General features: G+C 48.6%; 5 protein-coding genes across 8 annotated transcripts; 3 read left to right on the top strand and 2 right to left on the bottom strand.

Annotated features, from left to right (window-relative positions):
* Nucleotides 1-16,937: 16,937 nt before the first annotated feature.
* MRPL48 (mitochondrial ribosomal protein L48) lies at nt 16,938-44,000 on the top strand. 2 transcript variants are annotated; one of them, XM_074978688.1, is made up of 8 exons: nt 16,938-17,038; nt 27,428-27,480; nt 32,674-32,711; nt 35,133-35,218; nt 35,984-36,156; nt 39,246-39,348; nt 40,770-40,859; nt 43,735-44,000. In XM_074978688.1, the coding sequence occupies exons 1-8, from the start codon at nt 17,018-17,020 to the stop codon at nt 43,807-43,809; spliced, it is 639 nt and encodes a 212-aa protein (XP_074834789.1). In that variant the 5' UTR covers nt 16,938-17,017; the 3' UTR covers nt 43,810-44,000. The 2 variants fall into 2 exon arrangements, with proteins under 2 accessions (XP_074834789.1, XP_074834865.1); XM_074978764.1 differs by lacking the exon at nt 16,938-17,038 and having other exon boundaries at nt 27,429-27,480; nt 35,137-35,218.
* A 20,751-nt stretch (nt 44,001-64,751) lies between these two features.
* On the bottom strand, nt 64,752-72,881 carry COA4 (cytochrome c oxidase assembly factor 4 homolog). Of its 2 annotated transcripts, XM_074978979.1 has the most exons (3): nt 72,809-72,881; nt 65,027-65,318; nt 64,752-64,807 (listed from the first exon to the last, which is right to left on the bottom strand). In XM_074978979.1, exon 2 carries the CDS (start codon nt 65,306-65,308, stop codon nt 65,054-65,056), a length of 255 nt encoding a protein of 84 aa, XP_074835080.1. In that variant the 5' UTR covers nt 65,309-65,318; nt 72,809-72,881; the 3' UTR covers nt 64,752-64,807; nt 65,027-65,053. The 2 variants fall into 2 exon arrangements, with proteins under 2 accessions (XP_074835080.1, XP_074834991.1); XM_074978890.1 differs by lacking the exon at nt 64,752-64,807 and having other exon boundaries at nt 65,024-65,318.
* Nucleotides 72,882-72,955: 74 nt separating this feature from the next.
* PAAF1 (proteasomal ATPase associated factor 1) lies at nt 72,956-94,006 on the top strand. Of its 2 annotated transcripts, XM_074978493.1 has the most exons (12): nt 72,956-73,026; nt 73,571-73,611; nt 75,978-76,081; nt 77,303-77,392; nt 82,241-82,339; nt 82,571-82,721; nt 84,542-84,736; nt 86,122-86,213; nt 86,920-87,035; nt 89,494-89,576; nt 91,477-91,559; nt 93,263-94,006. In XM_074978493.1, the coding sequence occupies exons 1-12, from the start codon at nt 72,980-72,982 to the stop codon at nt 93,338-93,340; spliced, it is 1,179 nt and encodes a 392-aa protein (XP_074834594.1). In that variant the 5' UTR covers nt 72,956-72,979; the 3' UTR covers nt 93,341-94,006. The 2 variants fall into 2 exon arrangements, with proteins under 2 accessions (XP_074834594.1, XP_074834674.1); XM_074978573.1 differs by lacking the exons at nt 72,956-73,026; nt 73,571-73,611; nt 75,978-76,081 and adding an exon at nt 76,774-77,123 and having other exon boundaries at nt 93,263-93,994.
* A 1,351-nt stretch (nt 94,007-95,357) lies between these two features.
* DNAJB13 (DnaJ heat shock protein family (Hsp40) member B13) lies at nt 95,358-110,967 on the top strand. The gene is made up of 8 exons (XM_074981060.1): nt 95,358-95,467; nt 98,159-98,262; nt 101,329-101,490; nt 103,515-103,672; nt 104,894-105,007; nt 106,386-106,499; nt 107,097-107,173; nt 110,706-110,967. The coding sequence occupies exons 1-8, from the start codon at nt 95,400-95,402 to the stop codon at nt 110,857-110,859; spliced, it is 951 nt and encodes a 316-aa protein (XP_074837161.1). The 5' UTR covers nt 95,358-95,399; the 3' UTR covers nt 110,860-110,967.
* A 6,861-nt stretch (nt 110,968-117,828) lies between these two features.
* LOC142003775 (dicarboxylate carrier UCP2-like) lies at nt 117,829-129,264 on the bottom strand. Its single transcript, XM_074981048.1, has 8 exons — nt 129,139-129,264; nt 128,586-128,740; nt 124,549-124,777; nt 123,049-123,256; nt 121,429-121,617; nt 121,164-121,265; nt 120,001-120,181; nt 117,829-119,200 (listed from the first exon to the last, which is right to left on the bottom strand). The coding sequence occupies exons 3-8, from the start codon at nt 124,672-124,674 to the stop codon at nt 119,086-119,088; spliced, it is 921 nt and encodes a 306-aa protein (XP_074837149.1). The 5' UTR covers nt 124,675-124,777; nt 128,586-128,740; nt 129,139-129,264; the 3' UTR covers nt 117,829-119,085.
* Nucleotides 129,265-129,869: the final 605 nt, after the last annotated feature.

Raw genomic sequence — 129,869 nt, 5'->3', positions numbered from 1 at the left:
GAGTGGAGCTGCTGTAAGCAGGAAGCTCCTGCTATAGGGATACCCTGACTGAGGAAAGGGTTTGGACCTGGCAGCTGGACTCAGAGGGCCGAGCATCCTCCAGGCAAAGCTGGAAAGGTATTGAAGGGGGAGCGAGTGAGTGAACTTGGGTTCGGAGGGCCAGCATGTGAGGACTCAACAATGGAGCCAGGGCTCCCTCTAATTTTTCCCATGTGTGGATGGAATAAATTTTGTGATGTGCACCGAGGCGTGTGCAGATGTCGACTTACAGGGCACCCCCAGAAAGGAATGTTGTGTTGAGCTGTAGCCTGTGAGTTCAAAGGCCTGATGAGGGGTGAGAGGCAGAAGGGCTCCACAGGCTGAGCTCTGCCACATGGGGTGCTCAGGAGGCTGCCAGCCACTCTACAGAGCAAATTAACATGACTCTGAATTCGTGTCTCCTGACTAACTGCCAGGCCTGCTCCCGTAATAGCTGTAATGGAACCTGAGGGCTGGAGTCGCTTTTCCCAGCCCAGAAGGCAGCAGATTGTGCCAAAGGGTGGCTTTGTGCCCCAAAGGGGTTGGGGACTTTAAGTTCCACTGGGGACTTCACAGGAATCTCACTAATGGAAGCTGTTGGGGGCTTCCCTGAATCAGGCCATCCCCCCGCCTCTCTCTGGTCATGCTTCCTCCCGAGCCAGTGCCCCGCCTTTCAGGCGCAGCTAGCCAGCTGCAGGCCTCCCCGTGGAAGAGAAGCACGAGCCTCTTTGCAGTATGGCAGCCTTGACGATGCAGGCCAGTGGAGGGGCTCTGACACTTCTGGCCGTTCCTGCAGCTGTGGGGACAGTACAATGCTTCGCAGAGAGCTCCACGTGTGCCCGATCTCAGTGTCACCCAAGAGGGATGATGCAGAGTCCCTGCTTCTCTTTGGAGGCCCACAGCAGCTGGCAGAAATAGCTCAGAACTTTGCCTGAACCTGTTTACCTCAATTGCCATTTACAAAGTGATTCAAGAGCAGTGGGGAGAAACTAGTTTTCCATAGAAACAAGGACCGAAGAAGCTGTTCCAGTCCTTCGCGCTTCTCAGTGCAGCGAGACTTAAGGACACAAGAACAGCCACACTGGGTCAGCCCAAAGGTCTAGCTAGCCCAGGATCCTGTCTTCCAACAGAGGCCAAAGCCAAATAACCCAGAGGGAGTGAACAGAACAGGTAATCACCAAAGCGATCCCCCTCCTGTCATCTATTTCCAGCACCTGGCAAACAGAGGGTAGGGACACCCTTCCTACCTATCCTGGCTAATAGCCATTAATGGACCTAACCTCCATGAATTTATCTAGCTCTTTTTTGAGCCCTGTTAAAGTCTTGGAAGAAAAACTTTCTTTTGTTGGTTTTAAATCTGCCAGCCATTCATTTCATTTGGTGACCCCCTAGCTCTTTTGTTATGGGAACAAGTGTAACCCCAGAGGCACTGAGACCATGTCCTAGGGAGAGTTGCGCAGATAACCCAGTTCAGATGGCGTTACACAAGTAAATAACTTTTCCTTATTTGCTTTTTCCTCCATCGTTTCACTTTCTGAGCAGAGACTGTTTTCTCTTGTATTGCTGCCCATCACCAGAGCATCTGGGTCCCTGCCATCTCTTGGTTGATAGGGGTCTAGGAGGCAGCAGGAGAACGGTCATTGTTCTGTGATTCTGATGGTGGGACAGCTTCTTCCAGGAAGAAGGTTTTGCAGCATTCCTGAAGACTGTTGGGCTCTAGATTTGCCTGGCTGCCTCTGGAAGTTTGTTCCACAGCAGTCTGGATATGCTGGACCCCGCATGCTTTGTCTCCAGCTCTTATGTGCTCCCTCCGGGGCTTTGCCACCTGGACCGTCCCAGCGAAGCACAGCTGTCCTAGTGGTTCATAGATCCAGCTGCAGCTCGGATATAATCTACTGATTCCTTTAGAAATTAGGACCAAGCCTTAAACTGGTACCATAAGCTTTCTTTGGGTCACTTTTAGCACCTTTATTTCCCTCGTAATGTTTCCTCCCTGATTACGCCTTGTTTTCTGCTCCACCTGGCCTGGGGGCCTTGTCGCTCTCACTACGCCATCCTCTGTGTCTTCCTTTTGCCCACTCCCTTCTGCCTGGTTATTCTCATTCCCAGTCACCAGTTGCCTAGTTCCAGCTCCCTGCTCCCATGGTCTTGTTCTCACCAGCCCCATTCTAACCATTGCTCCTATTCTATGCCCTGCACCCTTGTGGACATTCAAATCAGCTGATATGCTATTGTTAACATTACTTAGATTTAAAATCTCCATGGGTTTCTGGAAGGAAGTTTTCAACCCGGGGGTGGGAGAGTGGATGCAACTCTGGCATTTCCCCTAATTTGCTGAGTCCACATGTTGTGTTGACCTCTTGGGCTTGAGGTGAAGATCCTCTGTGGCCAACACTGTGAAAATTGTTCTCCAGTTTGAGGTGCCTGCAGTTCTGGGGGCCCAACTTGAGCCAGCTTGGGCCTGGTTTTAAGGGCATTGAGCAACTGTACCACCTACTGGCATCAGCTGGAGAAGTGAACCCTTCTTAGCATCTCTGCTACAGCTGTTTCAAGCTGGCCATCAACAACTTGAGGCACCCAACATCTGAGAGCCCTTCTACACACTACAGCTTTTATGTCTCGGGTGAAACCATTTTTGTACATTTATTTTGCAGCAAGTCTATCTAAGAGCTCGTCGACATGTATGGTGATGCTGCTGTACCTGTGAATAGTGAATACACTACTACGCCAGCAGGAGAGCATCTTAATCCACCTCCCCAACAGGCAGTAGCTATGTTGCTCAGGGGATGCTCAACTATCAACATAGTGCCGGGTACACCCCGGAGTCAAGTCAGTATAACTATATTGCTCACAGCCCTGAGAGACATAACTCTACGGATGATAACTATAATGTAGAACCAGCCTTAATCCCGTTGTCGTGTTCCCCAAATAGGTGTGTGTCTATTTCTAGTAGTAGTATTTTTAAAGAATTCTGTGCATGCCCCAGAGAAGACTGTTGATGGGAGAACTTAAATTATACATACATCATACCAAGGGTAATTCCGAGCTCCCAGCTGCCTCCCATCATTCCCAGCTGTCATTCCGAGCCACCTCTCCACTCCATTGGCCAATGCACGCTGCCAGCCATCCCTCCCAAGCACTTTATCCACTGGCCCCTTCTCAGTTGTCCATTCTCAAAATTCATCTGCTCGCCAGCTGTCCCTTACCAGCCACTGCTCATGGCTGCCCCAGCATTAGGTTGACCAGATAGCAAGTGTGAAAAAGTGGACGGGGGATCAGTGGTAATGCTGAATTAGGGTGCTACCAAATTCACCGTTTATTTTGGTCAATTTCACGGTCCTAGGGTTTTGAAAATCTTAAATGTCACTATTTCAGCTATTTAAATCTGAACTGTCAAGGTGATTTAAAAAGGAGTTGTGGGAAGGCCACAGCGTTATTGTAGGGGGGAGATTCAGCACTGCTTCCGTTCCTTCTGTGCTGCTGCTGGCAGTGGCGCTGCCCTCAGAGCAGGGAGCTAGAGAGAGGTGGCTGCTGGCCGGGATCATGTTAGGGTTTTGCCACCTTACTTCTGCTCTGCTGCCTTCAGAGCTGGACCTTTGGTCAGCAGCCACCACTCTCCAGGCACCAGCCTCTGAAGCCCCTCCCCCCGCATAAATATCCTTGTAACACCCCTGAAACTCCCTTTTGGGTCAGAACCCACCCAGTTTGAGAAACACCAGTCTTCCCTGGGGAAAGCTGCACAGGGCGAAAGCACACAAGATTGAATTTGATGGTGAGAGACTACATTTCACAGGCCATAAAGTATTTTTCATTGCCATTAATTTGGTTGGGTCTTACATATAAGACAAAGCCACAAATATTGGGACTGTCCCTATAAAATCAGGACATATGGTCACCTTACCCAGAACCATGTGATCTCATCCTGTGTCCTGTTAGTCCCTGTTAAAGGGACATTACCCAAAAATGCTTGGCTTGGTCTTTGACTAGCAACATGGAGAAAAGTTCTCTCTCTTCCTCCTCTCCTTCTTTACCCATGCCTGGACCCAGTGAGTTGGTAAATTGCTCAGGATGTCTGTGTGATCAGGCGTCTGACTTGTGGGTAGACGTCTGGTTGGCTGGTTTGATTTTTTGTCAAGTGGGCTGTTACCCACACAAATTTCTTATCCCTTCCACACTCAGGGACACGCACACCTTTACCCAATCCATAGGGCTCAAGGCATGACCTTGTTAATTTCAATTCCCACCCTTACCCAATCCTTGGGGCTCAGGGCATAATTCCCTGCGGGTATGCAGGGTCTGTGCCACTGAAAAAGCCTGACACAATAATATTCTTATTCTCCATTTATTTACAATTACCAAGAAAGCAGAATACTCACTAAGCAGACAGTATCATGCTCACCAATCCTGATAAGGCAGGCAGACTTCCCCTGTTGGGACAGACAAAGTCATTCTCTGGCTGCTGGTTGCTGCACCTCAGGGTCTTGGGGGTCAAATCCTTTCTTTCCTGCTTGATGTTCTTTCCTTCCCTTCTTTTTCCTTCTGGGGCTCCAGTTGAAGTACTGAAACTTGAGTCCTGCCTAGCTATACCTTGACCAATTACTTTAGTATAATTTTACTAACCAGTCAGAAGCTACTGTAACAGAATTACCTAACCAGTCATAACCCACCACCTTAACTGATTTACACCTAGCAAAATTAATTACACAGCAGACGGGAGCAATGACAAATCAGACAGAGATTATACAGAAAACAGTAGAAAAGTGAAGACAATCATCATAGGAAGGGGATTCCACAACCTCAGCTGTTTAAGTCATTGTTTGCCAGACGAAATGCTGTTAACCAAGTTTTCTTTACGACTACAGCAGAAAGGGATCTAGGGACTATAATGGACCACAAGCTAAATATGAGTCAACAGTGTGATGCTGTTGCAAAAAAAGCAAACGTGATTCTGGGATGCATTAACAGATGTGTTGTGAACAAGACACGAGAAGTCATTCTTCCGCTCTACTCTGCGCTGGTTAGGCCTCAGCTGGAGTATTGTGTCCAGTTCTGGGCACCGCAGTTCAAAAAAGATGTGGAGAAACTAGAGAGGGTCCAGAGAAGAGCGACAAGAATGATTAAAGGTCTAGAGAATGTGACCTATGAAGAAAGGCTGAAAGAATTGGGCTTGTTTAGTTTGGAAAAGAAGATTGAGAGGAGACGTGATAGCAGTTTTCAGGTATCTAAAAGGGAGTCATAAGGAGGAAGGAGAAAACTTGTTCTTCTTGGCCTCTGAGGATAGAACAAGAGGCAATGGACTTAAACTGCTGCAAGGGAGGTTTAGGTTGGACATTAGGAAAAAGTTCCTAACTGTCAGGGCGGTCAAACAGTGGAATAAATTGCCAAGGGAGGTTGTGGAATCTCCATCGCTGGAGATATTTAAGAGCAGGTTAGATAGATGTCTGTCAGGGATGGTTTAGGTAGTATTTGGTCCTGCCATTGGGGTAGGGGGCTGGACTTGATGGCCTCTGGAGGTCCCTTCCAGTCCTAGTGTTCTATGATTCTATGACTGATCTTGAGAACCGTTTCTTTATCTGGTAACAGTGGGTGGTATTATGATGTGGTAGTCTTCTTACCAGCCTGGTGTGACACTGTTGTACTGAAATGTAGATGCAATGTGAGTACGTGACCTGTAGCTTCACAGTTAATGGCTGATACTCTTTAGTCTGGAAGCAGAAGAGCTCTAGGCCTCTAAATATGGCTAGAGAGAAACCATGTTGGTTATACTGGTACAGGGCCAGCCCCCACTGTGAATCTCCTTTATTGAGCTTCATCATTCCATTTCCTCTCTTCCTCGTCAGAGGCTTTGTTAGACGAGATGGTTAAAAGGAATGCACAGTGAGTACAATGATGATGTCTGCCCTGAGCGCTTTCTTGGTCAGGTTTCACCATTACCAAAGCCCACCGGTTAGGAACAGAATTAGAAAGTATTCTGAAGACTGCAGCTCCTATTTTAATTTAGTTGACGCATATGCCCTGACATGACTACCTACCTCTCTGAGGGGCTCTTTCAAGCCTTGAGCTGCTAGTGAACTGAGGGGGAAATGGACCTTTAGTAAAGTGATTTATCTCAAATAAGCTTTAATAGGACACGAGCAAGCGTTCTCGTTGTCCTTGGCACTTGGCATTGGTGGAACACCTTCCTCCCTCTGCTTGTGCAGTATCCTAACGCCATTCGTCTTGTGTACTTTACTGCTTGGGTTGGGGCTGGGGTGGGGAATCCAAGCAGCTAAACATCTGTTGGCAATAGATTTTAATGTCCTTGTAAGTGAGCACATTTTATGTTTTATGTACTTGTTTGCTGATGTTCACCTTGATTCTTCCCTCACTGGATCCCCATAAGTTCTATTGGCTTCACAGCACGTTGTGTCTCTTGTTTTGGGAGGACAGCTGGGCCGGAGTGGTCCCCTGCTGCAGACGGGGGCTGCTCCAACTGGGCTGGAGTGCTCCCGGTTGGGAGGCACCGGGACTGGGGCTGCTTCAGCCTGGCTGGCAAACCCCTGCCTGCGGCATGCCCAGCCGCCCCATCTCCTGTTCCCAGCTTCCTCTCCCCCACTGGGGGAGGGAGGGGCCTGCCATAGATGGGGCTACTCTGGCTTGGCTGGAGTGCTACCTTATGGGGCTAAAGCAATCCTCTGGCCATGACAGGCTGCTCCAGCCCACACCGGTTAACCATAACCATAAGCTTTATCTGGTTAGTATGAGGCTTACTGACTAACCAGTTAAATTTGATCATCCCTAAGATGCTCAGGGTCTAACTGATTGCTGTATTTGGGTTGGGAAGTACTGCCCACGTGGTTTTTTCCATCCTCTGCAGCATGGGGCGTAGATCACTCACAGGTTTAAACTAGTGTAAATGGAGAATCCTCTGTAACCTGAAGTCTTTAAACCAGGGGTGAAAGTAACGTCAACTTCTTACAGGCACTATGATTATTGCAACCCCCCTGCCCAGGCAGGGGGCTCAGGGTCAGGGCAGTGGGATGAGGGGTTGCAGTAGGCCAGAACCTGTAAGAAATCTAGGTGTGAGAGAGCCGAGGGTTTAATAAATAGAGATACACATCTCATAGAGCTGGAAGGGAATCAATCTATTCCCTTGCCCAGCCCAAGCACAACCCCTGCCTTTGTTTTTTTTTTAAACCCCAGCTCCCTAAATAGTCCCCTCAAAGACTGAGCTCACAACTGCAGGTTTACAAGGCTACTGCTGAAACCACTGAGCCATCCCAGGAGGCTGCGGGACAAGGCAGCTCAGGGCAGAGGTTGGAGATGTGGCGGGTGCAGGAGTCAGGGAAAGAGGTATGGGGTGCTCAGGGCAGGGGTATAGACATATGGGGTGCAGGAATCAGCGAACGGGGTTGTGGGGTATGGGGGGCTCATGGCAGGTGGTTGTGGGCATGGCCGCAAGGAGGGGGCAGGCCCTGGGGCAACTCCCCCCAGCATCTCAGGCACAGGGGCCTGGGCAACCACTCAGCAACATAGGCCTTGCCCCACCCCCGCTGTGCCCCCACCTTACCCCCTTACCGACTCACGAGGCCAGGGATTGCCTGGGGCAGGGCTGAGGGCAGCTTCAGCGGCAGCGATCGGGGGTTACCTCCCCTTGCTCCTCCCCCGCCACCCACCACACAGCGTGAGCGGCAGCCTGCTCTGCTCCGCTCCCCGGCGCTCTCCCAGCCTGCTGAGCCCTGCTTCCCGCTGCCACGGAGGAGTGGGTCGCAGCAGGCTGGGAGGGCGCGGCGGTGCGGAGCGAAGCAGGCTGCTGCTAGCACTGAACGTGCTCCCCCAGTGCCCTGTTCCAAGTAATCCTCCCCAGCCCCTCCATAGCACGGCTGGGGCGGCTGCTGCAGGGGCCCCAGAAGCACAGGGTCTGGGGCAGCTACCCTACCTCATCCCAAGGATAGGACAGCTCTGACTGGGAAGTGCGGGGGGCTCAGAGCTGGGCGTGCAGCCATGTGCTGCCCAGCTGCACAAGCCCCAGGGCTGGGGCCTGAGTGCGCTGTATCTGATTAGGAGCTGGCAGCATCCAGAGCCCTGCCTCCAGCTGGCCATCTCTTACCAAAGTGCCACACCAGGGTGCATGGGCTTACTTTCACCTTCACCTTAAACCACGACTTGAGGACATCAGTAAGATTTGAGAACTGGTTTGAGTAACTCACCCAGCAGTTATAGACCTATTACCAGCATGCATGGTGAGGGTCTGTGGCCTGCCACATGCAGCGGGCCAGACTAGAAGACCACGATGGTCCTTTCTGACTTTGGTTAGAGATGCCAGGTAAGAATCTCCATTACAATTTTGAACCTAACCAGTGTCCCTCAAGTGACTTGCCACAGGCTGTCAGAGCAAGTGAGTATTAGAGCTGAGTGCAGTTAATACTTACTTAATTTTCTTTATTGATACAGAAATTAGACCCAGCACTCCTGTCAGAAAACTTTTACATTATCTGCAATAAATACTCATTTTCAGTTGCCCAGGTAGCCCCTGGAATTTTTCCTTCTTCCACCCCCACCCAAAAAAATCTGAAATGGTGCCCCTGTTATTGAATTTGCCGCTCCCCCCACCCACATTTGGCCTCAGTGGCTTGGCTGGAGCCATCCCTCAAGATAGAAGTCAAACTACACCTATGTATCCCTCCAGCCTCTCCCACCCCACCCTCTCTAATTCAGACCCCCTGGGAACAGCAACAACTTTTCATTGTCTAAGAAAGATCACTAAAAAGCTCAAAGACAATGGTCCTGACTTCTTGAAAGCTGGCACTCTGCAAGAGGGGAACCCGTCAGAACCGGGGTGAGTCTCACATCCTCCAATTGGGGACATGTGGTTCACCGGGGTAAGCCAAAGGGAAGCAAATGGTACTTAGCACCATCAGCTACTTCCCAACGTAGACAAGGCCTGAGTGTAAGAGAAATCACTGGGAACTGGAGGACCATGCATTGGGTAGATATGATCCTATGGATCTGGTTCTCCAGAGCACTAAAAATCCCCTTGATCAACAAGTGGCGAAAAACACAGTGTCATAACATTCAGTGCAGCTACATGTTAAATGCTGGCAACCCCTGTCCTGGTATAACAGTCTGGCATCACAGTCTGACCGTATCTGATGGAATATGATTGAGTCAGTCAGTGCCTCTCAGCACATCATAGGGACTTCTTGGGTCACCAAAGCCAGTTCCTACTGTTGTTGGCAAACCCCCCCCATAAAATCCTCTTAATAAACTTGTGACTAGTGTGGTTATTTGCCCCATCCCCATGTGCCTATACGGGCAACATCTCCAGGGCCCCACCCGTCTTCTATCTTCCTGCCTGAATTTATTCCTGGCCAGTTTATGGCCCTCATTCATCACGTAACCCATCATGAACTGTGCTGATGTAAATCATCTCTCCTGGAACATGCCCATCCAGCTGTGCTATGACCATGTGTCACACCCAATACTTGAGGTGCAGGGGGAGAATTGAAATATAGGGAGCAAGTGTGAAATATCAGGACAGGCTGGAGGACTGGGTACTAGGCACCTATATAAGGTAAAGCGCCAAATACTGGGACTGTCCGGATAAAATCAGGACATCTGGACACCCTATAATGAAATCTCACAGGCCAGGTCAGCTCTTTGGGGCTGAGACTGCTGCTGGGGCTCTGGTTTATACAGCACCTAGCACACCCAGACCCTGCCTGTGGTGGTACGGCCCCCTTGGTATGCCGGGGATACTAACATTGGGGTCCCAGGGGAGAGGCAGAGTGCTCAGGGGTGTCCCTAGCCAAGGGTCTTGGACTTCCCTCCTGCCCCAGGCTGGGCAGTGATCCCCAATCCTGCTCCCATGGCACCCAGGATCTGCCCAGCTACAGCAATGGCCCCGCCCTGCGTCTGCAGCTGGCTGGGATAGGCCGCAGCCCCCCTGCCCTCCAGGCAGCCCCGCCCCCCAGGGCCATTGGCCACACTCAACATGGCCGCCCCGCTGGGCTCGAGCAGACCAGTCCAGCACTGAGCCAGCGGCTGGGCGGCCTCCTCCGGCCCCGCGGGGCTTGACTGACGCTGCAGCCGTCCAGTGACAAGGGCCGCACGGGCCAATCAGGGTGAGGGCGGGGTGGAGGAGGCCCACAGTTAGAGTGGCGGTGCCGCCTGCAGTGTGGTTGCGCTGTGCAGCAGCTGCCACGTTTCCTGTCACGGTCTGATCTTTGCTCGCGGCGGGGCCAGCGTCACCAGGCGGGGGTTGAACTCCAGCAGGGGGCGAGGTCGCCGGCTGCAGCGCGTCCTACCGTGTCGTGGGCGTGCTGAGAGCCACTGGCCCAAACCAAGGGTGCAACAGCCCCCCAGCACCGGCCTGTGTGCCCGGAGCTCCTGCTGCGCGGGTGTGAAAGGGAGCAGGGGCCAGGCCCTCAGGCTGGCTTAGATCCTAAGCTGCAAGGTCAGAAGGGACCACACTGCTGTGATTATTATTTTAGGGGGATCCCCTGCATAGCAGAGGCGTGGCTGCTACTGCCGTGGAGATGGCAGCTCCTAGTTAGTCATAGCACGTGATCATGGGCAGTGGGTGAACCTAGGATTGAGGGAGGAGAGCCCCCAGCCCCACCCCTGCCTCTGCTACCTGTGATCCCCTTGTGGGAGCCCCCTCCAGTCTTCTTCTTCTTCCCCCCCCCAACAAGACACGGGGAGGAAGGGTGGGCAGCACCCCTCACCCAAAAGTGTGGGCAACGTCCAACCCCAGCCACCAGAGGGCTGAAGCCCAGGCAGTCCCTGGAAATGGGGGAGCTTCACTGAATGGGAAGGGTGTAGGAGGCAAAGTGTGGGCCTGACCTGTTGCCCAGTTTGGGAGGTCATGATCTTCCCCTGCCTCTCATATCCACTTCCCAGGCAAGTGATGTTTGGTCACCATAGCTGCGTCTACACGTGCACGCTACTTCGAAGTAGCGGCAGTAACTTCGAAATAGCGCCCGTCACGTCTACACGTGTTGGGCGCTATTTCGAAGTTGAAATCGACGTTAGGCGGCGAGACGTCGAAGTCGCTAACCCCATGAGGGGATGGGAATAGCGCCCTACTTCGACGTTCAACATCGAAGTAGGGACGTGTAGACGATCCGCGTCCCGCAACATCGAAATAGCGGGGTCCTCCATGGCGGCCATCAGCTGGGGGGTTGAGAGATACTCTCTCTCCAGCCCTTGCGGGGCTCTGTGGTCACCGTGGGCAGCAGCCCTTAGCCCAGGGCTTCTGGCTGCTGCTGCTGCAGCTGGGGGTCCGTGCTGCATATACAGGGTCTGCAACTAGTTGTTGGCTCTGTGTATCTTGCACTGTTTAATGAAAGTGTGTCTGGGAGGGGCCCTTTAAGGGAGCGACTTGCTGTGGAGTCCGCCCCGTGACCCTGTCTGCAGCTGTGCCTGGCTCCCTTATTTCGATGTGTGCTACTTTGCCGTGTAGACGTTCCCTCGCTGTGCCTATTTCGATGTTGGGCTGAGCAACGTCGAAGTTGAACATCGACGTTGCCAGCCCTGGAGGACGTGTAGACGTTATTCATCGAAATAGCCTATTTCGATGTCGCAACATCGAAATAAGCTATTTCGAAGTTGGGTGCACGTGTAGACGTAGCCCATGTGAACTGCCCTCCCATGACATCGCCTTGCACATGGTGCTGGTCCATCTTGGTCTGGATGATGCAGCGAGACAACAGGTCTCTGCTGCACCACAGTCCATCTCTGTCCCAACAGCCTCCCCTGAATCCAGATGGAGCTGTGAATGGAGGGATGTGTCATCTCTACAGGCTGCATCTCTGTGTAAAGGATCAGGCCAGTGTCAGTGTTTTGTGGGCAGCCTTTGACTTGAAGATTACTATAGCACCCATGCTGGGATGGAAGGAATGTTGTGGTCCATGTCATTTTATGTCACAGAAGCTTAATCCTAGTGCTGCAGCACTTCGCACATTTTTACATAAAGTGATCTAATATTAGTTTTAATATTGCAAACACAAGCTGCGGAAAGGAAAGCAGCAGCACTCAACTCCTGGCCACCCAAAAAAAAAAAAGCCGGGCACTTTATGAATCAGGATCTATTTTTTTTTAAATGCTTAAATATAACTGGCTCATGTTTCTGTCCAGAAATGGGGCCCTGCGCAACAGAAGATTTCTGCCAGTTACAAAGATAGCTTGGAAAATGCCATTGTGGTTTAGATTATAGCAAGAGCTTGAGATCAGCACCCTTGCTTAATGGCAAATCATTAAAATCATTTTATGTTTTAGTTTGAATCCTGTGTGGCATTAAAGATGGTTTGGGGCTTGCTGATTATAATAGGAACCTGTGGATGCTCAACAGCTCGGAGATATCAAGCCTCTAGTGCTGTTGCAGATATAAAATAGACGTTTGAAAACATTGTTAGTTCAGCCTGTCTCCATGGCAGAATGCATGCTGTGCAGAGACACATTGTCTGTGTCCCTGCCCCTAGAGATATAAACTGTATCATTATCCTTCACTGGAGGGAATCAGAATTGTTTGTCATAGCCCCAGTACTGCGGACTAGAGATTCTACTTCAGCTAATGTTGTAGAAGTCTGTGCTTGAAGCTGAGGATCTGAGTCCTCTTGCTGTTGCTGTGAAGGTTCAGATATTTACAAGGGCAGCACAGTGACAGCCATGGAGTCCTGGATTTGTTAGCCAAGTGGCACAGGCAGTGCTGCTTATGAAAGGTCCCCTGACAAAAATTCTCCATGCATCCATAGACCATGCAGTCAATATGCAGGCTGCCTCAAGCCATCAGGGTATGGCATTTCTGTTGTAGACATCTGTCCCTCACACACTACTCTCTGGCCACTCCCTCATGTTGCACAGGTCCCCGGCAGAGACAGCAATAACTTTTGGCCAGCGCTGACCTGTGCTGAAATTGAAGCCTCAATACTGAGCTCAAGATTCAGTAACACATACCTCCCAGATCACCTCCTCTGGTAATTGTTCTCCCTTCCCATGGGGTACACAATACAGCATTGTTCAAATGTGGGCGGCAGCCCTCCCTGTTGCATGCTTTATTTTTCTACAACCACATGCTGCTTTTACATCATTCTTTTCTTCCTCATTCGTAACAGATCTGTTTAAAACTAAAGCATCTGCCCCTGTGCTGTTTAAGCCTGAGTCACAGTAGACTTAACCTATCCATAGCTGTGTCTACACGTGCACGCTACTTCGAAGTAGCGGCACTAACTTCGAAATAGCGCCCGTCGCGGCTACACGCGTTGGGCGCTATTTCGAAGTTAACTTCGACGTTAGGCGGCGAGACGTCAAAGTCGCTAACCTCATGAGGGGATCGGAATATCGCCCTACTTCGATGTTCAACGTCGAAGTAGGGACCGTGTAGACGATCTGTGTCCCGCAACTTCAAAATTGTGGGGTCCTCCATGGCAGCCATCAGCTGGGGGGTTGAGAGATGCTGTCTCTCCAGCCCCTGCGGGGCTCTATGGTCACCGTGTGCAGCAGCTCTTAGCCCAGGGCTTCTGGCTGCTGCTGCTGCAGCGGGGGATTCATGCTGCATGCACAGGGTCTGCAACTCATTGTCGGCTCTGTGTATCTTGTGCTGTTTAGTGCAAGTGTGTCTGGGAGCTGCCCTTTAAGGGAGCGGCTGGCTGTTGAGTCCGCCCTGTGACCCTGTCTGCAGCTGTGCCTGGCACCCTTATTTCGATGTGTGCTACTGTGGCGTGTAGACGTTCCCTCGCTGCGCCTATTTCGATGTGGTGCTGCGCAACGTCGATGTTGAACATCGACGTTGCCACCCCTGGAGGACGTGTAGACGTTATTCATCGAAATAGCCTATTTTGATGTCGCCACATCGAAATAGGCTACTTCGATGTAGGCTTCACGTGTAGACGTAGCCCATGTCACCTGTGCCTCTTCCTCATTCTTGATACTGTTTCTCTTTTTCCTGAATCTTTAATAGGCTTATGTGGCTGGAGACAATTGTGTAATCTAGGGACCTTCCCTAGGTATCCAGGGTGGAGTGCAGAGCTATAGCCTCTCTCACATGCAGACCCGTCTGTCTGGTAAACAAGTATGTCACGTCTTGTGGTTAGCAATACGTATACTTTAAAATGTAAGGTGCAGCCTTCTAGCTCAACTCATTGTGTAGGTGATGCTGCTGTTGGCAGCACAAAGCTCCTGGCTCTCCCCCTTGCTGCAATGACTCTTCCAAACAAGTGTTGCCAAAGTCATCCCAGACCAGCCACAAAGAAGGGTGTTTGTTTGGCTCCTTTGATGCCAGCCAACCAATAAGTCACAGGGGTTTATTGAATGTTGGGTCTGTTGCCGGACAAATCATGACTCACACATCACACAAGAGGGGGTGTTAGTTTTGGGATTAAGAGAGGGACCCATAGCTAATCTGTTTAGGGCCAGCAGGGCCCAAATGGAGTTGCCTGATTGGCTGGGGTTCTGCAGACCTGCTGTTAAGACCTGAGGCTGGCTGCTGGCTACTCAAAGCATTTGCCCACAACTGTGTGAGCTCCTACTCTTCCCAGTCTTGCACCCAGCCCTGCTCCTGCCTTGCCTTGCCTCCCTTTGAGTAGCCTGGTACTGACTGTCGGTTCTGGTGTCTGAGCTTTGACTCTAGCAACTGACTTCTGCTCTCCAACTACTAGGAATGACTGCCCACATCCTGGTCCCTAACAGTTAGTCCAAGCGTCCTGCCCAAATTCCAACAGAGTAAATTATGTTCTATTTCCCTACACTCCTAGGACAGCATCAATTGGAAATGTGTTCTTCATTTCCTGTAGTATAGCATTGCTGTGCCCTGTCAGAGAACCTCCTGCAACCCACCCCAGAGACAGCTACATTTCACTGGCTGATAAAGTGATTCCTGCGTGTATGTAAGGCCCAGTCTTGCAAGGTACAGAGCATCTTGTGCCTGTGTCTCTGTGGCTTTTCTAGGGCACCTTTCACTTTAATATGAATGAGAGCCTGCAAGCCCTCAGCTCCCAGTGACTTCGAGACAAGAGAGTTGAGGGCTCTCAGGACATTGCAAGAGGCTCTTAGCAGCCTGTTGAGTCAAGCTCTGTAGTTCTTTAAAACAGCTGAGGATCCTGGGAGATCCTGTGCAGCTCAGTGTGATGCCACAGCTCTGGGTGGGTCACCAGTAGAGAGGCTCAAACCAGTAACTTTTGGATCACAAAGCATAAGTTACTACTATTTGAATTAAAAAGCTATGATAACCAATGCTGCAATAGGCCCAGCCACTGCCAGACAAGGACAGAATTCCCCCCTGAGTGCATGTGGATTATACAAATGTATTTCATTAATGTAATGTTGGTACCTGAAGGGCCACTGGGGCTGCTCAGCCTAGCTGTGGTAGTCACCTGTCCAGATATAGCTTCTCCTGAGCTGATTAGAGTGGGACGATTATCTACCATATCTTACAGATGACACTCCTGTAAATACATCCCAGCATATCATTCTTTTGCACAGCTGTATCACACTGGTGGCTCATATTCCATTTATGATTCACTCTAAGCCCAAAACCTTTTGCACAGGATGCAGGACAGACCTCAGCAGGACCCTCACTGGATATGATCTTCCAGGTTGACAGTGAACCACTGATATCTATTTTTTCCAGTATGATCTTTCAACCAGTCTTGCACCCACCATATAATAATTTAATTTAGCCCACACTTCCCTAGTTTGCTTCTGAGAATGTTATATGGGACTATGTTGAAAACCTTATTAAAAATCAAGATATATCACATGTATGGCTTCCTCCTATCTATGTGCCACATGTGAACTACATGGCAGGGGTGTTATTAATTTCCTTCTAGATTATCTGTTACTAATATAACACATTATTCACAACACCACTGAAGTTAGAAGGTCATGTTAAATCACCTATTCATCTTTCAATCAACATCAACAACATATAAATCACTGGGCATGCCCAGATAAAGAAATTAAAATGTCAGGCTGCAGGTCTTTAGAAGACTGCCAAAATTCAAGATGTCAGTTATGCTTCTGGGTTCTTATGCAGTAGGGTAAGGCTGTTGCATGAGAGGTTCTAATGCTGCAGGGAAATTTAAGGAAACAAAATTGAAAATGTAACCCACTTGATAACATGCTTTACAAGCAAGGCAGATTGCAGAGGGATTGCATGAGTTTAGCCCGTTTTCTTCTGCAGTTCATCCTGCTTATTAAGCACTTTTATGGTTGAGCTCAGCGCGATTCCTTGGCTGCCAGCGACCATGCAGAAAGCCGGGGAAGGAGAGAGAAAGCAAGAATAATTATGATAAAGGCCTGTGGGAGCTGCATCAGCAGTTCTGATGATTACAATAATAAATGAACTAACCAGATCTTAGAACACCTTAAAAAGATCTGAACACATAGGAGTGGGTATAGAAAACCCACGAGGCGTTTAAAGGACTTGCCAACACAACACACGCATTGGGGGGTGGGGTCGCTTGCAGACAGAGACACCTGGATAAGAGAGAAGCTGGACAGACACATGCCTGTCTTAGGCAGTCCCCTGGACCCTGACAGCACAGTATGTGACTATTTCCCCATGGTCCATGCATTTACCGGCAAAACAGCCTGCTGCAGCAGAGCAGGGACCTGCACCCATATACTCAGCTGCTATTGCGGGACTTATTAAACACCCCCTCTCCCAGCGCTGCTCTAGGGGAGCAGGTAGAGCTGCACAGCCAGCGGCGAGCCCAGCCAGCTCCCTGCATCCCCCTGCGAGGGCATCGGCCTTGCGGGATGCTCACCAGGCCCCGACTGGCTAATGGCACCGGGGGGAAGGGGAAACCGGTACCACCCCCGCCCCTTCCGGGCAGGGGAAAGTGTGGGCCCGGCCCGAGCAGGAGGCGGGGGAACTGCACTGCTGCGGAACTGTTCGTGTGCGGCTCCGAGGGTGAGGGGGACCCTTTCATAGCGGGCTCTGGAGCGCGCGGACCCGTTTGCCTGACGGACACTCCCGCCGGCGTCCGGATTTCGTGCTGCTGTCGGGCGGCGGGCGAGGATGCGCTTGGCGCTGGGGAAGGTAATTACACGGGGGGCGGGGCCTCTGGGAAAGGGGATCTGGGGGTTGGGCCCTGGGGGCGGTCTGGGGAAAGGGGACCCATGGGGAGGTTGGGCGGGGGCTCTGGAGAAGGGGTTGGGCCCAGAGGGGCTCTGGGGAAAGGGGACCCATGGGGAGGTTGGGCGGGGGCTCTGGAGAAGGGGTTGGGCCCAGAGGGGCTCTGGGGAAAGGGGACCCATGGGGAGGTTGGGCGGGGGCTCTGGAGAAGGGGTTGGGCCCAGAGGGGCTCTGGGGAAAGGGGACCCATGGGGAGGTTGGGCGGGGGCTCTGGAGAAGGGGTTGGGCCCAGAGGGGTTCTGGGGAAAGGGGACCCATGGGGGGGGTTGGGCGGGGGCTCTCGGGAAAGGGATGGGGGGGGGTTAGGTCCAGAGGGGCTCTGGGGAAAGGGGACCCATGGGGAGGGTTGGGCGGGAGCTCTGGGGAAGGGGATTGGGGGGGTTAGGCCCAGAGGGGTTCTGGGGAAAGGGGATCCATGGGGGGTTGGGCGGGGGCTCTGGAGAAGGGGTTGGGCCCAGAGGGGTTCTGGGGAAGGGGACCCATGGGGGGGTTGGGCGGGGGCTCTGGTGAAAGGGACTGGAGGGGGTTAGGCCCAGAGGGGCTCTGCGGAAAGGAGATCCATGGAGGGGCTGGGAGGGAGCTCTGGGGAAGGGATATTTAAGGAGAGTTGGGCATGGGGGAGGTTTCAGGGGAAGGGGGTTTGGGACAGGGGGAATGGGGGGAAGGTGATTCCATAGGGTAGTTGTGCATGGGGGCGGAGGGGGAAGATGGGTCAAAGAGGGGGAGGCTTTGGGGCAGGGTGGTTTCATGCAGGTAGGGCTGCTGGGGAAGGTGGGTCGGAGAGGAGGATGGACATGGAAGAAGGTGATTCAATTGGGCAGTTGGGAATCAGGTGAATCAGGGAAGTTATTTGGGGGGGAGGGGCTGATCACAACACACACACAGAAGTAGTAATTGGAAAGGCTCTGTTAATAACAAGTAAACAAGGAACTGTCCACACTCAGCCCTACTAAAGAGCTTTTAAAGTTATTGGGAGCCTGAGTGAGGCACTCCTAGATTTAAGACTAGAAGGCACCTTGGAGATCATTCAGTTGGACCTCTTGCATGTTATAGAGATCTCCACCCACCTGCTCCTGTCTTCCGGCTAAAGCTCCTGGCTGCATTACTAAAGTGCTCAAATCTTGATTCGAAAGGGAGATTAGAGAGGCTATCAAAATAAAAAACACAGTAATAATAGGAGATTTCAATTATCCCCATATTGATTGGGTGCATGTCACCTCAGGACGGGATTCAGAGATTAAATTTCTTGATGCCTTAAATGACTGCTTCTTGGAGCAGCTAGTACAGGAACCCACAAGGGGAGAGTCAATTCTCGATCTAGTCTTGACTGGAACGCAGGATCTGGTCCAAGAGGTAACTGTTACTGGACCGCTTGGAAATAGTGACCACAATATAATAACTTTTAGTATTCCTGTGTTGGGAAGAACACCACAGCAGTCAAACACTCTGGCATTTAATTTCAAAAAGGGGAATTACACTAAAATGAGGAAGCTAGTTAAACAGAAACTAAAAGGTAGAGTAATTAAACTAAAATCCCTGGAAGCTGCATGGAAACTGTTTCAAGACACCATACTAGAGGCCCAACTTAAATGTATACCCCAAATAAAAAAACACAGTAAGAGACCTAACAAAGAACCACCATGGCTAAACAGCCATGTTAAAAAGGCAGTGAGAGAGAAAAGGGCAGCTTTTAAAAAGTGGAAGTCAAATCCTAGTGAGGAAAATAGAAAGGAACATAAACACTCCCAAATTAAGTGTCATAATGTAGTAAGAAAAGCCAAAAAAGATTTTGAGGAACAGCTAGCCAAAAATTCAAAAAACGATAGTAAAATGTTTTTTAAATACATTAGAAGCAGGAAGCCCGCTAAAAAAGCAGTGGGGCCCTTGGACGATAAAGATATAAAAGGAGCGATCAAGGAAGACAGTGCCATTGCGGAGCGATTAAATGATTTCTTTGCTTCAGTCTTCACGGCTGAGGATGTTACAGAGGTTCCTAAATCTGAGCCAGCCTTTTTAGGTGACAAATCTGAGGAACTCACTCAGATTGAAGTGACATTAGAGGAGGTTTTGGAGTTAATTGATAAGCTGAATAGTAACAAGTCTCCAGGACCAGATGGCATTCACCCAAGGGTTCTGAAAGAACTCAAATGTGAAATTGTGGAGTTATTAACAGTGGTTTGTAACCTATCCTTTAAATCCACTTTGGTACCAAATGACTGCAAGACGGCCAATATAACACCAATATTTAAAAAAGGCTCTAGAGGAGACCCTGGCAATTATAGACCGATAAGTTTAACATCAGTACCAGGCAAATTAGTAGAAACACTAGTAAAGAATAAAATTGCAAGGCACGTAGAAGAGCACGAATTGTTGGGCAAAAGTCAGCATGGTTTCTGCAGAGGGAAGTCGTGTCTAACTAATCTATTAGAATTCTTTGAAGGGGTTAATAAACATGCGGACAAGGGGCACCCAGTGGACATAATATACCTAGATTTCCAGAGAGCCTTTGACACGGTCCCACACCAAAGGCTTTTATGTAAATTAGGTGGTCATGGGATAGGAGGAAAGATCCTTTCATGGATCGGGAATTGGTTAAAAGACAGAAAACAAAGGGTGGGAATAAATGGTAAATTTTCACAATGGAGGAGGGTAACTAGTGGTGTTCCCCAGGGGTCAGTCCTGGGACCGATCCTGTTCAACTTGTTCATCAATGATCTAGAAAATGAGGTAAGCAGTGAGGTGGCAAAGTTTGCAGATGACACCAAGTTGTTCAGGACAGTCAAAACCAAAAGGGATTGTGAAGAACTACAAAAAGATCTCAGCAAACTGAATGATTGGGCAGCAAAATGGCAAATGAAATTTAATGTGGGTAAGTGTAAGGTAATGCATGTTGGAAAAAATAACCCAAATTACACGTACTACATGATGGGGTCAAATTTAGCTACGACAGATCAGGAAAGGGATCTTGGAGTTATAGTGGATAGTTCTCTGAAGGGATCCACGCAGTGTGCAGCGGCAGTTAGTAAGGCAAATAGGATGTTAGGAATTATTAAAAAAGGGATCGATAATAAGACAAAAGATATCATACTTCCCCTATATAAAACTATGGTACGCCCACATCTTGAGTACTGCGTGCAGATGTGGTCTCCTCACCTCAAAAAAGGTATATTGGCATTAGAAAAGGTTCAGAAAAGGGCGACTAAGATGATTAGGGGCTTGGAACGGGTCCCATATGGGGAGAGGCTAGAGAGACTGGGACTTTTCAGTTTGGAAAAGAGGCGACTGAGGGGCGATATGATAGAGGTATATAAAATCATGAATGGTGTGGAGAAAGTGAATATAGAAAAATTAGTTACCTTTTCCCATAATACAAGAACTAGGGGACACCAAATGAAATTGATGGGTAGTAGGTTCAAAACTAATAAAAGGAAATTTTTCTTCACACAGCGCACAGTCAACCTGTGGAACTCCTTGCCCGAGGAGGCTGTGAAGGCCAGGACTCTATTAGGGTTTAAAAAAGAGCTTGATAAATTTTTGCAGGTTAGGTCCATAAATGGCTATTAGCCAGGGATAAAGTATGGTGCCCTAGCCTTCAGAACAAGGGCAGGAGATGGATGGCAGGAGATAAATCACTTGATCATTGTCTTCTGTTCTCCTTCTCTGGGGCACCTGGCATTGGCCACCGTCGGCAGATGGGATGCTGGGCTGGATGGACCTTTGGTCTGACCCAGTATGGCCATTCTTATGTTCTTATGAAACCTTCAAGTTACAGAAAATACGTCATTTACTCAAATTCATGTCCCACATCATAGAGGGTGACCACCTTCCGTCCAGTGCCACTGAGCAAGGAGAAAATTCTTTCCCAACCTCAAATATGGTGATAATTCAGAATGTGAGCATGAGGGAAATGCTCACTAGACAGACACCTGGGAAAGAATTCTCTTGAGTAACTCAGCCCTCCCCAGCTGTTGTCCCATTTCTGGCTTTTGGAGCTATTTGCTGATAGCAGTTGCAGACAGGCTATGTGCTGTTTCAGTCGATTTTGTCTGTCCCATCCATAAACTTGTTAAGCTCAGTTGTAAGTTAGGCTTTTTGGTCCCCACTGCTCCCCAGGGATGTCTGTTTCAGATCTTCCCTCACTGAGGTTTAGAAACCTTTGCCTAATTTCAAGTCTAAACTTACTGATGGCTAGTGTATACCCATTTATTCTTGTGTCAACAGTGGCACTTAAATAACTCCTGTCCCTCTCTTGTGTTTATTCATCAGCATCGTCAACAACCGTGGACTCATCACCCATTGGTATCCAATGCCTCCCTCCCTATTTCCTTTCATTTTTCCCTGTCCAGGGCGGAGTGCCTTAGTTTCTGTAGACTAGGTCAGCATCAATCTACTATATCAGCCATCCATTCTCTGTGGGTTCTGCCTCTCCTGTTCAAGCTGTCCATTATGCCAAATAGCAGGGTCCTGACTTGTCATTCACTCTGCAAATGTGCCTGAGTACTTGTAGCTTCCTTTGTATAACCTCCTGCAGTAGGTTCTCTTTCGGCTGTATCTTCCCGTATACTTCCTTGCTGGTCACCTTCTGCATCCATCCTATTTTCAGGATCTTTCTATAACAACTTCTCTTGAATGTCAATATCCTTCTCTTTGAATCTTTCGTTATCACCCATGTCTCACACCCATACAACATGCTGCTCAATATAAATGATTTCAAGATGCTCAGATTCATTCCTAAGCTAATCTCTTTCCTTTTCCAGATCTTATCCATCGCCTTCAAACTCACTCTTGCTTTTGCTATTTTAGTCGCTGTTTCCTTCTTACAGTCTAGATCATATGTCATGTTGCTCCCCAGATATGTAAATTTCTCTGTTCTCTAGTTTGATTCTGTCTACACTGATCTTCCTTCCTATTTCCTAATTTCCAAATACTGTTGTCTTTATTTTATTGATGTTTATAACCAGTCTGGACCACTTCCCTTCCATGTTCCCTGCACTGTTCTCACTAGTTTCTCTTCATCTTCATCATCAATAACCATGGGCTCAGCGCCCATAGGTGTCTGATGCCTCTCTCACTATTTCCTTCCATCTGTCCCTGTCCAGTGCGGAGTAGCTTAGTTTCTGTAGACTAGCTCTGCACCAATCTACTACATCATCTACCCATTCTCTGTGGGGTCTGCCTCTCCTATTCGAACCTTCCATTATGCCAAATACCAGGGTCTTGATTCTTCATTCGTCGTTCATTCTGCAAATATACCCAAATAGTTGTAGTGTCTGTTTTATAACCTTCTGCAGCAGGTTCTCTTTCAGCTATATCTTTCCATATCATTCCTCATTGGTGACCTTCTGCATCCATCCTATTCTCAGAATCTTTCTATAACAACTCCTCTTGAACGCCAATATTCTTCTTTTCGAATCTTTCGTTATCACCCATGTCTCACGTCCGTACAACATGCTGCTGACTACATAACGTTTTCAAGACACTCAGCTTCGTTCCTAAGCTAATTGCTTTGCTTTTCCAGATCTTATCCATCGCCTTCAAACTCGCTTTTGCTTTCGCTATTCTAGTGGCTATTTCCTTCTTACAGTCTAGATCATACGTTATGTTGCTCCCCAGATATGTGAACTTCTCAACATTTTCTAGTTCAATACCATCAACACTGATCTTCCTTCCTATTTTCTTATCTCCAAATACCATTGTTTTTGTTTGATCAATGTTCATAATCAGTCCGTACTGCTTCCCTTCTTTGTTTAACATCTTTCTCCATGATAACTATATCATCTGCGAACCTCAAGTTGTTAATTCTCATCGTGTACACAGCTATTCCTTCTACCTCTTTCTTCATCTTGTCCATTGCTCTCCCTAGGTGTGCGATGAAAATACTCAACGATATCGGATCTCCTTCTCACATACTTCTACTGATTCCAAATCAACTTCCCAACTCTCCACACATTCTCACCTGTGCCTCCACGTGGTCTTTGATATCCTTCAACAACCATATCAATCTGATATCCACTCAATATGACTCCGACGCCACCAAAGTCACTGTCTGATCTATGCTGTCAAATGCCTTCTGAAAACTGATGAAGCAGTTATAGATGTTCTTGTTCTTCCGTCGAGCTTTTTCCTCTATTAATCTTAGTGCCAATATCTGCTGTATGGTACCTCTGTCGTTTTTGGATTCTGCTTACTCATCTGCTAGATGTTCTGTCTGCGATCTGAGTCTCTCCATCAGTATCATCATCAGCACCTTGCCTAGACTTGTTAGGGCAATTGTTCTGTAGTTCTTGCACTCCGACATGCTTCCTTTCTTGTGTCTTGTTACTAGCATGGATCTTGTCCATTCCTTTGGTGCCTTCCCTTCTTTCCATGCTATACAGGAGGATCTCAACAATTCAAGTATTTGCAAGTGGCTGCTTCCCAGGGCTCTGGGAAGGGAGCGTCAGCAACTGCCTCTTCCCCTGCAGCCTGGACAGAGAGTGCCAGCAGCTGCGGATTCCCTGGGGCTCTGGGCAGGGAGTGCCAGCAGCTGCAGCTTCCCTGGGGCTCTGAGCCCTCATAGTCTGAAAATTCAACATTCGCTTGGGTTCTCAACATGGAACCCTTGCGAATGTTGAGACCCTACTGTATTACATAGTCGGTGTATTTTCTGAATTGTACTTTCTCTTCTGTATTTGATCATCTCTCTTGTGATCTTATCATTTCTAGGGCTCTTGGTCTTTCGTCATTTAACTGCTCTTTCTACTTCCTCCTTTGAAATATTGGTCTCACTCTTGATACTCAGTAGAGCTATCCCTTTCAGTTCTTCAATCAGTCTCTCTGAGACACTGGGGCCCAACTGTGCTTTGTATAGATCAGTGCAATATCTCATCCGTTGCTGCACAGCCTTGTTCATGAGCACCTCATCGTTCTCATCTTTGATCACCATCTCCTTCAGCTGCCACTTCCTATTAATATTCCTAATCATTTTATACACCGTCCTGGTCTTACACTCGCTGTAATACCTCTCTATATCTTCACACTGCTCCTCTAACCATTTCCCCTTATCCATTCTGGCTACTTTCGTTACCTCATTGCATTTCACTCTATACTGCTGTTACGCCCTTTCAGAATCATCCTTTCTGATCTTCAGCGCTCTCTTTTGGACCAACTTCAGTGTCTCTTGCTTAATCCACTTCATATTGATCTTCTCTTCATCTGGAACAGTCTGCTGAGTTGCCTCTTCTGTTGCCATGGCTACCCTTTGACTCTTATCTAAGTCTTTCTCTGTGCCCGCATTCCTAATCTTCTCTTTGAGTGCTGCTCTGTACACGTTCCCTATTTCTTCCCCACCTAGCCTTGCCACGTCTCTTCTTTTCTTAAACTGTCTCTTATACTTTCTCTTGAGTTTCATCTTGATGTTCACAGTCACTAGACTGTGGTCTGAATGCATATCTGCTCCTTGGAAAATTCGGCACTGCTGTACTGACATTACAAATCTTCTTATCAAGATCATATCTATCATATTCTTGGACTTCCCGTCATTTGATCACCACGTCCACTTCCGACAGTCCTGTTGGTGATCTGCAACGTGAGATTCCAACATCTTGTGCTCCGTAGCAAATTCTGTTAGTTTCTTGCCTCATTTGTTTCTTTCTCCAGATCTAAACCTTTCCATGACTCTCTCCCAAACTTCATTATCCGTTCCAACCTTCGCATTCCAGTCTTCTCCAATGATCCAGTACATCTGTCTTTGGTATCTCCTCCAGCGTCTTTGTCAAGTCTCCATAGACTAGCTTGATCTCCTCCTCTGTGCTGTCCCACGTGGGTGCATACACCTGAACAACTGAGCTGTTGAACAGCTTCACTTTGATTGTGTTTATTCCTCTGATGAATTTATTGAGAGCAATCATCTTCCCCTGAGCTTTCTTTTGGTTAGGCTAAACAGGCCAAGCTACTTATATGTCCTCTGCTAAGGGAGATTCTGCATTTCCTTGATCCTTATAGTAGCCTTTCATTGAACCTCTTTTACTTTGTTTTAATCTTTCTTAATGGCTATGTCTACACTAGCCCCAAACTTCGGAATGGCCATTCAAATGGCCATTTCGAAGGTTACTAATGAAGCGCTGAAATGCATATTAAGCGCTTCATTAGCATGCGGGTGGCAGCGGCACTTTGAAATTGACGCGGCTTGCCGCTGCACAGCTCATCCCGACGGGGCTCCTTTTCGAAAGGACTCCGCCTACTTTGAACTCCCCTTATTCCCACGAGCAGATGGGAATAAGGGGACTTCGAAGTAGGCGGAGTCCTTTCGAAAAGGAGCCCTGTTGGGACGAGCCGCGCGGCAGCGAGCCGCGTCAATTTCGAAGCGCCGCAGCCGCCCGCATGCTAATGAAGCGCTGAATATGCATTTCAGCGCTTCATTAGTGAACTTCGAAATGGCCATTTGCGTGGCCATTTCGAAGTTTGGGGCTAGTGTAGAGAAGGCCAACATGGGCACTCTTAGGCTATGTCTGAAGTAAAAGTACTAGTATGGCACTATGCTTAGGACTTTTCTGAGAGAGGTGTGAGTTTTGGGAAAACCATTCATTGGCCCTGCCCCCACTTGGCCTCTTCCTGTCCGCATGCCAGCCCATCACCCAAACCCCTCCCCCCGAGTGACATGGCCTGGCCCAAATCTCTGCCCCCGAGTGACATGGCCTGGGGGATTCATGGGAGGCTTGGCACTGGCAGCAGGGGTCAATCCTCAATCCTGCCCCCAGGCTTGCTGTTGGCAGTAGGAAGTAGAGCCACCTGGCCCCAGCCTGCCCTGCTGGGTGGGTCCAACCCTTACCCCAAACTCCCTTCCCTCAGCAACACAGCTGGAGCCAGGGGAGTAGAGCAGGCTGACGTCAGGTCACTTTGCTTCCCATTGCTATCGGTGAGTTCCAGGGCAGGACCGACCACTGCTGCCGTGCTACTCCCCCGGCCATCTTGACCCCTGAGGGGCACCCCAAGTGAGGGGCCGGGATGGTTACCCTGGATCATCCTATGGACAACCAGCTCTGTCTAGGGTCATGGAAGTGAGGGTGATGGTAGAATAGTTCCACTGACGTAGCTGTGTCTACACCAGGGCTTAGGTTGGTTTAAGTATGTTTTGGATGTGCAGTTTTCACACCCTGAGCACCATAAGATCAACTTAAGTGTTAGGTATGAAAAGGGGCTGAATATTGTCACTGTTCCCTTTCATATGGAAAGTCCCATATTCCTGCGCAGGTTACACATCTTTTGCTTGCATCAAGATGGACCACAGCATGCTAGGACCTGTTGGCTGCAATATCATGCTTTGGCCCGCCTTTCATTCCCCAAGAGCCAGTGGGGCGTTGATTCCAATTGTGCATTTTGTATCAGACGACAGTATTGTTAAGTGTTTTTAGAGTAGGATAGTGGGAGTCAGGAGAACTTAGTGCTGGTTTTTCCTTTGCCACTGTCATGCTGCATTACCTTGACTCTTCTCCCCATGCCTCACTTCCTCCAGCTCTAAAATGGAGGGGTCTGTAGATATGTCTGTGTATTGACAATGTTGTGAATATACGCCATGTGGTACAATGAAACCAGCGCTAATCCCCCAGTGTCAGCAATGGCAAGCAGTCTGAGGAGTAGGGTGAGTACTGGCCTTACCATCATGTGACCTCCACTTGTACTAGACAGTGCAGAGGTAAATGCATTAGTCCATTGTCTGTGCTACCACTCCAGATGTGGCCACCACCAGACGAGCCAGCTGGAGATGATCCAAAAATGTCTACTGTAGACAAGATCTTTTTTATTTTGTTATATACTTAGACCAGTTTAGTGTCTTATCTTTCCTTTGATGTTTTTCCTCCTATTATAAATTGTTTTGGGTGGATGCTCGATATTATTACACTGAAGAGAAATTATATGTTTACCAAACCAGAGAGAGCTGGAGTAAATTGGAAGGTAGTGGATATAGTTAAACTTTAAGTCAGTGGAGAGATACCAGGGATGAATTTGGTAAATAGTTGGTGCCTTAATATCAAGTTGCAGGAACCCACATGTACAACCGATGGGAAGGCATGAGAGAAATTGCAGTTATCTATCTTCCTGTTACTCTATCCCATTTTGTATGGTGTCAGCATACTCATCAGTGATGATTTGCTTCAGGCCAATAACAACTGGTTGGGGACTTTATTGCTACATTATTAAGTTACTGAATTTTGTTAGGGAAGATGCATTCCAAGATGAGGAAGCGGACAACTGACTGCTTTGAAAACATTCTTGTTGCTTTTCTGACTTGTGTTCTGTGTTGGTTTCTTGTAGGTGCTATGCTTGGGGAAGGAAATGTTTCTGAAACAGGCATTTGCTCTTAGCAGGTAAGAGTTTTGAAATCTGCCTGAGCAAATGTAAGATCCAAGATAACATTTTTATGTCCTGTCTCTTTTATAAACTGGCCTGGAAAACTTAGCAAATTTAAAACATATAAATAAGGCTGTCAAACAATTAAAACTTGAATGTGATTAGTCATGTGGTTTAAAAATTAAGGGTGATTAATCATGCTGTTAAATAGTAGCATACCATTTATTTAAATATTTTTGGATGTTTTGTGCATTTTCAACTATATTGATTGCAACGATAACACGGTATAAGAAGTGTATAGTGCTCACTTTATTTTGATTACAAATATTCTCACTGCAAAAAACAAAACAGAAAAATAGTATTTTTCAAATTCACCTAACACAAGTACTGCGGCGCAGTCTCTTTATCAGGAAAGTTGAACTTACAGGTGTAGAATTGTGAACAGAAATAACGGCATTCAAAAATAAAATGATATGAAACTTTAAAGCCTACAAGTCCTCACAGTCCTACTCCTTGTTTAGCCAATCATTCAGACAAACAAGTTTTATTACTGTTTGCAAGAGATAATGCTGCCCGCTTCTCATTTACAGTATCACTTGAAAGTGAGAACAGGCATTCAGATGGCACTGGCTGGCATCGTAAGATATTTACATGCTGGATGCAGTAAAGATTCATGTGCCCCTTCATGCTTCAGCCACCATTCCAGAGGACATGCGTCCATGCTGATGACAAGTTCTGCTCAATAATGATCCAAAGCAGAGCAGACTTTACACGTGTCCATTTTTATCCTCTGATTCAGATGTCACCAGCAGAAGGCTGACTTTCTTTCTGGTGGCTCAGGTGCTGTAATTTCCACATTAGAGTGTGACTCTTTTAAGACTTCTGAAAGCATTCTCCACCATCTCATCCCTCAGATTTTGGAAGGCACTTCAGAGTCTTAAACCTTGGACAAAGTGTTGTGGCTAATTTTAGAAATCTCACAGGGTTACCTTCTTTGCTGATGGAGAGCCCAAAGTCCTTGCATGCTTTGGAGAACCAATCCAGCAGCTTCTGAAGCTGGTCTTCTGTGTGTGACACGACAGCAACGTCATCTGCGAACAGCATATCTCTGATGAGGACTTCCCGCACCTTAGATTTAGCTTTCAGCCTGCAAGATTAAACAGTTTCCCGTCAGGTCTTGTGTGCAAAAAGATGCCCTCTGTTGAAGATCCAAAGGCGTGTTTAAGGAGGAGTGTGAAGAAGATCCTGAACAATGTCGGAGCAAGGACGCATCCTTGTTTGACGCCACTCCTGATGGTGAAAGCATCCGATAATGTGCCATTGTATTGGACGGTTCCTCTCATGTCTTCGTGGAAAGACTGGTAGTCTTGATCATCTTGAGTAACCGTGGCGGACATCCTATCTTGTGGAGCAGTTTGAACAGTCCATCCCTGCTGACCAGGTCGAAGGCCTTGGTTAGGTCAGTGAAGGCAATATAGAGTGGCTTCCTCTGCTCTCTGCATTTCTCCTGCAGCTGCCTCAGAGAGAAGACCATGTCGACGGTAGATCTCTCTGCACGGAATCCGCACTGTGATTCAGGATACACCCTCTCAGCAATCTTCTGGAGTCTGCCGAGGACGACGCGAGCGAACAGTTTACCAGTGATGCTTAGGAGGGACATTCCACGGTAATTGTTGCAGTCGCTTCTGTCTCCTTTGTTCTTATACAAGGTTATGATGTTAGCATCGTGCATGTCCTGTGGAACTTCTCCCTCTCTCCAGCACAGCCTAAAGAAGACAAATGTACTTGCTCAGGACGTTGCTGTTTCTCCATCAATCAGCATTGACAACTATACGTTAGAGGTCGTCCACGAGTTCGTTTACCTCGGGTCCACCATCACTGACACCTTGGAGACTGAGCTAAATTGGAGGATCGGTAAAGCAGCCACAACTCTGTCCAGACTCAGTGAGAGAGTGTGGAATAACAACAAGCTGTACACTCACACCAAAATGCAAGTCTACAGAGCCTGCATCCTCAGCACCCTCCTTTACGGCAGCGAGACTTGGACCCTGCACGTCTGCCAGGAAAAGAGGCTGAATGTCTTCCACTTACGGTGCCTCAGGCGCATCCTTGGAATATCGTGGAAGGACAGAGTGTCCAACACTACCGTCCTTGAGCAAGCTGGAATCCCAACTATGCACACCCTCCTCAGGCAGCGGCGGCTCCGCTGGCTTGGCCATGTCCACAGGATGAATGATGGAAGGATCCCAAAAGATATCCTTTATGGTGAGCTAGCCTCTGGCAAAAGGCCTCCTGGACACCCCCAGCTGCGCTACAAAGATATTTGCAAGAGAGACCTCAGGGAAGTAGACATCAAGCCAGACAGCTGGGAGGAGCTGGCAGACGATCGCAGCAGATGGAGGCAGGAACTATACAAGGGCCTTCAGAAGGGCGAGTTGAAGATCAGACAGCTAGCAAAGGAGAAGCGAGCCCACAGAAAGCACAGCAAGGACCTGCCAGACACCCATTACATATGCAACAGATGCAGCAAGGACTGTCACTCTCGTGTGGGTCTTCACAGTCACAGCTGATGCTGCAAATGAGGATGCCAAACAGAACTACGAAGGGCGCGATCCATAGTATACGTAGACTGAAGGATGCTACTACTCCTACGTTCTTTGCAATTAGTGCAATCCATGGAAGTGTTCTTAAAGCGAACTTGTGCTGGGTTGTCAGGTGAGACTGCTGTAATATAAAATGTATATCCGTTCCACCCACCCTCGCATAACCTGGATTTCGCAAAAGTGGGGGTCCAGCTTTTTCCCTGGCAGAACATGCGTAAGTCTTAGGGTGGGGGAACAGTTGGGGAGGGTTAAGCCTGGTGGTAGGTTGGGGCTGTGGGAGGTGGGCGGGGAGGGGGGGGTGCTAAGCCTGGGGTGGGTTAGGGCTGCAGGGGGGCAAGGGTGAAGTTGACTGGAGCTGTGCACGGGGTGGTAAGCTGGTACCTGCTTGGGTGGTGAGCCAGGCCGCAGGGGGTTTGAACCAGAGTGTGGGGGGGAAGGGGGGGGTTGAGCCATGCATGAGGGGTAGTGAGCCAGAGCCGGGCGCAGGGATGGGAGTGAGCTGGAGCCATGTGCAGGTGGTGAGCTGGCAGGAGAGTTGAACCAGGGCCGAGGAGGTTGAGCTGGAGTCGCGCCTGAGGGGTGGTGAGCTAGAGCCAGAGGCGGGGGTGGCAAGCAAGCAGGAGCTATGCGTGCGTGGTGAGTGGAGCAGGGGGGTGTTGGTATGAGCTGGGGTTTGAGCCGGGGTGGCAGGGAGCTAGTTAAGCGCAACTGGAAATCGTGCATTTCCAGGGTTTACTGTAAGAATTGGGGTCAGCTGCATAAGAATGGGGTCATGTACTCTGGGTTTGCATACTCCGAGACCTTACTTATAGCCGAATGTGTGTAGAATGGAGCACAAAATGTACAACACTCCCCCAAGGAGCTCAGTCAAAATTTAATTAACCCCTTTTTTAATGAGTATCGTCAACATGGAGGTGTGTGCTCTGGAATGGTGGCAGAAGCATGAAGTGGCACACAAAAAGTTTAGCATATCTGGAACATAGATACCTTGCAACACCAGTAAAAAGGTGCCATTAGGACATCTGTGCTCATTTTTGGGTGACACTTTCAGGTGTAAATAAGAAGCGGGCAACATTATTTCCTGTAAGTGTAAACAAACTTGTTTGAGCAATTGGCTGAACAAGAAGTAGAACTGAGTGGACTTGTAAAACTTTAGAGACTACATTGTTTTGGTATTTGAGTGCAGTTGTGTAACCAAATCCCCCTACATTTGTAAGTTACACTTTCACGATAAAGAGGTTGCACTGCTGTACTTGTATGAGGTGAACTGAAAAACACCATTTCCTCTGTATACCCTTTTGGCAGTGCAAATATTTTTAATAAAAAATAATTGAGCCTGATACACTTCACATTCTGTGTTGTAATAGAAATCAGTGTACTTGAAAAGGTAGAGAAACATCCAAAAATAGTTAATACATTTCAGTTGGTATTTTACTGTTTAACTATGTGATTTACCACAATTAATTTTTTCAATTAATCACGAGTTAACTGTTCTTGACAGCCCTAAAAAAATCGCTACACAGCTGAAAAAATAATACTGGCAAAAGGAAAAACGTTGAGATACAGGGAAATGAATGTTTCAGGTGATAGCTAGAACCTGCTGGAATAGCAGGATCTGTAGAAGAAATGGTTCCTTGTACATTCAGCGTAGGGAAAATCATCCGTCGAGTGCCTGAGTGTCAAACTCAAAACCAATCAGCCAGCTTTGGAGTGCATAAGGCTCATATGCCATATTCTATCCTTTTTTTAAATGAAAGTCCTAGACATCATGGCTGTAATCATAATCTTCCAAATGTAAATGGGCTGTGAGGAAGAAATCAATGTTGTGATGTCTTTCTGAAAAACAAGAGTCAGGCATGATGGAAAACCAGAAACAATGAGTCAGGGGGGTGATGGACTACCTTTTAATTTGATTGCAACTTCAACTCTGCAGTCTCTGATGGTGGTGTAATGCCAACATTTAATGGCTCACTGTAGCAGATGGAATTCTTTGAGGGGTGGGAGTGAAGCTCTGGAGCTGTGGGAATTGGGAATCCTGGCAGACAAACACAAGACTAAGTTAAAGTTCGAGGTACTCTGTAAAAGCTCTTGCTGTCTCCTTGATCGTTGTGATTGTTCCACTGACGTTAGTGGAGTCTCCACTGTGGATCAAGCAGGCTGGGCCATCCTGAATTCGCTCCCTGACTCTCAACAGAATGAAATGCAGAATTGGACTTTTCTCTCCCACAAGTGTGTTTGACACCCTGGGTCTAGTGGATGGTGCAGGGGACTGTGACTTGGGTTTCTGGGGTCAATTCCCACCTCAACCCCAGACACTGCCTGTGAAATATGCAACTCATGTAATTTGTCCTGTGCCTCCTGTGAGGATAATGCTACTTTACCCAATGGCAGGGGTGTGAGGGTAAAAACCTATTAATGGGTATGAGGTGTGCAGATAATGCAGGATCAAGGGCCAGAGTTATGTAAAGCTCTCATCCATTTTCCACACCTTCTGCCTGTAAGACCTGTCGCTCCTGAGTAATGACCCTCCCTAGAGACTGAAAATGTGTAGAGCACTTTTATAAATGAAACAACAGCTTTTAACTTTTATCCTGGCTTTTCCTTTAGTGTAATATCAGCCACAGGGCGCCCCATCTGTGCTGCAGGTAAGAACTTGCTGTATGCTTTGAATACAATGCACTAAGAACCTTCTTGTACCTGAAACAGTCACATGTGAGCCCTTACATCGACTTGCTGTTTAATTCTTTAAATCACATTTGAACAGATTGATGATGATAAAATGAGTAATTCAGGTGGGTGCAGGGCCAGCATTCAGTCACACGTTGAGCTGACCACAAATCGCCCTTTTCCTGGGGCTCAGCTAAGCAGAGAGTTCTAGCGCGTCTCACTTGGAGTTAGGTGCCTGCCCCATTTTTGGAAAAAGCTGGAACTGGGGAAAGATGGGGAAGAGCACCTCTCATCTTCCTGATGAAAAGGGTTTGAAAAGGGACCTGAGGGGCGGTGAGCTACAGCCAGAGGCGGGGGTGGTGGGTGAGCAGGAAATATGTGTGGATGGTGAGTGGAGCTGTTGGGGGCGGGGGGCGTCAGAGCTGAGGGGGGAGCGAGTTAAGTGCAACTGGAAATCGTGCATTTCCAGGGTTTACTGTAGGACTGCGCTCTGCCGCTGAGTAAGGAGTCGGAACAAGGGCTTGTCTTTTCTTCCAAAACACGAATATTTGAGCAGGGCTGTATTTAAAGATAACTGGGACCTTGGATCCATCACAGTTTGAGCAGTACCATCATATTCCAGCCCTCTCTTGGAATGTTGTCCTGCTGGGGTCCCTTCCCTTTCTCTCACTCCACTGTCCTCTGGCAGGTCATTGATAGCTCCCTCAAGAACTTGATTAAGAGACAGATGGGACACACACACTCTTATTTGTTGTGCATATTTACCCCCGCCCCCCCCCCCCACAATACTTAACCATGGGAAACCAACAGCCCCTTGGTTGAGGAGGTGAGCCAGCTCCACACTCCTGGCAGAAGCAGGGCTGAGGGCCCCAGGCCCTGGGGCAATTGCTTCTTTTGCCCCACCCAGTTGGCGGGCCTGCTTAAGTGACCCAATAGAGTGTGTTGGGTACATGCCTAATTCTGACTAACCTATGTAGACTGGGGCAGAGACATGTCTTTTATGGGAAGCTCCTTGCCCACATCTAACCCCTCTAAAGCTGTGGTTCTTAACCAGGGGGTACACTGAGATCTCCCAGGGGTACATCTACTCAACTACCTGTTTGCCTAGTTGAACACCGGGATATATTAAAAGCACCAGCAAAGTCAGTATGCGCTAAAATGTCAGGCAATGTTGTTTAGACTGTTTTGTATACTCTACACTGAAATGTAAGTACAATATTTATATTCCCATTGATTTACTTTATGGTAAAATGCAGAATTAAGCCAGTAATAGTGTGCTGGGGCACATTTTGTATATTTTTGTAAGCAAGTAGCCAGGTGAGCTGCAACTAGTGGGTATGCAAGATAAATCAGACTCCTCAAAGGGGTACAGTCGCCTGGAAGGGTTGAGAGCCACAGCTCTAAAATACCTAATGATAGCCAGACAGACTCTCTTCTTCCAGGTTTCTGCCCTGGCCGGCCCCATCTCTCAACAAGAGATTCCTGGTTACTCCTATCTTGCATATTTTGGGGGTGGTAGTTTATCATGCTTTGAACATATGAACATATTGAGCAAAATGCTCCACCAGGCACATGTTGTTGTAAGCCATCATCTGTATGTTCAGTTCTCCATCTTTGTGATCTGTTCCAGTATCAACTTCCTCCAGCTGCATCCTTTCCCTTGTTCTTGAAATGTAGAGAAGAAGGGGGAAGAACAAGAAGCAGTAGTTTATCATACTTTGTGGGGAGGGAGAGCTAAATAAAAGTATATAGAGATATACATCTCATAGAGCTGGAAGGGACCTCAGGAGGTTATTGAGTCCAGTCTTCTGTGCTCTTGGCAGGGCCAAGCACCATCCCTGACAGATTTTTTTTTTAATCTATTTGCCCCACACCCCTAAATGGCTTCCTCAAGGACTGAGTTCCCAACCCTGAGTTTAGCAGGCCAATGTGCAAGCCACTGAACTATCCCTCTCCCCTGAAAATGCATTTACCCCAGACCCATAAATGGCTCCCTCAAGGCTTGAGCTCACAACCTTAGGTTTATCAGGCCAATGCTCAAACCATTGAGCTGCTCTCCCCACCTTAAGTCTGTATTTTACCATAAATTATGATGCAAATCAACTGGAATATAAATATTGTACTTACATTTCAGTGGTTTGAGCATTGGCCTGCTAAACTCAGTGTTGTGAGTTCAATCCTTGAGGGGGCCATTTTGGGGTCTGGGCAAATAAATTAAAAAACAAAAAAAGTCAGGGATGTGATAGATACTGCTGTGAGGGCAGGGGGCTGGGCTTAATGATCTCTGAAGGTCCCTTCCAGCTGTATGAGATATGTGTATCTCCATATTTTCTTCATGCTTGTACTGCTTTGTGAGGAGAGGAGTTGTCTGGCTATTTGTTCTGTCTTTCTCTTAAAAGGCAGCATGTTGCTGAGCTGCAACAGACACTACCGGTCCCAGCCTACGCATAGAATTGGGAGGTTCAAATACCTGCTTCCCGCTGAGGTAGGCATTTCACACTCTGACGGCGCTGGCTTCCAGCCTTTTAGGTTATGTTCATAGACTAATTAAAATGTTAGTTTTGCTAATTCTGTGGGCTTCTGACTATAGAAGAGAAGACTCTGCTGCTTTTCTTCTTCTCCCAGCAGAGACTGTTCTGCAGTGAGAAGTCGCCCAGTGAAAGCACAACACAAACATATTTTTGTGTTCCTTACTTCTTTATTTAAGTCTTTAAATTGTTTGGCTCATGGACGCTTCCAATTCTGTTGAATTTAACCAAACTAATCCCAAGCCATTGTTGAATATTAGCAAGTAAAGTCTTGGCCCATTTTGAACTTTTTACTTTCCCTGGAATATGGAAAAGAGACATGTCTGGAAAACTGAAACAATGATTCACCTGGACAGGTGCTTCAAAGGCAGAGGCTGAAATAGAAGCAGTTTGTTCCAACTCCCTAGTTCCTTCTGGAAGAAGTAGTTTATCATGCTAAGTATATGTTGTCCAGATGAGTGTGGAGCTTATTTAGGACCTGTCATCCCAGGGCCTCAACCGAGTAAGTCTCAGAACACTTCATTAAATTAAGTGTTCTGATTTTACAATCAGGAAAATGAGCAAAGAGAAGCCTGGACTTGCCCAAGGTTACTCAGCAAAGCAGCATCTGAGGAGGGAATGCAGTCCCAACTGCCAGTCCTTTGTTCTGAACACTACTGGACACAGCTCTAGTATAGTCAGACATTTCCAAAACAGCTGATGGGTATTTCTCTTTCTTACAGATTCCAAAGAAGAAAAGGGAAAGGATACGGCTGGAGAAAGTTGATACTGGAACAGATCACGAATATGGAGACCTGAACATTCAGATCATGGCTTATGACATGTGCCTGGTGGAGCATTTTGCTCAATATGTTCATAAGCTCTGCAACCGGTTCTCCATTAGAGTAAATGAAAGGTATAGAGGCCACCACTGTGTGTGATCTCCATGGGGGTATACAACATGGCCTATGTGCTTTGGTTTGCTGATCTATACCACACATACAAGAGCCTTGCAGGTGAAGGGGTTACCCTGACGAGGACAGAGGTTTTTGTGACATTTGTGTATGCCTGCATTTTCCTTGCTGATTCTTCTGCATCTATTCTGTTCTGTCATTCTCTATGAGCTCTCCACTAACCTCAGCGAGAGCGCCGTTCACACAGGAAAAACCACAGGATGAGTATCAAGAGACTGGTTGTGCAGATCACAAGGAAGAATTACTACTCAGTTTTCTGTTAGTGTAGAAAGGGGCGTTATAGCGCAGGAATGGGAAAGAGGAATTTGAGTTCTGCTCCATGGATTTGCCACCTTTCATCCCAAGACTTTTTCCATCTGTAAAATGGGTTGACTCATGCCTGCTCACCTCCCTGGTCTTGAGCATGGCTGGATGTGGGTAGAGATCTTGGAAGAGGAAAAGTGCCATAAATATAATTTAGACCCCTAGCCCTGCATGTCTTTTCCACATGTTGTGGGGCGTGAAAATGGCCTCCCTCACATCTCTCAGCTGTGCTCTATTCTTTTCCTTTTGCTATATTTCACTTTTGTCTGTGTCTCAGAAAAGAAATGGGGCACGTAATACAGACAGTGCTGCTTCTGATTTCAGTCAGATTTTGTTCCTGTACATCTGTTGCGTGGATGGATCTCTCCTCACTGCCCCGCATTTAGAGACAAGGTCATTTTTCACCCACTCTGTCATAGTCTTTTCCTCATCTAAAAGCTCTGATGATTACAGTAGCAGCATGGAGCTTGGATCAGGCAGAACAGTGGCTTGTGGGCTTTGTCCTACATAGTGCTTGTTCTGCCACAGCTATAATTTTCCTAAAATAGGATCCGAGAGCCTTCAAAGGCTGTATTTTAATTTGCTTCCCAAAGCCGAGGAAAGGCTTGTCACAAGGCAGCTTTTGTGAAAGTTCTGGCCTGCACTTTTTCAGTTTATAAATAGCAAAGGCTAGTTTGAACCAGATGTAAGGGAAGAGTTGGACTAGCTCTTCTCCAGGGACCCCACTATTTCACCAGGATTTATGCTTTCACTTTGTTTCTGTCCAGGGGACTAATGAGAAGGGTGACTTGCTGCAGCATTGTCTGAATGCGTCTGTAGCTCGCTTGTAACAACAGCTGTACGATGTGCAGACCATCCCTGTTCATCTAAAGACGGCGTTAACTCCGGACACTAAAGACACAATTTGACATGTCAACATAAACTATTTCCCTGCTGTCCTACAGTGGGAATCTGCAGAGATTGTTTCATTAAGGAAGCATATTTCCTTGTCAGATCCATACATCCCCACCCATCTCTAGTTTAGGGTCATGATGCTCTCCTCGAGGTGAAGTGGTGGGGTCTTATATAACCATGTTTCCAGTATCAGACCTGTACTGTTCTGAATGGTTCTATGGATCATGTAGCAGGACGTGAGCCTCCGTAGTGTCTTTGCAGAAGCAATATATTTGAGCGCAGTAGTTACAAGAGGAAACCACAGAGTCTGTTGCACTTCAGTGAGGTGGCTGCACACAGATTATCTGTGAAAGTATGCAGCCTTGAACTTGTGATTATATGTGCTGATTCCTTTGGGTCTTCCTGATGTCCCCGGGACCTGCCGTAGCTATTGTAAAATGATGTTCGCACACGTGGGAATCTGTCTCTCAATGCTGTTCAGTGTATGCATGGTGTATAATGCTCACTGGTTAAACCCTATTTAAAAATATACAGAAGCAAACTGATTTATTTAGACTGTATGATGTGCTGCAGCAGCAGCCTTGGAGTTGAAAATTTGGCATGCATAGACCAGTACTGCTGATTTAGTTCTGTCCTGTGGATGCTCTAGACAAATGGAGACTGCTCACTGGTTCATTTCTCGTAATTCAGTGAACAGCTGTCAGATGGCACAGGTTAAATTAAAAGGCTGTTGGATCCCGTTAGGCTAGCCCATGAAGGTTGGACTAGATGATTGTACGATCCCATTTGCCCTTAAGCTCTGGGGATAACCAATCCCTTGAATCATCCAGCTCTGTTAAACATTTACAGATGAGACCCACACTTGCTAGGAAATCGAAGTGCCTTTTGCTCAGGTGCACCGATAAATATTTACAGGGGAGTCCACACCCCAGATTATTGCATCATGACCTAGACAGTGATTCTTAGGCCGGTTGTTACTTGTACTGCAGTAATATCTACGTGCCTGGGCTGAGATCAAGTACCCACTGCACTAGGGGCTTGCACAGAAGCCCTGTTTCAAGAATTTACAAACTAAACAGGAGGGACAGACAAAGTAGGAGAGAAGAGACGTATTAGCCCCCTTTGACTGAGACCCAGAGATTAAATGATTTGGCCAGGGTCACCCAGGAAGTCAGTGGCTAACCCGGCCATTGAACCCAGACCTCCTGAGTCAGAGTCCAGTACCTTAACCACACGATAAGTCTCCTCCCTAATTGAATCACAGTGCAAGCAGTTCACACAATGGGCCAGATTCAGTTCTCATTTACACCAGTGTAAATCCAGAGTCAAAACACTGAAATATGTGGATTTACACTGGTGTAAATGAGAACATAATTTGGCCAAGTATCTCTCCTCTGTGCATACTATACCCATATAGGTGAAAATACAGTCTTTCCAAGTGGCATGTTGCACCAGCCATTGTTTATCCTTAACAGCCACTGTGAAAGATACAACTCAGATACTGCTAATAAAAATAAAACCAGATACGGTAGCTAGATGATCCTTGCTTTAAATCTCTCCTTCAACAGCAAAGGCAATGGAGTAAAGTTTTCTCTTGTGTTGGTGCTGACAATCTCTTCTGTGCAGCAGTAATGCTGTAGACTTCCCTCTTATCTGTTTTGTGTAACACGAATAATTATGCAGCCCCAGTGCAGTCTGTCTGGTTTGCATAGTTAATTTCTCATGAATGCTTCATCTTGTGCTACGTTCTCTTCTGCTGAAACGTCACACATTCCAACCAACGTTTGCTGCTCCTGCTCCTGATTGCTAATAGCTTGAACTGTTGTTTCTACAGCTATGCACTGCCCACTAAAACTATGGAGGTAATGCTTGTGCAAGAGCCTGGTTTCAAGCTGTATCAAGATGCCATTCTTACAATCCACCGGCGAATTGTTCAGGTATGAAATTTTATTTTGATTGGAAAGACGCTCTGCTCTTGTACAAAACTTTACATCTAAGGATCTTAGATCACAGTGCCAAGGTAAGCTAATTCTCTAGCCCCGCATTGTCTGATATGCTCCACATTCGCCACATGTGGCAAACAGGGCAGTGTAGTGTGGCGAATGCAGCTCAGGGGTGCCCCTCTGGCTGCTCTGTGAAGGTGCCCCAGCACATGGTGGGACAAGCACATGGCAGAAGCAGTGGAGGTGGCTCTTCCGGCTCTGGGGGCTCCAGCCAAGGCACGGCTGCAGCCCCAGCTGGCTCGTGCTGCTGTCTCTGGCGGCTCACACGTCTGCTTGGCACAGCTCTGGCCCCGGGCGGCTCACGTGGCCACAGTAGCTCTGGCCCTGGCACGGCTCTGGCCCCATGCAGTTCATGCAGCTGCAGTGGCTGCTGCACTGGTGTGGCTCTGGCCCGGGTGTGGCTTGTGCCACATGAAGAATCTGGCTGGGGGAGCAGCCCATGGCGCAGTGGGGCCCAGGGTTGCTGCAGGGGCAGGGCGGGCCCTGGCTGCCACAGGTGGGACCTGTGGCGAGCGGGTAGATTTCAGTTGGACACCACTGCTCTAGCTGCTTATGTGCAAAAATTGAGGCACAAAGACATTGATTAACTCACACAATGAGCCACGTGCAGAGCGGAGGATCTAGAAGGCTTGTCTCCCAGTTCTGACAATTAGCGGCATCGTCTCTTTTACACTGAATGGTGGACAATGTGGATGGAAAAGGCATGATGAGATATTTGCCCAAACTCCTTTTCATTGGGTCCTGTCACTGTGACGCGATTTATAATTTTTAAAACTCACTGGTTATATTGACCCTTAGCCGGTTTGAAAACTAGAATCTGAATCCTCATCAGACATGCTTTTCCCTCGTCTTATAGCTCCGTACGCTCAGTCCTGCGGGAGAACTTGCAGAGTTTCTGTGTCGATACCAACAGCGCATGTGTGCACCAACATGTCTGCATGTCAGTCTTGGCTACTGAGAAGCAGGGAATTGAAGTTAAGCGGCATAGGAAGAGGACAGGAGATGTATTTACAGCTGAGACAGTGAGGTGGAGAGATACAAAATAGTGCTCCAGACAGCCACAGCTGCAGCAGAGGTTCTCACACAGACAGTGCTGAAGCTGTGGGTAGGGATAGAGGCGTGTGGGTGTATTCATATCAAAAGGACAAGACAGGGCATGTCAGGATACAGTGTGCATGGGAGATGACCTGCAAACTAAAGTTATGTGTATTGCCCTGGAGTGAGTGGACTGCAAGGGTCTTGATCGGGGTCTGCCTTGGGCTTGCACTGAAATTGTCTCTTTTGCCATATTGCTAATGTAACAAGTCCACATGGTCTTTGCTTTTTCTCCTGCAGCATTTTGTTTTTTCTTTCAGATCAGGGGTTTGAGCTCAACGTTTGCCCCCATATTCTTGGAGGTTATTCAGAGTAACCAGCCTGAAGGAGTGCATCTATCAGTGAAAGAGGTACTGATGTGTTCACATTTAGAAGGTGCTTATTGTGTGTTTTTAGGGAAATCAGGGCTTGATCCTGAGAAGACCTGTTAAGCTCCCATTGATGCGTTGGAGCTCAACACCTGTCAGGTTCAGGCCTCCACTTGCTGACCAGCACCCTGGCTAGCGTTTGGACATCCTTATCCTGTGACGTGCGTCCCCTGTCATCCCTACCTTTGCAACCAACTCCTGTTACCGCCTAGGAGGAGAGTGGATGGTAAATGGCTTTGCAGCTAGAGAAGATCCCCATGGTTCAGAGTAGGATACTTTTCTTGCAGTTCTACATAGCACTTCCACTGCACCTTTCACCCAAGGCTCACAAAGCCCTTTGTGGAATAGGAAAGTACTGACTGATAATTGACTTACGCAAGAACAAAGAGTTGAGTCATTGGGAGACTAGGACTGGAGCCCAAAGACCCAGCTCCAAGTGCTCTCCTGTAACTGCTAGGTCATGCTTCCTCCCAGGAAGGGGTTCTGTTTGCTTTCTGCAGACATTATCATGTTCTGTTTCACCAGAGCACTGTAGTGAGTCATGGTTCTCACTCTTACCTGGGCTCTTGGTATATAAGACCTTTGCCATGAAGGGGTGAAGCTACCATATGTTGTATGTGTGTGTCCTTGTATCACAAAAGCAGATTGGCTGTGGAAAGCTGTTTTCTCAAGGTGTTAGGGGAACCAAAAATTTATAATGTCAATGATGCTCTCTGCATCCATGCACTACAGTAGCCTTTGGTAACCCACAAAAGATGTGTGAAGCTCCACATGGGCTTATGAAGTTCTGGAGAGATGGCAGCTCTATGACAGTATCTGCATACTAAGGGGGTGGGAACTATAGTAAAAATTAAAGGACTAAATTAAAGGACTTTGGTGAGCTTTGGATCAGGCCCTACCATTGGCAGAGCCTCCATTTTCTCCTCTTTCCAAGAAATCAGACTATATCTGTCTCTGAAAGTGAGCTCCTGCAATTTGCATTGATGGCTGCACTTGGCCATCTCCATATGTTTAACGGTTGCCCATTTTTTGTGTCCAGCCATAATAGCTCATGAGCTCAGAAAGTAATTCACCAAGCAGCACAGCTACTAGGTAGATGGTTTGGAAACCTGAGGAAAGGCTGCGTTGCAAAGAGTAGCGTGTAAGCTACCCCAGTGTGTGCGTGCTCTCGAGGGTGTATGTAATGTGTCTGCAATGCTTGTTCACTTAGTCGAGGCTTCTGCACTGGTGTGCTGCTTCCCTTCACTTACACCAGTGCAACTCCATGGGTTTCAATGTAGTTTCAGACCATTTTAGGTGAAAGGAGAATCAGTCCCTCTCAGCAGCTTCGGTGAAGTCCCTATTAAAGCTCCTTTTGCGGAGGGAGAGCTCAGTGGTTTGAGCATTGGCCTGCTTCCCCCAGGGTTGTGAGCTCAGTCCTTGAGGGGCCATTTAGGGATCTGGGGCAAATAGATTTAAAAAAAAAAACTGTCAGGGATGGTGTTAGGCTGTGAGTGCAGGGGTCTGGACTCAATGACCTCTGGAGGTCTGTTCCAGTTCTATGAGAGAAGTGTATCTCCATATATTAACCCATTTTGTTGAGAAATACAGATTTTGGGCTTTTGGAAAGCTTTCTCCTTGGGTTCTCAAGAGGGTGTGGTTCATGCAAGGGACTGAGAATTGGAGCCCTTGAATGCTATTCCTGGTTGTGCCACCGATTCACTCTGTCCTTGGGTGAATCTCTTAACCTCTCATTGTGTTCACTCATTCTGGCCGTTTCTACATAAGATGCTAATGAGGCGTGGATGCAAATTCCCTGCACCTCATTAGTATAACGTCACGTGATTTGGAGTCCGGAAGGCCGTTCTTCCGGACTCCAAACGCCATGTAGAAGTGGAGCCCTTGGAGGGGCTTCCGCAAGGAAGTCCTTCTTCCGGAGGCCCCTTCTTCCCAAGGAAAGAAGGGGCCTCCGGAAGAAGCATGTCCTTCTGGAAGCTCCCTGGGGCCGTGCTTCTACAGGGCATTTTGGAATCCAGAAGAACGGTGTTCCAGACTCCAAATCACATGACATTATGCTAATGAGGCATGGGGAATTTGCATCCACACCTCATTAGCATCTTTCGCTCCGTGTATTAGCATGACACTTCCGAAGGAAGTGGCCTGTGTAGAAACGGCCTCTGAGTCTGCCTTATAGGGGTGATGTAATGCCTGATTTATTAATGAATGTAAAGTGGTTTGAAGTGCTGGGATGAAAGACATTGCAGATTAGTTTATTATTTTAGAAATTAAAACACACTGAGTTTCTGAGCTACAACAGCGTGACACGCCCAGCTCTGTTTGAAAAGGTTCTAGATCTTTGGGGCTCAGAACTGTGAACACTTACTCCAAACCTTTGTATAGAACATTGGCCTCACCTCTGCCAGCAAAGCCGTCCCATCCATAGGGGCAACCGCCCTGGGCCACATGCTTTGGGAGGTCCCGCACTTCAGGGGGATGCTGAAGCATGGAGCCAAGAGCAGGCTGGGGGATTAGTGCCAGGGGAGAGAGAGTGGGCTGGCACCAGCAGCAGGGGTTGGGCCCATGCCTGCCCCCACTGGTGGTGGTGGAAGTGAAGCAGCTTGGCACCAGCTTACTCTGCTGGCTCTTAGTGTCATTCAAGGGGGCTTGGGGGAAGAGGTAGAGTTGAGGGCAGGGAAACAGGCAACAGGAAATGGATCCTTGGCAGGGCAGGACCTGGGGTCAAGGGGAGGGGGCCTCCCAGACCCCGCACTCCCCTTAGGGATAGCCCTGTCTGCCAGTAGCGGGAGGTAATTGGTTTGTTGTCACTCTGGAACGCCATCAAGACTAATTCCTTTCTCTCCATTTCCCCTCCCCACAGCATACGATAGAGGACTTCAAAGTTCGATTAAAGGTTCAAACGGAACTTGAAGAGTTGCGATCCCGATGGAACTGAGCCACTGTCCAGCTAAAACCATCCAATCCATTTCAAAGACATTCTTAATTAGCATCTGGTCGTCTTCAAAGGCATCACTTAATACTGTCTTACTGATATGTTTGTTGCTTGGGAAACATTTCCACGGCACTGTTAAGGAGCTTATTTTAATAAAGTCAAATGTACACATATCCGATCAACTCGCATTTTGTCTTAGTGAGACTGGCAGCCATAGGGAGAGGAAAAGGCTGGGTCCTTCACCCTCATTCCTGTTGTTGCATGCCTTTTCAACCCATTGGTTTAGCAATAGAGAGTCCAATCCTGCGGTCTTTGCTCAGACAAAATTCCCTGCTGTGGCCTAGAACTCAAGACGTGTGTTTAGGTCCCGCTCAAGCCCTGGCTGAAGGAAATTCTTTCCACAACTGTGGTGTGAGCTGAGTCAGGCCCAAAGAGTGGGAGGCTAGACAGAGCTCAGATGGGCCTTAGTTGTTAACCTAGGAGAAGAGAAGTTGTTTCTCAGTAGTCCAGAGAAAAGTGAATATCACAATGAGGTTGCAAGGGAACATCCCCTCTAAACTTCAGATCCAGGATGCTGCATCAAATCTTGTTCCAGAAACACAGTAGGTGAACATTTGATTCAGAATATACCCCCTAATTCTACTGGTGTCAAAGCGTTGACTAGTTCATTTTCTGCAGTGAAGTCTATAAGTAATTCCTTGCACTTGTGTAAGTGAGTGCCTTTCATGGGAGGTTCTCGAAACGTTTTGCCAACATGGATGGAGCCTTCATATCCCGGTGGGATGGAAGGTACTAATCCCAAATGAGAGATTCTGATTCACGAGTGGCTGAATAATCACTAGTGGAGTCAGCAACAGGAAATGGGCTTTCCAAAGGCCAACAACAATGAAGGCTGGAGCACTGCCAATCAATTAGATTACATAGGCAAATTACTCCTTTACTGGCTGTCTCTGACTCCCCAGTGAAGAACATATTTTTTTTCCCCTGGACCTACTCTTCTGTATTTTTTGGCAATTTCCCAAAACATCCAGAACCCACATAACAATACCTGATTTTCCACTGCCTGAGCACTTTTGTTGTCACTTTCTCTTGTGCCAGGTCAAAGCAGGGGTGAAAGTAGAGAAGTGTCCTTAGGCTCGGTTTGCCAGAAGCTGGGGATGGGCGACAGAAGCCGTAACACTGGATGGCTGCCATAGATATGGATTCATAGATTATGACTGGAAGATACCTCAGGAGGTCATCTAGTCCAGGAAGGAGCAAAATGGGAGGCATGCAAAATTTTGTAAGGGGGGTGCAGTGTGATCAGCCCCCCCACAGCTTTTGCTGCTTCCTGTGACCTACACTGACTCCCCCAGCCTCCCTCACAGCCTCGGTTGCCTCCCCTCCCTCCCACATGGCCTCCACTGTCATTACTGAGGGAGTGTAGTGACCAATGGGAATGGTGCCTCGCCCACCATAGCAGCCTCTTTGCCAATTAGAAAGTGTGGAGGTGTCCCTGGGGGCCCTGTGTCAGGCAACAGGAGCAGCCAGTGAGCTGGCTTGGTAAGGCGGCCAGTCTGGTCCCAACAGTGCCCTGGCACCAGGGCCCAGCCCCCGCATCGAGACGCTAGTGTGGAGTGAGTGCTGCTCCCAGGAGGATTGAGGGGGTGGGATAGTGCCACAGCCCAGACTGAGATCACCACCTCCCCGCTCTGTGGACAATACAGCAGCAAGAGCAACACCTACAAGGTGGAGGTGCTGATGCAGGCGAGCCCCCAGAATCCCTCTGCCTGCCCTCCTGAGTGCCCCTCCCTCTTTCAAGTTACCCCCATGTGTCCCTCCCTGTTGGGGCACCCTTGAGTCTCCCGCATGCCCTCCTGGGGTCCTCTCCCTGAGTATCCCTCCCCATTCAGGCCACCCACGGAGCCCCCCCCAGCACTCCCTTCCCAAGCACCCCCTCTCATCCCATCCTGTGATCCTCCCTGGGTTTGGGGGGCCCTGCTAATTGCAGGGATGAAAAGCGGGACCCCTGGTCTAGTCTAACGCCCTGCTCAATGCAGGACCAACCCCAACTCAGTCATCCCAGCCAGGGCTTTGTCAGGCCTGGCCTTAAAACCCTCTAGGGAGGGAGATTCCACCGCCGCCCTCCCTAACACATTCCAGCGCTTCACCGCCCTCCTGGGGCAACAGTTTTTCCTCGCATCCAGCCCACACCTGCCCATTGCTCCTGCCGCCCCTCACCGCCGAGGACAGGCGCTCTGCAGCCTCTTCGGGCACCGCCCCCCCACGCCCGTCACGGGGCGACTGCGCCTCCTGCTGGGTGCTGAGGGAATTAGCTCATTCTCCGGCCAGTGTGTTGTCCGCTCCCAGCCCGCCTGCTCCGCTCAGGACCCGCCTCCCTCCTGGGTGCTCTTCGGGACACCCTCTGCTCTGCCCTGCCCGCGTCCGGGGGTCTCAGCAGTCCTCGTTCAGGGCACCCACCAACGCAGCCCGCGGCAGCCACGATCGAGCCCCCAGCCCCGGGGAAAGCCACAGCCCGTGCTGGCCGCGTGGCTGTGGCTGGGGGCGGTGAATGGGGGCGGGCAGCAGGAGCGGCGGGTTTGTGGGACATTTGGTGGGGCCCAGGGTGAGTCTCGCTTTAAATAACAAACCTGGGTTGGAAAGAGTCCCCCCTCCCCTCCCCCAGCATCCACCACCAGGGCCCCGCAGCTGTGTGCTCCCCGTCCTTGTGCACCTCCTGGGCTGCTGGGGGTGAAGGACCAGCCGGCCGGTGGAGGGGTGAGTGGCAGCGGCAGCTGCTCTGTGTGTCCAGGTGGGTCCGTTGCCCCCCGTGGTTGCAGGAGGTACAAGGGGGAGGAGTGGAGGGGGACAGTGCAGGAGATAGGGGCACAGGAGGGAGGGGCAGGGGGTAGGAGGGCAGGGGTTGGGGCAGGGAGTAGGAAGGCAGGGGATAGGGCAGAGGACGGAGTGGCAGGCATTGGGGCAAAGGAGTCCTAGGGAGGAGGGAGGTGGAAGGATTGGGGGGAGGGGAGTCTAGGGGGAACCAGGGACAATAGGGGGGGCCACCCATGACCACAGGGCCCAGAGGCACCAAAACACAAATTTGCCTAGGGGGCCATTTTCCCTGAGGCCAGGCCCATGCAAGACACTCACCCAAGAAGCCCCCTCAGGCAGCTGGTTGGGTGCAAGGTCTATCCTCTCCTCTTGCTGTCCCCCCCAGGGGGAGAGGAGGAATCCTGTCATATCCTCCTCCCCCGCTCCTGCTCAGGTAGAGAAGTCAAGATCACCTGCTGTGAACGTGCTGCCTCAGGCACTGCTCGTTTCCAGGTCGTGAAGCAGCTTTCAAACTTAGAGGGCTTGTCTACACTCATCATCATCATCATCAACCCCCCTGGGCTCAGCGCCCGTTGGTGTCTGATGCTTCCCTCACTATTTCCTTCCATCTTTCCCTGTCCAGTGTGGAGCAGCTTAGTTTCTGCAGACTAGCTCCACAACAATCTACTGTATCATCTACCCATTCTCTGTGGGGTCTGGCTCTCCTGTTCAAACAGTCGATTATGCCAAATACCAGGGTCTTGATTTTTCATTCATCATTCATTCTGCAGATATGGCCAAATAGCTGTAAGTTCCATTGTATAGCCTTCTGCAGTAGTGATAGAGAGCCATGTTAGTCTGTATTCTATCAAAACAAAAAAGCAGTCAGGTAGCACTTTAAAGACTAACACAGTAACGTATTAGGTGATGAGCTTTCGTGGGACAGACCTACTTCAGAAATATAGCCTTACCAGCACAGGTGCAATATATAAAGCACAGAGGTCCAACATTGTTTTCAAGGTTGACAAATCAGAAAAATGATCAAGGCTGGCAAATCAGAAGAGCAGAGGGACTGAGGCGGGAGGGTGTGTGGGGTGGGGAATGTAAGAGTTAGATAGCTTTTTTTGACACGATAACGAGACTTGTAGATAAGGGAGAAGCAGTGGATGTGGTATAACTAGACTTTAGTAAAGCATTTGATACGGTCTCGCATAATATTCTTATCGACAAACTAGGCAAGTCCAACTTAAATGGGGCTGCAATAAGGTGGGTGCATAACTGGCTGGCTAATTGTACCCAGAAAGTAGTTGTTAATGGTGCTCAATCCTGCTGGAAAAGCATAACAAGTGGGGTTCCGCAGGGGTCTGTTTTGGGACCAGTTCTGTTCAATATCTTCATTAATGATTTGGATATTGGCATAGAAAGTACGCTTATTAAGTTTGCAGATGATACCAAGCTGGGAGGGGTTGCAACTACCTTGGAGGATAGGGTCATAATTCAGAATGATCTAGATAAATTGGAGAAATGGTCTGAAGTAAACAGGATGAAGCTTAATAAAGATAAATGTAAGGTGCTGCACTTAGGAAGGAATAATCTGTTTCACACATACAGAAAGGGAAAAGACTGTCTAGGAAGGAGTACAGCAGAAAGGGATCTAGGGGTTCTAGTAGATCACAAGTTAAATATGAGTCAACAGTGTGATGCTGTTGCAAAAAAAGCAAACATGATTCTGGGATGCATTAGCAGGTGTGTTGTGAACAAGACACGAGAAATCATTCTTCCGCTCTACTCTGTGCTGGTTAGGCCTCAGCTGGAATATTGTGTCCAGTTCTGGGTACCCCAATTCAAGAAAGATGTGGATAAATTAGAGAAGGTCCAGAGAAGAGCAACTAGAATGATAAAAGGTCTGGAGAACATGACTTATGAAGAAAGGCTGAAAGAATTGGGCTTGTTTAGCTTGGAAAAAAGAAGATTGAGGGGGGACATGATAGTGGTTTTCAGATATCTTAAAGGGTATCATAAGGAGGAGGGAGAAAACTTGTTCTTCTTGGCCTCTGAGGAGAGAACAAGAGGCAATGGACTTAAGCTGCAGCAAGGGAAGTTTAGGTTGGACATTAGGAAAAAGTTCCTAACTGTCAGGGTGGTCAAGTACTGGAATAAGTTGCCAAGGGAGGTTGTGGAATCTCCCTCGCTGGAGATATTTAAGAACAGATTAGATAGATGTCTATCAGGGATGGTGTAGATAGTGGTCAGTCCTGCCGTCGGGGCAGGGGACTGGACTCGATGGCCTCTCGAGGCCCCTTCCAGTCCTAGTGTTCTATGATTCTATGAAACCTTTCAGCTGTATCTTCCCATATAATTCCTGGTTGGTGACCTGCATCCATCTTATTCTCAGGATCTTTTTATATCACCTCCTTTCAAACGCCAATATCCTCTTTGAATCTTTCGTTATCACCCATGTCTCACATCTGTACAACATGCTGCTGAATGCACACATGTTCAAGACTCTCAGCTTCATTCCTAAGCCAATCGCTTTGCTTTTCCAGATCTTATCCATCGCCTTCAAACTTGTTGTTGCTTTCGCTATTCTAGTCCCATTTTAGTATGTTTACACCGCAGTTGGGAGCATGCCTCCCAGCCTGGGTAGACACTAGCTCTGCTCAAGCGCCTGTGCTAAAAATAACAGTGCAGGCAGAGGCTTTGGGTAGTCATCTGAGTTGAGACCCAGGGGCTCAGGTGGGCTTGGACTCAGGCAGCTAGCCCCCAGCCATTGCCTGTGCTGCAACAGCCACAGTGCTATTTTTAGCACACTTGCTGAAGTTTGGCCATGCAAGCTGGAAGGCACGCTTCCAGCTGCAGTGCAGACATAACTCTCTGAACAATCAGGCTACCTATGTAGGTTCTTTAGTCCTTCTTTAGGCACCTGGTTTTGAACATCTTGACCCAATAGAAAAGTTGCTGGGGGAGGAGGGGGGAGATTTATTTCGGTGCATTTTCCTGGGCCTCACACCAGCTGATCATCAGATTGCTTTTTCAGTGCATTACATTACTGAAGTAACATAGCAGCCAATGTGAAAGTTGTGTTCAAAAAGCCTAAGTGCCTGCATTGTATGAAAGCTCTTGTAGGAGGCTGGAGTTTCACAGCCCTGCATTCACGCAAGACACTGTAGAGCTGTGATGCGTTGCCCATAGGTTAACAAGGGGTGCACACAAACATTTTTTTTGTCTGCCTATGAGAAAGCCCACCTCTCAAGTGTGCGTGCATTTGCACGAAGAACAAGAGACTCCATTCATCTGCTATTCTGTGCAACCAATGCTCTCTGTCCCTCCTCCAGCCACATCACAAAAGGGAGAGAACATCCCTGGGAAAATGCATTTCTGTTACGTTCCAGAGGCTGGATCCGTTCCTAGTTTGGGTCTGAGGAACACAAAGGCATTTGGCTTGTGTGATTTGATTCACACTTTGGGGAGATCTGACTGACTATCCTTTCTTATTCCTCATTGTCATGTTTTTTCCAAGCTCTGTGACTGAGTCCCCATATTCTCCTGAGTGAGCATAGGCTTTAGAATTTGAAACGACTCTGAGTTGGGACTGTTAGGTTTGCTGCCCAATTATCCACCTTTTAGTTCTATTAGGAGGAAAGACACTGTCCCCATTTTAAAATCTCAGTGCTGCTCTGAGTGGGGAATCAGAGAGTACTAGAACTGGGAGAGACCCTGAGAGGTCATGTAGTCTAGTCTCCTGCCCCCACAGCAGGACCAAGACCATCCAGAGTCTCAAGACCATCCCTGATAGGTGTCGATCTAACCTACTCTTAAGTATCTCCAGAGACGGAGATTCCACAAGCTCCCCAGGTAAGGGTCTGCACAGCAGCTTAGATGCAGGGTAAAGAGAGAACAGAGTTGACACTCTGAGGGGTGGTTCTAGTGCTGAGAGGTAATGAAAGAGGTGCTGTCTGCTTCACTGCATCCATAGCTTTCAGGTCTGTTCCCTACTTGAGATCTACACAATGGTCTTAGGTGGCTGACAAAAGGGGTGGATGATTTGGAGCTGGTGCATTACCATGGCTGTGATGTCCTCCTCCTGCAAAAGAATAAGGATCTGGCAGCTCCAAGGAATGGGAGGCAATTAATAGCAACAGGAACCAGCTGCATTTCCACTTGCAACCTGTCCATGTCTTAGGCATAGACATATTCTCCTGACCCCAGGGAGCTGGACTCTAGCCTCTTGTCTTCTTCTGTTGTGATCTCCAGTGCTAGATAACTCCCCAAACGCACCCATTGCACAGTGAGCTCCGGACTCCATCCCCTCAGCATTCATCAGGCTCTGTTCCATCTCCCAGAAGGGACCTAGAGAGATCATCGAGTGCAGTCAGCTGCCTCACGGCAGGGCTGAACACCATGTGCACCATCCCTGATAGATGTCTATCTAACCTGCTCTTAAATATCTCCAGTGATGGAGATTCCACAACCTCCCTGGGCAATTTGATTCCAGTCCTCAACCACCCTGACAATTAAGAAGTTTTTCCAACCTAAACCTCCCTTGCTGCAGTGTAAGTCCATTGCTTCTCATCCTAGCCTCAGAGCCCCAGGAGCTGAGGTGGCGGGAGGGTTTCTAGCCGGAGTAATGGGGGATGAGGGAGCCTGAGCCCTTTCCCCAAGTGACTAATAATGAAGTTGTACGAGGGCAGCCCTAGTGAATGGGGCTGATTGACAGCTCCTGGTGATAGACTCCTCCAAACCTAACCTGTTTTCCCCATCCCATGTGTCTCAGCCCTGCCCAGTGAATCCGTCGACCCAGGAAGCTACCAGTGACAGGGGCAGCTCTAAATGATGACTCTGGTGACGTGGGCACTAGAGCACTGGGAAGTGAGCTGAGGCCGTATGGGGCAGGAAAGGCCGGCAGACATCACCAGGGGATCCAAGCCTTACTGTGGCCTCTGGCAGTTACTCCTGGGGAGGGACCACTAAGAGCTGTTTCTGAATTGCTCAGGAACAAGATGCCCCATTCTGCCTGTGAAGGTGAATTTATGTCCTCTCCCAATGGTACCAGCTCTGATTCTCACTCCCCTGCAGGCTTGCTGCTGCCTGCATGGTACTACAATGGGAATAACTGCCCATGGCCTGGGGTGAAAGGCCGCAACGTTTCCCTACCCAAACTCCTCAGGCTAATCCAGCTCTTTACGTCCTTTCCCATCAGCTGCTCAGCTTTCCCGGAATAGAGCAAGCCAGGCCCAGCCCAGCCTGGCAGATCAGCAGCAGGGAGCGTGGGTGGCCAAAGTTGCTGTTTGCAGAAATGACCTTCTCCGCTCCTCAGAGAAGATATTTCCAAAGTCGTGAAACCAACGAAACATGAGTCGTTAGATGATTGCCCAGAGTAAGGATCTGTTGAAGCACAAGGCTTCTCTGAGTTTAGACCGCTAACATTCAGCTTTATTGAATTCAATAAGGCAACAGATGAGCCAGACTGGACACTAGCAAAACCAGGTCCAGCAAGGCTGCTTGATGCAGCTAATGCTAGCATTTTATACCCTTCCACAAACAAGCCCAGTGTCAGAGGCAATTAGAGAATCGTAAATCACTTTCCAAAGAGAAACCGTTATCAGCAAGGAAAACCAGGTACAAGGGAGCTGGATCCCCAACTCCAAACAGTTCATTAACACATTCCATAGAGCTCATCTTCCCAGCCATTCCCAAACAGGTTAAGGAAAGGACAGGCTCCTGTGTGTGCGTAGAAGTAAGGGATGTGAAATGGCTTCTATACAAGATGGCTTCCACAGCTCCAGCCCCTGGGGTGGAATGGTAGCGTTGGCCAGTGGCCCAGCTGCAGACCCTGGGGGATCAGAAGTCTAGCAGGTCGTTTTTGAGTGGAGTTCCCGGCAGGAGCCAGGCTGTGCTGGGAATGTGTCTGTGGGGGGTGAGCAGGCACGCTGTGCAGTGCGGCTCTCAAGGACCATGGGAACTCCTTATTGCCTCCAGCAGAGAGACTTCTCGGAACTAGCTGCTTGGGACGTGGGGCTTTTGGAGATGACAGACTACAAGCCTATTCCTCTCGCCATAGGGATGTCTCTAGTAAATAGGTCTAGCGGCTGCAGCACATGAGTTTGTTCCAAGGGGAAGTCATACTGCAGCTGGGCAAGGACAACTGACCTCACCAGCATAGTGACCTCCTCAGCACAGAGGGACTGGGAGGTGTTCTGCTCCCTGACTTGCAACATCACTAGGAAAACCCAGCCCCTTTGTGGGAATCCAGGTGGGAGATGGTCAGGCAATAGCTGGGTGAGTCCTGCCCACTCGCCAACACAGAGGCTCCCCTCTCAGGTTCTCATGTGTCATCCAGGGAGACAGAGACAGGAGTTGGGTGCATCTCTTACGCACAGCAATGCAGCAACTCACCCACAGGGATCTTTTCACACCATGTAGCAAAGCCATGTCCGTTAACAGACTCCAGGCTGGGACCTTTACTTTCAGCTGCTCCCACTGGGCTGAATGAGGAAGGCTAGGAGTGAAAAATAAGTAGCAGGCTCCTGGCCACTCTCCATGTTGCAGGCACTGCATGGGCACCCAACCAGCTCCACACCCTGAGCTGTGGGATTCCCTGGCAGAAAATCCTTCACTCCGCAAGCCTGGCTGTGTTCCTGTAGCCTGTTCTCCTGGTGCCAAACCCTGCACTGCAGATCTTCGGCATCATGTGTCATCAGCTCTGGGAGAGAAAAAGATGCAGTTTGGTTTCTCCCTCTGGTTTTAGGTGCCTCTGTCCTTCCAGTCCCATGCGGAGGAGCTCTCGCTGCATCCCTGACCCAGCAGACTAGCAGGGATCCTCCAGTGGATGAAGTGTGTGTTTAGAGGCAGCCCCTGACCCCAGCAGCTCAAAGTCAGACCTTGCCACCCCATTAAAATGGGGTCATTCATGAACCACTTTGGGGTTCCCACCCAGAGTTTGAGAACTGTGGCTCTAGCGCAAACGAGCACCAGCTCACCAACACTCGCACACTTTGATTGAAAATAAAACCGCAGATTCTATTAAGAGGAAAGAGAGATTGCCTTCCCCCAGCACGAATGCCAGGGGCTCTCTGAGGTGGCCCCTGCCCTGCAGCCTGTCCTACCTGGCTGTTGTCATGGCTGCTCTGTGAGATCATCACCTCACAGCTTCCCTTAAACCATGGGTGTCCAACCTTTTGGCTTGCCTGGGCCGCATTGAGTGAAGAGGAATTGTCTTGGGCCGCATATAAAATATATAATATAGTTAATGTATATAAATCACATAATAATGTTAAAAGTTTACGATCTTGTGGGGCCGCATTACTAGCTGTCCAGGGCCACATGCGGCCCGTGGGCCGCGGGTTGGACACGCCTGCCTTAAACAATAAGCTGAAGTGCTGCCAAAGGCCTTTGTGGTGTCACTGCTACACCCACTCCTGTCCTGCAAGGCGAATGTCCTGCCCATGTTTGATCTGTTCCCCTTTTATCACCCTCCTCACTTCCTATTAACTCCGGGAGTCAAGCAGGATACACATAAAGACAGAGGCTACTCAATGTGCCACACTCAGGACTGCAGGGATTTGCTGCCTTTAAGTTGCAGAGGCGAGCATTAGAACTCTTCTGATCTAACCTCCTCGCATCCCTGTGCACATCACAGACTTCCTATAAGGTGCAGAAGTCAGATCTGAGCCAAAGCCTGTTCCAGAAAAGTATCTAATCCTCCTTGGCAGCAGGATTCACCAATTCCCCAATGAACATGGAGGAGAATGATGCAGGAAGGGGATTATAGGCTGGTGTAAAGCACCTGCATACTGAGATAACAGTGTCCATACTAGGGCAGATTGTACCTCATGGGCCATACTAGCAGAACTCAAGCAGGATAACTTTTTAGTGTAAAATAGCCCTGCTCACCGACATTCACGTATCTTTAGATTGAATTAGAAACCCTGTCAGATTCTTGTGACGAGGAAAGACAGATCGCCTCCCTGCACCACATCAGGCCCTCAGGTACTGGGCCCTCAGAGCATGTGATGATGGGCACCAACTGAGAAACCTGGCTGTAGAGCTCTCCTACTCTACATAGAAGAGCAAGTGTCAGTACAGCAGTGTCACTGGGTTGATGAATCCTTTAAGGGGATTGTGGACCCTGGCTGCATATGGGAGCTTATTTAAGAGCAAAGTACCCACATAGGCAGTTGATTGTCTATCAAGCACCTGGAGCTGCTTAAAGGCCATCAGGATTCAGATGCCAGGAGGGGCCCTTGGTAACAGGCGTGCTCTCTTGCTGCAGGAGGAGCCCTACTGCCTATTAAACTCTCCAAGGCTACGTCTACACGTGCACGCTACATCGAAATAGCTTATTTCGATGTAGCGACATCGAAATAGGCTATTTCGATGAATAATGTCTACACGTCCTCCAGGGCTGGCAACGTCGACGTTGCGCAGAACCACATCGAAATAGGCGCTGCGAGGGAACGTCTACACGCCAAAGTAGCACACATCAAAATAAGGGTGCCAGGAACAGCTGCAGACAGGGTCACAGGGCAGACTAGCGCTTCCGGGGCAACAGCTAGCCGCTCCCTTAAAGGGCCCCTCCCAGACACACGCAGCCTGCACAGCACGCGGTCTGCAGAGCCATAGGCACGCACACCCCAGCAAAGCAGTTATGGACCCCCAGCAGCAGCAGCCAGAGGTCCACCCAGCCACCCCTGCAGGAGCAGTGCTCGCCCTGCTCCATGCCATGCAGGAGGCAGCTGAGCACCTCCTTGCCACAGAGGAGGAGCTACCCGCAGGGGAGGAGGATGCAACCCCCAACCCTGCAGCACCCCGCCAGCTGTGGAGCTACCCCACGAGCACCGACTGGTGCGAGCGGCTGGTGCTCGGAGAGTGGGACGACGACCGCTGGCTCCAGAACTTTCGCAAGAGCTGGCAGACATTTCTGGAGCTATGCCAGTGGCTCACCCCCTCATTCAGGCACCACGACACCTTCATGCGGCGTGCCCTCAGCGTCGAGAAACAGGTCGGCATCGCTGTCTGGAAGCTGGCCACTCCAGACAGCTACAGATCCGTGGGCCAGCAGTTTGGCGTCGGCAAGGCCACCGTCGGGGCTGTCCTCATGGAGGTAAGAGGACCCGGGGGGGCGGGGCGGGGGGAGGCAGCCCTGGCAGGGGAGGGCCACACACACCCTGCACACCCCTCATTGGTGCTCTCCCATGTGCTTCCCCTGCAGGTCGTCCGCGCCATCAACGCCCTGCTCCTCCACAGGCTCGTGAGGCTTGGGGACCCGGATGCCGCCATCGCGGGCTTTGCCACCCTGGGCTTCCCCAATTGCTTCGGGGCTCTGGATGGGACTCACAACCCCATCCGCGCCCCGGAGCACAGTGGAGGATGCTACTTAAACCGGAAGGGCTACCACTCAGTGGTCCTCCAGGCCTTGGTGGACAGCCGGGGCCATTTCCTGGACATTTATGTGGGCTGGCCTGGCAGCACCCAGGACGCCCGGGTATTCCGGAGCTCGGGCCTGTGCCGCTGGCTGGAGGCGGGGACCTACATCCCCCAGTGGGAGATCCCTGTGGGGGACACCACCATGCCCCTCTGCATCATTGCAGATGCAGCATACCCCCTCCAGCCCTGGCTCATGCACCCTTACACGGGCCACCTGTCAGCCAGCCAGGAGCGCTTCAACCAGCGCCTGAACCACGCGCACCAGGTGGTGGAGCACACATTTGGGCGCCTCAAAGGGCACTGGAGGTGTCTCCTCATCCGCCTTGATGCGGGCCCCACCAACATCCCCCAGATTGTGGGCACGTGCAGCGTCCTCCACAACCTGGTGGAGAGCAAGGGGGAGGCCTTCTTTCAGGGCTGAGCTGTGGAGGCCAGCAGGGCCGATGTGCAGCCACCCGCTGCCCCCAGTCGCCATGTGGACCCCGAAGGGACCCGGGTCCGGGAGGCCCTGTGGGCCCATTTCGATGAGGCCGTGGGGTGAATGCTGGCAGGCCCCCCACTGCCCCCCCATCCTCCACAACACTCCCTGCCCCTACGCCCACACCACAGAGCACCCAAGAGCACCCCCCCCACACTTTTCTTGTAAATAAAAGCAGACAGTTGTTCGTCAACTCAAATATCTTTAGAACTCTTACGATTATTATCAACAAGACTAACTATTTACAGGCAAAATGTAACTTATATATATATATATATATTATAAATAGGGATAAGATGAAAGGGGAAGACAAGGAAGGGGAGAACTATTTACATGGGGGGTAAGGATCAGCATAGTAACAGGGGTCAAATATACAAACTATTTACAACAAACTAACTTAAAACTGGGGGGAATATATACAAAGGGGGGGGCACGTCCTGGGCCCCACACCCCCTAAAGTCCAGCGCTGGGAGTGGGCGGCCGGGATCCCCGCCTCGGCCTCAGCCCTAGCCGGGGCTGTCTGGGGGCCTGGCAGACCGGGAGATACAGCCAGCGGGTGTCAGCTGGCCCCAGGTCCCCCTCGGCGGAAGGGCCCTCGGTGGCGGGTGGCGGTGCGACAGCGAACAGCGCAGCGGGTGGAGCAGGCAGGGCAGGCGTTGCGGCAGCTGGCGCGGCCTGGGGGGCCAGGTAGTCCGCGATACGGTTGAAGGTCCGCATGTAGGCCCCCCATGCCTCCTGGCACCAGGCCAGCGTCCGCTCCTGCAGCTGGAGGCGGCATTCCTCCACCCGCAGCTGCTGCTCGGCGACCTCCAGCTGCCGACGGTGGAGGGCTAGCAGCTGGGGGTCCGTCGCCATCGGCTGGTGGTGCTGGGTCCGCCGTCTTCCCCGCCGTGGGGCTGGCCTGGAGTGATGGCCCCGGAGGGCTGTCTGGGACCACTGACGCCTCGCTGGCGCTCTCCAGTCCTTCCGATGGTGCAGCTGCGGAACACAGGAGCGGGGGAAGAAGAGTGGAGACAGCCGTTAGTGTGGGCCCCAAGCTGTGGCCCTTGTCCCCCCACCCCTCTGCTGCAGGTTCCCCATCCCCGTCCCCGGGAGATGCTGCTGTGATGGGGTTCGGGGGCCCCCTGCACTGCACCCCGTCCGCTGACAGGAATGACTCTCACTCAGCAGGTACAACAGGAGGTTTATTAGGCAACAGATGCCCAGTTTCTCACAGAAGCGACAGTACAGCAGTCAGAGACAGTCCTTCCAACCCGTGCTGGGGAGAAGACCCCGAGGGGTGCCCCTCTGGGGTGTAGCTTTCCCCCTCCTCAGGCTAGCTGCCTTCCAGCTCTCCCTTCCCCTAGCCTCTAACTGCCGCCCCTGATTCAAACCCAGCTCGGCTCCTCTCTCCTCTTTGTTCAGGGCAGGGGTTTAACCTGCCAGTTGTAGCCCCAGGATCATCCTTAGCCACTGGGAGCTATTCTGCTTGTTTCTCATATGTAGCCTGAGTCTTGCATTTGCACTCCCCCCACTCCATCACATGCTGCTGCTGCTGCTGCTGCTGCTGCTGCTGGGTGTCCCACCCCCTCCCCCCGGGGGACCCTAGAGGTTTCACTCCCCCCAGCCCCGGGGATGGGGCATGGCACTGTCGTGCTGGCGGGGGACAGGGGCTGATGCACTCCCGTGAGGGACATGCCACTGCTGTCCTTGGGGCCATGGTCATCTGGGCATGTGGAGGGCCCTGGTCATATCTATTACCCCCGCCCCTCAACCCCGGGGGTGTGCACCGGGGGGGGGTACATACCTGATGGTCCACTCCCACGGTCGGGGGACACCCGGGGGGCGGATGCCCGGCTGGAGCTCCTGGATGGCAGGACGATCCTCAGGCCGGCGTCACTGGAGGAGGACTCCTCCTCCTCCTCCTCCTCCTCCGGTGCCCCGGGGGTTGGCTTCTGGGGGGGCCCCCGGGGTGCGGGGCTTGCCTCCGGGGCTGACTCCACCTCCGGGGCCTGCTGGGGCTCCTCGGCCGAGGTATCAAGAGTGGCCGGAGGGGAGGAGGTGTGCCGGGGGCCCAGGATGTCCCTGAGCTCCCTGCAAAAGGGGCAAGTGACGGGGGCGGCCCCAGATCAGCCGGCTGCATCCCGGGCCTGGGCGTAACCCTGCCGCAGCTCCTTCACCTTACTCCTGACATGATCCGGAGTGCGGGCAGGGTGAACCCGGGCGGCCAGGCCCTCGGCCAGCCGAGTGAATGCATCCGCGTTCCACCTCTTGCTCCCCATTACCTGGAGCACCTCCTCCTCACTCCAGAGCCCCAACAGGTCCCGAAGCTCAGCCTCCATCCAGGAGGGGCCCCGCTGCCGCTTCCCCGCCTGGCTGCTGGGCTGGGAGCCCTGGCTCCCCTTGGGGGGGGTCCCCTGGGGGTGCTTAGGGGGCTGGCGTGCGGCCATCGCAGCTGGGGGGCGTGTCTGTGGCGGCTGAGGGACATGCAGGCTGGTCGTGTGGCTGTGCTGCCTCCTGCACGTTCTCTCAGCTTCCTGCACAGGAAGGGAGGGGGCGGGGAGCTTTAAGGGGCCACTCCACGCGGCCACCATCGAGCTCAGGGGCTGGAGAGAGCATCTCTCAACCCCTCAGCTGATGGCCGCCATGGAGGACCCCACAATTTTGATGTTGCGGGACGCGCAACGACTACACGTTCCCTACTTCGACGTTGAACGTCGAAGTAGGGCGCTATTCCCATCCCCTCATGGGGTTAGCGACTTCGACGTCTCGCCGCCTAACGTTGATGTTAACTTCGAAATAGCGCCCAACACGTGTAGCTGTGACGGGCGCTATTTCGAAGTTGGCGCCGCTACTTCGAAGTAGCCGGCACGTGTAGACGTGGCTCAAGTGGCCAGGTTAACTGATGGAGTAGAAAGGATCCAGCGTTAGCTCCCATCTGGGGAGGTTGTGGAATCTCCATCACTGGAGATATTTAAGAGCAGGTTAGACAGACACTTATCGGGGATGATCTAGATGGTGTTTGGTCCTGCCAAGAGGGCAGGGGACGAGACTCAATGATCTCTTGAGGTCCCTTCCAGTTCTAGTGTTCTATGGTTCTATCTCAGCCAATCAGTCCTGGGGCTCTGAGGGGTGGGAGGCTACGAGTTCTCCCCAATTCACCCAGGCACAGCTCTGTTCACCAGAGGGGATCACTCTCAGGGCACTCTTCCAGTCCCACCTCTTTGGGAGGATCTCCAACCCCAGGGGCTGGAGAGCAGCCCCCTCTTCACCAGTGGCGGGAAGGGAGCAGGAAGAATGGAAATGAAAAAAGATGTATCCCAATGTCCTCAGTAATTCTAAGGGACCAAGGCCTTGGTTGGAAAAAACATCTCCCACCTTAACCTAGCTTTTCTGTGTGAGAATGGGGCGACACCAGATGGGTCAGGCTGTATAGGCTCCAAACCCCTCTGAGGTTCTTACCTTCTCCACAGGGATGTCTGTTTTCTAGTTAAATTAATAGTGGGAAGGGGAAAAAAATCCACAGAAGCTCTTCATACTCAGATACAGGAGCAGGAATGGCCTCTCAGCTCTCAAGTGCAGACCTCCAAAAGGACATCGGCTGAAGCAAAGCCATGGGAGTCTCTGCCATTGCCCCTGCCCTGCAGCCTGCCCTACAAAGTGGTTGCCGTGGATTCTCTGTGAAGTCACTGCCTCCCAATTTCCTTTGACCAATAAGCTGAGGTGCTGCAAAATGCCATTGTAATGTCACTACCACTGCTGCACTACCCTGTAGAGCTAATATGCTGACACTGTCCTGCCCCTTTGACTAATAAACCCGAATGTTTTCAGTGATTCTAAGGCCCAAAGGCCTAGATGGGGGAAAATTCTCCCACCTCCAGCTAATGTTTCCATGCCTTGAATTTGGCTCGGATCGGGCTGCAGAGACACTGAACCTCTCTGAGGCGCTTAACTTCTCTACAGAGACATCAGCCTCCAAGCAAAATTAGCAGTGGGAGTAAGAATGGGGTTTGGAGGGCCACTTCTGAGAACATCAAGTCAAGGTGGATTTTGCTTATTAACTGGGGGTTCCTCCACTCTAAGGCATAGCAAGCCAACTGCAAAGACAACTTCTGGGTCACCAGACTGGCTAACAAAAATTCATACAAGCCATTCCCTGAGACTCTTCAGTTCTCATGTATCACCACCACCCAGAGCACTCCTTATACAAATGACAGTTTATAAAATCCCATTTCATCAAATAAAACGATTCCTCCAATCCCAAAGGACGAGTCATTTTCTTAAGTCAATGTATAAAGAACATTATTCAGGTTGCCAAGTCAAGCACTCACAATGTTAGGAGACATAAAAATTAAAGTGGGCTGTGTAATCTTAATTCAGCTTCTTGTGCACTGAATAGTAGAGTGCCTATTCCTGGAAGGACCTGGGGCCAGCCAGCTCTGTTTCCTGCATCAGGCCTGATGGAGTAGGGAATCAGGTGTGTCTTCTACAGAGGGCTGAGACTGGTTAGTGCATGGGTTCCTTTAACAATCCCAGGAGCATAGTGAAAGCCCACAGAGTCTGGACAGCCTCTGCTGACAGTGAAGTTGTATGGTTTACTTGCACCAACAAAAAGAGTGACTTGGTGAGAAACACTTCTTTGGAGAAGAGAGTTTAACTTGCTAAATCGGATTTTAGTAGCATTTTGTTTTACTTTTGCTTGCTTGAAACTCTTTTATTTCTGAGACTTGGTAGTGCTTAATCCTCTGTCTATTGGTTGTTTTACTCTTACGGATTGAACCTCTCTAATCTAGCACCCTCGGGACCTGTCTGGTGCTGAACCAAATAATTTGCCAAACTATGGCAGGTCAATATTGTCTAGCAGCATTATTAATATTTCTACCGCTTATGGGCTCTTAAAAATATTTAGGGGTAAATTACAGCTAAATAAAAGCACAGAACACTCAGGCTATGTCCACATGAGCCCCAAACTTCGAAATGGCCACGCAAATGGCCATTTCGAAGTTTACTAATGAAGCGCTGAAAAGCATATTCAGCGCTTCATTAGCATGCGGGCGGCCGCAGCACATCAAAATTGACACGCCTCACCGCCGCGCGGCTCGTCCTGGCAGGGCTCCTTTTCGAAAGGACCCCACCTACTTCGAAGTCCCCTTATTCCCATCAGCTCATGGGAATAAGGGGACTTCGAAGTAGGCAGGGTCCTTTCGAAAAGGAGCCCTGTGGGGACGAATTTCGAAGTGCCGCGGCCGCCCACATGCTAATGAAGCGCTGAATATGCATTTCAGCGCTTCATTAGTAAACTTCGAAATGGCCATTTGTGTGGCCGTTTCGAAGTCTGGGGCTCGTGTAGACACGGCCTCAGAGCCAGGACTGGTGGGTGAAAACAAACTTTATGGGACCACAGGAAACTTGGCCACCCCCCATGATAAGCAGACATCTGGCAATGTAAAATCATGCCAGCCTATGGAGGTTGCCAGACCAAAGAGTGCTGGACTAGTGAGGTTCAACCTGTACTATAAATCAATTCAGTGCAGGGATTGAAGGAAAGGCTGTGCTAAAGCCCATTCAGCTAAGAAGCTGCAGTGTATTGTCCCTTTAAAGGAGCAACAGATTTAACTTGAAAGAGAGCTGCACATCACAAGGAGAAACCACTGGGAAGTGGGGGGTTTGCTGTCTGTTCCCTGCCAGGCCAGGCCTGCACTTGCAGATTCTGAAGAATTTTCAGGCAAGCTGGTGAGTTGTCCCACAGTTTATTAGTAGCAACCTTGGGCTGGTCCAACTTTGGGCAAGGCTCGATGACCTCCTGAGGTCTCTTCCCGCTCTAGCTTTCTAACCTTCCACCCCCTTGCGGCAACTGAGTGGTAATGCAGCAACTCCCAATTCCGCGAGCTGCTTGACTGTCACGTGCTTGTCACTGACACATCCAAAATGAGATTCCAAGGGCTGTGTTAACATGGTAGGTGCATGGAGTTGGGGTCATTGTTGCCCATTGCTGCCACTCTGAGTGACCCTAATTGCCCTCCTACTAGTCAGAGTGAGATTTACAAGGGATTTCACTGCCTCTGTTTCACTCCCCCATGCTACAGTATTGCAGAAATGGGGGCTGCTGTTAACTTCTCGGAAGTTGCAGATCCAGGATATGGCTGGAGTAGAGACTTTCTCTTGCTGCACTTGGAACTGCCATGCAAGTCAGCAATGTTCTGCCCAGCTATGGCCTGCTTGTCAGCTGTTTGTGGTTGGGCACCTGCACTCCGAGGCCTCCCAGTGCAACAGGCCCCAAAGACCTGTTGTCAGAGTTACTGGATGGAAGTGAGTCGGGTTTTCACGACAGTGAGCCTTCTGCCCTGATTCCCAAGGCGATCAATATCAGGCAAATCTAATGTGCTGCAGTTCAGGGGTAAACTGATCAAGGTTATTGCCAGACACCACTGCTCCATTGAGTAGCAGGAACACAATGGCTTCAGGACAACAAACCATTACCCAAGAACCAAACTGCCTCAGTGGGAGCATGTTTTAAGGGAGATGGCTACTGAACACATTCCTCTACCTCTGTGTAAGGAGCCTTAAAGGTGATCCCCCCAAGAAAACAATTACAGATTTGCGCCAGTGGTCCCTCTATATTTTTACATCCATTGGCAGAATAAATTTTGTTATGTGCACCAAAGCCTGGGCATATGTACACCAGCAATAGAAACACACGTTGCCAGCTGTGGCAGTTGTGAGCGCTCTGCTAATCAGCTGGGCGGCACCTGAATCTCTCCTGGGTGGCCGCCCAGCCGCTCAGCTTACAGGGAACACTGGATTGCTCCTTTTCTGCTCTTTATTCCTAGAGGACAAAGGCCTGAAAAAAGTCCCCACCCCCATATCAGAAGTGTGTAGAGGGGGAAGATTGTACTGGAGTGCCACCTTTGCTCAGCTCCTAGGGCTCAGACATAACCCTCTCTATTTAGGAACTCACCCTTGCCTGTTCCTAGCACTCAGATGTAACTTCACACTGCAGGTTTGTGGGGTCTTTTACCAGTGGAAGAGCCTTTCACAGTATCATCTTACTTAGCTTCTGTTTATTAACTATCGCCTAAACCAGAATGCACAGCTAAGCATAAGATCCTCAACACTCCCACTAGGTCAGTGAATTTGTCTTGATGGCCAGTTGGGATCGGGTCCATCTGGGGGATTTCTGTTTTTGCATGGAGTCACTGGCACAGGGCTATGGCCTGGCGGTTCTGATCTTGGGGCGGTGTCTTGGAGTTGATTCCCAAAGGACTTGTGGACTCTATGGCCTCTGAAGGTCCCTTCCAGTTCTATGAGATAGACTCCACTCCACATAGCCAAACCAGAGTCCTGCTCAACTGTACCTTAACCAATTGTTTTACCACAATTTTACTAACCAATCATATCTCACCACCTTTACAACCAGCAAAATGACTTGTTTCTGTCTGTTATGTACTCAAAGAGCCAGTCAGGGATCATAGAGACAAACAGGGAAGTGGGCACCATGATGACAGAACAATAAAGACATGAGGATTTCAGAACTACTGGTAAGTGATTTCTTGGCAGACAAACTGCTGTCAGACTAAGTTGTCTTTAGCCATCTTCAGCTCTATTTCTTTATCTGGTGATCACAGGTGACACTTGTGGGGTGCATATGCACCCCCAGTGTTGGGCTGCTCCCCTGCACTCACCGGCGCTACTTCCAGGGAGTTTGAGGGCTGACCTCTCCTGCTGCTCCCCCGGAGCAACACAGCCCTAGAGCAGCACAAGCTCCCTTGCTCACACTACTCTCAGGATGCACAGCTCTGGGGAGGGGGGTGGGGGGGACTGGCCCACACACCCCAGAAGCAGATTGGCACTTCTGCAGGTGGGGGCAGAGGAGGGGCAGGGGGCAGAGGTGCATGGGTGGGGGGAAGGGGTGGGGGCATGAGTGGAGCAGGGACAGCAGGGGTGGAGAGATATGCAGGAAAGGGGTGGGGCAGGGGCATCGGTGGAGCAAGGGTAGGCAGGGAGGGGAAGAGGTGGGCTCTGGGCAGAGCAGGAGCATGGGGGAAGCGCATAGGCAGGGAAACAATGTGGCATGGGCAGAGCAGGGTCCCCCTTTACAATACCTTTATGACCACCCCTGCCTCAGATCAGGATTCCCCAGGGGTACGACACCGTGCCATTTCTGGTTTAAACACATACCACATTCCATGGCTTCAGCTTTTAAATCCCATGTCCCCGAAATTTACAAACCTGGACCATGATCTTGGTAGGGCCCTAACCATAGAGCAAGATGAGACAGACCAGGAATGATGGGATTTCCCATAAGACATCCATTTATTTTTTTACCTGAAAATTAAAAATTACAATTTTACATGATATTTCCACTGTAAAAAAATATTCAGCGATATGTCATCAGCAAAGCCACACCCACCCTGACTACTGTGATCATTCCCCTTAAAGCACATGCCAGGTCCCAAGAGGATTAGGTTTTACGCTTCTAATTCAGCAGGATACTTCTCAAGAGTTAAAGTCTCCACACTCTGTCTGTGTTACATTATAGGATACCTTGAGCTCACGCTTGAATCTTTTACATCAGCTCTTGGCCTGGGCCAACCTTTGCCTCTGCTGCAGTTCCTCCATCCGCTGCTTCTGATGTTCCTTCATGCAGTCTTTGAAGGCCTGCACCTGCTGCTGACACTTCCTCCAGTCCTGGTGTTCGGCCATGCACTCCTGGACAGCATAATGGAAAGTGGAACAGCCAGTGCGCAAGATCATTTGATCCAAGGGATCCTCCTCCTCTTCCGACTTCCGGTTCCAGTTATGACCCTGAGGGCTGGGACCAGACATCTTGCTGGATCTGGAAATTATGGGATCAGAGTAGAAGAGGGGAAGGAAAATCTCATTAGAAAGCACTGTCATGGCACAAGGACTCAGTGACGGGGCTTGTGCCACTGGTGAATCAGAAATAAGAAATGAAGGGGTGGGAGGAGAGAAGGCCAATTGAGATATTATACTCCCATCCTCGTTGCCAGCATTCCCAAGAGCTCACCTTGGCAGGACCCCCCAAGTTGCGAATATTTTGCCCTTCCATAGCATCTTCTGTGGAACTCAGAGAACTTTACAAAAATTAAAGATTTAAGTTTCACCGTGATCCTGCAGGTTGTCATTCACCCCAGCTTTGGGGAAACTGAGGCACTGAGAAATAACGAGGCCAATTTTCAGTGCTGTTGAATAGACACACATCCTGCAGAACTCTGCTTGAGTTGCGGATGCTCAGCAACTCTGAGAATTCATCTTAGAAGCAATTTTCTCAGTGGACGCAGCAAGTCAGAAGCCAGGGAGTCATATCCATAGGCCAGTTGAACATCTGTGTTGTGCCTTAATGATGGGGCTACTACTATCAGCTAGGATGTTTATGAAGCACACTAACGGACATGGGAATGAACCTGACATGGGAATGAACCTGAGACACACTGAAGCCCTGTCATAGTCAGAGGAATCCACCTGGTACATGTCCTAATGTATGTAGTACGTACTACATATGTAGTATGTCCTATGTATATAGTCTAATGGGTCACACCAATAGTTTTATCAACTTGAAATTAACACACTCTGAAGTGCTTTATAGCATCTTTCTTTCAGTTTGCTGTGCTGCTGTGAGACACTGGGGAATGAAGCTGTGGTTTATAGACTGAAGGGGGGAATCTATTCTACTAGCATATCAGCCCAATTGGCCTTCTTGGGATGAAAAATATCTATTAAGTCTGTGTCCTGGACAGAGCAGGGTTATGACCAGCCTACACACTATATTCTCCAGTGCTTTGTCCAATTTAACTTAAAAATGACTCAGACTGTTGGATTCCCAGTATCTCCCTTGGCCTTTTAGCGTTCCCATTACCTAGGAGCCAAAATTCTGCTTAGAATTCACAACATCTGATCCACTGAACATTTTCGTTTCTTCCATGTAAAAAAAAAAAAAAAAAAAGATCAAATAAGTTACTCTTGTTTCTCCTCTAACTGCCTGATTGATTACCACGGTGCGATGTACTCCACATCCCATCACCACTAGAAATACTAATACAGCTCATACTCGAAGCTTCATTTGCAAGTGCTGCAGTTCATTTCCTATCCCCAAACAGGCTATCTAGCTGTAAATATGTACAGAATTAGTTAGCAGCCATTAGTGCAGCACAAGAGTCAGCAGCATTTGGCATATGGCCCATCAGGGTAATCTGCTGGCTGGCTGGCTGGCTGGCTGCAAAACACTTTGGGTATGTCTATGCTTACGGTGGGTTTGGCGTGCTGCGATAGATACGCTGGAGTTCGATTTTGCTGCGTCAGTGAAGACACAGCAAAATTGATCTCTCTGGGCTCGGCCATCGACCCTGGTACTCCGTGCTGCCGCGCAGAATAAGGGGTGTTGGTGCGAGCCCGAAGAGCCCTCATCCACACGAGGGAACAAAGTCGATCTTGATATATCAATTCTAACTATGCTAATGACATGGATAGAATTGGGTATCTGGGCTCAACTTTGATCCCTAGTGTAGACCAGGCCTTTGTTTACAATGAGCATCTGCAGGCATGTCCCCTCCATCAGCTCCCAGTGGCTGGGGTTTACCATTCCCAGCTGATGGGAGCTGTGGGAAGCGGTGCAGGCCACAGGGATGTGCTAGATGTCGCTTCCCTGTTGTAACACATAGGTGCTGTACGGAATTTAAAACAAAAACCCCATAAATACTTCCCAGAGTGAGCAAATGCAACAGGAAGTGCCATTCTATATTCACACCCACCCTTCCTCAAAGCCCTATGTGTCACCAATACTCGGGGGGTCTTTTTGCACGTGTGATTCTAATACTGACTGTGTTTAAATCTCTCATGATTTTATCAAAATGGTCACACTTTTAAATCCAAGCTCCTGGATTCATGTGTCACTGAGAATCTCAGCTCTAATTTTAAAAAATGCACATAGCCCTCAGGGTTGTGGAAAAAAGCTTGAACACATGATCTAAGTGCATTCCCAAGGCTCAGGAAAACAAGAAGATAAATAAAATAAGCCCCAATTATTTTTTAGAAATCACATTATTTTAAAGTCAGTCTCATGATTTTTGAGGGCTGTGATGGCTCTGTAGGCTCAGAGGCTGGAAATATACAATCACAGGGTTGGCAGAGACCTCAGCAAGTCATTGACTCCATCCCCCTGCTCAAAGCAGGGCCACTTCCAACTAAATCATCCCATCCAGAGCTTTCTGAAGCTCAGACTTTTAAAACCCTCTAGAAATGGAGATTCCACCACCTCTCTAGGTAATGCATTTCAGTGCCTCACTAACCTCCTAGTGAAATAGTTTTTCCTAACTTCCAACTTAGACCTTCCCCACTGCAACTTGAGATCATTGCTCCTTGTTCTGTCATCTGTCACCACTGAGAGGAGCCTCTCTTCATCCTCTTTGGATCCCCACTTCAGGTAGTTGAATCATCATCATCATCAACAACCATGGGCTCAGCGCCCATTGGTGTCTCACGCCTCTCTCACTATTTAATTCCATCTTTCCCTGTGCTATGCACAGTGGCTTCTTTCCTGTAGACTAGCTCTGCACCACTCTACTATATCATCTACCCATTCTCTCTGGGGGCTGCCCGTCTATTTGAACCATCCATTATGCCAAATACCAGGGTCTTGATTTTTCATTTGGCATTCATTCTGCAAATATGCCCAAAATAGCTATAACTTCCGTTGTATAACCTTCTGCAATAGACAAGACATCTTGTGGCACCTTATAGACTAACAGATATTTTGGAGCAAAACCTTTTGTGGGCAAAGACCAGCTTCATCAGACGCATGAGTAGGGGGCGGGTTTCAGAGGGGTATTTAAAGAGTGGGGTCCCAGTTAGAGGGAGAGCCAGAGCTGACAAAGTCTATTCATCAAGGTGGAAATGACCCAGAATCAACAGTACTTATCAAAAGAGGAACAAACAAGTCAGATCAGACAGGGGCATGTGAGCCTTTGTCAGAGTCTAATGGGGAGACATTAGCACCCAGAGCAGAGAAGCTGCCTTTGTAAGCTGCGAGCCACTCCCAGTCTCTGTTTAATCCGTGGTTAATGGAGTCAAATTTGCAAATAAATTGCAGCTCAGAGATTTCTCTCTCCATTTGATTTTTGAAATTTTTTTGCTTCAGGACTGTCACCCTTAAATCTGCCACTGAGTGTCCAGGGAGATTGAAGTGTTCCCTCCACAGGCTTCTGTCATAAGCATAATGCTTATGCTCCAAAATATGTGAGTCTATAAGGTGCCACAAGACTTCTTTTTGTTCTCAAAGCTACAGACTAACATGGCTCCCTCTCTGATACTTCTGCAATAGGTTCTTTTTGGCTGTATCTTCCTACATCAGTCCTCGTTGGTGACCTTCTGCATCCATCCTATTCTCAGGGTCTTTCTATAACAACTCCTCTCAAATGCCAATATTCTTCTCTTTTAATTTTTAAATCACCCATGTCTCACATGCCTACAACATACTGCTGAATACACACTAATCACTTTGCTTTTCCAGATCTTATCTATTGCCTTCAAACTTGCCCTTCCTTTTGTCACGGAAAAGTTCAGCCTGGGCAGTTTACAGCCATCTCAAATCAGCAGCCATGATGTGAAAGTGGACACATCACATACACAACGGCCCTGAGCAGCTGAACTGTCTCCCCCTTCTGCAACCCCAAAGCAGCTAAAACCAGCCTTAAACCGGATTTTGTTTATACTTCTGCAAAAGTGACGTTTTACAAGGATTCTGTTAACCACCAATCAGGTAACGGCTAAGTGTAACCACTGTATAAAAGACCCCTGGCTCTGTATCCAGGCAGAGTCTTTGTACCAAGGTACTTGGCTCTCCTTTCTTTCTGCAGAAATAAAGAAATCTTCCTTATCCCTGTCTAGTTGTTATTGGCTCTCAGCTAGGCGGACCGAATTTTCGGTAACAGTTATTCCAGTCGCTATTTCCTTCCAACTGTCTAGATCATACATTATGTTGCTCCCCAGATATGTGAACTTCTTTGTTCTCTAGTTCAATCCCATCTACACTGATCTGCCACCTTATTTCCTTATCTCCAAATACCATTGTTTTTGTTTTATCGATGTTCATAATCAGTCTGTACTGCTTCCCTTCCTTGTTTAGGACCTGCACTGTTTTTGCTAGCTTCTCATCTTCCTCAATGATAACTATATCATCTGCGAACCTCAAGTTGTTAATTCTTTTCCTTTGCACAGATACGCCTTCTACCTCTTCCTTGATCTTGTCTATCGCTGTCTCTAGATGCCTGATGAAGATACTCGGAGACATAGGATCTCCTTGTCTTTATCTCTACTCGTTCTAAACCAACTTCCCAACTCCTTGTATGTTTTCACTGCTGGCTCTGCATTGTCATTGGCGACTCCAACACCGCCCAAGTCACTTTCTGATCTATGCTGTCAAATGTCTCCTGAAAGTCGACAAAGCAAGGGTGGATGTTCTTGTTCTTTTGTCAAGCTTTCTCTGCCGTCAATCTTAGTGCCAATATCTGCTGTATGGCACTTCTATCTTTCTCGAACCCTGCTTGCTCATCCGCTAGATGTTCTTCTGTCTGCGGTCTCAGTCTCTCCATCAGTATCATCATCAGCACTTTGCCTAGATGACTCGTTAGGGCAATCGTTCTGTAGTTATTGCACTCCAACGTACTTCCTTTCTTGCGTATTGTCACTAGGACAGATCTTGTCCATTCCTTAGGTGCCTTCCCTTCTTTCCAAGCTATATTACATAGTTGGTATATTTCCTGAATCACACTTTCTCCGCCGCATTTGATGATCTCTCCCATGATCTTATCATTTCCAGGGCTCTTGTTGTTCTTTAGTCCTTTCACTGCTCTTTCTACTTCCTCCTTCGAAATGTCAGTCTCGCTCTCGATGCTCAGTGGAGATATCTCTTTCAGTTCTTTGATCAGTCTCTCTCAGACACTCAGGTCCAACTGTGCTTTGTACAAATCGGTGCAATATCTCATCTGTCACTGTACAATCTTCTCCTTGTTCATGAACACCTCTTTGTTCTCATCTTTGATAGCCATCTGCTTTGGCTGCCACTTCCTATTAATATTCCTAATCATGCTACACACCTCCCTAGTCTTACATTTGCTGTAATACCTCTCTATATTTTCACACCGCTCCTCTAAACATTTTGCCTTATCCTTTCTGGCTGCTTTCCTTACCTTGTTACATTTTACTCTAGATTGCTGTTCTGCCCTCTTGGAAATATCTCTTCTGATTTTTAACACTCTCTTCGACCGACTTCAGTGTTTCCTGTGTAATCCACTTCTTACTGAACTTCTCTTCTTCCGGAACAGTCTGCTCAATTGCCTCTTCTGTCACCGTGACTATCCCTTCGACTCTCTTATCTCGGTTATTCTCTGTGCCCACATTCCTAATCTTCTCTTCAAGCATGTATGCATTCTCTATTTCTTCCTCACCTAGCCTCACCACGTCTCTTCTTAAACTCTGTCTTACACTTTGAGTTTTAGCTTGTTGTTTGTGATCATTAGTCTGTGGTCCGAGTCTATATCTGCTCTTTGGAAAGTTCTGCACTGCTGTACTGTGAGATTGGAACAGAAAGGTTGGAACAGATAATGAAGGTTGGGAGAGAGTCATGGGAAGTTTTGGATATGGAGAAAGAAACAAACGAGGTGACAAACTACTAGAGTTTGTTATGAAGCACGAGATGGTGATCTGCAACACGAGATTCCAACAAAAGGACTATAGGAAGCAGGAAGTCCAAGAACATGATAGATTTGATTTTGATAAGAGGTAGCTGAAGGCTGCTGTCAAATATTCCCTCGCCACCTTCTGTAGGCTAATATGATATGATGATGACCTGATATGTGGTTCAGATTCATCGTGAAGGATTCCATCACAAATGAAAGTAGGTTTTCTAGCAGTTTGAACTTGTGAATCGAGGCTCAATGTTACTGTTCCTATCTTGCCCACGCCTCAAAATGTTGCTAGTTGTGAAGCCAGCAGCTCATTTCTGAGCCAACGTTACCCACGTTCCAGGCACGCTTGGTGTCCTCTCTTCCTGACAAAAGTTGTTTGCAAAACAAAACAGCATCCAATAGTATTTTAAAGCCTAACAAAATAATTTATTAGGTGATGAGTTTTCATGGGCAGACCCACTTCTTCAGATCTGGAAAATTCTGGAGAAGTGGATCTGCCCCCAAAAGCTCATCACCTAATAAATTATTTTGTTAGGCTCTGAAGTGCTAAGGGATGCTGTTTTGTTTTGAGAAGATACAGACTAACATGATGACCTCTCTATAGAAGTCGTTTAGTTCAGAAAGAAAGAGTTGTGACAGAGAGAGCCACGGAGGGGTGCAATCCCACAATATTTTAATGTTACCACATGAATTATTTTTGGTGGCCCATGGGGGGAATCTTTGTCACACATATCCCCCAGTTGGGTCTTAGCAGGTTGAGACTTCTCTAGCTCTGACTCACTACAGGATACTGAGTTATAACAGAGAGGTCGCCGTGTTGGTCTGTACTCCGACAAAACAAAGCAGCAGAAATGTAGCACTATAAAGACTAACAAAGTGATGTATTTGGTAATGAGCTTTCATGGGGGGCAGGGAGGGATACCTCAGTGATTTGAGCACTGGTCTGCTAAAGCTGTAGCTGTGAGTTCAATCATTGAGGCCATTCAGGGGTCTGGGGCAAGTAGATTAACAAAAAGCCTGACAGGGTGCTAAGTACACCTATGACTTCTGTTCATTACAGCACTGCACCCCCCAAGGGCAGTCAGCAGGGTAACTTCTTGCTGCCTCAGAAATGCAAAGCAGCGTCCCCTCTACATCAGGGTTACAGAGACACACACATCTCAGAGCTGGGGGGGACCTCAGGAGGTCGTCACGTCCAGTCCCCTGGAAAGAGCCAAGCCCCCCCCCATTTCTTTTTTAAACCTATTTGCCCCAGACCCCTCAGTGACCCCCTCAAGGACTGGGCTCACAGCCCTAAGCTTAGCAGGCCAATGCACAATCCACTCAGCTGTCCCTGCCGCTACCGAGACGGGTGCAGCCCCGCGGATTGGCAGAGCACCCTCAGGCGGCAGCGCGCAAGTCTATGGGCGCTGCGCACCCGCACGTGGCGCCCGGAACAACGTTCCTTCCGCCCGGGGATGGGAAACTGACACGGAGTTTCCAGAGCGGAACTTTTCCAAAACGAGGCGCCCCCGGGACCTGCCAACTCACGCTGTACCAATGTGTTCTAGTACCCCCAGCTCATGTTAATACTGCCGGGCCGAACCATTGCTCGTACCGCGGGGGGGGACAAGCCGTCCCTTACCTGAGCCCAGCAGCGGCGAATCCGGTCCTAAGCACCTTCCACCTTCGGCTTGTGGCCCCTTTAAGGATAAGGTGGGCGGGGGGGGGGGAAAGACAAGAGTCGCCGTCCTATTGGGTGAGCCTCTTCGGGGGTTTCCGGTTCCGTAGGAAGAGCTTCCGGTGATGAGGGAAGATGGCAGCGACTATGAGGATCCAAAGCGACTGGAACCAGGTGTTGAGGTGGGAGCCGGCCGCTCCCCCTCCCCCTCCCCCTCGTGATCCCCCCAACATCCCACAGGGAGCGGTGTCTTCTGCTGCCGCCTGGAGACCTCCCGTTCCCGGGGAGCGGAGTCCTCTCCTGGGAGACACCTCCATCTCCCCTTCAGCCGCCTCCGTCTCCACGCCTGAGGGTCTCCCTTTCCTGGGGGATTGATACCCCCTTCTGCCGCGTCCTAGAGCTCACCTTTCCTGGGGGGAAAGAGACCCCCCAGGGCTTCCTCTGCTCTAGAGTGCCCCCCCCCTCCAGAAACTTCTCCTTCTGGGGCGACACCCCCATCTGCCCTGCCCTAAAGACCCCTTGCTCCTAGGGAGTGCTAATGCTGCCTCCTGGAGTAACACCTCCTACGCTTGAGCATCCCCTATATTGGGGGAACGGTGCTCCATTCCCTGTCCCAGAACTCGCCCTTCTGTAAGGGCAACACTATTTGTGTCCTGGCTGCCCTGATCTATACCTGGAGCTGCTGGTTTTGCCTGTAACTGACTGGCCCTTTGTGGCTTTCTGCAGGAGGAATGAAGGTGAAGCCTGGCTGAGCTGTAGGTGCCCTGGTGAGTGGTGACTCTCCCTGCTTTCTAAATCACTCCTGTGCTGCTGGAAGATATTTCCTGGCACAGAGCTTGGTGGTGCCCTGTAACATGGTACATCAGATAGGGAGTTGAAGGTCTATGTAGGGGTGTGTCTTTTTTTCTGTGTGAAGCACTTTATCTGCTCTGGAAAAAGAGAGTGTGCAGCTGATGAGATCTGCGTCCTGGAATGGTACCCCCATCCAGCTGTCAACTCTTGCCCTGCCCATTGTCCTATGTTCCCGGAGAGCTGACCCCATAGGAAGATGATATACAAAGCTGGAGTCCTCCCCGACCAAAGACAGTAAGAAGCTCACATGAAGCTCTTCTGCTGTCCCTCAACGAAGTTGGAGCTGGGGTGAACTATAGCATGTTTATGCTGAGCTCTTTAGAATAAATCTTAGGGGAAGACCTTGTTAGGTAAGAGAGTACACTCGTAGCGTAGTCTTCTCTGGTTCATTCACAAAACAAACTCTCAATTGGTCAGTTGAGTCCATAGTCTAGGTGGATACCTGGATTCTTTGTCTGTGCTGCTTCTCACACAGCAGAATCTGCAAATAACACTGTTTAGTAAACAATAACTTGACCTCCATTATACTTGCCTTTGTCACCTTTTGTCTGTACAGCAGTGTCATGTACGTGGACATAAAGCCATCAATCCCTTGGAAAACTTGAGGTGGTACAGAAGGCTTCAGGACACTTTTTCATCTACACAGTCAATTACTAGTCAACTGCATCTGCTCTCCACTCTCTACATTGTCTTTCTATAGAATATGGTTTCAAGTGCAAGGTCTTGGTCTGTGTTTTCAAGGTGTTTAAATGACCTGGGCATGAGAGATCTAAAAGAGCCTAAAGTTCTGGTGTGAATTGTAGTCAACAAGTCTGCTTCTCTGACACACTACCATAAGAGGAAAGCTCATATGTATATGGTAATGTGCTATTTCAGGGACTGGTCTCAGATTGTGGAACTCAGGACCATCTCAGATTTCCCCACCTTCCATTTCAAGTGCACTGCATGCCACTTTGACTTGTCATGTCTAACATAAATTCACAGCAACATGTATGTTTTAAAAGTAAAAAGCTCTAATAAACCAAAACCCTGTGCTGCAAACATTCTTTTTCCTTGTAAAAGGAAGTGAGAATGAACCACATGAGCGAAAAGTTAGTCATGTCACTTTATGCATTCTGGAGAGTGCTTGCTTATGAAAGTGATGAGAAGGGTAATATGAGACCTACTTTAGAATAGGATCCTTAAAAATATTCTTGCGCCTTATCATTTGCACCTTCTGTCTGTATTCAAATTGCATTTCTACAAGCTCCCTGCAGTTTGTCAGTATCTTAGCAGAAAGATACCCAAAACTGATGCAGCCTTCCAGGTGCCGTCTGTAGTGATTCTATATAGAGAATAGCGCTTGCGTGTCATGGTGCTTTGTATGCAGCCTGAATTCTTAGCCTCAGCCTTTTTGCCATGCTATTGTGATTTGCTGCCAAGCTTCATTCTTGCCACTCTGAGCGTTATCTGTTTTGTGGGTTTCTCCCAGTTTTCCAAGCAGAATCCTGCTTTATGTTTTACCCATATCTAGGGCCCTTCTTGTCAGGTCAGTGTTTACACTTGTGTCCAGCTCCTCCTAATTTAGTGTCATCTGCAATCTTCAAACCATAGTACTTGCTTCCTATCCATTTTAGAGTAAATTAATTTCTCAAGTAAGTGTTCCTGACATACTGCCAACAGCGTTAGTTAAACTAAAACATATCTACTACATTCTTTCATTTGTTAACTTTGTGATTCAAAAAACATTTAAGCTTGTGTGGTCAGACTTATTCCATACTTGTCAGACTGTTGAGGTAAACAAAAGCTCCCATTTTTACCCTCTTTGTTCCCTGTTATAATCCATGAATCTCAAATCTTCCTCTGTGCCTAATAGATGGGGTATATGAATCATATAAATTAATTTTTTCCCAGATGTGCATTGAGTCCCTTTTGTTCACTCTGTGTCTTAAATATTGAGTCTGTTCTAGTATGGCTATGGTCTGAAGAAGTGGGTCTGTCCCATGAAAGCTCACCTAATAAATTATTTTGTTAGTCTTTAAAGTGCTACTTGACTGTTTTTTTGTTTTGATAGTATATAGACTAGCATGGCTCCCTCTCTGTTGTTATTGATGATGGAGTGTATAATTAAAATATAAGCCTCATAATGGAAGATTGGATTTTGGATCTGAACAAGCTGCCTGTGTGTCAATGACATTGCTGATGGCTAAAAATAAATACCAGGGGGTTATATTTACAGTTGAGGTATATAAAATGCTAACTCATCATTTTCTATGATTGTTAATATGACTTCATACTTCAGGAAAACCTACTTTGTATGGCAGCCTGACATGCCAGGGAATGGGCTCAGATGGCATTCCAGAGATCTCATCCTCTGAAGGATTTGTTGTAAAGGAAATAACTAAGGTACTTTTATTTCCCTCTCTGTCGACAGACGTGTCTACACTGCACTTTTTTGACAGTACTCTGTCAAGAGAGTGTTATGCCTCAATTTTTTGGGGGATAATACTGTTGAGGAAAATGCAGAGTTTTGTCAAGACTGTGTAGACAGAAAGCTTTAAGTGCCTACACGCTCCCTGAATTATGTCGTCAGAATGCCCCTTCTGTCGACGAAACTCTCTAGTGTAGACCCAGCCAAAGAGAGGTCATCAGGCTTTTTTCACTTCAACTGTTAGTCTTAAAATAGGATCATAAAAGTGAAAGGCCGTGTACTTTTTCCAGTGAAGTGTATTGGCACTTAGCTACTACTGTGATTAATGCTCAGTAAATATCCTGAAGATACATTGGTGTGTGACCAGGCTGCGGGTTATATATTTTTGCAGTTTGGCTGATCTAGATGAATCTGTATTTGAAATGTACATGGAAAGAAAACTGATGAAAATGCATTTTCGTGTTTTAGTAAGAGACATTCTTAAGGTTTTCCTATTGACTGAAGTCACTTACGCTTTATGTGCAAATCATGACTGTCCTTAAATCAGTGCCTTTTGTATCTTCCCCTACTAACTTTATGTGCAATTTTTCTGTAAGTATGGATTGGTTAGATACATAACTGCATAAAAACAAAATCTGGAGGCTCTCTCTCATTTCATTGATCCACGTACAATGTCTGACACTAAGAGGTGCTAGTTGGGAATAGTCGATACCTTTCACGATCATGGTTCTAAGTGCATTATGCTTATTCATCAAAAATATCTTTTTGCCATTTCCAGAGATTGTCAGAAATCTGAAAATCCAGATGTGCTTTTTCTGTCTTTTATGTCATCAGTGACAAAAATCCTCTGACAAGAAGTTAGCCGTTGTTTCTGGTGCATAAAGCAGAAAAAAGCAACAGTGATTGCCATCCTGGCTTGGGTCAGTGTCCCTCTAGCCCAGTGTTTTGTCTCCAATAGTAGCAAGAATTGACTGTTTCAAAGGAGGGTGCAAGAAACCTGCAGTAGGCAGTACTGAGGTAAATTGATCACATCAAGTTTGCTATTATGTAACTGACTGGCCTCTGCAATGCTAACAGAGACATTTTTGAGTCAATTAAGATGAGCAGGTAGGAGGTAAAGGAAGAACATCGCACTGCACAATTAATTCTAACAACATTGTAATCTTTTTTTTTTTTTTTTTCTCCATGTTCTTTAGAAAAGCATTCTCGTTTCTTGCCCTCAGGAAAATATTTCCACAAAATTTTTGGCACCTTACACAAGCTTCTGCAGAATTCATCAGAAAAGTGTAAGTAATCTGGCTGAGTGATTCAGAGAGACATGGAGCTGAATGTGAATAACATTGTGTCTGCAATCTCTGCAGACCAGTTAGGCAAATGGAGTGCAACGTGCAGTTGCATAGAAACTTATCAGCCAACTATTCTAATCAGTTGGAATTGTTTGTATTTGCACTATCTTTAAATTGTTCTCTCTAATTCATTAAAGAGGTGGTATGAAAACAATGCAAGGTAGATTGTGCAGGTCTTTGGGCAGCTTAAAGTATAGTTTCCTTTAGTTGCATAGAAGAGCATGGGGCTGTTGTACTTTGGTGGTTTTTGTGGGTTTTGGATCACCTCCAACCACATGAAAGGGTCACATATGATGCAGTGAGGCACTTTGGTTTTTTGGTAGAAGTCTATGGACACCTTGCTCCCCTTCTCAACATCCATCTCTGTTTTGACAATTATAAGGAACCAGCCAACTGTAATAAAGAAATAAAAAAACTTTCCAGTGACATAGAGCCATCAGATTCTCACTTTCATGATTATTACATTATGTGGGTTTTGATGCATGTTATACAGTAATATCATCAAGGAAGGGGTCACGTCTTTCTCTGTTTCTTTGTACAGTGCTTGGCACAAAGGAGCTCTGATCCTAATAGGGGCTTCTGAATACTATAATAAATACTGATAATAAATAATAGGAAAGCATTGCTCTTTGGTGACTGCATGTTTCACTCCTTTGACAGAAGCAGTTTTGTGGGTCAGTAGAGTGCCACCAGACACAGTATCAGATCTCTACTGTGACGATTAATGAGCTACTTTGTCTATTGACTATTTTGACTGTGTTGACCCTACACTTACCTTCCTACTCCATATTCCTTCTTTTGATAACTAGGCTCCAAAGATATCACTTTTGGCTTACTTTCCCATGGATGCACCATGCGCTTGTACTTTAATCACTAGACTGAATCATGCAACAATCATTTAATTTTTGACAGGGCCACAGATTTTGTGTGCCCAGAGGGAAAGTCACCTTCTCCTTGGTGCTTTGCTCTGTGTGGCAGTAAAAGGGAAGATTGAGAGCCTTTATTTGTTATTCCAGTAGCATTCAGTGTGGATAGGAACACAATTATGATAGGTCTCCTGCAAACATATGGGATGATATGGAGCCTTGTCAAATGCAGGAAGGATTCCCTTCTCATACAATCACTTCTGGTGGGCTCTTGTTTTCTGTTTTCCTCTATCCTGCACTTTAATTCTAGCCTCTCTCACTCCAGTCTGCCATCAGTTTCCATCCTAAAGGGAAAGGACTGAAGGAGTTACAGAAGAAGTCATGACAACGGGAGAGAGTGGCAGGCTGGGTTAGGGGATTGGTAATTGCGTGGAACTCTTCAACTCTAGGTCTCTGTTTCAAGTCCAGACCAAGCTTGTTGTGGCAAAGCTGGTGGCTGTTTGTTATAGATTAAATGATGTTGGTCTTTCTAGTGTGCATGGTGTGACGGCTCTAAGTAATCCCCTTGTTGGTAGACTTATCAGAGAGGCTCAGTCTGAATAGTTTATGAATGAGTTGCTTTCAGCCAAGTGTACCCTCCAGTTCCAGGGCAGGACAGTGTAAGCAAGGTCACACTACTGCTGCCTGTACTGTGCCTGTTCTGTGCATAAACAGAGAACTCCTTTCTTCCTGGACTTTCAGTACATCTCCTTGCTCTAGCTTTGTTCTTTATTTAAACACAGTTCTGATTTTGTGGGATATTTCTGCTTTTTAATTTGTTCTTCCTCCACTCCCAATTCCATGTAATACCTGCACATTTTTGCAATTTCTATTTTGGGTAGTTGTTCTTGTTCTTAAGTGACAAAGCAATGCTGAATTTGATCTGGGACTTTCATTTTGGTATTGAAAGAAAGCACACAGGTGGGATTTGCTGGGAAAAGCCTTTGATTTGGCTGAGTTTATAACTCTGTAGAAACCTGACCCAAAGAAACTAAAAATATGCGTATCCCAAACAAAACCACAGAAAGGAGAAGAGCAGAAATCTGTGAACTCTAGAAGGGACTTTACTGTACAGGTCTCACTTACTTGGAGGTGTTCAGATACTATACTACTGGAGGCCATAGAAAATGCTGTAGTAGTAGCTGAAAATAGGTGTTCTTTGTCTCTTTGGAAAAAATACATGTTGGTGCTCATGTTTGTTCAGTAAAGTGGCAAGTTCACATCTCCACAAGTATGTAAAAGGAAGTGCGGCTGTGTTGAGAGACAGTCAAGATTAGTAATGTCAGCTAAATAAGTAGGGGGGGAATTGCTTTTCCTGATTTCTATGCGTCTCCAAAATCCATTCATCATTTCCCATTGTAAATGGGATTGCTTGTTTGTTTAGTTCCATGATGCTTTTAGTGTTACTGAAAGAGGGTGATGGGCTGCATGTTGCTAGCTCTGGAAAAACAAGTTGAGGTAAATATCTGTTATGTAGCTGAATTTCAAGCACACAGTATAAGCTCCAGTTAGACTTTTACTGGCTGCATCTGGATCTAAGTGAACACGTCACTCAGCCTGCTTACTGATCCCAGGTTAAAATTTCTCTCTTAGTCAAACATTAACACTGTACCTTTTAGTGTCTGCCTTAAAGCACTTTGCAGTTTCTAATCCTTTCATTCCCAGACAGTGTTAACGCTGAGAGGTTTGAAATAGTTTATGGAATTATTGTGTTGTCATTTTATATTGTTGTGACCAAATCTGTGTCACCATGGCTTGACTTGTGCTTCCAATGAGTAGCCCCAGCCAGCAGAACTCTTATGATCTCTGGACATATGGTATGCGTGTGAATTTTCTGTAGCTTTAAACATAACATTAATCCACAGGTGTGTGTGTTTGTTTGTTTGTTTAAAATGCTGACCTGTGGCCATGTCAACTAAACAGAGCTTGGCTGAGTCATTTCTTGGAAAGCAAACCAAGGAAAAGCTGTGATGGCAAATCATTAGGTGATATTCAGAGTTCATGTTGAATTGCTGCCATTAGATGTGCTCTTTTATTTAAGATCAGACATAAAACCTGGGTGCTGGCCACTCATGGCTGGTAAAGATCCCATGTCTGTTTCTATAAGAGTGCTGGAGCCTAGTGATCTTACTCGATCAGAGTTCCAATTTGAATAATTTCTATTGTTTTTCTTCAGCTGACGACTGTTCTTAAGTTTTGTCCTAAACTATTCACTGTTGCTGGGATCTATTACCCATCTGTCACACTGAACCCCAGGAGTAATTGTACTTCATCACTGGGTGAAGTAATATGATTACACAACGCCTTGCAAAATTATTTCATTCACAACTAAAATGCAGCCCTCTTGAGAGTAGAAGAAAGCTATTTACCAGATCACAGCAATGATGCACAATGTTGCGGGGAAAGACAAATTTGTGCAAGGCTATAAGGCAGATGTTTGCTGGTTACAAAGAGTGGGAGTCAGTTTATCTACTTAAATGAGGACAAAGTCAGCCCTAGCAGAATTGAAGACTGTGTCTGCTGCGTGTCTGAGGATTTCAAACCTGATGTTTTGCAGGTTTGGAGCTGTTTTCCTATGCTTGCAAACACAGTCCCCTTTCATGGCACTGGGAGTTGAGGAGAAGATGCTACACTTAGGTACTGTATCGTGTGAGGAAGGGAATATTTTCTAGTAACTAGAGCAAGGGAATGTGTCAGGTTCCAGTCCAAGGTTTGCTGTTGACTATGTTGCATCGGTCAGTTTTTGAAACCTCATTACATCAGTTTCTTATTTGCAGTTTATGCTTCCAGTCTATGAAAATCCTGGCCCTGATTCAACCCAGGGCAACTAGAACCTGGATCTGGTCAATTGAAATGTAATATTGCTATCCATACATGCTGCTGACCTGTGCTCAAAATCCACTCCATCTCCCTGCTTGTGCAGAACGCTGAGCTGAGCTAGAGGGAAAAAAATAGCCAAGTCTCTACTTGTTAATGCCACCAAATTGTAAGGGATGTATGTTGCTTCAAGTCCAATATTTCAGTCAATCAACATGTCTGAATCCTGGGCTCAGGTCAGATCATACCAATGGGTTGTCCTTGAGGGAAGGACGCAGAATGTGTGTAGAATACAACTTAACTGGGAAACATTCATTTTAGCTACCCATTTCCTTCTGTCGAACCCCCTGCTCTTCTGAAATGAAGACTAATTTTTTATTAGAGTAAATGAGAGAGGAAAGAAGTTGTTAAACATGTTCAGAACATTTATTAACTACATCTTGAACCTCTCTAATCCTGAACTCTCTCATCCAGCAAACTCTGTAATCTGGCATGATTTTAGCTAGCCAAATGACCACTTATCATGGGTATGGCCCAGTTTCCCATGGTCCCATAAAGTTTGATTACAGCCACCAGTCCTGGCTCTCAGTGTTCTGTGCTGTTACTTATCTGTAATTTGCCCATAATTGTATTCTATGAGACCAGTAAGCAGTGGAAGCGTTGGTAACATGCTAGAAAATATTGACCTCCTGTAGTAAGGCAAATTCTCTCATCTGGCATTGGCCAGATCCCAAGGGTACCAGCTGAGAGAGGTTCAACCTGTAGTGGTTCCTAACATCTGTGAGGCCAAGCTGTGTAAAATATATTGAGGTCCTCAGATGAAAGATACTTTGAATGTGGAGAGTGTTCTCTGAGAAGAATCCTTCAATTATGTATGTGAAGTAACTAGTATGGTTGCTCAAATGCTATGAAGTCTGCAATATCTACATATAGATGTTAATATTGAATGCTTTGGTTAGCAGGTCCTCCTCAATGCAAAATTCTCTTGCTGTAGTGAGCAAAATAAGCATGTGTTCACGGGGTCATGTTAAACGCTTATACTCTTTGGTACTGTCTTTGCAAACAGATAATCTGCATTGATATTTCCAGTGGTGGGGGCCTTGGGGTATCTTCCAGCGCTGATGGGACCATGAAAATCTGGCAGGCTGCAAATGGAGAAATAAGAGTAAGAACTTTGGCTATATCTTTCAGTTCTTGTATTCTTTTGTCTGAAGTCCATGAATTCTGGTTTCCCAGCCCTAGCTTTGTTTCCTAACTGATGGTGACTGTGAGGTCCAATGTGGGTGTGGTGCATTTGTACGTGGGGAGTTTGACCATGCCCATGATTTAGGTGAAACACTGTGTTTTCCCAGTACTGACAGCCATGGAACTAGCACACAGTTCTTTGTCTTTCCAGAGACTATTGGAAGGCCATGTGTATGATGTGAATTGTTGCAGGTTTTTCCCATCAGGCCTTGTGGTTCTGAGTGGTGGGATGGATGCCCAGCTAAAGATCTGGTCAGCAGAAGATGCCAGCTGCGTAGCAACATTTAAAGGTCACAAAGCAGGTACACCAACTGGCCTTCAAAATGCTTAACCTGCTGCCTGTATAATTATATCACATAAAGTTCAAGCCTCCACCAGTTATACTTTTGGGCTGTGCATTAAAATTAGATGCTTCAGATATCTGCTCCAGGCTCCAAGGATTTGTATATGAAACACAGACAAAAATGGCTTCTCTTCTAAGTGCCTGAAGTGTTCCAGTTACAGCATTTTAGGTTTTGAATCTGTATAGTAGGGAAAGGAAGAGCAGCACAACAGCCTGCTCTAAGTTATGAATATGGAGCTAGAGTAATAGTTTGTTCCTCTTCGGTTCAGTTGATTGTCAAACTCTTTGCTAAACAGGGTCTGAATAGCCCCTGAATTATCTAGTTTACACTGAAAATTACTTCCACTATGAATGCTTATTTAGCCTTACCCAAGACATTTAGATAATAAAGGTTGTTCTGTTGTTGTTGTTGTTTTTCCAACATCCAGCAATGTTGTAGATGCCTCATATAACAAGTAAAGATGCTTCTCATCTTCAGCACATGAGGTCTGTTGCGTCATGCTGAATTCAGGAGAAGGCAAGATGGCAGAGGAGAGAAGGGCCATAATTAAACCACCTCCAGAAGCCGTGGTAGTTATGTCTGTGGGAGAAGCTCAGCTGCCGGCAGAGTGCTTTGCACACTAGTGCTTATGTTGGTGTAGCTTACGTGATGCAGGGAGGTGGTTTATTCACACCCCTGAGTGACTTAGGCTGACATAAGCTGTAATGTAGACACAGACTGAACCTCTGTAGTCTGGAACTCTCTCGTCTGGCAACATCCATAATCCAACATGATATTAGTTAGCTGGATGACCACTTATCATGGGTGTGGCCATGCTTCCCAAGGTCCCGTAAAGTTTGTTTACAGCCAGTAGTCCTGGCTGTTTGTGTTCTGTGCTGTTATTTAGCTCTAATTTAACCTTACACATCTTCTAGGAGACCAGTAAGCAGTGGAAGTATTGGTAATGTTGCTAGACAATATTGACTCCCATAGTCCAGCAAATTTTCTGGCACAGGTCAGGTCCTGAGGGTACCGGATTAGAGAGGTTCAACCTGTGGCACCTAAGTGGCACCTGTATTTTTACACATCTTGAGTAAAATATGAATGCATTATCTTCATGTGTCCTGTATTGAATGTGCCATACATTTCAGTTGACCTTTTTGTGTGACAGGGAGAATAGCCAAGCCTCAGTGAGAGGAAATCTAGCAGACCTCTGTTGTCTCCAAAATTGACTTCATCCATTGTTTGAATAATTGGCTCACATGCAGTCTCAGCAGCTGTGGTCAGTTAGAATAATTAAATTTGGTTTATTAAATTAAATAAATTAAATTATTTAGTCTGGTTGCAGTTGACTTTTGTCTGAAAAATAGTCCTGGCATTTGAACTTGCTGCCATTGAACATTGCTTCTGTATGCACACTGTGAATTAAATCTTGCAACTGTTCAAATATATCTCTTTAAAAGTACTATATCATTTTAAATGTTAAAAATAACAATGATCTAGTACTGTAGGGGAACATTAACAGGTGGTAAGAAATATGCTTTCCTTGCTGCTGTAGCTAGACTGCACAAGTATCATTAACCTGTTCAAATTCACGTTGGGGTTATCCAGCTGTTAAGTCAAATTCAGTTCTGGTGTAAGCAAATGTAACTCCAGTGGTATTTCTCCGGGTTGGCCTACTGCCTATAAGATTTGGGTGCATGCTGTCCTGCTTTTCAAGGCAAAGTAGGCGTGCTTTCCAGCCTTGCTGTAACTTCTCCGTTTCTACCCTTCTTAGAGGATTCTTTGCTTTGGTGTAGGTATCTTGGACACAGCCATTGTGGATCGAGGAAGAAATGTCATTTCCAGTTCTAGAGATGGTACTGCCCGCCTTTGGGATTGTGGGAAGTCTGCTTGCCTAGGCACTGTTGCAGATTGTGGTTCCCCTGTGAATGGCATTGCTTTGGGTATTGCTGACAATACAGTAAATCTGGGATCACCTGAAAAAGCACCAAGTAAGTAATATGTGGAGGTTTTCTTTTTCCCTTAAAAATGTATAGTTCAAAGGTGCCACGTACAGACTCTCTAGGGAAGATATGTAACTGCTGTTGGGAGAGGGGAATCCTCTATCACTTGGGCAGCAGTTCCATCCGGTCTCATCTGCCAGCATAAACTCAAGAGAAAGGGAAGTTGGCCACCTGGAGTCCAGAGAGAAGCTGACGAACACAGTTCCATTTTAAGAGTACAGTGTTGACTAAAGGAGCATCCAATTATTTGATGACACTCCTGGTTCAGTCTTAGAATGTTTTAGACCAAATACCTGAATCTATCCAAATTTATTGTCTAAAGACAAAGCAGTGCAATATGAAAGGAAGCCCCTTCTGGAAAGCAATTCTTATCTTGCCACATGGTTACCATACATTTGGTGTTTTTCTGTTCATTCCCTCTGATGCACCTGGCATTGGCCATTGTTAGAAGACAGGACACTGAGCAAGACGGACCTTTGGTCTGATGTAGTTTGGCTATTCTTATGTTCACATAGAAGGTGTGCTTCAGAGATAAACATCTGAGCTAGTAGTATTTCTAGGGTGATTTTGCAAGTTACAGAAGTTTTTATTACAATCCAGTGCACCAATTCAGAATACTTTTCTTATCTCTGTTTTGGATACTGTGCTGCAAACCAGTAGAGTGTAGAGACATCCTAACCCATGAATTCATGTCTCTTGGCTTTGACAGGTTTCCCATTTTTTAATACCAACGCTAACTTCTGCTTTCCACAGTGTGGTGGGATTCTTGACAGGTGAACTGAACTTGAAGGAAAATGCAATACATTTAGTGAATGTAACTTCCCAACACATTTTTATTTGTGCATGTGTATGTTAAATATATATAAACATGTATATTAATACTGTGTACCTAATGCCATTAATGTGGTATATACTGCATCTGTCATTTATGTATTGGCTAAAATTAGCAAGAGGCTCCAGTGGCTCTAGGATCTGTGATGTTATTGGTCCACCTTGCCATTCTTGGTTTTGAGGGTTATTCTCCTGTGCCATAGGGAGCTTTGCCATAGATGTCAGCAGAAATAGGACTAGGCTCTAAATAACTGCCCTGTGGTAATGAGCATTCTGTCTGTTGCTACATAAATCTCCTTGCCTTTCCCTCCCTGGTTAGAAGGGTGTTTTCTTCTGTTTTCCCACCCCGACAGCATCAGATATGTTGCCACACCAAAGACTAATCTAGACCTCAAAGGACTTTCTGGATTTCCATGCACAAAGAGGCACATCCTGTGATTGTCTGGTGGAGACTTTGGTACCATCAGAATAATCTTCCCCACTTCTCTTGCTACGACTCCTTGTATCACTGCCCAGGTTGTTCACAATTGGAATTTTAACAGGCGAACGTGAAATTGGGACAGAAGGGAAAATCCTGCTGTTGGCTCGGGAAGACAGAAAGCTCCAAGGTGTGGGATTACAGAGCAGGCAGCCGGTAAGGGTCTCCTGATGCACATTCACTGCCATTCTTTCAAAGCCTTAGGGTGAGATTCAGACAGCAGAAAAAGTGTTTACACTTTTATTTCTTGGAAAGAAGAGTTAAAAATTGGAATAACTACTGCATTCATTAAGGGAGACAGTCTGAGATTTGTTTACTCCGCAGCCGTGCATAATTGACAGGAAGGCAGAAGGCGCTGGTTGGGAGTCAGCAGGTCTGCACTGGAGAGGACTCTCTTGCACTGACTGTAACACAGTTGTGGCTGGAGACAGAGGAAGGTTACTGTAAGATTAGAAGGGAAAAGTGTGAGACAATGGGTCTGCAAGGAAGGTGGCAGGAAGACCGTGCGCAGTATTGGCCCTGCTGTCTCAGTATGATGTGCTGCCTTGTCTCCACTGGGGAATCCCAGTACTATTAATCACATATATTGCCAATGCTAATGCAACAAGATCATTCCTTGAGGCTCTTTGTATTGTTGCCTCTAGATGTCTTGGGAAGGAGCAGAGAGCTGTTAGCTGCATGTTACATCTGCCAACCTGCGTATAGATGTCTGTGATAACTCACAGAAGTGACCATACCCATGACTTCCTAAATATATCACCTTTTTTCCTGGGACTCCTATGAAGAATAAAGCTGTTGGGTTTTGTCTTTCACATTACCTGTGAATCAACTGACCTTTAAAATCTTTTCCTTTTGTTCCCAGGTGTTTCTCTTTGTTGGATCCGATGCATTTAACTGCTGTACATTCCTCTCAAGCATCTATCTCCTCGCAGGGACTCAGGATGGAAATATATATCAGCTGGATGTGAGAAATACAAAGTGAGTGTCAGACGGGGGGCAGCGTGTAAAGGAGTGAATTCAGTTGGTGGGAGGAGCTAAACTGGCAGCCCTGGTGACTGTAGAGCAGGAACAGCACAAAGCCCAGTAGTGCTGGGTTCCCTGGGGTGCTGGCTTCTACAGATAGTCCCAGAACAGGCATAGCAGAGTCCATTACACTTCAGTCTTTTTCTCAGTGCCCAACCTTTGCTCCTCAAGCCTGATCTGGAAAGACTCCTGCTAGAAGTGAGAGAACAATTTGGCCTCTTTGGTCCATTCAGCCTTTGGCATTTCTACAAAGGTGTCCACTAGTTGCCACTTGTGTATGTGGCGATTTTGTTACAAACTTTCTTCCAGTAGGAACTGGACTGAGACTACAGTACAGATTCATTGTAGGTAGACTGCTGAGATACCGAAAAATGGAATTTGTCTTGCTTTGTGCAGATTTTGGCTAAGCTGTGTGCGCCCATCCAAAGCTTTGGATTCTCTTAACATGCACTTAAAGTCATAAAAATATAGGAGTTAAATATAAAACCATTAAAGCAGAAGCAGTTCATCCTGCTGTGTCATTTTATTATCTGTCATACATCCAGTACAACTCAAAATGCTTTTCACCAGCTGGAAATCCTCGCCCACACCATCTCTGACAATGACCTTTGCTTCCTTAGGCCGTAGGTTTAACGTGGCTTGAAAGTGATGAGTTCTGATTGCAATATAATCCTCCATTCCTGTTTGGTATTTTTAAATCGATCTGCCCACTGCCAAGTGTTTACTTCTTCTGAAAGCACTTAGTCAAGCTTGTACAGATAGCGCTGTGCTTAACTTTGTTGATATTGGTGGCAAGTGCACATTGCAGTTGGAAATTGTCAAGATGGTACTTTTGGATGAGGATACAAGAAAATTTAGCATTCCACAACTGAGCAATTCCTTTTTGGTTCTTGGATAATCTCCAAGCTTCCATCTGTTTCATTAAGGATAATCTCTCTGAAGTTCTGTATTGAGGGAATCCTGGTACATTCCTGTAAAGAAACTAGCATTTAGATCCCTTTATATTTTCTGGAATTGCCATTGGAGGAATCATTGCCCTGATCTATCCACTGCAGGATAAAATATTGAGGTTGGCAGACTGGGTGCTTCTGTAGCTTTCCAGTTTTATCCCTGGCCATGGTGACTAATCGCCAGCTTGTCAGTCTACTCTGCATAATTCATGTGACCCTAATGGTTGTCTATCTGCTACATTTTCCTGCTCCATCGGCCTCCTTGTTCTTTGTATTTGTATATGGGCAGTGTGCAGACAGCTGGGCATATAACTTTTTGCCAGCAAGGGAAGTAGCCATTAAAAACAAGTCTAGTTATTTTTAATAACGAATGTCCTAAACAGGTGCAAGAAAACCAGATACAGAAACTAGCGATGTAAAATCCCGTTTCATTAGTTAAAGTGGTAAACATTAAGTTTAACCAGTTAACTGATTTAACGGGGGTGGCGGAGTCACGCTGGTCCAGTCCCCACTGGTTAAATGTAACTGGTAAACCTCACCCATTTAGGGTGGGGCTTACCAGTTAACTGGTTCATATCCATAACAGAAACTGAATTAATCCAGCAAAAAAAGGCCTCTGTCTGTAGCTTAAGGACTGTTGAGATCATAGCTTGTAAACAAGAAAAAGGGTCTGTAAATGAATGGACCAAAGTTGATATGTCAGAACTAGGCCTACATGGTATACAGAATGAAGAGTTGGGTTGTTTCACCCACTGCTGCCTTTGTGGGTCCTTCAAGAAAGAAACTTTGGAGGGGAAATGGAAGAACAGAGGATCTGAAGCAAGCTTCACCGTTGTGGCTGCCATCTTTGCCATTTCCTCAGACATTGGGTTGTCATTATGCTAACCCCGAGAGATGTCCCTCCCAGACCCAAGCACAGAGAGTCCTACAGGAGTTACTGAGGCAACAGCGTTTACTTTGCAGATGACATCCACCTCCACCATCTGCTCCAGTTGAATCCCAAACATCATGTGGGATGAAATGGAATCAGATTTTAACAACAGCTCCAACTCCTCTCACCTAACTTCTCTCTTTTCCTAAAGGATGGTTATTGCCATCTTTAATATCATCTAAGAGACTATCAGACACAAGGGGGTTTTCTTTCTGAAAACTCTCCAGCTAACGGGAGATAGAACAAGGGATGTTGTTAAGATGGAAATGTTATTTAATATTTTATCTTTCAAATGCTTTGACTATATTTCCTTCCTTGCAGTATCTTTAATAAGAGGTTAAAAGGGTGTTTAATTGTGCCCTGGTCCTAAGCATGTTGTGATGCCTTTATACTGAGCCTTAACACTGCTTAATGTTAAACACTGATTGAGTTATGTTAACACCTTTGGCCCATATCTGCCATCTGAATTAATACAACAGTGTGATCCTTGATGATAATACTTTGACCTTGTTTTTGCTGTTTTTTTCCCTAGGGCTCCGATTCAGATCATTCATAGATCAGGAGCACCAGTGCTTTGTCTGCTCCCTTATAGAGATGGATTTATTGCCAGCCAAGGTAGCGCAAAAATTGCTGAGGCAACACTATTTACTTTACAACATGGTTACCTTAATCCTAATCCTCATAATGCACTTTTGCTCATTTCTCTGCTGAGTGTGAACACATCAGTTTCTGGTGCAATCACCTGAAATGAAGAACAGTTAAAGGCAGTTGATCTAACAAGGGCCTCGTTCTCTACTGCCTTGTTCCTTGTGGAATCTCTTACAGCTCTGCAAAATGGGGTGTGTGGTGCATTGCAGATATATAAATGATTATACCAGCCAGTTGAGCAGTAGACCCCCAGTGAATTTAGAGGATGTGATGAGTGTTCTGACCAAAACCCAGAGCTTTTAGATCATGTCTTTTATTTGTCTTCTGACGGTTTCCAGTCTGGGACTGGAGAGCAGCTTCCAACAGGCTAGCTGGAATTGCTGTTGTCTCTCTCCTCTTGATTATGTTCACATCCCTCCATATGATCACCCTTCGTGTCACTGCAATCACACAGCTCTGCTTTCTCTCTGAGTTCCGGGGTTGTGGTGCCAAATGATAGCTGGCTGTCCCAGTAACATTCTGGGGTACATTTACACTAGAACTGGAGGCATAAATTCCAGTTCCAATGGATTTGCCTGCACTAGCTTACTAGGAATAGAAGGTCTTGGGAGGGAGGGGGAAGCAGTAGCTGTGTAGGTCTGTAGCTTCACATATGACAAGTAGCCATGTAGTATTTCAGAGACTAACAAATTTTTTAGGTCATGAGCTTTCGTGGGTAAGACCTACTACTCCAGTCACCTGAGGAAGTGGGTCTTAGCCACCAAAGCTCATGACCTAATAAATTTGTTCATCTCTAAAGTGCTACATGGCTGCTTGTTATATTAGAAATAGAAGAGTAGCCACAGCAGTGCCAACAGTGGATGGGGCCAGCCAACTTGCATATGTACTTAGTGTCTGATGGGCTAATGCTCAGATCGCTAACTCCTTCCACATTCCATGGCTACACTTCTGTTTTTAGTGCACTAGCTGGATCAGAGTTAGCATGAGCATGTCTTTCTCAAGCCAGAAATTATATCTTCCAGCTCAAGAGTAGACACACCCTTAGGCTATGCTTGCATGAAAGGGTTTTTCCAGCAAAGTTGGGCTTTTGTCATAAAAACCCACAGAACGTCTACACACAAAATGTGCTTTGTTGACAGTCTGTTGACAAAGCCTGGCATGTCTGCCAGCAGCTTTATACCTCTCTCCGTTCAGGTATAATGCCTTTCTTGACAGTTTCCTGTCAACAAAACAGCCATGTAGGTGCTCTTGGGCCCTTTTGTTGACAGACAGACCGGGTTTGTGGTTCACCAGGCAGCCCTGTTTATGGAGCTTCGGGTCAGCTGATCTAATGGGAGAGGGCTGAGCAGTCTGGCTGCTCTGTGTTGACAGAGGAGATTGCTCTTCAATCCGCTTTTATGCATAGATGTGATCTGTCAACAGAAGTTTCGCCAGGAAATCCTTTCTGACAGTCACGCCTGTCAACAGATGCTTCTGTTGTAGACATAACCTTAGAGAACACACCCCCAGCAAATGGATGACAGTGGCAAGTGACATAATCAGAAAAGTGTTAACTGGTGTTTTGTTAACGTCTAACATTTCAAGTTCTTGTCATTCCCCAGTACTCTTCCAGAACAGCTGATCCTTCCATGAGGTGCACTACCCTTCTGAGGGTCTGTCTGGCCAAACTGGTAGCCCATGACCCCTATTCAAAGGCTATGCCATTGTAACAAGTGCAGTTCTTCTGCACTGGCATGATTTAAAGCAACAATTGGCCTCTGAGACAAAATTATTCCTATATATGTCCTCCTGCATCTACTTGTAATTGTGGGAATATCTTCTCTTACAAGCAGGTCTGTGCTCCTTCTCTGTTTTGATTGTTTTTTAGGTGATGGAACATGCTTTATTATTCAGCAAGATCTTGACCATGTAATTGACCTCACGGAAGCAGACTGTGACCCTGTATACAAGGTAATGGCTAAGTCTACATACCAATGGCCTGAGTATCAGAGAGGGAGAATAAAGGTGCCACCCTGCAACAGCTGCCATTGTCTGGCAATTGGCAACCAGCAGAGCTGGCACTTTTCTGAGAAGTGAGTTTTTAAATGTACTTTTGTGTTTGAATAATTTTAATTCTTTACAAATGTGAATCCTCACGATCATCTGTCTGAGGAATAGCAGCATGCTTGTGCCTCCCTCAGGTAGAGAAACTGAGGCAGGGGGGTTAAGTAATCCGTCCATTCTCAGAGCTCCAGTTTAGGACCCTCTACCTCTTCATTCAGGCTCGTCTGTTTTAAAGAGCAGGTCTGTTTAGAAAAGCAACTGCAAAAATTGCATCATTCATACCCAGCTGTGCTGCCCACTGTTCATATTTTGAATCACATCAGCTGATTGCAGAAACCAGGATAAGATATTTCCATATACCCCACTGAGTTAATACAGCTGTTGGGGAGAGTGCTGCATTAGGGTCCAGCTCTGGACAGCTGTGGTGTTGATGATGACACTTAGTGCTCCTCGAATCAGGTTCCAGTTATAATGTCATACTCTGCCATCTGTTCAAACAGTACACCCCATTGAAGGCAGCATAAGTCACGGCAGACTTTTCACTGGCAGACTTTTAGCTGGTAGTGCTGCAAAAGAAATCCATCTTCTCTCTTGGATCCGACAGTTAAACCCATCCTGTAAATGGGGTGCATTTGATAAGTCATCTTTGAAACAATTTCAAAACCAAAACACCTTGCTTCTAAAAGTTGTTGCTGAATGATTTAAAGCACTTAGCTGTCCTGCTGTAGACTCCAGGTGCTGTTACCCTGTCATCTTTATAATGGCCAATCTGGAGAAAAAATGTGTGTGTGGTGCACCAAGAAACATGCCCAATAGTGCTGTTCAATAGGACTTGCTAATACATCCTCTTCCCTTTTCCTCCGTTAGAATTCATGGAAACTGCTGTGTTTTCAGCTAATTGTGGTGTTCTCAGACTTGTTTAAGAACAAATACTTTCTTCAAAGGTTGTTGATTCCTTTCCTTACCATCTCTGAAAGCAATGCTTAGATGTTCCCATTTTCCTTCAGGCTTTCCCTCAGTTCCAAATCCACGGTCACAGCCTTTGGGGAAGTATGAGAGCATCTATCAGTAGCAAACTGCCCTGTCCATGGCGATATCAGTAGGATTTCTAATGGTTAACACATAAAGATAACCATATAAGCAGATGCTCCTCAGACTGTCCAGATGAACATGACATTGTAGTCCTTTTTGGACATCTAGGGGCAATTATCCTTCCAAGAACTGATGACATGACCTTGTGAGGCTAAAGGCCACATGTTGATACATTCACTATTATCTTTATATTTCAGTAGCTCATAGAGGTTCCAGTCAGAAATCAGGGTTGAAGGGAGTTCCCTACCTATTATAGGTATGTTTCTATTGTGAGTTGTCAAGCAGCCCCAGCTGGTCTCTCATCTTGCCAGTGGCCTGTTACTGTGGTTTCGCAGCCTCAAGGGAGAGGTGTGTTTTAAGGAGAGATTTTGGAGGATGGGCATTTTTTGACGTGCATATGGGTTTGCACAGGAGAAGGCATAAAGGCCCTTTTTGGGAAAGCAGCTGCTGCTTTGTTTTGAGGATAGAACCAGTTCACATAAGTTTTATTTTTAAATATTTTAATTTTCCTCTTCTAGGTTGCTACCTGGGAGAAACAGATTTATACATGCTGCAGAGATGGGATGGTGAGGAGATACCAGCTTTCTGACCTCTGATCATTTGGAGGTTATGGAAAACAGGTGAACTAAGAACCTAAGGCTAGAACGTAGGCTACATAGCACTTCCAAATAAAAACAATGCTACCTTTCTGTGACTTTACAGCCTCTAAGAAATGTGTATATGTAAGCTGTGAGAACGTTATGACAACAATCTAAGAATAAGGCTGTACATAGAATTCATGGTGATCTTCTGCTTATTGCAAAAAAGTGTAGACTGTTCTCTTCCAAGAAGCAGCTCATAGAAGATGTTAGTGCAAGACCTTTTGTATCTTCAAGATATTTACAGAACTGTTTTCAACATTCAGCGGGCAATTTGAGTATTTCTAAGAGAAGACTATAATTTTGGGGTTGGAGAGGCTGAGCATGCAAACTGCAAAATTGATTGAAATAAAGGGAATGACTTTTGATAACCTCTGTGTGCAGAACATTGTGTTTTTTGAAGACAGATAATTTTAAAGCAAACCAACTCATATGCCCATACCATATTCAGCCCTTCATAGTCTTTCTTGTGACCATCATGTATAACAGAAACTATGATTATGTTGTGAATTTAACGATTAGCCTTTTGATTTGATTTCAGATTAAATTTGAGATTTTAGTTTGATCTCCTCTTGAATTAAATACGTATGTTCTTGTGCTATTAAAAATATATCCAGTTATGGTTATAGCCATAGGAGAGAAGTCCTCATTAAATTTCCACCATTTTTATTAAATCAGCAATTGCATATCTCTTAATATGGTAAAATGTTTTTTACATTAAGATTTCAAATAATAAGGGCATTTGTCTCTTAGCAGTATGATGCTGTTTTCATTTATATGTTAAGTCTAAGGGACAAATGTTCAATCCTATGGATTCTGATCTGTCCACACAGTGTGTGTGTGCATGGGTTTGTAAATTTTTGTTCTAGAACAGGCTATCAAAGAGTGAACATTGAGCTAAGATTCAGGAACTCCAGAGGTCAAATTCAGCTCTGCCACTTACTCACTGTTGACCTTGAGCAAATCACGTAATATTTATGTGCCTTGATTTCCGCAGCTCTAGAAGGAGTGACACACATTTACCTTATAGGTGATCAGAACTGTCATGGAAAGTTTAGTCCACCAGAAAAATCTTTCCTTCCTTTTATGCCTCCTGAAAATCTAGTAGTAAAACTGAGCAGACCCAGTTGAATTTTGATGGCTGAGATAATATGCATAAAATACTCTTGAAGACAAGTAACCCATTTACTTTTAAAAACGAACATGGTGTATGCTGTGGTGTCAGCCAGCATTTAGGAACAGAGGATTGATTTATTAGACTGGAACATGGCCCCTTCCAATCCAGTTCCCTATTCATCTGTAGGATTTTTGTCCTCCCTCCCTGTCATCCGTGATGGGAGTGAAAATGAAATACCATTATGCTCCTGTCTCACAAATGCATATCATGGCACAGCACAAGTGGATCTGGGCGTTGTTGGTGAATATATGTGTATCCCATGCACCTTGTGTAACCCCATGGTCTCTGGGTTTCCAGTACTGTATGGCTGTGGGAGTGGGTTTTTTAGGCACTGGAGAAGGGCAGCGAAGTCTAGCTCATCCAAGGTTACAAATGTACACCAGGAAGGGTGATTGGTGCTGTGCAGCCCCACTCCCTGTTGCAAGGAATGCCCCCTAAGCTGACTCTCACAGCTCTGTGCCAGTGAGCAATGTGGAAGAGGGGACATGAGGCATGGGCAAGAGTTCAGTGCTACTGGGGGTGCAGTGTTCCCTGGGCAGGTTCCCAAACCACACTGAGCTGGGCCATGGCTCCTAGGAGCGTGGAGTGCTCAGAGGCTTCCTTATTCTCCCTGAGCTTGTGTGGGTGAGGGTGGTGCTCCTTAGCCCCCTACCCCTCACTCGCCACACTCTGGGGGCAATGCAGCTTGGGTGGAAAGGAAGGGCCAGGCTCTGGGAGAGAAAGGGAGGGGGAGGGACTTCTGAGCCCGGAGGTGTGAAGGGGAAAGAACTACAAATCCCACAGTCCTTCGCGCGGCGGCGTCCATAGCGACGAGGCCTGAAGCAGAGCGGGTCCGCCGCCATGGGGCAGGATTACTACGCGGTGCTGGAGCTCAACCCCAGCGCCAAAGACGCCGACATCAAAAAAGCGTGAGCGCGGGGAGCCGGAGGCCCAAACAGCTGCGCGGCGCCTCCGCTCGGGTCCGGCGGCGCCGGGGCACGCGCGTGTGCACATCTGCCCTGGTGCAACAGCCGCGCACGTCTGCAGCAGGTGCACACGGCTGTGCCCGCCGCCGGGCTGCACGGCCGCACCCTTTCCAGACCACTGGGCAAGCAGCGCGTGCGGGTCACTCTCCCACGGAGGGGCACCTAGATCCGTGGGTCCCAGCCTTGTCACTAGTGGGGGGCCCCCTCTTCGCCGCAGACCCCCTCGGTCCCCCCGACTGTTCATCGACCCCATCCCCCCAAAAGCCAAGTCTAGCTGCTATCAAATGGAAAGGGAAACCACAGCATGGATGTTCGGGCTGCGATTCATAACCTCATTGGAAGAGATTTAATTTAAAAATAATAACTGAGTGAAACGTTGCAAATTATTTAAAACATTTACTAGGTTATTTTATTGATCTTTAATATTTTTCATGGACCCTCTACAATTCTCTCCCAGACTCGAGGTTCAGGACCACTGATCTAGAACACTTACAGAAAGAATGAGGGGGGAGCCAAGTTCGTCTGTATCTTAAAAAATAACAAGAAGTCCTATGGCACCTTATAGACTAACAGATATTTCCGAGCAAGATGCATCTGACGAAGCGGATCTTTGCCCGTGACAGCTTATGCTCCCAAATATCTGTTAGTCTATAAGGTGCCACAGGACTTCTTGTTGTCACAGAAAGAATGAGTCCTCTGCAGTCTCAGCTGAGAGCCAGCTGGCTTTTAGTGCCAGCTGTAGAGGAGACTCATTTTTGTTCTCTGGGGTCGGTGCCACTACAAGTGACTGACCCATACCCAGGAGGTGTGTGGGTTACACAAGCACCTCGTGGGTGGTGGCCAGTACGGCTGCACACTGCTCTGCAGGGTAGTTATGTGAATCCTCCCTCCATGTGTGCATCGCGGTGTTGGCTCCAATGCAGTACTCGCTGCTGTGAAGACCAGGAGCTCTGGGGAGAGGGAGCAATTCCCTTGTTTTCCTGTAGAAGTCATCTTGTTTTCCCACATAGCTGTGAAAGCGATAGGCCAGGTTGGCGTCCCTCAGTTTTCACACATCTCTGTACTGAGTTCAGTGACCCTGAATGCTGCTGCGAAAGGAATCATAGATTCCAAGACTGGGAGGGACCACTGTGATCATTGGGGCTCGACCTTCTATGGGACAAGCCATCTGATTAACTCTTCTGGGGAACTGAGGTTCGTAGATTTTGTGGGCCCCCCATGCTCTGAGCTAGGGCTAAAATATGGGGTTCAGTGTACAGGAGGGGGCACTGGTGAACAGCCTTGGGGTAGAGGTGTGGGGTCTGTGCAGGAAGTGGGCAGTAGGGTGCAGCAGTAGGGCAAGGGATCTGGGTGGGAGGTAGGGCGCAAGAGGACCTGAGGGATCTGAAAGCGAGGGGAGGGTTCAGGAGGTGGGTGGAGGTGTGGGGTCTGGGCAGGGGGGAGGGTGCAGGTGTGGGGTCTTGGCAGGAGGGAGATGCAGGAGAGGGGGATGAGTGCTGGGTGGCAGAGAGGGTGCAGGAGCAGAGGGGGTGTGAGGTCTGGGCAGGAGGGGGGATGCAGGATTGGGGGGACAAGGTCTGGCTGGGCAGGGACAGGTGTTTAGGGTGCCTATGCAGAACAGCTCTTTGGGGGGCACAGGTGGCTCCATGTGGCTCTACACACTGCAGAGAAGCACTTCCTGCAGACACCACCTCCTGTCACTCCCATTGGCTGTGATTCCTAGCCAATGGGAGCAACAGAGGCGGGGAGTGGGTAGTGGCTGCAGCGAGCGCGTCCTTGCAGTGGGCAGAGCTGCTTTCTCTCCCCTGCCAGGCAGAGCCTGCAGGTCAGATCTGGTGCTGGCTTGCTTGGATCAGGTCTGTGAGGCTCAGGGCTCCATTTACCCCTCCCCTGCAGCAGGGAGCTAGCACTGGCGCTCCAGCTGTGGCGCCCTCCATGTGGCTGGAGCACTAGCACCAGCTTGCACCTCTGCAGTGCAGGGAGCCCCAAGCCTCACAAGCCAGATCAAGGAAAGCCACAGGACAGATCAGGACCATGAGCCGTAGGTTTCCCATCCCTGTGCTAAACAAAGGAGAGTGCAGGGTCATGTGTCTAGCCGTGGGGCAACTCAAGGGAGAGCAGTGTATGGATCTGCCATTCGATGATGTGTCTAACCTGGAAAGGCCTAGTCCTGCAAGGACTTGGGCCCGGATCTTCAATGGGATTTCACTGGTGAACTTCCTTAGAATCAGTGGGAGTTAGAAGCCTAAATACTTTTTAGGATCTGTCCCAGTTGCAGTACTGATACACAGCCCACTCCCCATGAATGTTCAGCATGCTGGTGGATCAGGGCAGAAATTAGCGCAGGGAATTGCTTTTAGGTGCTACTGATTTCCTGTGCCACAGCAGGGTGGAGACAGAACCAGACTTTGCAATGCGCAAGAGATTAGCTCAGTTTGAAAATGCTAGGTAAGGCTTTACGTTCAAAGACAGGCAGAGTCGGGCGCTTACCCCGCACAGCCATTCTACTGATACATTGGGATCGTAAACATTTGAAAAATTCCCTAAGCAAAAAAAGCACCTCAGTTTGCCTGTCAAAACAGCACCTAACTGTGCCCATGGTGGCACTGAACCCTCCTAGTTTCTATTTTGCAGCTACCGAAAACTAGCCTTGAAGACCCATCCTTTGAAAAATAAGGAGCCTTGGGCACCTGATAAGTTCCAGCAGCTCGCAGAAGCCTACGACGTGTTAAGTGATCGTAAGTAGAAACATGTTTCTCTTCCCACAGATAAACTATGCTGGATAAGAACTGGAAAGTCGTATCCATGTACAGAAGGTAGTTGCTGCAGGGGGATGTCTTTAGGTACATCATATCATCTCGTTTGCTGCCATGCTGGTTAGCTAATGTGCTTCTCTGTCTGGCTGTTAGTTACTTAATTATTTATTTATTGCATGCAGCACTGCACCCTGCTCCTGCAGGCTGCTCATGGCTGGTGTATGGCGATCTGATGACTTAGCTGGCATGAGTGCAAGGGGCTCACCTGTGCCAGTTAGATTGCAGGGCCTCCTGCAATGCTGTGGCCCAGAGAACTAGCTTGAACCTTGGACGCATAAGCAGAGGAATATTAAGCAAAAGGAGGGAACTTATATAGTCTCTGTTCACAGCATTGGAGAGACCATTACTGGAAAACCATCTCCAGTTCTGGTGTCCAGACTTCCAAAAGAATGCTGAAATATTGGAGAGTTCAGACAATACTATACTGATTCAAAGTCAGAAAAGCATGCTTTATAGGCTATGTCTACACTAGCCCCAAACTTCGAAATGGCCATGTAAATGGCCATTTCGAAGTTTACTAATGAAGCACTGAAATACATATTCAGCGCCTCATTAGCATGTGGGTGGCCATGGCACTTCAAAATTGACGCGGCTCGCCACTGCGTGGCTCGTCCGGACGGGGCTCCTTTTCGAAAGGACCCCGCCTACTTCGAAGTCCCCTTATTCCTGTGAGCAGATGGGAATAAGGGGACTTCGAAGTAGGCGGGGTCCTTTCGAAGAGGAGCCCCGTCTGGATGAGCTGCGTGGCGGCGAGCCGTGTCAATTTCGAAGTGCCGCGGCCGCCCGCATGCTAATGAGGTGCTGAATATGTATTTCCGCGCTTCATTAGTAAACTTCGAAATGGCCATTTACGTGGCCATTTCGAAATTTGGGGCTAGTATAGACACGGCCATAATGAGCATGAGAACAGAAGAACGGCCATTACTGGGTCAGACCAAAGGTCCATCTAGCCCAGCATCCCATCTGCTGACACTGGCCAGTGCCAGGTTCCCCAGAGTGGGTAGACAAAAGACAATGATCGAGTGACTTGTCTCCTGCCATCCATCTCCAGCCTTTGACAGACAGAGGCCAGGGACACCATTCCTGCCCCCTTGCTAATAGACTTTTATGGAGCTAACCTCCATGAATTTATCTAGCTCTTCTTTGACCTCTCTTATAGTCCTAGCCTTCGCAGTTTCCTCTGGCAAGGAGTTCCACAGGTTGACTGTGCGCTGTGTGAAAAAGAACTTTATTTTATTGGTTTTAATTTTATTACATTTTCATCTGTTTAGATTTGCCACAGAGATGGTTAAGAGGTGACTTGATCATGGTCGATAACAGTGGCTTTCAACCTTTCCAGACTGTTGTACCTCTTTCAGGAGTCTGATTTGTCTTCCATGTCCCAAGTTTCACCTTACTTTAAATTACTTGCTTAATACACTACTCAAAATCAGACATAAATACACAGAAGTGCCACGGCACACTGTTGCTGAAAAATTGCTGACTTTCTCATTTTTACCATATAATCATAAAACAAATCAATGGGAATAGAAATATTGTACTCACCTGTCAGCATAAAGTGTATACAGCAGTTTGAACAAGTCATTGTCTGAACGAAGCTTCAGTTCGTCATGGCTTGGTCGGTGCTTTTTATGTAGCCTCTTGTAAAATCAGACAAATGCCTAGATGAGTAGCTGTATCCCCTGGAAGATTGCTATGTACCCCCAGCAGTACGTGTACCCCTGAGTGAAAACCGCTCGTCTATATGTACTGTACTTACACGTGTTTATAATCTCTCTAGGTCCCAGTAGACTGTCCAGACTGGAGATAGAGAAGTCTGAAGTCTTTCAGGCATATAGGCCCACATTAGGCTTATCCAAGCTCCAGTGTTAAACTGAGTTTGTTTTTTTAGCTTGAGTGACAGGCGTGAAGCATGTAAAAGGATGAGGTGAAGAGAAACAAAAGTTATTTATGTTCAATCTTTGGTGACCAGTGTGCTGGCACCTCAGCAGTCCCAGCCGCAGAAACCCCAGCCAGGGGGCTAGGAAACCCTGGCAGCCTGTGGCAGAGAACTAGCTGGGTCATGGAGCCCTATGGGCAGCCCCAGCCATGGAAACCTCAGCTGGAGGGTGGGGGGGTCCCTACCAGCCCCTTGGCAGGGAGCTGGCTGAGTATGGGCTCCTCATTTATTTTAACAAAAAAAACAGTGGTGATGACCCTTAAAGTATCAGGATCATCTTATGTAATGTGTGAGATGAGGTCACAGAAGTGAAGAAAATGGGGATAATCGGGTACCACGTGCTGTGTATAATTGGTTTGCTTGCTTTATGGAAAGAAGGGTGTAGTTAGAAAGCAAGGTGGCCAAATGAGACTAAGGAAAACCTTGAAAAAAGAGGCCCTGTTGTTAATCTTCTCGTGATAGAGGACATTGTTCAGTGTATTACAAAAGTGAAGTTTTGTAGAAGTTCTTTGTCAGAGCTTTTCCTAGTCTCTGCAGAGTAATACTGGGATAGAAAGGTACCCCTTAGGCCTGACCCTGCTATGCGCACTTTGGGTAGTGCTTGTAACTGTATTGGCATTGGGATAAGGAATATTGGTATATGCTCATGTTTGTATTTTGAATGTAACTAGCGCCAAGAGGCCTTTGGAATTCATCAAGGAATCCTTGTGTGAAAACTGAGTAGAGGGAAATTTTAATTGAGCTCATTAGGAAAATGATTTGTAACAGTCTTCTCTGTGGATGACAGGAGAGTATCAACCATATTTCCCAAGATCAGTGAATGTATTTTTCACCTTCCCCAGCTGGGAAGATGAGCCTTTGAGATTGCTTCTAAGTATGAGAAAGTTGCTACCACCTACCAGCAATAGCAGCCTTTCTGCTACATCAGGCTTTGTTAAGGCCAGGAAAATAGCTTTGGGGAACATAACCCAGGATCAGGCAAAGACTTGGATCTAGAATTCAAATGATCAAAGCACTTGTACATCTTCTGATGCCTCTTTCTCCCTTAGCTGTGAAGAGGGCCATCTATGATAAGTTTGGAGAAGAGGGTCTCAAAGGAGGAATCCCCCTGGAGTTTGGGAGTGACCCCCCCTGGTCTGTTGGCTATGTGTTTCATGGCAATGCGGAGAAAGTCTTCAAGGAGTTCTTTGGCGGTGATAATCCCTTTGCTGGTAGGTATAATCCCTTCTTCTTAGGCTTTTATGATGACTGGCCCAAGTGTTGTCTCTTCAATGGAACCAACCCTACGGTTGGCAGAATGTGAATTAAAATTTTGTACAGTCGCTTGGAAACCAGACTGTGCCCTTTTCCCTTTGCCACGTGCAGTCCACAGGACCCCAGTGTGAGCTTTTTCTCCTTCAATTAGTGGTGGTTTACCTGACCTGTCACCAGTGTTCCCTGTAAAACGAGCATGTGGGCGGCCACCCAGGAGAGATTCAAGTACTGCCCTGCTGATTAGCAGCGCACCCGCTGCCGGTAACGTGGGGGTGCACATCCACATGTGCCTCAGCACCCGTAACAACATTTAATCTGCGCGTGCATCTGTTAGCTACAACAGATCAGGAAAGGGATCTTGAAATTATAGTGGATAGTTCTCTGAAAACATCCACGCAGTGTGCAGCGGCAGTCAGTAGAGCAAATAGGATGTTAGGAATAATTAAAAAAGGGATAGAAAATAAGACAAAGAATATCTTACTTCCCCTATATAAAACTATGGTACATCCACATCTTGAGTACTGCGTGCAGATGTGGTCTCCTCACCTCAAAAAAGATATATTGGCATTAGAAAAGGTTCAGAAAAGGGCAACTAAACTGATTAAGGGTTGGGAACGGGTTCCATATGAGGACAGGCTAAGGAGACTGGGACTTTTCAGTCTAGAAAAGAGGAGACTGAGGGGCAATATGATAGAGGTATATAAAATCATGAATGGTATGGAGAAAGTGAATACAGAAAAGTTATTTACTTGTTCCCATAATATAAGAACTAGAGGACACCAAATGAAATTAATGGGTAGCAGGTTCAAAACTAATAAAAGAAAGTTTTTCTTCACACAGCGCACAGTCAACCTGTGGAACTCCTTACCAGAGGTTGCTGTGAAGGCCAGGACTCTAACAGAGTTGAAAAAAGAGCTCAATAAATATTTGGAGGTTAGGTCCATAGATGGCTATTAGCAAGGGGTAGAGTATGGTGCCTAGCCTTTTGTTGAAGGCGGGAGATGGATGGCAGGAGACAAATTGCTTGATCATTGTCTTTGGTTCACCTCCTCTGGGGCACCTGGCATTGGCTACTGTCGGCAGACAGGATACTGGGCTAAATGGACCTTTGGTCTGACCCAGTATGGCCATTCTTATGAGGAAATTCAAGGGAACACTGGCTGTCATCCTGCCCCATGTCTCCATAGAAGTGGTGTTGGGCAGTACTTTAAACCGCCCCCATGGGACTTGTGTCTTCCCTAGAACATGTCACTCTCCCCTCTTGAAAATCTCCTGGCCCAAGTAATGGTAAGGGCACCATCACTCAGAGATTTTAATGTCATGCTGCAGTCAGCCACTAGGAGGTGCTGAAGTGGTACAACATGCCCCTTCCATTTCACTAGGAACTGGGACCCTCAGCACTGAGACAGTTCCAGCCCCAGCCCTCTCTGGCTGCGTGTGTGTCACCTGCATGAAAGCACAATGTGTTGTGAGCTGAGGGCAGGGCACTCGTGAGGTCTGATGGGACGATTTCTGCCCAATCCATCTTGTGGTGAAAGTTTCCAACGCATTAAAAGTGTAACATTGTAAATCTGCACGAGTGAATTGACACTCTGCTTGCGGAGCTCACCAATCCCAGTCTGTCTAATCCCTCCTCATGGGACAGCTCCTCTGTACCCCTCATTGTTTTTGTTGCCCTTCTCTGTTCCTTTTCCATGTCTAATGTATTTTTTTTGAGGTGGGACGACTAGAACTTCATACCGTATTCAAGGGGTGGGATGAAGGGTTTATAGCAGGGGTCTATGATACTTACTGTCTCCTTATCTACCCTTTTCCTAGTTGTCCATATCACAATGTTAGTTCTTTACTGCTGCTGCACGCTGAGCGGATGTCAAAGAGCTATGCGAGATGACTCCAACATCTCTCTCTTGAGTGGTACCAGCTAATTTAGATCCCATCATTCGTATGCACAGATGAGGTTTTGTTTTTCCAATATGTACAGAGTTCTTCGCTCCAGATGGATCCGAAGTGATCACTGCATTTGGGGGGCTCCGGGGAAAAGGGGTGCCAAAGCAGGATCCCCCGATCGAGCGAGATCTCTACCTGTCACTGGAGGACCTCTTCTACGGATGCACCAAGAAAATTAAGATTTCTCGCCGGGTGAGGAACGCTAGGTACTGGGTTAGAAGTGGTGAGAAGTGAGCCTGAACTGGTAGCGTTAGGGGTGTGATGGCTGCTGGTAAAGAACCTGTAGTGGAGGAACTGTTCCTTCCCATTCGGCTGCTTTGTATGTTTCATTGGAAGCCAGGGCATTGGAAATGTCGCTGGAGTCCGTGGATGTGACCGATCACTATATAGTCTGTGATAGTGTTTCCCACGTCCCAGGTGACAGAGGAGTGGGCAGGTGGAGGGTAGGCTGCTCCAGGAAGGGAAGCCCAGGCTCACATGCACTGCATAGAGCTGTAGCTTCAGGCAGGACCCCAAAAGCCAGTTCCTGAGCGCGCTCTGTTGCTGTGGGACCCGGCCCCACTCCTGGAGTGCAGGAGGCCCTGCTGGAAGTTCTGCCTTACACAGCACCCAGCAGGGTATGGGTAAAGCTTGAGCTCCTGAAGCTTTGACATGACAGGTTTGGGTCTCTTTGCCTGCCTTGATCTTAGCAGTCTGGCCTCTGCCATTGACAAGGCTCGGAGGGGTAGATGGCTCGTGCCGGCACAGACTACCTTGAAATTAATAAAATACAATCCCCAAGCATGAAGTCTCATGACTCCGCTGCTGCCCCACTAAGGTCAGAGGCAGACCTGCTGACAGGGCAGGGCAAAAGGGGCAATAGCCCCCGAAGTAGCAGTGGCAGCGGTCAGAGCTCCAGCCCCTTTGAAATGCTGTAGCAATGGTGCTGTGCTGCTCTGCACAGCTCTGGGAGGAGGCAGGACTGTGTGCCTTAGGCCCTGCCCCTTCCAGAGGTGTGGAGCTGGGTCTGCTGCCCACCTTGCCCCTGGGCCTGTGGTGGCTGTGAACCCTGCTGGTCAGAGGGAAATTAAATACAAATGTTAATGTCTCTGGCAGACTCCAGTAAGGTAGCACAGGGCTACAGGGGTCCATGTTTGTCTCTGATTAGCCTGTTTTCCCCGCTGTGTGTTTTGCCTCTTTCCTCCTCACGGGGCCCTGTCTTGGATGATCCCAAGATGCTACTGTAATAACCCAGTTTGCACAGCTGCCTGAGCACAGAAGCTCTGCAGTTCCAGCCAGTATCTGATTTCGGTTCCTAAAAATAGTTGCCCACAAAGCTGGAGCTGTATCACTGGCATCCTAGCCGATCAAAGGGGCAGGTCTTCTAGACACAGACCAAACCAGACTGCCTCAATCAGCTGTTCCAACCCCCAGGTGATGAATGAAGATGGTCACACATCCACCATCAGAGATAAGATCTTAACGATTGACGTGAAGCCTGGGTGGAAGCCAGGCACCAGGATTACCTTTCAAAAAGAAGGGGACCAGGTAACTTGCAGACTCTCGGATGCTCTTGCCATCACTGCTAGCCACAAAGTCACCAGTACTGACAGGAACATTCACTGCTCGCTGTGATGATGCCTTGTGTTTCTGTCGCAAGATCTAGAAGTGCTGACAGACACTAACCAATAAGCCACCCAACGTGCCTGAGGTATTATGCCTATTTTAAGTTGGGGCTCAGAGTGTGACGGGCAGTGTTTCTACATTGCCTCAAGGATTTAGGAGCACAAATCCCATTTCGGAGCCAGTTGGAGCTCAACAAGGTTAGCTCTGCCATGACCTTGAGCGAATCACATAACCTCCCTGCCTCAGTTTCCCCTCTGATAACCCTCTATTACCTCAGCAGGGCATTGTCAGGACTAGCTAATTAATGTGTGTTGAGTGCTTTGACCAGGAGGGCCATGATTTGCCACAGAGATCCATCCCCTTGGCTCTGCTCAGGCAGTGTTGAGGGTCCAGCATCCCGTTGTATGTGACCAGCCAGGCATAGCACTGGCCCAAGAGAGTTATAGAACTGAAGCCACTTGCATCAAGCTGAAGGAAGTGGCCCCTGTGTCCTCTACCCCTGCACAGCAGAGTGTCAGGAAGGAGGGGAACCTGGCCAGTGGAAGAGATTATAGCCTGCTCTTGGCTGCTGTCCCTCTTCCTGGCATTGGACTGGCACAGACTGGCTCCAGATACACAGGATGTTAATATTGTTGGGTGAAATTCATCCCAGTGCAGAGGTTGAGCAACAGCACTTTCCACATCCTATTTGAGGGCTTCAGTGGGACTTAAGTGAACCATGTGGCTTGTCCTGGCCCTCTACACCAGGGTGAATTTCACCCCCACGGGAGAGCATGCAGCAGTGGTCAGTATAGAAATTACACCCAAAGATCCATCTTAAAAGAATGTTCATAATGTTGCAATATCAAGCTATTAGCCAAGATGTTCAGGGCTGCCACCCTTGACAGGAGCGGTTGGTTTTACAGCTCCTGTCAGGTGTGGCAGCCTGACTCTTGGCTGCCACCACTGACAGGAGCTGGGAAACTGACCAGTTTCCTGTCTTCTGTGAGAGGCAGGTAGCTGGGAGCCAGACTCCAGCTCTCTTCTGCTCACAGGAGTGGGGTAACTGACCAGGGCAGGAGAGCTGATCAGTTTCCTGTCTCCTGTGAGCTGCAGGGATCTGGGAGCCAGGCTCCCAGCTCTGGGCTGCTCACAGGAGACAGGAAACTGTCCAGCGCTGCTGCACTGATCAGTTTCCTGGCTCCCCTGAGTAACGCAAAATTGGATTTGTGCGGGGTTGCCTGGGAACACAACCTCCGCGTAAGTCGGGAGTCTACTGTACCATGCCTGGTCTGCTTCCTGTTTATGTCTTGTGTTTTAGGGCCCAAACATTATCCCTGCTGATATTATCTTCATTGTACGAGAGAAACTCCACCCAAGGTTTAAAAGGGAGGATGACAACCTGCTTTATGTAGCCACCATCCCCCTGGGGAAGGTAAGGGTGCTGGTAGAATTTGCACACAGGAAAAGGAAGAGCAGCACATTGACTTCAATGGGAGGGGATGGTGTCTTCACCTTTCTTCCCATTCCATAAGGCAGCAGGGTTTGTAGGATGACAGCAAAATGAATTGGAGGTGAAAGGAGTCACTGGTTTATAATTGGACCAGACAGACTTTGGGCTGGCCAATCAACATTAATGAATTAGCTGTTCTTGAATCAGCTGAATTCATCATTGATCATCAGGGGAGATGAGAGGATCTGGGCACCTCACTGTAATGCCTTTGAGGTAAGGAATTTTGCATCTACAGATCCAGCCCCACCAGGTCTGGCCCACCTTTTCTCTGGGCGTGCCCCTCGGTGGCAGTTGGACACTTGGGTGCTTGTGGCAGAGAAGCAGATTGTCTGACTCTCTGCTATCAGAACTCAGAAGATCCCTTGCACTGGGCTGATCTGCTTGTGCCTGCGGGGGTAATGAAGCTGTAAAGGTCCATTTGCAGCAGCCTTACCCAGGCTCCAGCCTGCACCTGCTCTTTGGAATAACAGAATCGTAGCGTCACTGACTGAGCTCGGTGCCTCGCTCTGTCTTTTGCAGGCTTTGATTGGGTGTACGGTGGATGTGAGGACCCTAGATGACAGACTGCTTAATATTCCCATCAATGATATCGTCCAGTAAGTGTGGGAGCAGAAATCGCTCTGTGTGCAATCAGCGAGACAAGCTGCACTGCTCTCCTTGTGTCTGGAAAGGCTTCCTTTTGGGGCACAGTTAGCAAACCCTGGCTCTGCTCTGCCCTGCCAAGTTTTTGGAGACTGTTGAGGATAACTTCCTGATACAAGTGCTGAAGTCACCAACCAGGGGCCATGCGCAGCTTGATCTGCTGCTCACAAACAGGGAAGAAATAGTAGGACGAGTAGACGTGGGTGGTAACCTGGGCTGCAGTGATCATGAGGCGGTAGATTTCAGGATTCTGACAAAAGGAAGAAAGGTGAGCAGTAAAATACAGACCCTTGGCTTCAGAAGAGCAGATTTCGACTCCCTGAGAGAACTGATGGGCAAGATCCCTTGGGAAGCTAATACGAAGGGGAAAGGAGTTTGGAGAACTGGCAGTATTTTACAGAGGTCTTATGGAAGGCACAGGAACAAACCGTCCTGATGCACAGTAAAAAAAGCAAATATGGTAGGCAACCAGCTTGGCTTACGAGAGAAATCCTTGGCGAGCTTAAACTCAAAAAGGATGCGTCTAAGAAGTGGAAAGTTGGACAGATGACTAAGCAGGAGTATAAATATATAGCTGGAGAATGCTGGGGTGTAAACAGGAAATCGAAAGCACAATTGGAACTGCAGCTAGCAAGGAATAGGAAGGGCAACAAGAAGGGCTTCTACAGGTATGTTAAGAATAAGAGGGTTATCAGGGAGGGTGTGGGGCTGTTACTGAAAGAGGGGGGTAAACTGGTGATAGATGATGTGGAAAAGGCTGAAGTATCCAATGCTTTTTCTCCCTCCGTCTTCATGGACAAGGTCAGCTCCCCGACTATGGCACTAGACAATGCAGTATGGGGAGGAGATGGGAAGCCCTCCGTGGGGAAAGAACAGGTTAAGAGCTATTTAGAAAAGCTAGACACACGCAAATACATGGGTTTGGATTTAATACATCCAAGGGTACTGAGGGAATTGGCAGACCTCACTGCCGAGCCTTTAGCTATTATCTTTGAAAATTCATGGAGATTGGAAAGAGGCAAATGTTGTGCCCATCTTAAAAAAAAGGAAAGGAGGACAATCTCGGAACTCTAGACTGGTCAGCCTTACCTCAGTCCCTGGAAGGATCCTGGAGGGGATCCTCAAGGAATCTATTTTGGAGCACTTGGAAGAGGGGAAAGTGATCAAGAGTAGTCCACATGGATTCACCAAGGGCAAGACCTGCCTGACCAATCTGATTAGCTTCTATGATGACTTAACAGGCTCTGTGGACATGGGGAAGTCAATGGATGTGACATACTTTGACTTTAGCAAAGCTTTGGATACAGTCTCTCATGATATTCTTGCCCATAAGTTAAGTATGGGTTGGATACATGGACTGTAAGATGGATAGAAAACTGGCTTGACAGACGGGCCCAATGAGTACTGGTCAATGGCTCAGTGTCTGGTTGGTGGTCGGTTTCAAGTGGAGTGCCCCAAGGATCAGTTCTAGGCACAATTCTGTTCAACATATTTATTAATTACCTGGATGAGGGGATGGATTGCACCCTCAGCAAATTTGCAGATGACACTTAAGGTAGGGGTCAGGTAGATACATTGGAGGGTAGGGATAGGGTCCAGAGTGACCTAAACAAATTGGAGGATTGGATCAAAAGAAATTTGATGAGGTGCAAAAAGGACAAGTGCAGAGTACTGCACTTGGGATGGAAGAATCCCAAACATTGTTACAGGGTGGGGACCAACTGGCTAAGTAGCAGTGCAGCAGAAAAGGACCTGTGGATTACGATGGATGAGAGGCTAGATATGAGTCAACAGTGTGGCCTCGTAGCCAGGAAGGCTAATGGCATATTAGTATGCATTAGGAGAAGCATTTCCATTAGATCTAGAGAAGTTATTATTCCTCTCTGTTGGGCACTGGTGAGACCTCATCTGGAGTATTGTGTCCAGTTCTGGGCCCCCCAGTATAGAAAGGATGTGGACTTACTGAAGCAAGTTCAGCAGAGGGCAATGAAAAATGATATAGGGCTGGAGCACATGACCTGAGGAGAAGCTGAGAGATTTGGGCTTATTTAGTTTGCAGAAAAGAAAACTGAGGGGCAATTTAATAGCAGTCTTCAACTTTCTGAAAGGGAGCTCTAAAGAGGATGGAGAGAGGCTGTTCTCTGTAGTGACTGATGGCAGAAGAAGGAGCAGTGGTCTGAAATTACAGAGGGAGAGGTGCGGATTGGATATTCGGAAAAACTATTTCACCAGGCAGGTGGTGAAGCACTGGAATGCCTTCCCGAGAGAGGTGGTGGAATCTCCATCCCTAGAGGTTTTTAAGTCCTGGCTTGACACAGTCATGGCTGGGATGATTTAGTTGGAGCTGATCCTACTTTAGGCAGGGGGCTGGACTATATGACCTCCTGAGGTCCCTTCCAGCCCTAGAATTCTATGATTCAAGTGGAGGCAAGATTTTCAGTAGTGTCTTGGGATGCTCAAGCTGCAGCACCTGGATTGACAAAGGGTGGGGGCTCAGTACTCCCTGGGAATAGGGCCCCTTTAGGGGGTCTTTGATTGGGCAGCCTGATCACTGTTCCCTTTTGAAAGTGTTGGCCTGCCTGTTAACATGGCCCCTCCCTGCTAAGCAGCTCTGCTCCACCTGTGTGTGCAGAGCAAGATTGAGGTATGCTAGGTCACAGACTCCACCAGGGGCTACTGCTTTTATCCTCTCAGCAACTGTGGACCCCAGGGCAAGGTGGGAAGGGGGCCCAGCTCTGCACCCTGGAAGGGGCAGGGCCTTGGGCAGTCAGTAGCTGTGGCCTCCCTGTTCTCACACCATGAGGAGCAGCGGAGCAGCACTGCTGGCACTTCAAAGGGGCTTGGAGCTCCAACTGCTGCCAAAATAGCCGTGTTGGCAGCTAGAGCTGGGGGCCCTTTAAAATGCCTGTCTCAGCCCTGCAGAGACTCTGCGTCTCCAGGAGGGTGACTTGGCTCCTTAGCAGGATTGCTGAATTCTGCCCACCTTCATTTTCATGCACCTCCACTGGAGGCAGCTTGCTGCACCTGTGCAAACCCCTGCCCTGGTGTTACCCAGGGCCAATTTCAACTTTGCAGAACCTCTCTCAGCAAGGGCAGCACCTGGGCCAGACTGAGCCCAGCTGGCCTTTCAGACCCCCGGGGCGGCCCTCTGAGAAAACCCAAGCCAGAGTCACAGGGACAAAGCCGAGAGAGAACCCGAAAGCCCATTTTCAGTGTCATTTGTCAGAGAAGAGCAGTGCTTTGAAGAAATCACTTCAGGTGTCTTGCCAAGCACAGTGCTGCAGAATCCCACCTTGCAGCCTAGGTAGGGCAGCTCTTGCCATCTGGGAGGGCTGCACCAGTGCACACAGAGACACCGTTTGCTTCACAATGAGATTATCTCCCCTGTGTTCTGGACACCCCTGCCAGGCGTGTGTGTCTGCTGCAGCCTTGGGAAGTTACTCCCTGCGCCTTCCCGCATAACGCCACCGGCCTTTGGTTTTGCAGCCCGAAGTACTTCAAGATCGTGCCGGGGGAAGGCATGCCTCTGCCCAGCAATCCCACACACAAAGGGGATCTCATCATGTATTTTGATATCTGCTTCCCGGAACGGCTCACGCCGGCCAAGAAACAGCTCCTGAGACAAGCACTCCTGGCATAAGGCTCCTGTAAATTCATCTCCATGGGGCCCAAAGGAATAAAACTTTCGAGATATTTACGGACATCTCGTCAATGGCTGTATGTTATTGGTGTTATAAATGGCTCTCCCACTGCACACGCTCTTGGATGTGGTTGCTTTAATGACTTCATGGAAGGGTAACGAAAGAATCACCTGGGGTTATTGACAAACCCTAAGACTGAGCATGATGATGATGCTTTTTATTGCAGCCCGGAACCTGCCTGCCCTAGCAAAATTAAATTCCTCCCCACACAATACAAAAAAACAGTCTTGTAGCACTTCAAAGACTAATGAAATGATTTATTGGGTGATGAGCTTTTGTGGGGCAGACCCTGTTCTGCAGAGACGTTCTTCACTTCAGCTACATCTACACAATAGCCCTATTTTGAAATAACACAATCAGACACATAACGCATTTTGAAATAGCACCCAACTAATAGCATTTCCGGTCCATAGCAGTATTTCAAAATAGTGCCATGGGACCCCCTTATGGCCTATTTCCAAATAGGTGCCATTCCTCATGGAAAGCAGTTTACTGGAATCAAAATAATGCACCTGCTATTTCGAAATAGCGTGTGGGTTATTTAGATACTGCCAACCTTATTTTGAAGTAACTGCTGTTATTTTGACATAACTTGGCTGTGTAATCATAGCCTTCCAGTCCTAAACTGGGTTTGTAGGGATACTGTGCTCATTTAAAGAGCTGCCATGTTCCTCCCCAGCCATGGCTGCATTTCTCTAGTGGTTATAGCAGAGGGGAAAGCCTTAGGTCATGGTTTCCCAAACTGAGGGGCGTGCCCCCTGTGGGGGCATGAAGAAATTGCAGGGAGGGCATGAGGTGACCCAGGCCCCCTCTCGTCATTCCTCCCACCCCAAGAAAGATCCTGTCCTTACTTCCAGCTCTCAGCCCCTGCCATTTCACATGGGCAACCTGGCAGGCAGCTGGCAAAGGCCCACAGCGAGCTAGCTGTCTCTTGCAAAGGTGAGTGAGTGTGGGTTGAGGGTGGGGAGGTGAAGGAGGGGGTTAGATGGGGGATTGGCAGTGCCTGGCTTTGGGGGAGGGGAGGGGCTCAGGCAGGTGGCTCATGGCTGGCCCCAGCAGCGCAGGACTCGGGTGAGCAGCCCCAGCAGCGTGGGGCTCGGGCAGCTGGCCAGCTTGGGCTGCACTAGGCACCCACAAGGTGCGGGGGGCGGTCTGTGCTGTTAGCCTGAATGGTCCATAGTTGGTCTCCTAGGATTTCCCAACTTATGAAGAAAATGCAGCGTCATCTTTCACGTTAAATTCATTTGTTTCTGCTGCGTCTGATGTTAAATTATGCTTTTATTAAATTTTTGGGCCAAGAAAAACTATTTGTGCTTAGTTTAAGTTTTAAATAACATTTTTATATTGAGATTTTGTGTTTTTTAAATTACGAATTGACTGTCGAAAGGGGGATTGGATGATGGTGAAGAAGTGGAGGGGCGTGAGGGTTTCTCAAACATCAAAGTGGGGGTGTGATACTGAAAAGTTTGGGAACCCCTTCCTTAGGGGATAAAAAATGCTAAAAAAAAATGGAATTGACCATCCTATGCAAACTGCAGTGCCACGTAGAGAGAGAAAAACCCTTTCCACTCCCCTTGTTGGAGTCTTGTTACATAAGGGGGAGGAGCCCTGGTGCCTGTCCCGCTGGCCAGGGTGCTGAAAATCTCCCTAACACACAGGCAGAGGTCACACACCTCACCCACCGCTAACGTCCAGCGGCCACCCTCCCTCTGTTCAGCACCAAGCCATGGGCTGAGTCTCCTGGCTCCCAGCCTGGTTTCCATTCTGTCCAGCCTCCCCTCCCGTGTCTCTTAGGCTCATTGGGGACCTGCTAAGGGCCTTGGTTGTGGGGCAGAGGCATCGCAGAGTTTGTTTCAGAGACTTGGGGTGTTAAATGCAGCATGGTGCCTATGCCTGTGATTATGGTACATGTCCCACTACTGGGTGGAAGCTGTTTAGCCCCAGTGATACTTAATGGCAATTACTGTGGCCTGAAAGGGGAAGTAATGCAGCTTACTGGAAGCAGTGGTGTTCTGGGTCTCCAGACAGGGGTGCCCAAGGCCTTTGAGTCAGGGGAATTCTGCTTAGTGGCAATAGAAGGTGCCTCTCCCCCAGGACTTCTCCTTCCATGGAGCCCACTCTCCAGGGTGGGGAATAGCGGGCTGGCTACTGCCAGGACCTGCCTGCTTTGCTCACAAAGAGACAGTCAAAAGGGGGCAAAACCACTCAGAGGCAGTGGGGTTTCCGCACACCTCATGCAATTGTGGGACTCACTGCCACAGGAAGTCACCGAGCTCAAGAACTTGGTGGGATTCCGGCTGGGGACTGGACATTTACCTGGATAAAAATAGCCTGAGATGCTATAAGCAATGGAAGCAATGGGATATCCCTTCCCACAATGCACCTTTGCTTCAGGTCAGACCACTTGCTAACTCGCAGGTCTAATCGCACACGTACTGCTTTGTGGTTTTCTAGGCCTCCTCGGAGCTGGCTGGTGTCAGCCATGGTTGGCGGTGGATATGGAGCTAGCAGGGCCTCCTCAGCGCCTGCCACTGCTGGCTGGGCCTCTGTGGCTGAATCGGCCGCATCAGCAGGGAGACGAGAAACCTGCCAGCCTTGCCGATGGTGGGACCCTGCCCCTGTGCCGAGCACAAGGCTGAAGGTACAGTTAGAGCAGGGCACTGGGCCCCATCTTGGGTCACTTCCTGGGACTTCGGGCCTGTCAGTTCCTGTCCGTGGCTCAGGTCCCTACCTGTAAGCTGGCACTAAACCATCCCAGCCATGCATGGGAGAGGCTCAGCAGCTCCAGCCACCTGTACCCGGAGAGCCACGTAGCAACACGTTCCTGTAACCAGCCCTCACCTTTTACCTCCCACCCCCACCCCGAACAACATGGCAGCATGGCCACTGAACTGCCGGTCGCAGGGCTGGCTGTTCCCATCCCATCGTTCTGTTAACTCACGCTGGTCCAGCTCCCTTGCTTTTAACCCCTTCCTGCCCAGGCCTCCCGTCCCCCCCGCCGCCCGTTAAAGCAAAGCAACACTCCCACCCCACCATCACTGCTTGCAAGGCAGCTTGGCAGTACTGCTGCAGCTCGTTTTCATTGTGCGGTCTGGGCAGGAGTTTGAGGTGCAGGCGCTGCGATGGAGTCTGGCTGCAGGAGCGGGACTGGGGTGCAGAGTCTGGGCGTTTGGGCACAGGAAGGGTGAGCATGGGGTGTGGGAGGGGGTCAGGGTGCAGGCTCTGGGTGGCAGTTTGGGGGCAGGAGAGTTGAGAGCCCAGGCTCTTGGTGGGAATGGAGGTGCAGAAGGGACTCTGGGGTGCACACTGGACTGAGGATGTAGGCTCTGAGCAGGCATTTGGGTGCTGGGTGCAGGAGGAGGTGCTTTAAATATTGAGTCTATTCTGGTATGGCTATGGTCTGAAGAAGTGGGTCTGTCCCATGAAAACTCATCACCTAATAAATTATTTTGTTAGTCTTTAAAGTGCAACTTGACTGCTTTTTTCTGTTTTAAATGCAGTCCATTTAAGTAAAATGAATGGGTCATCTACCAAGTTCTTTGATTCTGCATTGGGCTTCTCCAAGCCTCTCTGCTCAGCACATCAGCTGTTAAATTGCTCAGATAGCAGTGTGAGCTGGGTAAATGAGTGAGAAACAACCCCTGCCAGTGCAGGCTCCAGGGCCCTAATCTAGGGCAGAGTAGCAAGTTGAGTAAAGCAAATATTTAAAATCAAATTCATGTTGCACAGGGTTAGCAGTGTCTCTGGATGTTTGGGCTCATGTTTGTCTTATTAACAATTAAAAGTCTTGCAGAGGAAGTCAGGCGATACATACAGTACATAAGCAGCATTGACCCAGAGTTAGGCATGTGAATTTTTTCAAGGTAAGGAACACTGCTCTAATTTTTACCATCCATGGGCAGAATAAATTTTGTTATGTGCACCAAGACATATGCTGATGTGCACCACCAAGAGAAACACAAGCTGCTGGCTGTAAGCACAGTGGGAGCTCATCTAATCAGCCAGGTGGCACCTGAATCTCTCCTGGGCAGCCACCCAAGCACTCAGCTTACAGGGAACACTGATGGGAATGAGTGTTTGGATCTGTCACCCCAGGAAGAGTAAGAGGGTCAGTGGAGGTAGAGTGGATACATACATACGTGGGTGGGGATTGTCACTTGGCCCATTGGGGGTCGGGGTAAGCGCTCTGGGCAGATACAGTCTGACATGGAAGCATTAGGGCTACTTCCCTGCCCGCACCCCTCGTTGGCTGTGCTGCTCACGTCTTGGTACAGGCCATGTCCCAGGCTGTGCTCTATGTATATGTCCCTTGGCCACCTGGAGGGCCTACAGTCACAGAAACACCAGCCCACACTCACACTCCACTCTGGAAGCTGCTCGGTCTCCATGCAGGCAGAGGAAGGGCAAAATGCCAAGGAGTCAGAACCAGGGTCATTTGCCGCTGGCCGGCTAGCAAGTTTCCATGTGCATTTGGAGGAGTTAAACACTTCCCTAAGTGAGGGGTGCTGGAGCGGGGGGCACACACACCAGGTGTCACTAAAGCACCTGTTTCTAGCATGGCTGACTGGCACTGGCTAGTGGACAGCTAGTCTAGGAAGTACAAGTGACCCAGATTTCACTTTCCAGGGTGGATGAGTGTTAGCCTGGTTTAGGCACCCAGTCCTGTCCCCTACTTACATCTAATACAGTTTTGGATCAAACTCTCAGCTGTGGTGCCATGGTCGGCGTTTGCTCCCCCTGTATTGGCCATCACCTTATTTTCAATCAGTTGCCTGTTTCGGCAAATGGCCCCTTGCTGAGTCCTAGCTCCAGGCAAACTCCTCATGTTCCTAGGAGCTACGGCAGCTGCAAGACACAGCTCCTGCCAGGTTCTGAATTTGAACCTCTGGGGAGAGAATAACCTCAGGGTCAGACTAGGTGCCAGACCCCTGAAGCTGAGAGGGCCCCTGTGACTTTCAGGGCATAAGCCAGAGCCCAGCAGGAAAAATGGAGAGGGTGTTTCAGCTGCTTCTTCAGTTCAGCAACAACCAGCCAAGAGCCCTGCTCAGGCTCTGTCCACACACGGCCAGGCGGCTGGAGGCAGATGGCTGCTGAAAGTTAGTGCACGCCTGAACCTGCAGCACAGAGACAGGAGCTGCAGTTTCAGAGCATGGCCTGGTTGTGGCCACGGTTCACACAAAGGGGGAAAGGGGCATTGGCCCCACGGCTTTTGTCTGTTTGTGAGCGTGGGCGGTGAGCAGGGGAGAACATTTCCCTCTGGGGCTGGGCTTTTGTTTCTCTGTGACCAGATCGGGTGGCTGATCTGTGCCTTCCCTCCCCAGCAGTGAAAGGGGTTAACACTTCCTACTGTCTCCCTGCACCGAGAAGAGATTCCAGGGGTGACTGCCAGGGGCTCAGATGCCCTTACTGGAACTGCAGCTGAATTGACAAGGTTTCCAAGGGAGCCTCCACCCTCATGAGGATTCTCACCCACAACCACAGTCTATACTGCATGAACACTAGTCCTGGAACTTTTCCTTGCAACAAAGCCTGCCGCCAGCTTTGTCCACACATCTATTCTGGAGATACCATCACTGGGCCTAACCAGGTTATTCACAGAATCTCAGGCACATTCTCATGTTCCTCAACTAACATCATATATGCCATCATGTGCCAACAATGCCCAGATGCTCTGTATATTGGACAGACTTCAAACTCTCTTAGACAAAGAATTAATGGGCACAAAATAGGCATAAAAACACTCCTGATCCACAAACCTGTCAGCCAGCACTTTAATGGAGTAGGCCATTCTGTTAATGACTTACAAGGACAAATGCAAAGTGCTCCACTTGGGAAGGAACAGTTTCACACATACAGAATGGGGAGAGACTGTCTCGGAATGACTACAGCAGAAAGGGATCTAGGGGTTATAGCGGACCACAAGCTAAATATGTCAACAATGTGATGCTGTTGCAAAAAAAAGCAAACGTGATTCTGGGATGCATTAACAGATGTGTTGTGAACAGGACACGAGAAGTCATTCTTCCACTCTACGTGGAGCTGGTTAGGCCTCAGCTAGAGTAGTGTGTCCAGTTCTAGGCACTGCAGTTCAAGAAAGATGTGGAGAAATTAGAGAGGGTCCAGAAAAGGGTGACAAGAATGATTAAATGTCTAGAGAATGTAACCTATGAAGAAAGGCTGAAAGACTTGGGCTTGTTCAGTTTGGAAAAGAGAAGATTGAGGGGAGACATGATAGCAGTTTTCAGGTATCTAAAAGGCTGTTATAAGGAGGAGGGAGAAAACTTGTTCTTCTTGGCCTCTGAGGATAGAGCAAGAGGCAATGGGCTTAAACTGCAGCAAGGGAGGTTTAAGTTGGACATTAGGAAAAAGTTCTTAACTGTCAGGGTGGTCAAACGGAATAAATGGCCAAGGGAGGTTGTAGAATCTCCATCGCTGGAGATATTTAAGAACAGGTTAGATAGATGTCCGTCAAGGATGGTTTAGACAGTACTTGGTCCTGCCATTGGGGCAGGACTCGATGGCCTCTCGAGGTCCCTTCCAGTCATAGTGTTCTATGATACAAGTTTGCATCTTACTGACTTGAAAGAGAGGCTGCTGAACTCTTATATTCAAATTTGACACATTAAAGAAGTGGTTTGAACCAGGACATGAATTTTCTGGGCTCTTTTGCCTACTTGGCTTAATCTAATTCTTGACTCCCCACCTCACTTTTGCCCCTCTACTCTCTGATTTGCTCACCTTGATAATTTTTTTTTTTCTGATTTGTCAACCTTGATTACTGTTTTCGGTTCTCTGTGCCTTAAATACTGAGTCTGTTCTGGTCTGGCTATGGGCTGAAGAAGTGGGGCTGCCCCCCGAAAGCTCATCACCTAATAAATTATTTTGTTAGTCTTTAAGTGCTACTTGACTGCTTTTTTGTTTTTAAAGATGAGGTGTTCAGCTGGTTTAAAGGGGCCTCTTTCACGCAGTGCTCTGTTCAGGACCCAGAGCCAGCGCTCATGGCAGCCTCCAACCAGCCCCCGCCTGAAGGGCGGTTCAATTCAAGGCACCCTTTTGAGCACAGGCAGCAGATCAGCTTTGTGGAACGCGCTTGGTGGAGGACAAGGTACAGGCGATGCGTTTGACTCCAGCTTTATTTTAAGACATGACCACGGGCAAACTGCTGCTCTGCCACAGACTCACTGTTCCAGCAAAGCCATGTTACAGGAGAGTTGGGAGGGGGAAAAAAATCCATTTTTGCCACTTAAATTAAAAAAAAAATATATATATATATATATATATATTTACTGGGACTTTAAAAACTCCACCAACCCCCCCCCCTCCCGTTTCCCCCACAGCAGTGCCCTCTAAGCCTTACTCCTTGGCTATACCCAGGAAAGGCTGCTACATAAAGCTCTAGAACAGAATTTTCCAGTGTTGGGTGCCTGGAAGCCAGCCCCCTAAGCCACACTGAGGCATGTTAATAAATGGCTCGGGCTTCCAAGGTGCTGGGAACCTACCCCTTCTGCTGAGCTGATGGGAACTCTGAGCAGCTCTGCAGCCAGGGAAGCCCAGCACCTAGTCAGTCTCTGAAGAGTCAGGCGGCTGGATGTTGAGGCTGAAGGTGTTGGCTCTAGCACTTAGCCCTCGGAATGATCCAGCTGAAGGTGGCTGCCCAGCAGGGAAGGATCTCCCTCCCCAGCCGAGGGTTTCATGGCCAGGTAACAGCACTGGCTGCTGCTACGGGGCTTTGCCATGTACCAGCTCCAATTCCTGTCCCCTTCTATGGCTCAGAGGGTCACACCAGCCTAGATCGGTCAGACCTTGGCACTGGGGTGGGCGTGGGAATTACATTTGCCCTTCTAACATGAAGGATGCAAACATGCCATTAGGTTCTTTAAAAGCATCTAAACCCCTATCACCCCCATTCACTACCAGAGCAGAAGCTCCTGCTCCCACTCCTTGTGGGTCACAGCCAGGTCTCCTCCCCTGCCCCATCAACGGGGCTTCCCAGGCCCTGCTGTGTCCCAGAAGAGGAGCAGGAATCAAGAGACCAGAGCCAATGTGCTGGAGCCCCAAAGGCAGCCTGGCAAAGGCTGGAGACAATCCTAGAGAGCGTGGCCGCGACAGTCCGTGCTAGCCATGGTTCCTGCGGCGGCGGCAGCTCACGGCACCAATCGGGAGGCTCAGACTGGGGCCTCCCAGGAACGGCGGGCAGCCATCATGGCGCGTTTCAGCTGCTCGTAGGTCACAAACATCACCACGTTCCAGGAGCCCAGCCGCAGGAACGAGGGCGTGAACCTAGAGCCAGCGAGAGGGGAGAACAATCAGAGCCGGTCCTGGGGGTTCGGCTGTCCCACGTCACTGCCTCAGGGTCACTCCCCCGTCCGTGGGGCAGCCCCACGTGTCTGCAGCAAGTACGTGGGGAGATCAGCCAAGCAGCCCTCCCGCCTGCCGCTCAGCTCCCAAGGGACTAGACCTGGCAGGACAGGGCTCTGTGGACCTTACTGTTCAGCTCAAGCAGGCTCTGTTTTGAACAGAGGGGGTCTGAGCTCGCAGTGCTGACAACTAGCCTGGGATCTGTCCAGCCGGCCCCTCCCCAGCACTGAGTCACACCATGACTCAGAGCAGCCCCCTGAGTACCCAGGAGCAGATCTGCAATCAGGAAGGAGGCCATCCCACCCACCGTTCCTTGGCAGGTTACAGCTGCCCCCCTCGACATGGCCATCGGTGTCCAGATCCGCCTCCAAAGGCTCATTGCCACTGGGAACAGAGCCATCCTCTTCCCTTCCCCCACCCAGTGCTACTCTGGGGATCAGTACAGCTCCGTCCTGGTCCCGGGAACAGGCTGCACTTCGACCCAGGGGCTGCGGGTGCTCCAAGGAGAACCACTCTGCAGCCCAAGATTTTTGAAGTCCTCCCCTTTACCTGCAGCTTGCCTAGGCAGGGCTGTTTTCACCTGCCCTCTCAGTGCAGAGCTTTGCCATGCACCTAGGGCTCCACCCCAGACATGGCTGCATTTCCATGGCAGGTGCAGGGATGCTGGTTCACCCAGCACAGCCCTATGCAAGGTGGCACCCACGCAGCAAATCTCCACTCACCCCTTGTAGAAAGCCAGGGGCCCCTCCTTCCTCAGCATGCTGAGGGCACAGCCGACGGCACTGCCATACTGGCCAGGGGTAGAGTTCATGTATCTGGTCTTCACTACGTCGACGGGGGAAGCAATGAGCGTGGTGCAGAAGCCAGCCCCGAAGGCCGAGGTGAAGTGACATGGGAGGTTATCTGCCAGAGAGCAGAGGGGACGGGCACCTGAGCTGTGCCAGTCAGCGACCTGGCTCACAGCCACTCGGGGCTAGCCTGGCACTGCTGTCACCCCGCACTTGCTAGGGACAATGTGCCATGGCAGACCGGGCAGCACACGTTTTGAGGGCAAACCCTGAGCTAAACTTTTCTGTCCAGGGCAGAATAAATTTTATGCACACCCAGGTCTGTGCAAATGTGCACCACCAATAGATACACATGCTGCTGGCTCTTGCCTTACGTGCTGGGCAGTGCCTGAATCTCCCCTGGGTGGCCACCCAAGTGCTCAGCTTACAGGGAACGTGGGCCCTGACCCCCTCCCACCTGGCACATTTCCACAGGACTTTCTGGGACCCTGTGGCAGGAGTGCAGCTCTAGGGGACATCCCAGTGGGCCGGTCACCCAGGCTTGGCTAGAGCGAGTGGACCTGCTGCTCCGAGGATGTACCAGCCAGCTCCCTCCCCAGCTCCACACGCAGCCAAGGACTAGCTCTGCTTGCCCCTCAAGGCCTGGGAACATTTCCTCTCATCCCACCCTTGAGCCAGCAGCAGTCACAGGTTGTGCATGGGGGAAATTCACCAGCAGGACAAGCTGCCCAGCCCCCTTGCAGCCAATGCAACAGCAGGCAGGCGAGTCATTTCACCTGTGTGGTATTTAGCATCCCATTGATCCTCCAGTGACTTGCTGTCCCTGACTTAGGACTGTCACAATCATGCTGGAGTAGCACCTGCTAGCATGGTCCTGCCTGGACCGAGCAAGCTCACCTCATTAGGAGTAGGAGCCAGCGGTCAGTTCGAATTGGATCTGTATGTATGTGGCCCTTATGGCTTTCACCCCCCCACCCCACCTGGTGAAAGTGGAACCGAAAGCACTCAGCCCCTGGCAGTAATCCAACCCAGGGTCGGCATCCTGCCTCGGCCAGCCCGAGTATCCAGGGACCTGCTGAAGCAGGCCTGACACCCACCTGTCATGAGGTCGTATTTGAGCAGTGTGTCCTTTATCAGGTCGTAGGTCACCAGTTCCGTGCAGTTGACGATCGCGTTACGGGCCACGTTGGGGGATGTTCCTGCAGAAGGAAGATATTAAAAAAAAAAAAGTCAGCAAGAGGAGGTCTTTGCTGCACAAACGCCTGGTGGTGCGTCTCAGAGCCCAGCTCAGCTGACGCAGTGCCGACAGTGGTGTTGCTGTAGCACCAGCCCTGGCAGGCAGAATCCCATAACCGCACCCACCTTTCCACAGCCCCTTGAGTCCCTCCTCCTTGGCAATGGTCTTGTAGGCATCCAGCGTCCCCTGGTATCGCCTGCTGCTCTTCACACGGGCCTGGGACCTCACTTTCACCACGTCTGTTGGTTGGGCGACAGCCACTGCCATCGCTCCTGTGGTGCAGCCGGCCAGGAGACGGCTACCGATGCCAACATCTGGCAAAGAGCAGGGAGTGGTGTGAGCCAGGCCAGAAAGGGGAAGGTTGTGTTAACCCAGGGAGGCCTCTGACTTTCCAGGCTTCTAGCCTCTATCCTGGGTCTTATGATTACACCCCTCCCCCCCCGGCCCTGGACACCCAGTTTAGTGTGTCTGTCCTCCAAGCAGCCCCGTGAGGCACACACAGAGTCTGTGGCAGAAGGAACTGAATGTTGGTCTCCCATGACCCAGACCCTCTAACCACTGGGGAATGCTTCCTCTTCCAGTCTGCTCTACTCCCCAGGAGTGGGGCCCCACACATTGAGGGAGGAGTTTTGTTATCCCCCCTAAGAGAACCTGAGGCAGCAGAGGGGTTAAGTGGCTCACCTCCCCAATGCCACGGAGAATGGCTCCCAAACCTCCCACTTGCCTGGCCTTCACTACAAGTCATCCTCACTCTCAGTGTTAGATACACACCAAAGCTGCTGTGTAGCGACCACTGCAGCCACACACAGCAATGTGAGCAGCTGAGCCCTTCAGAGGTTCCACCACTGGCCGTGTAGCCTAGTGCCCGTAAATCCACGGGCCTCTCTTGGGATGCTTATCAGATCCCACCTGCCACCTCACCCACAGAAATGAGCCCTCTGCTATGGATACCAGCATCTCTTTCCAGGGCACCGAAGGGGGAATTGAACTCAACCTCTGGATCACAGCACACAAGCTTTTATTTTTTGAGCTAGAGGATCTGATCCAGTGGTTGGCAACCAAAATAGCAGGAAAAGCCTTCCCCTGCCCAACTTTGGTAAAAACCTCAATAATTCAAGAGCTGCAATGCACGTGAATATGAGACAGTCCTTAATAAATATCCTCAAACCATACATTTTGTAACCCCTAGCTTAAGAACAGCACACACAATGATCTGTAGTCACTCCTGGACCTATTTTAATTATGCCAGTTTGACTTCACGTTTAGTTTCCGTTTTGTTCCTTAAAATGCACATTGCCCTTCCCAGCAGGAATGCCGCAAGCTTCCTCTTCCTTTATTAGCAACACAATTAAAACACAGCTACAGCATAATATCCCACAATGCACCGCACATATTAAAGGGGGAGTTATCCAATGAGTCAAGATCATGTATCGTTTGCTATTTAGATATGAGCTGTTCATCGTTGGGGGTTTTAGATGTTCACTGTTTATTGAAAATAATCAGGAGGTTTAAAAAAAAACAAAAACAAAAACAAAAACCCCACCACTTTGCAATTATAGTGTTGAGAGCCACAAAAAAAATCCTTAAAGACCCACATGGGGCTCCGGAACCTCAGGTTGCAGACCCCTGACCTGGCTGGTCCATTAGCTCAGAGGCTACAGCAGCTGCAAATCCTTACACACCTCAGCCACTAGAGGGAGCCAAAGGCCCACCCTAACCAAGGAGGAGGACGACGAAACACTCACGCTCGGATCCCTTGGTGTAGAACTGCTTCACCGAGTCGTACAGCCCGATACGGACCGAGGCAAAGCTCATCTGACGCTGGAGCCCGGCCACCAGGCCGTTGTACAGGCTCCTGGGACCTTCCGTCCTCACCATGGTGGCAATGGTGCCGAAGACGCCTTTGTACTGAGCAACTTGTTGGTTCACTGCTGACCTGGTCTCTCCTTGAATCTGTACAGGAGAGAGTGGCATGAGGAGGGTTTGCAGCCTGGGGGCCCGGCTCAGCTCACTACCCCCACCCACGAGAAGCCTACAGAGAGGTGTGATTTGCATGTCCATCCTGGAGACGGAGGGCTGGTTGGCACTTTCCAGTCCTTTAATGGTGCAAACAGAAATGGCAAAGCAGTGAGTCCGGGTGGCACCAACAGCCTAAAGCACCGACACTCACACAAGCTCAGAGCAGGCAGAGGCTGTGGGCAGCATCCTGGGTCAGAAACAGTGCTCCCTGTAAGCTGAGTGCTTCGGCAGCCACCCAGGAGAGATTCAAGTGCCGCCCAGCGGATTAGCAGAGCGCCCACAGCCGGCTGCAGGTGTTTGTTGGTGGTGCCATCTGCATATGCCTTGGTGCACATAAAAAAGTTTATTCTGCCCATAGATGGGAAAAAAAAAAAAAAAAAAAAAGGGAACCCTGGTCAGAAGTGATTTCCGGCAGCCCAGGCAAATGATTGTGAGGTTAAATTCAAGTTATTTCTGGAGGGAAAAAAAAAAATCTGGGGTAAGCAACTGCACACCTGAGCCCTGTAACAATTCCCACCCCGCCTTGGCTGCAGGCCTTAATACAAATGAAGCCCCATCAGCTAAAATCTGGGACAAGTGCAAAAGTCAGTTTCAGAGCCCCACTGACCCTTCTGGACCAAGTCACGTTGGCACCAAGAGCCCAGCCCTGTTAGTGTTCACCAAGGTCCATGCCACCCTGCCCTCCATGCCAAGGAAAACTGGCTCAGGCTTTAGCAGCAATTTTCATTTCCCCCCCACCTCCAATCAGAGGGCCTCATTTGAGGAGACACGACTCCCCGGCGGTGGGGCTCATGGGCATGCTTGACAAGAAGCCCTCAGCCCATTGCAGGATCAGCCTCATGGCTGGAGGGCAGAGCCAGACGTCTAAACATGCACAGATCAGCTATGCCTGGGTTAAGGGGCAAGGAATGGTCAGGTGAGTTGGCAGATTGTTAAAGGGGTACACACCCAATGGGGTGTAGCCAGGACCAATGGGAAGAAATAAAGGAAGATTCAGATTGGACATCACTGGGAGCTGCACCACCATGGAACCATTTCCCAAAGAACGCAGTGGTGGAGCAGCTCTTTAGCACCATTCCTGGGCTGGCCAGCTTACAAAGAGCTGTAATTAAAAGATCAAACACTCAGGCATATCTGCCGTTGCTCAGCAACAAGAGCTCAACACGCTAGGCCTGGGCTCAGAATGGGCCCGGCAGCCTCTGTCCCTGTACATGTGGAATTCTCACCTGCAGCCTGACTTTCGCCGTGTCCAGGGGGAAGGTGATGAGATCCGCAATGCACGCGGCTGTCCCTGCCCCCAGGAACTTCACTGTGGCTGTCGGAGGGACATCGGAGGGCTTGAAGCCGACCATTTTGCAAACTTCGGGGCGGCTCAGGAGGATGCAGGCGGAGCCGCCAAGGAGCGAGCTGCGTTCCCACGTAGCAAAGGGCAAGACAAATGGACTCTGCCCCAGGCTGGATGGGAGAGAAACACGAGTGGTAAACGGAGGCCTGAAATCTGGCCCACACCCACCCTCTTCTGACACTGCCAGGGATCACTGCAAACACTAGCACTCTTCCAGCCCAACCACTGGCTCTCCCACCATCTTACAGCAGCTTCCACTCATTCCAAGAGGAGATACTCATATTCCACAGTAAGAGGCCGGCAGGGGGCTCTCATCACTCGTAACAGCCATTTGTGAGATGGGAGTCAGAATCTACGGCAGAGCGGAAACTAGAAGAGGCCAGAAACTGGCCCCCACCTTCCCTGCTCTAACCACTAGGCAACACTGCCTTCTTGATTTGGCTCCCGTACTCCACTTGAGAGGTTAAATGCATTTAAATATCTGGCACAGAGAAGAGTTGTTACTTACATTAAGAAGTCCTGTGGCACCTTATAGACGAACAGACGTTTTGGAGCATAAGCTTTCGTGGGCAAAGACCCACTTCGTCAGATGCATGAGTCACAATGCAAAGCGGGTCATTGCCCACGAAAGCTTATGCTCCAAAACGTCTGTTCGTCTATCAGGTGCCACAGGACTTCTTGTGGTTCTTGAAGATACAGACTAACACGGCTGCCTCTCTGATACTTCTAACTTGCCAGCTAAGTTTGCGTTTACTGCCTCTTGGAGGTTTGGACCACACCCTTAACTCTGACCCACACCGAATGCTGTTCCTTAGGGCAGTGAAATAGGTATTACTCTGCATTTGGTAGGTTTGGGTTTATTATCTGGGCTAGGGATGTTAACAGTTAACTGCTAAATGGATGAGGCTTACCAGTTACAGTTAACTAGTAGGGACTGGTGCAACCCCCGACACCCATCACAGGCAGAGGGCTGCTCCAGCTCATGAGCACCTCTGAAGGCAGGGCTGCTCCAAGCCCAGCCAGGCTGGAGTGGCCACTACCCAGTTTAATTGGTTAACCAGTTAAACTTAGCACTTAACTGGTTAACCAGTTAAAAGGGATTTTACCACCCTAATCCGGGCTATGTAAGACCTACACCTTGAGCTGTACATTTCCGTGTTTGTGAGCTGGAGTTTTGGGAAGCTGCCATTAAGTTATAGTCATGGGTTTTTAAAAAAAAAAAAAAGATAAGTTTCAGGATGTTAACAGGTGGTTTGATCACTAACCCAGCCCATAGCTGGGTCTGTCCAGCCAGGCTTTCATTCTATAGCAAAGACGTTTTTGTTTTCAGTTCTTTGAAACAGTGAGAGAGTTCTTCCGAGTTTGTTTGTACAAAAGCACTGGCTGTGGGGCAGAGGTGCCCAGCCAGGGTGGGAGGCGGCAGACTTGCTGCTAGGACAGCATTCAGGGTCCAGTGTAAGTCATGTCCAATAAGCCACACACTTGGAAAGTTGAAAATAAGGGTGATTAGTTTTGCTGGTTGTAGCTAACATACACCCCCGCCTCCCATCAGTGATCACCTGCCTCTCCCCCCAGCAACAGTCTAAAGCCTTGTTTTTGTTTAGCTGACAGACTGTTGTCCTACTGACTGATAAGGGCAGGTACTACATGCACCAGCAGGGCACAGAGCTCCAATCTGACCAGATGTGCCTATTGCTCTGCTGTAGCCTGCAAAGAAGCCAAAGCTCCTGTTGTCCAGGATGTGGTTGGCATGAGCTGGTTAGACAACTTTCAACACACAGCCACCCCCTTCTGACACAGCCATCAATATAAGGGATCAAAATTCAACAGTGTCACTTTGCACAGCTCAAAGTCATTTTAAGACCCAGATGCATAACCAGCTCGGAGAATTCAGAGCTGCCTAGTGAACGCCTGCAAAACATGCATATGCCACTGTGAGCCTGTATAAAAATCCAGGTGTGTGCACTGCATTCAGAGCACCTGTTAAAATGCGACAGAGGAAGCCGTGCTAGTCTATACGCTATCAAAACAAAAAGCAGTCAAGTCGCACTTTGAACTATCTTGCTAGTTTTTAAAGTGCTACTTGACTGCTTTTTGTTCCGTTAAAATGCAGTTTGGGTGTTTCTGAATGAGCTTCAGTGAAGCTGTGACAAGAGCCAGTTTGGAAGATCAAGCTGCCAGGTAACTGTGTTCCTGGCAGCACAGGAGGTCTAGTGGCATTTTTCAAGCCCTGAGAACAGGGCTATCACTGCTCCTCTAGCAAGGCCCCCGGGACTAACTGGAGCAGAGCTTGGCCATCTGTGAACCCTTAATAAAAATCAATCGCACCCCCATCTGTGGTTGTGGAACACTGAAAGCAGGTTCTCATACAAGCCAGTGGAGAGGCAAGAGCTGCAGTAGCAGCCTGATAGCAGCCACCAGGCCTGAGTACAATCACAGCTAGAATAGGACACTTTAGGGGCCAGAGAACAGAATCCATGTTGGTTTTCATGCAGATTTTCCTACATGGGTGGGTCTCCCCATTGTACCCACATGAGGGCTAGAGATGAGTCGACAGGAACTGAGAACTGCCCCACAGCCATGCAGCAGGGATTTGCTCCTTAACAAGGCAATCGCCACCCTAAAGGAATATTTCACCTGCTGGAAGGGTGACAGGAAAGGGCAGCACTTTACTGCCTCCTGGGAGATTATCAAAATCTGCATCATGGGAGATTAAGAGCAGGTTAGACAGACGCCTTTCAGAGATGGGCTCGAGCAGTTTGTGGGTCTTTGCACACAAAAGCTTATGCTGCAAAACATGTTAGTCTATAAAGTGCCACAGGGCTTCCGGTTGTTTTTGCGGATATAGACTAACACGGCTCCCCCTCTGCTACTTATCTAGATCAGTGTTTCTTAAACTATGTTCTGTGGAACACTAACATTCTGTGAACAACTCACAAATGTGCTGTGAGCATCTGATGCTTTTTTGATATCATACATGGATAGTGTTTTTTCTTCTGGTTATTAAAAGCCAAACACCATGTTACTTCTTCATTGCTAAGATACCTGATTAAATTACTTCCTTTTGTTTTTGCTGTATATGTTGCTGTTTGGTGGGGGGTTTTTTTTCCCCCCCATTAAAATTTTCACGTGTTCCACATAAAAATATTATTGCTCTGTGTTCTGTGGTCTCCAAAAGTTTAAGAAACACTGGTCTAGATGATACATGGTATTGCCATGAGTGCAGGGGACTGGACTCAATGACCTCTTCAAGTTCCTTCTACCTTGGTGGTTTATGAGTCTGAGTTGTGCTACAGACATGCTTGTTGGTCAAGCTAGTCTCAAACATATGGTCTGAGACTCTGCAGAAGGCCCATTTCACAGAGGTACAGATACATATGCAACCACCTAGTGGCTAGAGATTAGACTTTGGATTTACAGACTCCAGGGATCATAGAACACTAGAACTGGAAGGGACCTCAAGAGGTCATTGAGTCCAGTTCTCTGCCCTCTTGGCAGGGCCAAACAGCATCTAGACAATCCCCCACAGAGGTCCACCTAATCTGCTCTTAAATGTCTCCAGTGATGGAGATTCCACAACTGCCCTCGGTAACTTATTCCAGTTAACCACCCTGATGGTTAGGAACTTTTTCCTAATGTCTGATCTAAACCTCCCTTGCTGCCATTCAAGCCCCTTGTCCTATCCTTACAGGCCAAGGAGAACAATTTCTCTCTCTCTTCCTTGTAACCTTCTTTGAGATACTTGAAAACTGTTATCCTGTCCACACTCAGTCTTCTCTGTTTAGAGCCACATAAATCAGAGATCACTAACCCAGCTATTTTTCAAAAATCAGAAACTGCAAAGAGACCACTAGCCAGGCAGGCTGCTCTGACACCTGCCATCAAAAAGCATGAGACAAGACAGCCCATCCAAGTTACCTTAGTTAAGCAGTTCCGGACAGCTGTTGCTGGATCAGGATTCTCTAAAGGTGTCCCGCTCCTCAAATTTGCTGAATGTAGCTACTATCTGAGTCCCCTGAGTGGCCATAGAAAGTCGCTTAGCCCCAGGACACCTAGTAACCATAGTCCTTGTCCTGTGGAGGGAGAGGAGATTGCATTTCAAAGGGCTGCAGCTCTGCCTTATGCAAGGTGGGAGAGGGCACCCCCAGGAGCCCCCATGCGAAGGGGAGCAAGGCAGCATTTCTGCTGAGCCGCTGGGGCCACCCATGGGCGGGCCCCAGGGTCACCACCAAGCAGCCGGCTCAGACCGGCTTGTCCCTGCAGCAGCAGCAGCGCGCAGGTGCCGCAACAGCCCGTATCGCAGCCCGGTTGGAAAAGGCGCGCGCGCCCCCCCGCGGCTCAGGGCAGCCCCGGAGCTGAGCTGCTGACACGTGCTCGGCGCTGCAGCCGGAGCGCGGCAAACCTGCAGCGGCAGAGATCTGGGGCGCCAGCCCGGCCGCTCCGGGGAGGGGCAGCGCGGCCGGGGACTGACCTGAGCCCGGGGAGAAATGGCATCGAGAGCCGGCGGAAGAGCGCACCGGTCGCTGCAGCTTTATAGCGCCCGGCACCCGGCGGCAGCTCCGCGGGGCGGGGCCACTGCACGTCCGCCCCGCCCCCGGGAGTGGTGGGGGGACTGCTGGGAGCAACAACCACGGGCCAGGGGAGCGCCCCGCCAGTGGGGGAGCGGCGCTGCGGCCGGCCCCCCGGCAGCTCAGCTAGGAGCGCTGACGCCAGGGAGCAGGAGCGGAAGCCCGGGACCGAGGGCAGGAGGAGTAAAGAAAAAGGGCCCAATCTCAGGAGAGCGGGTCTCCCTTGGGGACTGGCCCTGGCCCCCGCCCCGTCCCCGAGGGCCGGTGAGAGCCCCCCCCTCCCACGCGGGGTGTGTGGGGAGCGATGCTCAGCCCGGAGCTGCGGCGCCCCCAGACGGGCCTCCAGGGCAGAAGGCACCGTGCCAGCCGCAGCTCCCCATCCCCTGTAGGGCAGGAGGGGTGCAGGAGCGGCCCCTGTCCCCCAGCCCTCTCAGCGCAGCAGCCCCACTTTCCGTGCCCCAGTGTTACCCCCCCCCACTGATCGCCCCATTGCCCTTCCCACATTACCCAATGATCACCCCATACCCTGCAGCACGTGACCCCCACTCCACTGATCGCCCCATTCCCTTCCCCACATTACCCCACCCCACCCACCGATCACCCCATACCCTGCACCACGTGACCCTCACCCCAT

This window comes from Carettochelys insculpta, chromosome 1, assembly GCF_033958435.1.
Source record: "Carettochelys insculpta isolate YL-2023 chromosome 1, ASM3395843v1, whole genome shotgun sequence".
Lineage (NCBI taxonomy): Eukaryota > Metazoa > Chordata > Testudines > Carettochelyidae > Carettochelys > Carettochelys insculpta.
The sequence above is the reverse complement of the archived record's forward strand: the minus strand, read 5'-3'. Positions and strand labels throughout refer to the sequence as shown.

Bases quoted from the DNA above. Each gene is read 5' to 3' on its own strand.
- MRPL48 (XM_074978688.1), top strand. From the start codon at position 17,018: ATGCGCTTGGCGCTGGGGAAG. The intron at 27,481-32,673 runs GTAAGAGTTTTG...CTTTTCCTTTAG, and splicing joins CAGGCATTTGCTCTTAGCAG to TGTAATATCAGCCACAGGGC. The intron at 40,860-43,734 runs GTACTGATGTGT...CCCTCCCCACAG, and splicing joins TGCATCTATCAGTGAAAGAG to CATACGATAGAGGACTTCAA.
- COA4 (XM_074978979.1), bottom strand. From the start codon at position 65,308: ATGTCTGGTCCCAGCCCTCAGGGTCATAACTGGAACCGGAAGTCGGAA.
- PAAF1 (XM_074978493.1), top strand. From the start codon at position 72,980: ATGGCAGCGACTATGAGGATCCAAAGCGACTGGAACCAGGTGTTGAG. The intron at 73,612-75,977 runs GTGAGTGGTGAC...TTCATACTTCAG, and splicing joins GCTGAGCTGTAGGTGCCCTG to GAAAACCTACTTTGTATGGC. The intron at 82,722-84,541 runs GTACACCAACTG...GCTTTGGTGTAG, and splicing joins ATTTAAAGGTCACAAAGCAG to GTATCTTGGACACAGCCATT.
- DNAJB13 (XM_074981060.1), top strand. From the start codon at position 95,400: ATGGGGCAGGATTACTACGCGGTGCTGGAGCTCAACCCCAGCGCCAAA. The intron at 98,263-101,328 runs GTAAGTAGAAAC...TTTCTCCCTTAG, and splicing joins CTACGACGTGTTAAGTGATC to CTGTGAAGAGGGCCATCTAT. The intron at 106,500-107,096 runs GTAAGGGTGCTG...TGTCTTTTGCAG, and splicing joins CCACCATCCCCCTGGGGAAG to GCTTTGATTGGGTGTACGGT.
- LOC142003775 (XM_074981048.1), bottom strand. From the start codon at position 124,674: ATGGTCGGCTTCAAGCCCTCCGATGTCCCTCCGACAGCCACAGTGAAG. The intron at 121,266-121,428 runs GTGGGTGCGGTT...TTCCTTCTGCAG, and splicing joins ACTCAAGGGGCTGTGGAAAG to GAACATCCCCCAACGTGGCC. The intron at 119,201-120,000 runs GTGAGTGGAGAT...CGCTGGCTCTAG, and splicing joins CCCCTGGCTTTCTACAAGGG to GTTCACGCCCTCGTTCCTGC.